General features: G+C 36.5%; 1 protein-coding gene across 3 annotated transcripts; it reads right to left on the bottom strand.

Annotated features, from left to right (window-relative positions):
* Positions 1 to 21467: 21467 nt before the first annotated feature.
* HYCC1 (hyccin PI4KA lipid kinase complex subunit 1) lies at positions 21468 to 113547 on the bottom strand. Of its 3 annotated transcripts, XM_068550504.1 has the most exons (12): positions 113344 to 113547; positions 67604 to 67682; positions 62188 to 62289; positions 56457 to 56636; positions 55525 to 55605; positions 54910 to 55025; positions 54441 to 54536; positions 45907 to 46023; positions 42837 to 42924; positions 41976 to 42135; positions 27172 to 27467; positions 26166 to 26371 (listed from the first exon to the last, which is right to left on the bottom strand). In XM_068550504.1, exons 2-11 carry the CDS (start codon positions 67652 to 67654, stop codon positions 27199 to 27201), a joined length of 1260 nt encoding a protein of 419 aa, XP_068406605.1. In that variant the 5' UTR covers positions 67655 to 67682; positions 113344 to 113547; the 3' UTR covers positions 26166 to 26371; positions 27172 to 27198. The 3 variants fall into 3 exon arrangements, with proteins under 3 accessions (XP_068406602.1, XP_068406604.1, XP_068406605.1); XM_068550501.1 differs by lacking the exon at positions 27172 to 27467 and having other exon boundaries at positions 21468 to 26371; XM_068550503.1 differs by lacking the exons at positions 27172 to 27467; positions 54441 to 54536 and having other exon boundaries at positions 21468 to 26371.
* Positions 113548 to 135754: the final 22207 nt, after the last annotated feature.

The following is a 135754-nucleotide window of genomic DNA, read 5'->3' as shown; positions in this document are numbered from 1 at the left end:
AAAAAAATTCAGAGGGAACTAATAGAAAATACTGTCTACCGTAGATGCAGACCACTGGATAAAGGCCAGGAATGCTACTAAACATCCTACAATGCACAGGATAGCTCTCACCTATCCAACAAAGAATTATTGAGGCCAATATTTCAATAGTGCTGAGGTTGAGAAGCCCTGAGCTACAGTAATCAAGACAGAATGGTATTGGCAAAAAGATAGAAATATAAACCAATAGAAGAGAATACAGTCTAGAAAGAGATCCATACATATATGGTTAACTAATTTTTTTTAAGTCCCAAGGCAATTCAATGGGAAAAGAAAATTTTTTTCAACAAATGGTGCTGGAACAATTTATATCTATATGGGGAAAACTAAACACCAGCTCTTTCTTCAAATCATACACAAAAATTAAGTCAAACTGTATCATAGACTAAATGTAAAACCTAAAACTACAAAGCTTCTAGAAGAAAACAAAGGAGACAATCTTTGTAATCTTGGGGTAAAACAAAATTTCTTAGATAAGAACAGTAAAATGTGAATTATAAAAGGAAAAAATGACAAATTGTACTTCAATGACCAAAGATATATAAGTAGTCAATAAGCACATAAAAAAGATGCTCAATATCATTAGTCATTAGGGAAAGGCAAATAAAAACCATAATAAGATACCATTTCACACATACTAGAATGGCTGGAAGAACAAAAACAGACAATAACAAGTGTTGGTAAGGAGGTAAAGAAATTGCAACCCTCATGGACTACTGGAGGGTGTATAAAATAGTGCAGCCACTATGGAAAAGAGTTTGGTGATTTCTCAAAAGATTAAACATAGAGTTACCATACAACCCAGCAATACCACTCTGCTATGGTCTGAATGTTTGTGTTCTCTCCTTCCCCAATTCATATGTTGAGACTTTAATGCCCATTGTGATGGTGTTAGAAGGGGGAGCCTTTGGGAGGTTCTTAGGTCATGAGGGTGGAGCCCTCGTGAATGAGATTAATGTTCTTATAAAAGGGAGCCCACAGAGCTCCCCAGCCCCTTCCATCATGTGAGGACACAAAGGGAAGTCTGAGACCCTGAAGAGGGTCCTCACCTGACCATGCAAGTGCACTGACCTCAGACTTCCAGCCTCCAGTATGGAAGGAAATAAATTTCTGTTTTTTATAAACACCCAATCTGTAGTATTTTGTGATAGCAATGCAAACAGACTGACACACTCCTAGGCGTATACTCAAGAGAAATGAAAACATATGTCCACATAAAAATTTGTACACAGATGTTCATATCAGCTTTATCTGTAATATCCCAAAACTGGAAACAACCCAAATGTTTATCAACAGGTGAATGGATAAACACATTGTGGTATATCCATGCACTGGAATACTATTTAGCTATCTTAACTACAAAAAGGACAAACTATTGATTCACACCATAACATGGATAAACCTCAAAATAATTACGCTGAATGAAAAATGCCAGGCAAAAAAAAAAAGTATTACTTTATGATCCCATTTATATAATACTAGAAAACGGAAAAACTAATATTTAGCGACAGAAAGCAGATCAGTGATTGCCTAAGAATGCAACTGGAGGGAAGAACAGGTTCTAAAGAGGCACAAGAAAATTTGTTTAGTTTTCTTTTAAGGAAAAGAAAAAGTATGACAACATAGCAACAATATTTAAGCTTATATGCGGATGGAATAATGTGAATGCAGAGGAATTGATTAAAATAAGAAATACGGGGGCTTCCCTGGTGGCGCAGTGGTTGAGAATCTGCCTGCCAATGCAGGGGACACGGGTTCGAGCCCTGGTCTGGGAGGATCCCACATGCCGTGGAGCAACTAGGCCCGTGAGCCACAACTACTGAGCCTGCGCGTCTGGAGCCTGTGCTCCGCAACAAGAGAGGCCGCGATAGTGAGAGGCCTGGGCACCGCGATGAAGAGTGGCCCCCGCTCGCCGCAACTAGAGAAAGCCCTCGCCCAGAAACGAAGACCCAACACAGCCAAAAATAAATAAATAAATAAATAAATAAATAAATAAATAAATAAATAAATAAATTTATAAAAAAAAAAAAATCATGATCTTCAGGCCAAACTCTAAAACAGCCAAATCAGAGTCCCTGGGGGCCAGAGCATCAGTATTAAAAGAAAAAAAAAAAAAAATAAGAAATATGATTTGGCTAAACCTCCTTTTAAAAAAGATAAATATCTGGATTGAAAAAAAAAATCCAACAAATCTGATGCTTTCAAGGAGCATCTTAAACACCAAAATACATAGAAGAGCCAAAAAAAAAAAAAAAGGCAGAAAATTTTATTGTTCCAGAGGTTTCTAGTACTAAGAAATAAAAAGCAACATCAACTGGGTTCCCATTTTAGTTTGAGAAAAAACTAACTAGCAAGCCAAGAGAAAGTAAGGAAAGGGAAATAATAAAATTAAGAGTAAACATATGCTAAGGAGAAGAAAAAATAAAATTCATAACACCAATAGTTGATTCTGCAAAACAAAATTTTTAAATGAAAAAGCTATTCGCACAAATAATGGAATGGGAAAAAGAAAATACATATTACTAGAATTAACTGATGCATAATAGATATTTGTTGAAGAACAGATTAATGAAAAAAGAACAGAGAAAACAAATATAAAAGAGAGTTCAAAATAGGAGAACTATAATTTAGATGTATAATATACATAAAGTGAACATGGCAAAATATTAACAATTGTTAATTCTGCAAATCAACATTTCTGTTATATTTGAAATTTTTTATTTTAAAATCTTGGAAGAAAAACTAGGGGAATATAATTTTCTTCTATTCTAACAAATTTTATTACAACCTAGAAGGAGACAGCTATAAAAATACTAAAAATATAATATTAAAACTGATAAAACAAAAGCAAGAAAATAAATATTGATAATATAGTAAGACCAATAAGATACAAATGTAAAAACTATAAAATCCTAGAGAAAACTTAGTAATTGAAACTTTAAAAGAATTTGTCTTTGGGATCCCATAGCGCTTATTGCTGGACTACAGAGTAAAATAGGGCATATTCATCATGCTTTCAACAGGAAAAGGGAATAATCCACATCTTAAAAGAAAATCTTTTGTATAAGTCACCATCTTTAATTTCTTCTCAAAAGAATTAAATAATACCTTTAAAGAAAATTTGCCAAAAAGGAAAAATGTAATATAATCTCATGTCTTTATTTTATATAATTCTTTCTAACCTTTTCCCAGATGTAGATATATATTTTACATGGCATTAAATATTCTGGTTTTTCACATAGGATATCAAATATGTTTCATTTCTACATGTTATTTAATAAAAATTAGTTATGGAGAATTTCTTTAACATGACTAATAATTTCACTGCCTAATAGAAGAAATTTATTTATGGGGAAATTAAACTCTAATAGAGGGCGGAAATATACATTTATGAAGACATATACCTTGTTTCTGCCTGAGAAGACTTAAGTAAAATATTAACATGGTCACTAAATTAGATGAAATTAAATACTAGTTAACAGTCTCCAGCCCACTCTCTTGATAAATAGCAATATTTGGAAAGGTTAGTGAACAAGACTATCATACAGTGCCTTTGTTATTATTTGATTTTGATGATGATGATGATTAATAGTAGTCGTAGCAATAGCATCATCAAAATCAAATCAAATTTTTATTAGAGTATAGTTGCTTTACAATGTTGTGTTAGTTTCTACTGTACAGCAAAATGAATCAGCTATGCATATACATATGTCCCCTCTTTTTTGGATTTCCTTCCCATTTAGGTCACCATAGTGCATTAAGTAGGGTTCCTTGTTCTACACAGTTGGATTTTAAAAAATAAACTTTTATTATGAAACACATGTTAAAAATGACAAAAAAGTATCATCACCTAGTGACATCTAGTCAGTGACTGGCTGAGATTGGCACATTACCTTAGTCCCTCCAGGTATCTTCAGTACAGAATCCCTCAGCCCTTCCATCTCAACCCTTGAATCTAGGAGATCCGTTGGAACAGGAAAGTCCAAAACTATTTGAAAAACATTTATTGAGGGCTTTCTAGGTGTCAGACACTTCACTGAAACAAATGTTTTCCTGGAGCTACTCTAAACAGATCATCATAAGGAAATAATTGTGAGTGTGTAAAACATTCTGAAAGACATGAGGTAGATCCAGATGGACATGCTTGTTAAAATGCAGATTTCTGTGCTCCACATGCCTCACCTATTGAACCAAAATCTCTGTTGATGAGGCTGATAAATCTGCCCAGAAAATTCTCATGCAGGCAGTTTGAGGGCTACCATTAAGATAAAAAGTGGACTTAATGGAGTTTTAAGATCTTTCTTACTCCCAAATTTTCTGAGTCTGTAATTTTGTTTTTAATAATTTAAAACTTAAAAAATTTTAAACTTTAATAATTTAAAATAGCCTAAATGATGAAAAATGGGGAAATGAATAAGGTATTATTAGTGTACAATGGAGTAGCAGAAAGGTCCATTTGACAAATTTCTTTTGGAGGATTTGGTTTTCTTTACTTTATTAGATAACAAGAGCCGTGACAACCACAGTTTCCTTATTGCTGTGACTTCCATTGTGTGCTCAGTTTAAGTAGCTTTTCTTGGTTAGATATTCTGGTGAGGTACTGTTGTGAAATACATACTCCAATGCTCCAGCACACAGACAAAACTTGGCTCTTCTTTTTCTTATGATTTTGGTTTTATCACAGCCTACTGTGGTCCTCCTGGCAGTATGTAGAGGGAAGTAATGATAAAAACCACATTCCCTAAATATGTTGGCTAATTCCATGCACGTCTTTGATCTATGTCTTCTGTTAATGATTTTTATTCCTTCTTCATCTGTCACCCTATCAGTGATTCTCTATTCTGCCACTAGCCACCTTTCCAGCCTCTAAATCACTTTGTACTCCAGCCAGAATGGAATCTTCATGCCTTGGGTAGTAAAGAATTGACCTTACCCAAAGAGAGGTCTGGTTTTTGCCCTAAGCTCCTGGGAGGTGATCTCTAAGCTGTTGGAATGCCCTGCCTGATAGGAGTGTCTTTGTTTACCTGGGGGCCTTGGACCACACTGTATAGTCTAACAATGTGATTTTTGGTGGGAGCTTCAGGCAATGCATTATCAGGTTGACTTCCAGAGGGACTAGAGACTAGAAGTCAGCCATGCAAGTGGTCAAACATATCTACAGGACTGAGCCCTAGTAAAATCACCATATACCAAGGCCAAAGTGAGCTTCCCTGGTTGGCAATACTCCACGTGTGTTGTCCCACATCATCACTGGGAGAATTTAGTGCTATCCAGGACTCCACTGGGAGAGGACAACTGAAAATTCCACACGTGGAATTCTCCTGGACTCTGCCCCATGCAATTCTTCTACTGTCTGAAGTTAATCCGTATCCTTTTGCTGTAATAAACTATAACCATGAGTTGAACAGCTTCTAGTGAGTTCTGTAAGTCTCTCTAATGAATCACTGAACCTGTGAGTGGTCTGGGAACTCCTTAACTTTGTGTGCCTGTACCGCTCTGAACACACTGAGGTCTCTAATTCTTCCCAGCCTTTCCTCCAACACTTCCCCCTATCTAATATTCCCTTCCCCATTACCCTCGTCTTCCCTACTTATCTGGCAAAATCCTGTTCTTATATTTAGGATAATTAAACGGCATCTCTTTTGTTGAGTCCTCACCACATCACTCTTTCCCACAAAATTAGTCATCCCCCACCCCACGCTCATTGTGCTCCCATAGATCTACCAGGACACCAAGCACAAATAACCATGTCTTTCTCATCTTTGCATTACCAGTACACAGCAGAGTGCCTGGTACATAGCAGGTCTTTAGTATATGTGTATGGACTGAATGAGCTACATATGGAAATGAATATTTGAAACAGGGGGAAAAAAACAGACTAGAAAATATGCACAAATGAAGTACAATTCAGTGAAAAATATGTAAGGCCATTAATAAGCATAAGTGAGAAATGTCAAATAAAGTCTATTTAACATTTACTATTGAGGGACTTCCCTGGTAGCGTAGTGGTTAAGAATCCACTGGCCAATGCAGGGGACACAGGTTCGAGCCCTGGTCCGGGAAGATCCCACATGCCGCAGAGCAACTAAGCCCGTGCACCACAACTACTGAGCCTGCACTCTAGAGCTCACGAGCCACAACTACTGAAGCCTGCGTGCCTAGAGCCTGTGCTCTGCAACAAGAGAAGCCACCACAATGAGAAGCCCGTGCACTTCAACGAAGAGTAGCCCCCGCTCTCTGCAACTAGAGAAAGCCTTCACATAGCAATGAAGACCCAATGCAGCCAAAAATTAATTAATTAATTAAAAATAATTTACTATTATCTTCATCGCCCTGAAAAGGCTAGTTTTCTTTTAGTATGCAAAATGAGGGTAGGACTGCTATGATAAAAATTATTTAACAAAGAAGCACATATATAATTGCAGAATTAGGAGCTCTAAAATATGAAGTGTAAAATGTTACAAAAATGGATAAGTTTTCATATTTTAAATTCATAAGCAGATTTGTTTTAGCAATCAAATTACTTTGGGAAATAAAATATATCATCACATTTTCCTGTTGCTTTCCTGGTCAACTAATTTTAGCTAACTTCTAGTGAGTTACTATAACAAAATATTTCAGGAATATGCTTATTCTCTCTGAAGTATGTTCACTCAGAAAAAATCTGCAAAAATCCACAGAAATTATGTTGCTCTCATTATTTCACGTTAGTGTTTATGTTTTATTATGTTAAAGTAGCTACTCAGCGCTTACCTGTTTAGATGTCTACATTTTGAGTACTTGGGTTTTAGTTTTACCAAAGCCTACACCTGATAAAATTTCATAGAAAGGCTAAAGCAGTAACCATGCAAAGTGCTCATTTACATGGGTTTGGGCTTCAGGAACAGAGAGGAAGAATTTCGTAAGCTTTTGGCTTTTTATGATAGCATCAGGGGACCATTACTGGAATTAGATCCTAGTGGTTGCCATCAGTTTGGTGGCTGCTTAGAGACTCTTAACCCCAGAAGGTATCAGGTAAACAGGGTCCTTGTAAATGAGAGCAGCAGTATGTAGATTGGTTTGTTTTGTTTTTGTTTTTGTTTTCCTCCTTGGCTCATTTGTTAATTTTTAATCACAACCAATTGCCCTGGTACTAGAGTTCTGACTGGTTTTGTTTTTATACCAGATAATCTTTGATAATCAGTCTTGATGTTTGAAAAGAACACTTTAGCAATGTCTTTGGCAGCAAGATAATTTACCCCTAAAATAGGCCCTAGAGAGAAATTATTTATTGTTTTCATATCTACATTGAAGTTCAACATTTTTGAAATGTTTTTAGTCCTAGTATTATATCTTTGAAGTGTATTCTAACTAAATAGCCCCAACTTAGCAAAGCAAGATATCCATCCTTTTTTCAAAAGAAAAAAACAGTGACATAAGAAAAGGCAAATGTATTTAAAGACTGGCTGGTGATTTTATCATAAAAGTATAGTGACTGGCTTCATAGGAGAGTACAGAACACTTATAAGTTGATGGCAATGTTGTTGGCATTTTGCCATCTAAACTTAAGTGAAGGTTCTACTTCTGGGATGGTAGCATGAGGAGTTCTGAGGACCTACTCCCCAGTATACAAGCATAGCTGGTGAAAAGTATTTAAACAAACAACCAGTTAAAGTCTCTGGAAATTGCCCTAAGTGCATACAGCAAGTGAAGAAATATTTGTTTAAGAAAATCTACTAAAACTCAGAAAAAACAGAGAAAGTACGTGGAATTTGAGTTAGGACACTCTCCCTCCCTTACACCTCCCAGATTAGCTTAACGGAAGCTCCATTCTAAGTGGATATGGCCAAGAATATGGGGCTCCTCTTTCCTAAGTTCCCAATCAAAGGTTAACATATCTTACCAGGAGAACAGGCCTCTAGCATTTCTCATCTCCTCCAACTCCAAGTTCAAGAGGAAAAATTCCTGGAGAGTGCAGCCAAGAGGCTGGGGCCTCCATTCCACCACTCAGCACACATCTATAGCAAAGAGACTCTACCCCAGATGTGGCAGGCCAAGAACACTGGGACCTCAGTTACCCTTGTTCCAGCTCACTCAAAAGGCAGTGATTCCATGCCAGGACAGGCAAGTCAAGATCACAGGTTACTGCCCCACTCAGCACTCAGAGTAGTGCTTCAGAGATTTTCTTCTAGGGGGAGAAGTAATTCCTATGAAAAGAGAGCTCCAAAGTTCTCCCCAAAGTAACTGACTTTATTTGAAAGAGTGCGGGAAAGTTCAAGCCTAGGTGCTCTAGGAAACAACAGCTCTCTTAATAAGAGCAATAGTTAAACGACTGGCCAGCTAGTTCATCAGAGAGAATCAAGGAAAATGACAGTTAAGAAGGGTACCCCTGGGGTCAGGAAAAAAAAAAAAATCTGGCTACAAAAACTGCTCCTGCCTGAATTTAAGTGGATCAGACTGAAGAACGATTTATGCCCAGGGCATTGTTGAAAACAATAGAGGAATTATCCAGTAACTCATGGAGCCTAACAGTTGGATGTGATATCAAGTAAGGCTGACAGCTTAACAGAGACCAGGGAAAAGACAGTCAAAGAAAGCCCTGTTAAAACCACTGTCATCCCAACGTGACTGTGTGCACGTTGAGGCAGTGCCTTCCAAGAATTGATACCACACAGTGGGAGAAAACAGACTTCACTAAAATAATTTAGCCAAGTTTCACACACACACCCAAATAACAACGAAAATAAGCCCCAGAGGAAGGGGAAGAGAATCGGTATTCATAGTACAATGTCCAAAATTCTTCAGGATAAAAGCAAATAAACCCAGATGAAAACTTGCATGCACATGAGAAAAACAAAGAGTATATTGCAGTAAAAATGCATGTTTCTTCCTCTTTTTTCTCTGATTTGCAAAGCAATTATATAAAACAGTATGTATGTATGTAATTGTGTTTGGCTTATCACATATAGAAATGTAATATATTTTGCAATAACAGTACAAAGGAGGTGGGCTGGATCATAGTATTGGAGTAAAGAAATGACACCAGATGGTAAATCAAACCAACAGGAACTAATGAAGAATACCAAAATGGCAAATAAAAAGTTAAAAATAACAAATGCTATACATAGATACTTTCCTTCCTTTTCTCAGCTTCTTTAATAGACATACAATTATAAATAATAATAATTATAACAATGTATTCTTGGGTTTGTAGCATATAAAGATTTAGTATGTATAACAATAATAGTACAAAAGAAGGGGGAAGGAGGAATGAAGTCACACTTCTATATCTCAATGGAATTAAGTTAGTATAAATCTGAAACTGATTTTGATATGTTAATATGTATATAGTGAGTTCTGGAGCAACCACTCAGAAAAACTCAAAGCCTATAGTGAAAAAAATAAGTAAGTTAAAATATTATGCTGGAAATGTTCACTTAATGGAAAAGAAAGCAGCAAAGGAGGAATAGAGAAATAAAAAAGTCATTGAGACATGGAAAACAAAAAATAAAATGGCAGGCAAATTCAACTATATCAATAATAACATTAAATGTGAATGATTAAACAATCCAGTCAAAAGGCAGAGATTGTCAGACTGGATAAAGTACAAGATCCAACTATATATCGCTTACAGGATACACACTTTAGATTCAAAGACATGAGTAGGTTAAAGGTAAAAGTATGAGAAAATGTGTATCTTGTAGATAGCAACCATAAGAAAGCTGAAGTGGCTACATTAATATCAGATAAAACAGACTTTAAAACAAACAAACAAAAAATACTAGAGATAAACAGGGATACTTTATAATAAGAAGAGGATCAACCCATCAGGAAGCTATAACAATTATAAACATATATGCACATGATAACAGAACTCCCAAAATAGGTGAAGCAAAAACTAACAGAATTGAAAGAAGAAATATACAGTTAAACAATAATAGTTGAAGACTTCAACACCCCACTTTCAATAATGGATGGAACAGCTGGCAGCAGATCAACAAGAAAATAGAAGACTTACACAATACTACACTTAAATTTGACTTAACACATATCTGTAAAACACTCCACCCAACAACAGTAGAAAATGCTTTCTTCTCAAGTGCACATGGAATAATCTCAAGGATAGATCATATGTTAGTGCATAAAACAAGCATAACATATTTGTTAATAACATAACAAATCCTATAGAAAGAATACTATAGCTTTAACAAGTGGGCTTTACCCCAGGAATGCAACGTTGTTTTAACATTCAAAAATAAATTAATGTAATACACCATATTCATAGAATAAAGGAAAAAAACTACACAATCATCTCATTAAATGTAGAAAAAGCATTTGATGGGGGGAAGGGGAATGGAGGAGGTGTTGGTCGAAACACACAATTTCACTTAAGCAAGATAAACAAGTCCTCAAGCTGTACTGTACAGCATTGTGCATACAATTGACAGTATTGTATTGTATACTTAAAAATTCATTAATAGGGTTGATCTTATGTGAAACGTTCTTATATTTTAAAAAAAGAGGGAGGAAGGAAACTTTTAGAGGTGATGGTTACGTTTTTGGCATTGTATATGGTGTCAGTTTCATGAGTATACACTTACCTTCAAAATCATCAAGATGTATACATTAAATATGTACAGGTTTTTTGTATGTTAATCATACCTCAGTAAATAAATAAGAAAGAAATGTCCATGTCTCCCTCAAAAAAGACAGAAAAAGCATTCGACAAAACCCAGTACCTTTTCATGATAAAAAACACTCAACAACCTACGAATATTCTCAGTCTGATAAAGAGTATGTATTAAAATCCCACAACTAGCATCATAATAATGAAATACTGAAATTCAGAATGTGACCTTATTTAGAAATAGGGTCTTTGCAGATGTAGTTAGTTAAGATGAGGTCATATTGGATCAGGGTGGGCCCTAAATCTAATGTCCTTATAAGAAGGTCATATGAAGATACACAGGGAATAAGACTATATGATGACAGAGCCAGAGATTGAAGTAATGCAGCTAGAAGACAAGAAATGCCAAGGACTGCTTAGAGCCACCAGAAGTTTGGTGGAAGCAAGGAATGAGTCTCCTCTAGAGCATTCAAAGAAAGCATGGCCCTCCCAACACCTTAATTTCAGAACTTCATCCTCCAGAACTGTGAAAGAATAACCTTCTGTTGTTTTAAGCCACGCAATTTGTGATAATTTGTTAGAGTAGCCCTGAGGAACTAAAACAGATTTTGGTACCGGAAAGTGGGGTGCTGTCACAACAAATATCTAAAATTGTGGAAATGGCTTTGGAATTAAGTAATAGGGAGAGGCTGGAACAGTCTTGAGGTACATGATTTAAAAAAAAAAAAAAAAGCCTAGATTACCCAATCAAAAAGTGGGCAGAAGACCTAAATAGACATTTCTACAAAGAAGACATACAGATGGCCAACAGGAACATGAAAAGATGCTCAACACTGCTAATTATTAGAGAAATGCATATCAAAACTACAATGAAGTATCACTTCACACCAGTCAGAATGGCCATCATCAAAAAGTCTATAAATAATAAATGCTGGAGAGGGTGTAAAGAAAAGGGAACCCTCCTACACTGTTGATGGGGATGTAAATTGGGGCAGCCACTATGGAGAACAGTATGGTGGTTCCTTAAAAAACTTAAAATAGAATTACCACATGACCCAGCAATCCCACTCCTGGGCATATACCCAGAAAAGTCGAAAACTCTAATTCGAAAAGATACATGCATCCCAATGTTCATAGCAGCACTATTTACAATAGGCATGACAGGGAAGTGACCTAAGTGTCCATCAATAGAAGAATGGATAAAGAAGATGTGGTATACATATACACTGGAAATTACTCAGCCATAAAAAAGAGTGAAATAATGCCATCTGCGGCAACACGGATGGACCTAGAGATTATCATACGTGAAGTAAGTCAGACAAAGACAAATATCATATGATATCACTTATACGTGGAATCTAAAAAATGATACAAATGAACTTATTTACAAAACAGAAATAGACTCACAGAAATAGAAAACAAATTTATAGTTACCAAAGGGGAAAGCGGAGGGAGGGATAAATTAGTAATTTGGGATTAACAGATACACACTACTATATATAAAACAGATAAACAACAAGGACCTACTGTATAGCACAGGGAACTATATTCAATATCTTGTAATAACCTATAATAGAAAAGAATCTGAAAAAGAATATATATATGTGTGTGTGTGTATATATATATATATATATATATATATATATATATATATATATATACATATATATATAACTGAATCACTTTGCTGTACACCTGAAACATTGTAAATCAACTATACTTCAATTTTAAAAATTATTTTTAAAAAAAGAAAAAAAAAGCCTAGATTGCCATCAGAGGGAACACAGTCCTGCTGACACCTTCATTTTGAACTCCAGAACTGTAAGACAATAAATTTCTATTGTTGTAAACCATGAAATTTGTGGTAATTTGTTACAGCAGCTCTATGAAATTAATACATCAACCTTGAATTGCTAGGATAAATTCTTGTTGATCTGCCTCATGGCTATATCCATTATCGAAAATGGGGTATTGAAAGCTCCAACTATTATTGAACTTTCCATTTCTCCCTTCGATTCTGACAATTTTTGCTTCATATATTTTGGGGCTCTGTTGTTAGTGTGTGTTTATAATTGTTATATCTTCATGATGGATTGACCCTTCTATCATAAAATGCCTCTCTTTATCTCTAGTTACATTTTTTGTTTGTTTTAAAGTCTAATGGTCTGATATTAGTATAACCATTCTGGCTGTCTTATGGTTGCTCTTTGCATGGTACATCTTTGGATCCTTTTATTTTCGATGTATGTGTGTCTGAATCTAAAGCATGTCTGATCTTTTTAACAAATTCAGTCTAACAATCTCTTTTTGATTGTTTAATCCATTCTCTAATCTGCTTAAATATATATACTGAGTTCTTAATTTTAGGTTTTGCATTTTTCAGTTCTAGAATTTTGAATAAAAAGGATTCTAGTTCTTATTAAATTCTCAATCTCAACTCATTAATCAGAGCTATTTTTAAATCCATATCAGATAACACTAATAACTGGGTCACCTGTGGATCTGCTTTTAGTGTCTTTTTCCTCATGGTTCTACTCTTTGGTATTCTTCATAATTTTTGACTTAATGCTAGATATTGTATATGATACACTGTGCTGTCTCTGGATGTTATTTTCATACAGGGAGGGATCACCCTATTCCCCAGTGGGAAGATAAGAGTGGTGGCAAGCAGATCACATTAATCCAATCTATAATTCAGTGGATGTGAAACTAGGTTGTAATTTTTTTTTTTTTATCATTGGAGAATCCTGCTTTACTTTTTTTTTTAAATCAGTCATCAATTTTATACACATCAGTGTATATATGTCAATCCCAATCGCCCAATTCAGCACACCACCATCCCCACCCCACCGTGGTTTTCCCCCCTTGATGTCCATACATTTGTTCTCTACATCTGTGTCTCAACTTCTGCCCTGCAAACCAGTTCATCTGTACCATTTTTCTAGGTTCCACATACATGTGTTAATATACGATATTTGTTTTTCTCTTTCTGACTTACTTCACTCTGTATGACAGTCTCTAGATCCATCCACGTCTCAACAAATGACTCAATTTCGTTCCTTTTTATGGCTGAGTAATATTCCATTGTATATATGTACCACAACTTCTTTAGCCATTCGTCTGTCAGTGGGCATTTAGGTTGCTTCCATGACCTGGCTATTGTAAATAGTGCTGCAATGAACATTGGGGTTGTAATTTTTATAAGGTTGTAATTTTTATAAGCTTTACTCTCTCTCCTGTTCCAATTTTTGTTTCTTAAATACAATGATGAGATAGGTAGATAGATAGGTAGATAGATAGATAGATAGATAGATAGATAGATAGATAGATAGATAGATAGATGATAGAAAAGATAGACAAATAGATATCTTTGCTTTGGCTTTCAGGTTTCTGCCTTTTTTTTTTTTTTTTTTTAATCTTTCTGCTCTTATCAGTCCCAGAATTCAGCAAATACTCAAGGGGAAAACCAGCAGAGTATCAGGCTCACTTCTCTGAAATTTTCTGCCTTATTGGGACCTTAGGTCTTTCAAGTGTTGGTTGGCTTGATGACCCTAAGCTTTTTGTCTCTCTAGTTCTTTGGAGTTGCTGTAATTTGTTTGCTTCTCTGATTCTTAGCAGAAATTCTCTTCCTGGGCCTTCTACCCAGATTTGTGTCCCAAACTGGCAAATTCTATAAAGGAAAAAGTAGCTGCACAAGGTTTGCTCACAAGTTCTCGGGTTACCTTCTGTGTTGAGAGTCCACAAGAAAACCCTCAAATTCAGTGATTTAGTAGAACGGCTCACAGGACTCAGCATACAGTCATACTCATGGCTATGATGTACTACAGCAAAACAACGCAAAGCAGTATCAGCCAAGGGAAAAAGTGCATGGGGTGAAATCCATAGGAAACCAGGCACAAGCTTCCAAGAATTTTCCCCTGTGGAATCACACAAGATGTGTTTAATTCCACCAGTATTGAATTGTGACAACTTATGTGATATGTTATCTGCCAGGGACACTCTTTAGAGATCTACTGCCCAGGGTTTGTATTAGAAGCTGTTCATATAGGCACCTTCTGCCTACCATGTATCATAATTACAGATGCCCAGAGGAAAGTAGATGTTCAGCATAAACCATGTTGTTTGTATAATCAGTTTATACATAGTAACCTACCTTATCAGTTAGGAAATGGTGGGAACATTCCTATAATCCAAATTCCCAGGTGCCAGCCAAAGGCCAACATTGCAAGCAGGGCTTTCTAAGGATAGTATGTCAGGCCTGCTCTGTAAACTCTTCCCTGCACACCTTCTTTCTGGGATTTTGGCTCTTGGAGTCCTGTTTGCCTAAAACTTCTTCAATGGTTTCAAACAGAGGTTTTAGATTATTTTATCCAGTGTCACTAGTTGTCCTCAGTGAGGGCTGCTCTGCTGTAGTAGTGTCTGGTTATTTCTTCTTCGCTGCTGAACATTTAATTTGAAAAATTATGGAACTTGACACTTGAGATGTTTTTTCTTTCCTCCACAGAGTGTTTGTTACCAGGCACCTAAGGGATTACTTCAATTCAGTTTCAGGAATTGAGATGATTTGATGCTGTGCTAAATTCCCCGTGAATTTGGAGGGGTCGGGGAGTGTACCTTCAATTCACTTTTCCTTCACTGGTGGAGTTTTTTGGGACCCCAAACCAAAGCATGGGAGTTTTCTAAGCCCCTTCCCATGAGTTGGCATGCACTAGTATCCAATTTTTGTCCTCCTAGCCTTCTGGGGGTAGTAAAAGCACTGCTCATCCCCTTAAGCGCTTCTTCTAGAATCAGCCAATACCTCCAGGTAAGAAGTGGCCACAATGCTGGGTTTGTCTCTCTAGATTTTCGTGTTTTAAAAAGAATTCGTTCAGATTATCTAGATGTCCATGGAAATCTTGATGTTATTACCCAGTCTGCCATTAATGGAAGTGGAATTCCCCCTCTACCTTGCTTCTTAACACTATAAAGCAAGTTCCTTAGATGCAATATTTTGAGGAAAATCATGATGGTCAATAGGGCACTTAGTGTTGCACACAGAAGCATGACAGACAGGGAAGGCAAATCTAAATCCAGATTAACAGTGTCTACTCTATGAACAAATAGCTGCTTCTCCATGAGAAAAGAGATTTGATATAATTGTTCTGCCACTAGGCAACTATTTGGTTGCCCTAGGGCATGAAATCTTAGGGTTTGTCACTCCTGCCGGCAGACTGGGCTCTTAGCAGTGGCAGTAATAAGGGAAGCCTTGACGAAAGGAGGGCCATATTGTTTGTTTGTTATTTTATAAGTTTTTTAAAAATATATTTATTTATTTTTGGTTGCATTCGGTCTTCACCGCTGCACGCGGGCTTTCTCTAGTTGCGGCGAGTGGAGGCTACTCTTCGTTGTGGTGCGCGGGCTTCTCATAGCGGTGGCTTCTCTTGTTGCGGAGCACAGGCTCTAGGCATGCGGGCTTCAGTAGTTGTGGGATGTGGGCTCAGTAGTTGTGGCTCGCGGGCTCCAGAGCGCAGGCTCAGTATTTGCGGTGCACAGGCTTAGTTGCTCCGCAGCATGTGGGATCTTACCAGACCAGGGATTGAACCCGTGTCCCCTGCATTGGCAGGCGGATTCTTTTTTTTTTTTTTTAACATCTTTATTGGAGTGTAATTGCTTTATAATGGTGTGTTAAGTTTCTGCTTTATAACAAAGTGAATCAGCTATACATGTACATATATCCCCATTATCTCCTCCCTCTTGCGTCTCCCGCCCACCCTCCCTATCCCACCCCTCTAGGTGGCCACAAAACACTGAGCTGATCTCGCTGTGCTATGCGGCTGGCAGGAGGAAATTCTTAACCACTGCGCCACCAGGGAAGTCCCAGGAGGGCCATATTGTTGAAGTCCATGTATAGCCCTTCTGCTTCCAGTATTGCCCCTTTGTTCATTAGTTGATTGAACAAGGACTGGGATATGAAAGAAAGAGCTACTGACATCCTCAGAATCATCTTGACCATCTGAGTACTTAGCATCTCCTTCAAATGGGGTCTTTGTTTAGTATTTATGTAGAAAACAATTATTCTTACAATCTGAGCCCATTTTGAGAAGTCCAACCATACATTTAGTGTCTGAATTTTATCACTCATCCTCCAACCTTGTTACTTCCATGTCCTCTACCACCTGGCCAACTATGAGTTATAAAATGGGGCAGATCTGTACCTTGGGATATCTTTACCTTCTGTGCAGAGCAGACAAGAAATACTACTCAGATTTATTCTCACTGTAAAGAGTTCCTCTCCTAAGTGTCCTCCACCACCATTACTGAGTGGGGTTGTAGTGCCACAGTTTTTACCTCTAACTACTACCAGCATACTGTGCGGTAGTGCTTGTATAACCCAGCTCAATTTTTTCCTGCTCGGCAAACTGTAATATTCTCTCCTATTATAAGTATAGTTCATGGGTTTGCTTGCTTGCTTGTTTTCTCCTTTCAAACATACCTTGCCTCATTAAATTCAACTTGGTGGATGTAAATGAATTGAAACGAGATTCCACACTAGAGTAGAAGTAGAATAGAAGAGGAAGTGGTGACATGTTGTTCCAGGGGGTACAAATCAGTAAAAATTAGTAAAAATTATATAGCACAGGGGGCAAGACAGAAGTAGAAGCATCTTGGCTAAGTGAAGAGAACACAAGTTTTAAGATAAATGCACTATAGGCCTTCATTAGGTAGTAACGGACCTGGGATACAAAAGTTAAACATACTTGTAGCTTCTATAAAAGGAAGCAAGTGGAGCAAGAAGTGAGAATTTGTAGTGTTGAAGTTAAGTCTTTCCTACTTCATTTTCTAAAGAGTCTAGATATCACTTATGTGCGCCACAGAAATATTGAAGAGAATATGATAGAAAAAAAAAGTCAAACATAAGCCCAGAAAAATCTTCATGCTATTCATTAGTTTAAGTAAAAAGAAACATGATGTATCATAATTTAGTTCTCAAAAAACTTTTATGTAGATACTCGTTAAAGAACCAAAGTGGTAAAGTTTTACAACTTTCACCTTCATCTCTGTACAGATGTACATTAGAGAATCAAATGAGTTTCACAGACTTCTCTTGAATGGAAGAGGAAGCGACACAGTGTCCCTATGTTGCCACTGATTTCCTGGATTGGATTTACATTCTATCTAGTAAAACAAATCTTTATTCACTATCATGTATTAGGTATTATACTAAACTCCCATAGGGCAACGGTCTAGTGCGGGAGACAGACATGTGAAAAGATAATCACAGAACAATGTGATGAGGATTATTATATTACAGCACTTTACAAGTATAAATCAAATCAAGTGTGATAAGGGTCAAGAAGCTTCAGAAGAAATCTCTGAGATCTTCTGTAGAACCCTAAGAAGTCATTAACGATGTATCAATATGCTGTATTTATAGTATTGACTTATAATCTTTGAATGGGGAGAGATAAACAGACTTGAAATTATCAGTGTCAATATGGTTTAGATAAGACTGTAGGCCCTCTACGTCAATATGAGATAGTTGTTCATTCCAGTAAACCTTTGCCCAGGAAAGATAAGATGGTAAACAAAACAAAACACAAACAGGAACAATCTCTAATTTTTTGTTTTCATAAGCAAGTTCCTATAGGATAGAGACAATGACCTGCTGACCTAGGCAAACAGCTGGCTTATCAAACAACAGTTTACTTATCAAGATTCTTCAAGGTCCTTATTTGCTGTGTCCACCAATCCTAAACCATTTCTTAACTTTGCCAAATCCAATCAGTTCCCTGTCTTGACAGACATGCCTTAAACCATTTGGGCACAAGTCTCAAAACTCAACAAACAGCTAATTTTCTAGTCCTGAGAGACAGGTAAGCATATCAAGGTGGTGCACTGTCTTACTGCAGTTAACTTTTAGTACTTAATTTTGTTTTATTAACAGGTCACCAGATGATATTTGAGAGTTAAACAACAGCAAAGGTTTTTTTTTTTTAAGGATTGCTCATTTAATTGGCATGTACTATACAGTAGAATCATTTTTGTGTGTCAGGTCAATTTACCTTTCACTAACAGGTCTATGTTGATGATGTTAATCAATGTTAATTGGCTTTATCTTAGGGGGAGCCCCATTTAGAACACAAGATCTGGTCCAGAAATTTGTCCTTTCTGAAACAACGTTAAGTGTCCATCAATACATGAATGGATAAAGAAAATGTGGTACACACACACACAGGAATATTATACAGCCATAAAAAAGAAGAAAATCTTGCCATTTGTGATAACATGGATGGACGTTGGGGGCATGATGCTAAGTGAAATAAGTCAGAGGCAGGGGTGGAAAGGTGAGCAAAATAGGTGAAGGGAGTCAAAAGGTACAAACTTCCAGTTATAAAATACATAAGTCATGAGGATGTAATATACAGCATGATCACTACAGTTAATAATACTGTATTGCTTATCTGAAAATGGCTAAGAGAGTAAATCTGAAAAGTTACATCATTTTATAACTCTGTATGGTGATGGATATTAACTAGACTTACTGTGGTCATCATTTTGCAATATATGCAAATATTGAACCATTATGTTGTACACCTGAAACTAATATAACATTATGTGTCAACTATACCTCAGTTTAACAATTAATTTTAAAACACATTTGTCTTTCCTAACTACAAACCACTACCAGAGACATAGAGAAAACCAATTCATTGCTGTCAGCTACTAAACCAAATGTTAAGTTTGTGTAAGAATCAACTGAGAAACTTGTTAGAAATAAAGGTTTCCATGCTTCACTCAGTGATTCTGAATTAGAGGGATCAGCACAAGGCCTAGGAATCTTTATTTTAAAAAGCACCATTTTTTCCCTAATGCAGGCTGTCTTTAGATCATACTTAGAGAAATAATGCTCTCCTCCCCGCATACCAGCAAACATACATGTGCTGTACATATGTACATAGATGAATATATAAACATATATAAACACATATACACCCATATTAAATGTTCTACCCAAGTCTTGTAAAAATGGGATTGCTCTATGACATGTTTTTTTCAGGGAACATTCTATTAAATAATCTCTCTGAATCACCACATACACATCTGCGTTGTTTTTCACAGCTACATCATATTCCACTATATGTGTGCACCATAATTTATCCAGTCCTCTATTAACGGTCATTTAGATTGTTGCTTTTTTTTTTTTTTTTGCTATTACAAGCAATGCTGCAATGAATGCCTTTATACATTATGCTAAAATTTCTGTACAATATAGAGAGTGGAATAAACATGGAAGAGCAGGACTGCTAGGTCAGAAGGTATATGCACTTTAAAGTTTGACAGATCCTGCTGAACTGCTCATCAGTTTAGTTGTACCCATTTAAGTCCTGCCAGTGGCCTCTTAAACTAATGATTTCCCCACACCTGTACTAATACTAGTATCAATCTTTTTAATCCTTATCTATCTGACAGGTAAAAAAATAAACAAAATCTTAATTTATATTTTACTATGCTTTTAATATCAGAATAACTAGCATTCAGTTTACCACTGAAACACAATTACCTAAAGCTCTACAAAACGTATCATAATTTATTTTTGGAAAACTTTTATTTTGACCTTAAAACTTAACTCTGTCACCTATAAGACAGATGGAATGAGTGAATATCAAACACGTGTCTGTTATGTAGTATTCACTTAGTATCTTCTTTTACCAAGTGATAGAAAAGTGAGAGTCACAAGACCTATGTTTAAGCTCTAGCTTTCCACCCAGCAGCTAAGTGACCTTGGGCAAGTCACCTGCCCTTTTGAGAGCTTCAGTTTCCTTTTTTGTAAAATGGGAATTCTAATCATTTTATAGGACTGTTCTGAAGATTAAATGAGATCATAATTTTAACTACAAGTATTAGCTATCTACCACCACAATAACAATGCAAGGGAAATTACCAAGTGACTAGAATTATTTGTAAAAGCCTTTCTTAATAATTATAAAATAATTATATGCTGGTATTACAGATTCTATGAAGTGAGTCAACTATTTATTGGGATTGCTAAAGTCACTAGAAGACTTTGTATTCCATAGGGCTAACATACTGCCTACAAAATCACTTCTCTTGTTTTCTATGAATGCTCCTCTAATAGCAGTCAGAAAATATTTCCTAAATTACTTACTTCCTTGGATGAAATGGAATTATCCAAATATATAATCAACTATACAACAGGATTTTTTTTCAAGCTTCTAAGAGGGTTTTGTTTCTAAGCACACACAGTAATCCTATTCAAGTAATGTCATGGAGATTTCCTAGAGTCAGTAAATGAAATTTTAAAATTTTACCGTAATACAATACGTTGGAGACCTTATCCTTGATTCTTTCCCAAAACTAACGTCAACCTAACTCACACATTCATTGAATGTCTCAATACCTACCATGCACAAAGTCCTATGCTAGGAACTAGGGGCATATAGTCTCTGCACTCAAGAGATAAAGACCCATATGAAAGATAAAAGGGCAAAGCACTGTTATCTAAATTTGCCTGTACTTCTGGTATGACAAATAATCAGTCACTGGTGCATGACCCATGGAGCTCATCTTCTTCTGGATGGATACTAATGAACTTGTCACACTTCTCATCCTTAGCCATGTAAAACGTAAAGCCAGGAATGAGGTGTCACTGTCCTATGGCTTACTCCCAAAAGCTCTCAATGGCTCAACTCACCTAAGTCTTCCTCCTTTAATTTCTTCCTCCACATCATGACTTTTGCAAAATTTTATGACGATTTTTTAATTAGTAAAGTGATCTGGAAAAAATATTTTTTTCAGTTTTTATTTCATTAAAACAAGAGGCAACACTGCTGTATAAAGTATTGCATATGGAGAACATTTACACAAATACACAAATCTTCAAAAAACTAAACTCCAGTTTATTTCCATAGCCTTAAAAAGGTAGAGAGCACATAAAAATATCCGAAGTTGTAATTTATTCTTTAGGAATGTAAACTCTAGGAACACAATCAGAAACAAGTCAATTTACTATGAAAAGATTAGTATCACTACGTGATTAGAAATAAAGATAAGAGGTACACAATAAACTCCACATAAGAGAAAATAACAGTATGTGAAATAGGACCTTGAGTTTACTAGTAGAAACTTCGTATCAAGACATAAGTACTCTAGAACTCTATTAAAAAACACAAAAGCATCTTCTAAAACGTTCACTGCTAATCTCTTCAGGTATGCACAAGTTACAAAATATAGAAGACAACATATTTCTGTTCTCTGATTAAGAATTTAACAATATTAAATATAAATGTGAATAACTCAAAGTTTTGGGTATAATTTTACTAAGCAATTAATCTAAAAGTATAAATTCATGCTAATTAAAGGACTAGAGAGTTTATTTTTTATCCAAAGATTGGGAAGACACTATTATACATTAACTTCTATCTACAATGATTAATTTAAGTACCCATCAAATTATTTTTTTTAAATGGCTTTTTAAAAAATATTTTTTCAGTTACATTATTTAACATAAATATTTCCTTGATGTGCTTCCCTTTAACAAAGTGTAGACTTACTGTGCCTATAGACTCAAACGTTAAATAGCCTTACTTTAAATATCTGCTGAAAATTAGGTCTCAGGGTGTATTTTTGTTTACAATTTAAATTTAAAGGTTTCAACACTTTAATTTTATTCTTCCAAAATAGACAAAATCCCTTAAAAATGGGATCATTTTTCATCTATTTTGGTTTAAAAATTTTATTTCCCTTTATTTTAACTTTTTGTCTTTAAAAGTTAATAATAATTTTTATAATTATTATTGAATAATGTTTGCTAAGCAGTTACTTCATAATTGAAAAGAGCAATGAAAGATTGCTTTTTCAAAACACACTGAAATCATTTAAGGACTGAGAATTTCTACTCTTCAAATCTACAGAGCTGCCTTTAAAAGTTCCATGGTGGTATAATAAGGGATTCCAGGGTGCTCACCTGCCCTGGGACACTCCCCTGAAGTCTTTGTTTCTCTCTCCACTTGGATTCTAAAACGGAAAAGCTGGCACTCAGCTTCACTAGAATATCCCAGGTAGTCGGGTATCTGAAGAGTGAGAAGTTGGGTAATTTCAAGAATCTTTTAGAGGTTTAAAATGTGGAATGGGACTACAATGTCTGCGCAGATCCTCTGAGCTATGCGGTGCAAGGCCCCAGTTTTGTGCAGAATCCTTCTTGTGGTAAAAGGTATTACTCTGGATATACAGAAGTTCTGTGACCAAATGGTCACATCAGCATCTTCATAAGAAAATGACCTACAAAAGCCACTCCAACTTTCAAATTTGGGAAAGTGAGTGGGACAAGAAGAGTAGGGATAACTACCATTGTTACCACAGTTAGCATTACCCAGTATTAATAACTGCTATAAAAATTTTCAAATGTATAATCTTTATTTGAAATAGTATCAAAGGTACTACGAAAGAATTTTACTGTTAACCTAACTCCACATTCCAGAAAATCAACTGGGACAAATTACTTGGAGCAAAAATTCAGAACCACTCCTTTGAGTAAGCCTTCAGGGTTTTTAAAAGAAAAAACACATGCAGATTTGTTGTGCATTGTGTAAAAGGGTGGTACCCCTTTCATACTTAAAATTGTAGGCATCTACAGCTCTGATTCCACTTTCAAATAATAGAAGAATATAAAATGTTAACATTTTTATTGTAAAAATAAATGAGATTCATTAAAAATTTAGAATTAGGGGACTTAAGTCAGTTGACACTCTTAAAAAATTAATTAGCTTTAAAAACAATGAAGATTATAATGATCCAGTATCCAACATATTTGATCTAGGATTGTGAGACCACTGAGAATTCTAAATATTAGATAAGTGATTTGTTTGCACTTTGATACTGTCTTCTCAAACTTTAATGTACATAATAATCACCTGAGATCTTATTAAAAGGCAGATTATGATTCAGTAGATCTAAGGTGGCTCTGAAATTCTGCATTTTTAACAAGATGGCAGGTAATGCCAATGTTCCTTACTGGTCCTCAGACCACAATGATTTATAATAGCAATGATCTAGAATAGTAACAAAATGAGGTTCCATTACAACAGCTGAACATTAAAATCTGATCTCTTATTTGTGCCAGCTAATGTTTCCTCAGACTTATTCTACAATGTTTCCTAAGCACCTTAACTTGCCTCCAATGCCAATCTTTTAAATTAGTTCTTAAGACTATTATTAATATTGTTAGTAGCTATGCCTAGGGGAAATTCTTTGTTAAAGAATTACAAAAAGACAATAGGAAATTCACAGTAATTGTACACAGGATTTAAATTGTACACAGGATTTCTATTTAATTAATACTTTATCAACTTTCACTGTCTGGTTGCTTTGCCTTTTTTTTTTTTTTTTTCCTACAACGTATGCCAATAGATCTTATTCCATTTCTATCACTGGCACTAAAAAAATCAAATTCACTTATGTTAAAAACCATATTTTATTCAGGGTTACTGAATAAAAACTAGTTCTTGCTTTTTGAAGAATTGGATTTAAAACGATAGCCAAAGCAGTTATGGTCAAAACTGCATTCAAAGTGAAAATGCTTTAGCAGTCTTCAAGACATAACAAATTTTTCACATATTTGAGCTCTGCATAAGCAGGTACAAGAGGAAAACTAGCATTTTCTCTGTGTGACCACAGCTAAAGACTGTGAATAAGGAAACCACTGTGCACTAACCACTAACAAGGGGACAGCTCCCTACATCTTCCTCTCCAGTCAACTTACTCTCTCATCCTCAACCCTGCTTTCTCTCTCTTACCCTAGATTATTACTTAAGTATACTTGATTTATAAGGAACCTCAACCATAGCTGAAATGACCACCACTAGCAAACATCAAATTTTTACGTCCATCTGGAGGTCACCTGATTCTCTATAGCTACATACAAGTTTGTTTAGCTTCTGCCATATTGCCTTTTTATTTTTATTTTTTGGTTGGGAGCAACTACATTGATTATTCTTTCTATCATAACAAGAACATTTCAAATAGGCCTGTTCACAAAACAAGAAACACACTTAATATTTTTCATACTTAAAATTTTAAATTTAAGAACACAAACATATATAACCCTAAATTAGTTAATATATAAATGTCCTTTGTCCATATTTCACTATTTTTATTTTCTTTCAATGATATTTTATAGATGAAAAATTTACCTAATTTCCTTCATTTGTAGACAAACAATTCAATATGGTAAACACTGGTATCTTGAGAGATGGGTTGCAAAATTCAGTGATTTCCAGGAAGTCTTCAATGATGTGTGCTCTGAATTGTGGGAATCCAAACTAAGTAGGATTTCCGAAGTCCAGCAGCAGGGTAAGTCAGTTTTATGGCCTATTACATCTTAGGAACTGAAAGGGATTTTCACCTGCTAAATCCAGATCAAACACTTCAAAACAACACATCTACTAGCAGTCTGATTTCTGATATAAAAATGTTCCAAAGATAACAATGGAAACCCCTCTTCCCATCCCCTGGAATCATATAATATTTTAGGTTACAGAGTTACCAGACATTTTCCAGTGCTTTATATAAACTGTTCTACTAATCTTAAAGATGATCTGGTTACAAACATTTTTAGCAGGCACTTTTCATACATATCAGTTTTGTTTTTTCCCATGCCTGTTTTTCAGACTGGCTTGCTGAACAGCCAGCTGTAGAATTCCTGGAGTTGTACCACAGCCTCATCCTTGAAAAAACTGTTCTCATGCAAGGAGATTCCCTCTTACACTGAAGGCCAAACATACAGCTACCAAAATAGGAGTTATTAAAGAAAAAGACCCATAACCTCTCATGAGCTGTAACCAATCTGATCAGACAGCCTGCCAAAATGTATTGTCACACTGACAATCTCAGGGCAACAGAAACAAATAAGAAAGTAAGAAAAAAAAAAAAGACTCAAGCCAAGGGGAAAACAACCAACCAAGAAATAACAAAACCATATTTCAACTTACTGCAACCTAGACATTATTCCCTTCATAAAGTCAAGGTAGCCTTCAGAATTTAAGACATCAGGGCTCCTGTCAGGAACAGGGATGAAAGATGACCCTGGGAACTTTCATGAAGAAGCAAAGTCGTATTTTCTGATTCACTGGTTACGTGAGAAAACCCTTACAAATTAATCTGTGGACAAAGTAATGCTAATACTAGGAGGTCTCTGCTGACCTGTTTGATGCTTCATTGGAAGTTCAGTCCTTTCAGAAACGTAAATAAGCGTTTCTTCTTGCAGACTGCAAGCAGAAAACCTATTGCTATCTGTCCCAGTCCCACAGCCAACAGCAGATGATGGGTTATATGGGACTGTGACACCACTAACTTGTTCAAAGGATTTACTGAATACGGTCGCAGCGGTCTTAGCCAAACCATGACTACTAGGTTTAGGCAGAGATTGGCTGGTTGTTAATGTAAGTCTCTTCAAGGAGAGAAGCTCGAGATTCTCACTTTGGGCTCTCTGAGTTTGTTTTCGAGCAAAGTGATCTTTGCAAGACTCCCCTGCAGTTTCTTTTTCTTTTCCTCCAGTTTTGTTTCCTCCTGACCGTCTCTGAGTCTTTCCTACACTTGCCTTGTTACTACAATTTTGACTACTGTTTGATAAACCCGACTGGCTGATACTAGACGCAGCCCTGGTATAAAATCCCTCGTCAACTTCAGATATCTCCATCAGTTCTTCTTGACCTGTTAATTCTGTATTTCCTAAACAAAGAAATAACAAAAATTAATTAACATTAAGCATTTTAAGTAATTGTTTTTTCATGATTCATACCAAATCAAGTATACTTTAAATACATTAAATTTTAGCATAATATGTAAGGCAACAGATTATAGACCAAAATCAAAGGATAATCAAAACATTCTATAAAATGTCAACAATAGTTCATTATAATTAAATAAGAGTAATTTAGAGTGTATTAAACAAAAAGCATGCCATAAACCACACCCCACTGTGTTTTTAGAAAAAGTTCTCTTACTATTCATGCAAAAGATCAGAAACAATTAGGAAAAATACCACACAGTAAAACTAGAGGTAAACTCTCCCCCAGTAGCAAAGCAGTGTAAAATCAAAGATCATACCAAGGAACTTTTTAAAAAATGGTATTAAAATATTTCAAAGATTTTTTTTAAAGGTTGCACTCCACATTCTAGATTATTTTACTAAGAGAAAAATATACAGACCATAAGTATCACAAGCTCAAACTTGTTAAAATTCTTTATACATTCTCCTTCATATCAAAGATGGCAAAAATACAAAGATAAAAAAGTAATTTTAGATCTCAAAACATAAGCAGAAAATTATTTTGGAAGCAGTTTTCTGCCTCATTTTCATAACTATTTACTCAGAGACAGCAGAGCTATGACCATTCCAAAGAGCATTAAGAGTCATTGAGAAACTGTGGTACATAATTCATGCATTTTGATTAGGTGACATGCAAAATTTTTGTGACTGTGCAACTGTTGCTTAAAACATGCAGCAGTGACCCTTTGCCATGAGATACCTTGGAGTGCAGCTATAAAGTGCTCTGCTAAAACTGCACTCTGCCAGGTGAGTTTATTCCATCCTCCATCATTTTTCTTACAGATTTTTGCCTCCTGATCTCTGGCAAGCCTTTGCTCTCAGTTCTAGGATCTGTGGTTGTTTCCTGTACACCCTGTATATGCTGAGCATCAATCTCTCCTAGTGTTCTGCCTTTTTCCCCATTCCCGGTCCTCTCTCCGGCCACATTTGTGACACTAATCTCAGGAATGACAAGGATGCCCAATTCAGTAGTATCATTATTGTTGTCAGGTTGCTCTAGAATTGAAGATGATAAGACAAAATGATGGCTGAAAACAAAACAAAATAAAAATGCAAAACAAGAAAAGCAAAAAGATCCAAAACAAAAACTGGACGAGTGAATGTTAGGTGTTAAGCCAAATATCTGCACTGTAGAAATTCCCATAATTTACCATACTCTGACAGCACTGGAGACAATGGGGTCATGTTCTTTAATTTCAAATGACAATGACAAAACTCAGAGCATCAGTTAATGTTCTGTATTTTTTCACACACATATTTGACGTGGACTATGAAACAGAAATTTTTTTATAGTTTAAAATAGAATTTCTATTATTTTTAAGATAATATTGTGACCACTTGAACTTATGTCAAGCTTTAGGCAAATTTTCAAGGATTTACAGCCAAAACTCTAGCTCTTCTTAACATGAGGAACCAAGCCACTTAGGAATTCCCCTTGCACAATTTTTTATTAGATTACACTGAGACTGCCTTAATAAACCATGATATTGGAAAAATGCTTATGCACTTATATCATGGTTAGTAATGCTACAGGTATAGTTTTTGTTTCACACACCAATCATCTTGTATATTAGTAAAAATGCAGCTGTGACATAATTAAACAGTCTATTCCTTCAGACTCATACTAATTCCATAAATTTAGGCTAATTTGTAACCATTCATTACTAAACTGGAGAAAAATAAAAATGGATTTGGAAAAACAAATTGGCTGTTTGTCCTTTATTCTGAAAATGGTCATTTGGAATCGAAACAAAGGAATGAAACTCCTAACGAGTTAATACTTGTAGACATTTTATTGCATCTCAAATCACAAAGCCATGGTTTATTTAAAGTTGTCAAGGAAATATCCGTAACAGATGGGAAAAAATAACATGAATATGTCTACCATGGACCAGTAATGAAAGTTAAAGTTCAAAACACCATAAGACTATGTAAAACAGTATATACTCTTTTAAAATGTAGAACACAAATCTGTGTGAGGGACATTACTAATCCACTACTTTCAAATATTTTTCATTTCAAGGTCTCCTGAATGGTGCTACAGCATGTGAAACAGTAACAGGTAAAAGACTGGCGGCCAGAACCATATATTCCTGTGGGTGCCCACTTTGCTGTGCATCTTTAAGTACTACGAATGCCTGGCTCTCACCCTATACATTCTGATTTAAATAGTATGAGGTATGACCTGGGCACTGGGATTTTTAAAAGTTCCCACATGACCAATGTGCAGCAAAGTTTAGGAACCACTGCTCTATTCTGATTCTTTCAAATTTTGAAAACTTAAAATGAAAGGTATTATGGATGCCTTGGGTACTCCATACCCAGCAGCAGTATGCACCTCCAAAGGTCCTCAAAGCTTCATATTGCCCTGCGCTGGTAGGCCAATGTGCTGGTATATTAATTTCCCAATTACCTAGTGCTTCACAAACTTTTTTTTTTTTAAATTGGGGTATAGTTGCTTTACAATGTTGTGTTAGTTTCTGCTGTACAACAAAGTGAATCAGCTATATGTATACATATATCCCCTCCCTCTTGGGCCTCCCTCCCACCACACACCTCCCCATCCCACCCACCTAGGTCAAAACAGAGCACGGAGCTGAGCTCCCTGCACTATACAGCAGGCTCCCACTAGCTATCTGTTTTACACACGGTAGTGTGTATATGTCAATCCCAATCCCCCAATTCATCCCACACCACCTCCCACACCGCAGGTCCACACGTCCGTTCTCTACATCTGTGTCTCTATTCCTGCCCTGCAAATAGGTTCATCTGTACCATTTTTCTAGATTCCACATATATGCATTAATATACAATATTTGTTTTTCTCTGACTTACTTCACTCTGTACGACAGACTCTAGGTCCATCCACGTCTTTTGACTGAATATACTCTAAATGAAATTTTTATTTCCTAGACAGACCAAAGCATGTTGATGAGGTAGTATCACATTGCTGCTTCTGCTTCCCTAATAGAGGTTTAATGAGACTAAGAAGTTCCAAACAAGCCCATTCCCCATTGCTAATAGTTGTCTTCAATGTGAGGGCAAGTAACACAACATTGTAAAGCAACTATACTCCAATAAAAATTAATTTAAAAAAACAAAAAACAAAAACAAAGTGAGGGCAAGTAAAATCTAACTGAGGTAAATGCCAGAGGCCACTGCAACTGAGAGTAAAATCAGCATGGCACAATTGTTGGTGACAACCAAGAATTGTCCATTTACACTGTAGAAGCAGCTTCACAAAAGATCTATTAATGGGGTCTATTAGTCCAAAATAATTATAAACTGTTGAAATTACCCAGACATAACAAAGCCAATGATTACTAAAATTTAACAAAATTTTAAAAGATAAGCATAAGTAGCCTAACAGAATAGAAAACAATCTACTACATTGATTGGCACTAAATAGTCTTCTTGAGAGTGTTCACATATATTATTCAATTATATTCTCAGAATAATGTGCTGGTGCACCTCTGAAGTAGGCAATTTGACTCCCATTTACAGACAAGGAAACTGAAGTTCAGAAAGAGCTAAAACAACTATTGTATAGGGGATCTAAACAGTATAACATACTATAAATTCTAACTCCTCAATTCATTAAAGTCAATTTGAGTTAAATATTCTCTGACATTTTTCAATTACATTTAACTTACTTGCTTAGATTCCTGGTCATTTCATAGAAAGCAAATGAATTACTCTGGCTGAACACAGAGCAAGAGCAAATAAATCTCTAAGAAAACCTAAATAAGTCATAACTCTCAAGGTTAATTAATTAATTTATTTTTTTTAACATCTTTATTGGAGTATAATTGCTTTACAATGGTGTGCCAGTTTCTGCTTTATAACAAAGTAAATCAGCTACACATACACATATGTTCCCATATCTCTTCCCTCTTTCATCTCCCTCCCTCCCGCCCTCCCTATCCCACACCTCTAGGTGGTCACAAAGCACAGAGCTGATCTCCCTGTGCTATGCGGTTGCTTCCCACCAGCTATCTATTTTACGTTTGGTAGTGTATATATGTCAGTGCTATATCACACTTTGTCACATCTTACCCTTTGTCACATCTTACCCTTCCCCCTCCCCATATCTTCAAGTCCATTCTCTAGTAGGTCTGTGTCTTTATTCCCGTCTTGCCACTAGGTTCTTCATGACTTTTTTTTTTTTTTTCCTTAGATTCCATATATATGTGTTAGCATACTGTATTTGTTTTTCTCTTTCTGACTTACTTCAATTTATTTTTTTAATTGGGTTTATTTTTAAAAAGATGTCAATGAAAATTAAAATGGTGCTGCAATGTGAAAATTTAGAATTTTGCAGGAAAACTAGAAAATGACAAGAATATTATATAAAATAGCAATAGGCAATTGGATTGCTAATCACATTCACTGGGATAATGGTAAAGATCTGCAGCCCAAGAAACAATAACATTAATTTTTTTAAATCATGAAATTACCTGGCATGTGGAAAAACAAGATATGTTTTTCCACAAGCAAAAATCTTTAATTCATTTATGTATGTTATCACTCAAAAATAGTAAAAACCACAAAACTTTTAAACTGCTTATTAAAGTAAATTCATAGAAAGAAAAACATGTAATTCTGCACAGAGCTAGAAAGAAAAGAAATATAACTCTCAGGAAAATTACAGGATAAAGAAAGATAATTACATAACAAACATGTTATGTTATCTTGCTCTCTATTATTTCTCCAACTTCTTCCCCTATATAATTCTGTGACCCAATCCCCGTATACACAACTTCTTATTGGTCTTGCTATTCTCTAGGCCTGGAATGCTCTTCCCCACATAGCTACATGGCTCACCTCCTTACTTCCTTCAGGTCTTTTCTCAAAACCTTCTCAGTGAAGTCTTCCCTGATCATCCCATCAAGTTTCAATATTCCCCATATTTCATATGCCCTCTTCCCTACTTTGTTTCTTTTTCTTCTTAGCACTTCATTACTTTCTAACCTACAATTATTTATCTTGTCTACCAGATGTAAGTTCCATGAGGCCAGGGATTTTTATCTGGTCACTGCTGTATACCTAGTTCCTAGGAAAGAAGATTGCATTAAGTACGTGCCTAATAAACATTTGTTTGATAAATTGAATGAATCTCCAGTTATGAGGTGAAATTTTTAAAATAAATGAAGTTGAAAGAACATAAAGAAGGAATGAGAAAGGTAAGCTGGGAATGTGTTACCTGACTTGATAAAATGAAAAAATAATGTATAGCATAAAAGAATTTTTAGGGACTTCCCTGGTGGTCGAGTGGTTAAAACTCTGCACTTCCAATGCAGGGGGTGCGGGTTCAACCCCTGGTAGGGAAACTAAGATCCCACATGCTGCGTTGCGTGGCCAAAAAAAAAAAGAATTTTTAGATGGCGAAGAAAAGCAAAGGCTTTTTGTTTTAGAAAAGTGTAGTAGCTGCCTCTAAATGTAGGTTTAGTAAAATGCTTATTAACATCAGAAAGACTTTATTTTTAAATCTCTAGTTCTTTTATTATGTTATCTAGAGGATAAGAAGAGAAAGTTATTCTTTCTTTAAAAAGACCATAAAGGAGATGTTTTAAGGGAATATAAATGCATAAGAAAATAGAATCTGCTTAAAAGCCCGGAGCTTAAAATTTTATGCAAAGTGTGTTATGATTGTTCTATACCTATAAAGAAACAGTACTTACATTTGACTTCAAATAATTTGAAAAGTTCAAAAAAGATGCAAAGAGAAACTTCTCAGAGAATATTTTATTTGTATAACCTCTATAAATAGGTAACATTCTCTCCATGTATAGATATGAGGAGAGTTAAAGAATACTTTTAATAGACATTTCCAAATTGGTTCTCAAAGGCACGCAAATCATTTCTCCCTACAAAATTTCTTCTGGCTTTGAGGAAAAAAAAAAAAAAAGGTGAAACAAATTGCAAATATCATTAAAACTGATCATGAAAAGTTGTGATTTCTCTCATATGTAATTTTATAATCCCAAATATCTATTCCATTATGTCACTCATGAAACTCTTTATCCTAGCTTTAGCTTCTATTTTTTCACAGCTGCCCTACTTACTAAAAGCGACAATTTAAATAAAGGAATAATTTATTATTCACAGAATTTATACAACTCTGTACTCAGACTGATTCATAAGTCTAAAGGAATCTGGAAAAAAAAAAAAGACAATCAAGGTGAATCAAAAAAAAAAAAAAAAAAAGAAAGGAACCTGGTTATGACCTAAGGCACTTGCAAATTCATTTCCAAAATCAATAAAATAAGCTGACATTAAAAAAAAATTTATCTGTATCATACAATTTTGACATTAATTATGAAAAGTATTTTAGAGTAGACCCCAGAAGAAAGTCATACATATTCCTTTACAATTTATAAGATATATTTTAAATGTCATAAAATACCTGAACAATTTCATATTACCCAGTTTAATGTTTACAATTCATTCTATTCAATGGAAGACAAATGTTTATATTCATTAAGCTATTCATTGCAGTGTTATCCATAACAGCAAAAAGTTAGAAACAAATTATTTAGCATATTAAGGAAATGGTTAAGTAAATGCTGGAATATAAACTCAATGTGGTATTATATAGCCGTTAAAATAATGGGACTTACTAGGAGAACTTGGGAAAATGTTTGACAGTGTTAACTCAACAAAAGCACAGTATGTAAAAAAAAATTAATTAGAGTGTAACTATGAAAAATACATATACATATGGAAAAAAAAACTGTTAAAATGGTAACTCTTTAAGTACCGGGATTATAAGTGAATATTCCTCTACCCAGTTTACTATCATGTTGTTGCACTGTTTTTCAATAAAATAAGGAAAAAAGAAGCAAATTGCTCAGTCTATATTATAAATTTATCATTTATTCACTTATTCATGCATTCAACTATTTCGTGAGCACCTATTACGTGCTAGACATTGTTTTAGACTCTGGGGATACAATGGCCAACCAGACAGACAAAGACACTGCCCTCACAGAACTTACATTGTAGTATGGTAATTAAGTAAACAAGAGAATTTTAGATAGTGGAAAATGCAATGAAGAAAAGAATAATGGGAAAGAGTAAGCAGGGTAGTGGGGAGAAAGTCTACTTTAGATGGGTGGTCTGGGAAGACCTCTTTGAAGAAAGGATATTTGAACTGAGATCTGAATGATGAAAAAGCACTGGCTACACAACAGTGTGGAGGAAAAGAGTTCAAGCTGGCACTTATTAATAATTCAAATCTCAGCTCAAATATCCCCAATTCCTAGTACAAAGTCCCTAAGGCAGAAATGGCTTAGAACGTTGAAGGGTTAGAAGGAAAGGTAAGAGTGGTCTTCAGATGACGTCAAAGTGGTAGGTAAGACATCACCAGGGCCACCTATGCCATAGTACAGAGCTTAGACTTTGTTCTGATTGCAATGGGCAGCCACTGACAAGTACACAGATAAATTATTTGGGAACTTTATTAGCATTCTTTATCGATAGAAGTCACATCTGTATAACACAAAATATTGAGCACGAAGTGTGTCCTGGGTTAGAAAGAACAGCACTGTAACAGTCCACAGCCTGGGTCAGTAATTTGCAAGGCAGATTAGAGTAAAGTAAAGCTGCCATAGAAACACAGAATAAGGTCCTGGCAGTTAAGGGGCTGCACTCTGAGCAAGAACATGAATTACTAAGATTTAGTAATATTAATCCTGAAGCCAGAAGCAGAATTTCCAGGTAAGAAAAGAGCAGCCTGGGTCACAAAGAAAAAACACAGTCTGGACAAGAACAATTTATTTACGGACACACTGGTTAGGAAATATTACCAGATTCCTTAAGTAAGAACAGTCAAATCTTTAACTTGTGTATATAGTAAATGACACAATTCTCCTTATAGAGGTAAATTCAATTACTTGCAATAACTTCTGTCATCTTTATTAAGTCTCAAGTATAAAAAAAAATCTCTTTGAGAACTGCCAACACTGTTGCTGGATCAGGTGAATCCTCCATGATTAAAGATCCTCATGACCAGAGAGACCAAAAACAGGTAAGCAATATCTACTAAAAAACTATCTATAAAAGCTTATTTCTTCCTCCGTGCGCATTGTGCAACAAATGCTCCTTAAAAGGTTGGGGGAAGGGTAAAGCTCAATAATAAATAACAATAAATAATAAGTTCCTTAACTACAGCCAGAATTATATAAGGCATCCTTAGTAAAAAAAAAAAAAAAAAAAAATGTAGAACACAGTCATTTACAAACAACTGTTTTTGCCTCATAAAACCAATAATTTTAACTATCTTGCTTCTCTGTAGAGAAAATTACTTTACTTTATTTTACCTAGAAATAAACTAAGATTTTTTGTTTGCTTCTAAAGTTGGCCAGGACTCTTAAGACTACTGTCTTCCTCTTTAAGCCTAATGTTCACATGTGTCAATTGTATTTTAGCTCTCTGGTCAATATGTCCTTTTTCTTTGTGTCACCCAATATTTTCTAATATATTATTTTGTCTTCCATGAGTAAAAGATCAATATAAAAAATGTCAGTTAAAATTCATGCAATGCTAAGTTTGGTCAGAAGGAAATGCTTATTTTTGGTTCCAATGTTTTATCATCTATATAGGGAAAAGAAAATTTGTTCCTCAAACAGCATTTTAGAATCTAAAAATAATGGAGCTTCTCAAAATGATTTTTTCTAAATTTCTTTAAAAAGCATAAACAACTTTTAAAATAAAAACATAAGCATTATAAATTTCTAATTGCACATGTAGAATTCCAATAGCCAATTCTTTAAAGTTTGCTACTTTTGCGTTTAAAATTACCATTTCTTCATTTTTCAAAACGCTTTTATAACTATCAGCAATTTTGTTTTTCCTCAAATGCTTTACTTATAAAGTCATAAAATCTGATTCACAAAATAAATGTTCCGTGTCAAGACTTACAGCATTTACCTTCTGCAGTATCTAGAAAGACTAGCTTAAACGTTTTGAAATATTTACAAATAATCATTTTTTTAATATTTAACTAAAATATACCTCTTATAATTATTCCGATTTGTTCAACAGTTAGAAAGTTATTAATGTCCTATTTTATCAATATGTTATTATATGACAGAAATTTATTAACATTTTCTAAATCAACATCTGTTTTTTTAAATAATCAGTTTTAAATAAACTATTTTCCAACATGAATTGCATCTTTTTATTGTTCCATTTCTTATCTCATCTAATAAGCTAGTCCTAAATCACTGGGCAAACTGAAACAAATCACATTTTTTGTCATTTTTTAAAAACATAATCACAGGTATCTTTGAATTTTATTACAATCATTTAAATTTATTTAACTACCTTGGCATCCTTTAAATAGGAACTTAATGCTGAAAATGCAATAAACAGCTGTAACAACATGAAACTTCACTTTCTTTAGATTCACTCCATGTAAACTATATTTTGTTTCATTTTTCACTTAAACATTCCATATAATTAATTAAATACTCTAAAATTCTCAGGGTACTGATTTGGCATTACTAAGTTAGAAGACTTAAAAATATATATAGTACTTATTTTCCATTCTTTTTCACTACTTAAAACTCTGTACTCTTGGATCTCCTAAGTCAAAATAATGAAATGCAATATTATAAAATTAAACCATTTAACATATGCCAGGACCAAAAGCAGGGCAAAATTCAAAGAATCTAGATTACAAATATTGCTTCTATTGTTACACCTACCTGTTGCAAACAGTTGTAACCGTACATAAATGAGAATACAAGTTCAATCTATTCTATTTACATGTCAATTTGGGATTGAGACAACAAGTATTAAAACAACATTCTAAAAAATCCTGACTCTAATGGTGTTATACATGTCAGATAATAGAGTACTATACCTCAGGGCTTTAGAAATTACAAAAAAATCATTAAACTAATCGTTACAATTATATCACATATGTATACTTTTTTGTTTGATATTACACTCAAACTAAACATGTTTGTCTCAAATTGAGGAAAGCCAATGAAAGGGTTAATCAATCACAGGACGATTTGAATAGCAAGCTGGCTAATAAAAGCTTATCAAGAATACAATTATTGAGCAGTTAATAAAACAAAGTAAATAGTTTTAAATTAATAAAAGTCAGCCTTTACATAGTGCTTTAAAGCATACCGAAATGCTTTTCACTGACTTGTCTCATTATCTCACAAATACACAAGTGGAAAAATGGTGGGCAGTAATAAAGAATTAGGATTTAAGACTTTTATCAGATAACTAGTTGGCAAAAATTATAAGCACTCATTATTTGCAACCATAACTTAATTAGGGGACTTTTATGGAATGGGTATTTCAACAACCATTTTAAAAGAAAGGAGGAAAGTTGTTACATTGTTCCAAGTATAGATAATTTTTTAAAAAGTGGAAGAAGAGTGAGTCATAATGGTGGTGGTGGTGAGGAAACAGACAAAGAAAAAAAATAGCAATTAAATTTGCTCTGGGAGAGGAGAAGGAATGGAAAAGTACAAGGAAATAAATAAGTATAGATTGTATAACAGAATCTTGCAGAGAATCATTCAGGGATTTAAGAAAAAGGGCTCTTATAGCTGAAATGGTAGATAATGAAAATGGCTTTAGAAGCAACATTTAAGAATAAGTATAGAACAGAAGCATAATTATAAAGAAATACCTTCTGTTTTCCTTTTAGCTCTGTTTATTTTTTAAATGTAATAAATATTTAAGAAAAAAAACTGCATTTTTATTATTAATTTTAAAAATTGATTATTTCACTGTTTTATTTTTCTTATTGGAATTTTCATTTTGATTCTTATGACGGTCATAATCTACTCACATTCTTCTCTTAACTTACTTAATGCTTTTTAAAATCTTTATTCAATTATTATCTTTCTCTAATTGCATTTTACTTTCAAATTATGCCTTCTAAATGGTCCTCAATCTGTAGGTGGCTCAAAAATCTAGGTTTAAAAAATACACACTAAGTGAAATACAATATGCTTAAAACAATTAACAAATATATATAAACAAATCTATATAAATATATATAAAGCTATTAATTCTGAAACTATGACCCTTGAAAGTCAAAAGCAGCAACTCTACATTGTAATTTTACTTTCCAAACATATGTATTGACATGGAATTATGAATTCATTAAAACTTTCTCAAAAATTTACACACAAAGTTTAAAAAGTCTGAAAACACAACATTAAGTTAAGCCACGCCACTATAATATTAAAATAATTAATTGAAAAGTGGGGAAAATCAGGCAAACACACTAGTTCTCAAACATGTCTCTCCAAAATAATACTGCAGCTGAAACCAACCTTTCTTTAAAAATCACCCTATTTAGTCACTGTCTGATCAAAATTAAAATTACAGGGCCTTGCGACATCTCCCTGGCTTGGGATGTTGATAGTCAGGGCGGATAAAGCATGTTGATAGAGGGCAGTGGTCAGAAGGTGTATGGGAACTCTGTACTTTCCACTCAATTTTGTTGTGAGCCTAAAACTGCTCTTAAAAATAACGTTTATTAATAATAATAATTTTAAAATTGAACCGTCCAAAATATAATTCTAGAAATTTGGGTTGTTATTTCACAATAATAAGATGATGGCAAGGGATATATGTTCTGAAATGTGTGGAAATGCTAAAGCTAAAGTAATTTTTTACCTTCCAAAAGAACGTTTTCCATTAAAATATAAACTATAGATAAATTGTTAACTTTAAGAATGGCAGATCTGTGAAGCTTCAGAGAATCCTGAAATATTGATACATTCTAAAAGAGCTCAGAAAAAAATTTTTGAATGCAAATGATTAAAATTGTTCCAAATTAATTTTTGAAGGACTAAAACATGAATTGGTTTTGGCTGTAAAGACAAAGAGATTTTTTCAGTTACAAATAAGAAAACGAATACATGTGATTAACTGCTCCAATTTAATGTATTTATTTGCGTGTGCAATTTTTGGTGACTCAGATGTGCAAACACACTAATGGCTTAATTATCTATATTCCTTAATGAAAAAGGGAGATGGAAAGAAAAAAAGAAAGTTCTGCTTGGCTGCTTCTGTGGGACAACCTCATTTACTCCTGCCCCTCTTCTCCCCAGCTAGGATGGAAAACGGAGAAAAAAGGAGAGAGGCAATAAATAAAGACATAAATATGGAAGCAACCTAAATGTCCATTGAGAAATGAATGAACAAGGAAAATGTATATATACAATGGAATATTATTTATCCATAAAAGAAGGAACTCCTGTCACTTGTAACAACATGGATGGACCTTGAGGGCATTATGCTAAGAAATAAGTCAGACAGAGAAAGACAAATACCATATGAGATTCCTTATATGTGGAATCTAAAAAACTCCTGAATACAGAGATCAGAGGTGGGAAGTGGGAGTGGGTGAAATGGGTGAAAGTGATTAACAGGTACAAACTTCCAGTTATAAAAACATAAGTCTTGCGAATGTAATGTACAGCATGGTGACTGTAGTTAATAATAATACTGTATGGTGTATTTGAAAGTTGCTTAGAGAGAAGATCTTACAAGTTTTCATCATGAGGGGAAAAAAGGGTAACTATGTGTGGAAATGCATATTAACTAGACTTATTGTGATCACATTTCACAATATATCCATATATTGAATCATTATGTTGTACACCTGAAACTAATGTTATATGTCAATTATATATCAATTTTTTAAAAAGACACAAATAAAAGAAAAAAGAGAAGAGAAAGGGAAGAGATTCAAGAAAAGAAAAAAAAAAGGGCCAATTGCTTTCTTCTTTCCCAGCACTAGCAATAACAAGGAAAAAGACAAGGAGTAAAAAAAAAGAGTATTCCTTAAAGTTCATGTTTCTTGTCCCTTCTCCTTCCCCAACCCTCATCATCACTGCCTTAAAGTTGCATATTCCATATTCCTACTGTATGATACAGTTCAGGGTCTGGGAAGAAATCCCTCCTCCTGGGAGGGTTGGTGTGGGAAGGGAATGGTAGGGATAGAGGTGGAACACAAAACACATTTAGCATTCCATCAAACAAAGAAACTCTAAATGTGTTTTCACACAGTCATAAACTAAGCTTACATTCTACAGTGCTGTGCTTCAGAAACATTATAAGATGATAAGGCTTTTGTGGATCACCCTGGAATCCACATGCCCTTTAACATTGTTTCTGCAAAAATTAATGTAAAAATAAAATTGTTATAATTTATATATATATAATTCATATGTGAATGTAATATAATAAACATAATTTATATAAACAAATTTAATTTAAAAATCCATTTACAACTTGAGAATGATCTATATATTTAAGACCTATAGTAAAGATACCTATCTTCCCCACAAGAAGCCAGTGTCAGCTAGAGCCCAGAACAATGACAAGGTGTTCAAATAGGAATCAGGACCATGGAGATGGAAAACAGAAAAGCTTTCAATTCAGAAAAACAGGGTAACAATGAAAAATACTGCTCTAGGAAGGAAAGCCAAGACAACTCTAAAAAGGGAGAATGCAACCTACCCGTAGAGATAAATAAGGACCTTGGACTAGGAATATTTTAGAGTCCACTGGATAAAGAGAATCCACACTGCAGAAGAGTGGTAAACAAGACTAAGCTACATTCTACATGCGCCTGACTTGCTTTTCATAGTTCACTCTCTTTAAATCCTCATCCTTGACTTTTTTGTTATCATAAACAGGAGTTGCCCAAGTGTTAGAGTTGTTAAGATTGAATAAGTGTAGGGAGACAGGTGACAAGTAAGGTTAAGGCTGTAGCCTTAAGACACTGTGCCAACCCTTCAAGTGGTAGCCAATATAAAATCTGGAAGATATGTAAGAATCTAGTATATATAATATATTCAAGTAGTCTTTTCTCATTTTGGTAATTTACTGCTATACAATATTTCTGGAAAATGATTTCTATTTTATTGCACGGTACACATCTTATTCCATTAAATGCACTTATGGACATGTACACAAATCTCTTTCACACATACATACGTGCAAATACAATTAAACTTCAGTATTTCACATTTTTAACTGCAGAACCTATATTTTTCCCCTAGTTCCCAATATGTCCACCTAAACAGAAAGAAGGGAAAGTGAAAAAGGAATTAAAATTCATTCTTACGTTTCCTGTAGTGGTAATTTTGGAGCAATTATGGCCACAATGGACTCATACGATCTGGTTCATTGCCTCTGTGTATATTTTCAGTTGCTAATGTTTAAACAGAAAATGGATCTCTAGGGTAACATGGTGATATCTAATTAAATGACTTTCTACCTGTAATCTAGTCCCAAACTGTAGCATAATTTTCACTGAAGAAACTGATGTACGTTTAGACTCTGACTATATGTTTTAAACAGTAGCATAATTTGCCTCGATAATGGCAAATATTTAACACCTCTTTTGTGCCTTCCTAAAGGACTTTTGAGAATTGGTCACATTACTTTAAAAAAGGAAAAGATTGAAAATGATCATTGGTTAAGCTGGAAAATTTCATCATCATTTTTTTTTGGATATACTGTCTCCTAGATTCCCTGAGTAGAAACAATGGCAACTGTTCTCATCATCAACTTTCTATTTCGTAGTGAATAATCTCACTCTTCTCACTTTTGCATTTTCTCTATAGATATCATAGAGACAACTGGAACTATCAAATATACCAAAAGGAGCTACCATTTTCATTGCAGTTTGTAGGGAGGAGAAAACAGACAATCGATTTTGTTTTACTCCAATATATGTTTGCTTGGAGCAAAGAAATGGCTTTTTGCTTCCCATTCTATGGTTAACTTCTAGGAAGGTGATAGTAATCTCCTTACACTGATTCTTGCCCACTACAACAACTTCTAGGTAGGAGGCGAGTTATAAAAAGAATAAGAAATTAAATTAAAAATAATAAGTTATAAGAGAACGGAGAGAGATGGAAAGCATTAAGAAGGTCATGGTAAATAAAATTCACTTCCAGTAGAATTTTTAAATAATAAAATGAAGCAGTCAAGAAGGGATACTAAAACAAACAATCTTACAAGAAAATTAACTTCTAGAAAATAGAAATGCCTAGAGTTGTATCAATACCATGGGATTCTTTACCAAGACGTCCAGAAGGAAATGTTAAAGTCCCTATTGGTTGTTCCATTTCAATATGCAAGTTTACCTGCTAAAGAGTTGAAAAATCAGAAACATTAAGGAATATTTGCAAATAGTTGTGAATAGAAACCCAAAATGTATTAATAATTGAAAAATGCATTTCCTACTCTCCTACTGTGTTGAAATAAAATTTAAAAGCCAATACAATGTTTAAATAAATTTTCATCCATATATGTAACACAAGGGGCTCTGTATTCTTATTGCCTGCCATTCATGGATAACAAATGAAATGTTAAAGGTGATCCAACAGCTCTTTATTCCATGCCACTATGATATTTACTAAATTTAGAAGTTATAGCACCTTAAGTACAGAGAAGAAGGGGACAGCAATAACAATCCTCTAATTTGAGGAGTGTTTTATTTCTTACCGTGTCTTTTCCACCTATGACCTCTAATTGACATGCTGGTTACTGCATTTCTCGATATTCTGGAAGAAGTTGGTGTGATTTCAACTTGAATACACCTTGTACCCTCCTTACTAGATTTCATGGCACCATGAGGTAACGAAGCCTGTATTGCATTGGCAACCTAAGAAGGAAAAATACAGTTCAAGATTGGCATTAAACAGATGTATTATTATACCCTTAGATAAAACAAGATGCTAAATTATTTTTTCAATTTTGTTTATTGAAGTAGAGCTGATTGACAATGTTGTGCCAACCTCTGCTGTGCAGCAAACTCGCTCAGTTATCCACAGACAGACACATTCTTTATTTATAGTCTCTTCCATTATGGTTTATCCCAGGATATTGAGTATAGTTCCCTGTGCAAGACATTAGGACCTTGTTGTTTATCCCAAGATGCTAAATTTTAACAGATTTTTAAAAAGAATAATTTCTTCAAGATCTTTCATAAGATCCTCTAAAATGAGGAGTAAGAATGCAGAAGGAAACATGGTTAAAAATATATGTGATGAAATTTAAAATTCTAAAATACTAAATTATATTTCCAAATGCCTAATGCTAATTAATAAATGCAGCTTGAGCATGTTAATGAGAATATTCTTAGAAGTGAAAATGACTATTCATATCAGGCTAAGACGTTAGCCTAATGAAATTTTCAAATTATATATGCTTTTTTCGAGTAACAATTTTTCTACTATAACAGGAACATGAATCACTGAGTATTAATAATGTATTAATGCACTACAAATGGCTACTTCCCAATTTATAGTTCTAAATTGAGAAATTTTAAATTACAAAATTTACATAAATAAGTGAGACACCTACCAGCAATGGCTCTGGATATAATTCTAGCTGGGCTCTGTATATAATATCATCCAATGCTTTCTGAGCTAGATCCCATTCTCCATTATAACTATAAAATTAAATGAAGTACAATTATTTTAAATTAATTCTATATAACTGAACAAGATATAATGAGAAATTGTTTATCTTTAATAAGGAAAATAATAGATCATATTAGCACATTGCTTAGCATTCCACCCTCATTAAATATATATTTCTAAATCTTTGAATTCCTTTCAACTGTATCTGAAAGCCTATTAATAGCAAAGAAAATTGTACAGATGTACATTTCTTCTCTAAAGAACATGTCTATTTATAGAACAGACAGCCAAAAAGCTAGGCAATCTCAAAGCACTTTATGCTTTCAAAACAAGTCAGAGCATAATAAATTATATACCTTAGAATAATGTTCAGAACACTTTATGGTCAAACTACTCTGTAACTCCCATGGTTTTTAATGAAAATCTACAACTACTGTGGCTTGCAGCATCCTAAGTAGTTACTTCTTTGCATTCACATAGTCATTTAGAAGTGTACGTGATATATGCTGCAAATATCACAGAGACAGTGGGAAAAAAGTACATGTGTATATTAATTTTCAAAGATATGGCCAAACTCTTCCTAAAAATTGGCTAAATGATGGAATGGACAGAGAAATAATGGCTTGCTCATCTGACAACAAAATAAAGAAGTGTGAATTACATCAAGCGTGCAAGTGAGGCCTAAAAAATGGAAGCAGCATTGCTCTCACCCTAAAAATATCCAAGATCAAGCCAGGTAATCTACAAAATCATAACTTCTCATGAATCCAACAAGGAGCTAAGGTCACAGGGCAACCAAGTAGCCTGAAACCCAATGGCAGCCAGGTGCCCCTGAAGAGAGTGAGACCACAGTGCAGGTGGGTAAAAAGAATTCAGCTAAACTTTTCAACAAATTTCTAAAAGCCAGGTGTGGGCCAGTACAAGAGTACAAAAACTCCGGAAGCAGATACAAGGGGACGTCACACCCACTCATAAGCTCTTCTCCACAAACCACCTTTAGGCACTCATAAGAAAAACTAAGCGCAAGGCGGGGGACCAGAGAAAGCTGCTCTTGGTAGTGCAGGCCTGAAGGAGGAGAGTGGCCACCAGAGCAGGAAAGGCACCAAGATCCAGCCAGACACTTTCAGTGGAACAAAAGTTTAAAGCCTTTGGGGAAAGAGCAGCAAACCCTTTCACCCCAAGGGCAGAGGTGAAGACCAACTCACTCTCGCTGTGAGGGAGAGAAAAAGAAAAAAAGGCTCTACATGTAGGGGAGGATCAGGAAATCATCCTATGCTGAGAAGAAGGAAGGCCAGAGGTCTCTTACCACTGGAGGAGGGGCAGGACCACAGAGGAACTCCCACCCAGATAAGCAGGGACATAGGGCCTGCTCAGAACTGAGGCCAGACCAGGACAACAGAAAACAACACTTCTCCTCCCTCCCACCCCCAGCCAGGCTAGTACACATCTAGACACATGCAGAAGCACTCTACTGCTGGAGGAGGGGCAAGAACACGGAGAGAGACCCTCTCTGAGGTACAGACACACCGGGAAAGCTAAAAGCTGAGGATGGAGCAAGAGTATTGAGGAAAAACCCTCCAGCAATAAGTACCAGGTAACATAAAAGGAATTTGAAGTAGGTGGTGCAGTATAGGTAATCACAGCAACAACGAATCCAGTCCCAGCTCACTCCTGCCTACACTAACTCTACTGGCATCCTAGAAAAGAGGCATATCCATTTCCAGGCATAAATAATATTTATCTCAATCTTTACTGTCCTACCCATGAACAAAATAATGATCAATCAAATATTACAAAGCACACAAAAAGCAAGAAGAAAACAACCCACTATCAAGAGACAAAAAACAACCGAACCAAATTCAGAGATGACTCAGATGTTGTACTTCTCCAGGAAATTAAAATAACTGAGATTAATATATTAAATGCTCTAGTGGAAAAGAGGGACAACATGTATGAACAGATGGGTAGTTTAGCAGAGAGACAGGAACTATAAGAAAAGCCAAATGAAAAGGCTAAAAATAAACACAGTAACAGAGGTGAAGAACCCCCTCAGTGGGCTCATTAGTAGACTCAGCATAGTCAAGGAAAGAATCAATGAACATGAAGATAGATCAACAGAACTTAATCAGAGACACAAAGCAAAAAGGAGAGAAAATAAAATAGATCAGAGCATCTAAGAGCTGTGGGACAATACTAATGGTCTAACACAGGGGTCAAGAAACTTTTTCTTAAAGAGCCAGATAATAAATATTTTGGCTCGTGGGCCATACAGTCTCCACTGCAACTAGTCAACTCTGTCACTGTAGCACAAAAGCAGCCACAGACAATACATAAACAAACAGATAACACTGCTTTTCAATAAAACTTTTTAAAAACCAGGGAGCATGCCAGATTTGGCCCAAAGATCATAAATTCTGCCTTCAGTTAAGAAGCTTATAATCTACTGGGGAAAATTAAGGTATCAAGTGAATATAATATAAAGTATAGTAAGATACGTATAGTAAGAGAAGTACAAAGTAGTAAAAGATAGGGTGCAAAGAAAAATACTAATATCTCAAGTATCAAGTAAGACTGAGCATCAATATTAGAAATGAATAGCAAATTCATAATAAACTTTGATGAAAGAGGCTCTAAGATGTTTCTCAAGAATTAAAATTTCTGGAAATGGAAAAGAGATATTCATTAAGGGAAAAATGCTACTTGGAAATTACAGCAAAAAAAAAAAAAATGGAGTAATGAAGAAAGAAACTGTAAGTGTATTTAGGTGTCACTAATTTTCATTCTGTCCCTGAATTAAAGAAAGATGATGAAGTGTTTTAGTTGGTTAAAAATTCTTTGGAATATTAAAAGATATGTTTTAAATAATAAAACTGTTATCAAGATATTGATTCATATTTTTTCACAAAAATATGCTGATTGTTTATTGAGATTATAATATAGTAACAATAAAATAACAGACTATAATTTTCCAAAGAGATCAAAGGTTAACTTTGTATATGAAATAAACTTACAAGGCAAAATAAATTCCTGTTAACATTTGCACCATGAATCCTGAAGAAACCGGTACCCTGCTACTTATACCTTTGTATTTTCTTACATGTTGTCGAGGATATCCACAAACACAGATTCTAGAAAGACCAAAATAAATATATTCGTAAAACTAGCAAAAATTAAGGTAATTTATTTCTTAACATTTATAAGCCAACAACGTACAAGGTATGCTCTCATAACAAACCAAACAGCAATGAAACAAAGAATCTTTCAAAACAGAACACTTGTCTGTAACATTTTACTGAGTAAGTTAGACTGGGAAAAAATGTAGAAAGCTGGGGGTATGTTAATATATAGTAAGTGAACCAGATTCTCAGAGTTGGTTCACTAATTTTGATCAGTCATTATTATTGACCAAATTATTAATGATTTTTGGTTATCATAAAACCATAAAACATGAAACTCAGCACTATTCATCATGAGTAGATCAGTGGTATGATCCTCCATTCCCGATAAAGTTCTTGACACAAACTGCAGGCTCCAAAAAAGTATTCTAAAATTAGACTCAAACTTCATACAGTATATCTTAATAAATTTCAGATAGACTGAAAATTTTAATGTTAAAATATCATAAGAGGGGACTTCCCTGGTGGCGCAGTGGTTAAGAATCCGGCTGCCAGTGCAGGGGACATGGGTTCGATCCCTGGTCCAGGAAGATCCCACGTGCCACGGAGCAACTAAGCCCATGCGCCACAACTACTGAGCCTGCGCTCTAGAGCACGTGAACCACAACTACTGAGCCCGCGTGCCACAACTACTGAAGCCCGCGCGCCTGGAGCCCGTGCTCTGCAATGAGAAGCCCACGCACCGCAACAAAGAGTAGCCCCCCGCTAGCCGCAACTAGAGAAAGCCCGCATGCAGCAATGAAGACCCAATGCAGCCAAAAAAAAAAAAAAAAAAAGTATCATACTATCATCAGGGAGTGAAAAGGAAAGACTAAGAGGAATGTATAATTATCCCCACATTTATTGGGGGGTTTGGATAGCTGGCTGGCTGGTAGTGCCACTAAATCAATTAGGACAAGTAACACATACTGTTTTGGAAGGTGCTAAGTTTCAGATATGTTTATTTTTAGGTATACAATATAGGTGTCAGTTTTGTCTGTCATGTCCTCTCTCCCACCCCAATGTCTTCCATTAATAGTACCTCTATCCCTCTTACCTTTAGGAACTAGTCTCCCCCTATAAAATTAAGTATAACCATGTGATTATGGTGAGGCTGACAATAAAACTGCCTGTGACAAGAGATCGCTATTCTAAGATCTATTTTTCCCTTCTTCCTTTTAATAACATATATAAAGGCACACTCCCCTCCACACTCCCCAACCAATTTTAACTAGAACTATGGCCACCTGCTAGAGACCATATTTCCTAGGCTTCCTTGCATCTAAGTGTGACCATGTGACTAGTTCTGGACAGAGTGGTCTGTTAACTGAAGTCGTACGACTTCTAGGCTGTACCCTTAAAAGGCAGCTGCTTGCCTTCCACTCTCTCTTTCTCCCTGCTTTCAAGACAGAAGGCAGATGTAATAGTAGTGATCCATCACCATACAGACAAGAGTAACACCATAGGGGATGGTAGAATCCCAAGAAAGAAGGAGCCTGAACACTTTAGAAACAGAGCCAATCTGCCCTCAGACCATCTATCAGCTTGGACTTTTATGTGAAAGAAAAATAAATAGCCACTTTATTTAAGTTACCGTTATTTCTGTTAAAACAGCCAAACCAATATTTAACCTGATATAGTACTCTTCCAATAATACTACTACGCAACTTGGCCCTATAGGGGTTTGTATAAGCTTCGGACGGCACAATCAAAACTTTTGCTGGATTGTTTTTATAGTGAACCTGGGAGAGATGTTCTTTTTCCTGCGTTCACTAAAAGTAGACAATGTAAGCTTTTAGCTGCCTGTGGTCACTGCTCTTACCACATAGAAGAAGCCTATCTTCAATAAAAAAAAAAAGTACAATGCCAACAGATGAAAATGAGGTAAGAGAGAGAGAGGAGAGAATAGCCTGATAACAGTTGAGCCTCTGCATCTAGTTGACCCTGAAGCCAGTTCCATCCCTGCTCTTCCCAAGTACTAACAGCCAAAAACTTTCCCTTTGATATTAGGTAGTTTTACGTAGGTATCAGTCAGTTGCAACAGAAAGAGTTCTAACTCTTACAAGGTATCTATGGGACATCTTGATGAAGATGTTTACTGAATTAGATACACAGGTTTAGAAATCAGGAAAGAAGTATAGGGTTTAAGAAAGAGAATATGGTCAGAAAAATAAGTTATTGCTGTTATTACACAATTTTTAAAAAACAACATTGCCATAGCTCTAGGATGGTCAATCAACTTTTAAATTTACTTTAGGTGAGAACTAGAGAGATAGTTCTCTCAATTCACAAAAGAAACAGGATTCCAGGTTCTCTTGTTTTCTCTACTAGCTACCTATAAGGAAATAAGGAGTTATCTGTTAGAGGCTGTATTTACTTCTTTATTCAGAAGTGCAAAGGGTTAGTGTCTTAGTCCGTCTGGGCTGTTATAACAAAATACAACAGACTGAGTAGTTTATAAACAACAGAAATTTATTTCTCATAGTTCTAGACACTGGAATCACAAGATCAGGGTATCAGCATGGTCGGGCGAGGGCCCTCTTCAAGGTTGGAGAGTTCTTGTTATATCTTCACATGGCAGAAGGGGAGAGGGAGATCTGTGGTGTCTCTTGGCTAAGAACACTAATCCCATTCTCAAAGGACCCACTTCCTAATACCATCACATTGGGCATTAAGATTTCAACATAAGAATCTGGGGATTGGGGGAAGGAACACGAACATTCAGATCATAGCAGTTAGGGCGTTTTGTTTGTTTGTTTTTTAGCAGTTAGTTTTTAATAACTACTAAAACTTTACCCAAACTGTAGCAAGTGACTTCAGGAATTTTGCATTTATCAATGAAAGATTTTTAAAAAATAAAAACTTAATTATTTCCTTTAATCATAATTGTACTTAATGGATCACAAATCTGAAGTGGAAGAGATCATCTATCATTCATTCATTGAACAAATAGTTATTAAGTTTTTACTGTATGCCAGGCATTTCTCTTGAACTCTAAGGAGACAGAACTGAAAAAAACACCAAAGTTCCTGACCTCATGATATTCCAGCAGTTGACAGGCTATACCAAGTGAACAAACAAGGTAATAACAGTGTTATAAGTGCTAAAAGGAAATAAACTGGGGTGAGAAGGTGCTACTATAGAAAAGATGATAATGGAAGATCCCTCCAAGGAGGTAACATTGAGCTGAGACCCAAGATAATCTAGTGCTAGCCAGCTGCAGCATAACTCATAATGGCAACTCTTTACCCTCTTTTCTCCAGTCCTTTTTGTTTTTTTTTAATTAATTAATTTTTGGCTGCTTTGGTTCTTCGTTGCTGTGCGCGGCTTTCTCTAGTTGCGGTGAGTGGGGGCTACTCTTCGTTGCGGTGCATGGGCTTCTCATTGCGGTGGCTTCTCTTGTTGTGGAGCACGGGCTCTAGGCGCACGGGCTTCAGCAGTTGCGGCACATGGGCTCAGCAGTTATGGCTCACGGGCTCTAGAGCACAGGCTCAGTAGTTGTGGCACACAGGCTTAGTTGCTCCGTGGCATGTGGGATCTTCCCGGTCCAGGGATCGAACCTGTGTCCCCTGCATTGGCAGGCAGATTCTTAACCACTGCGCCACCAGGGAAGCCCTCTCCAGTCCTTGCTTTTAATAATTAAGAATTCTGATTTACTCATCAGTACTCTGAATGCTCTCTTCAAAGATATTCTTTTCACATAGATCCTTCACTGAATTTACATAAAATGCAGAACAAAGCAAAAACAATCAACAAAGCTACATGTCACATGAATGCCTGACTCCTCTGTTCATCAGAGGGTATCCTGAAGTTGCCTGACTTCCCTTTACAAATCCAAAACATAAGGACTCGACCTTATGAAAGAGGAGCTGAGTGGCCTAACCTCCTCTGCTGTATTAAACTTACTCTGCGGTCACGTATAGATATCTCTCAAATTCACAAACCATGATAAAATAAAATTCCTTTTAGAAGGCATATTTGTCAGTACGTTTCTGGAAGAAGTTCTAAGCATCAATTTGTAAGTGAGGGAAACTACTGCCATGATTCTCATTCTCTGTTGAGAGATACTCTTTCTTAGACTGAGAGAAAACCTGTGAGATTGTTCTCAATATACTGAATTACAAACCACAAAATGATTAGAAAGCCCAATTCCAGTGGGGCTGACTGAAGAGAGTATTTATTTAGAACTTAAAGTAGAAAAGAAAATAGATTAACTACTATCATTAGATCATCAGACCAGTGAGTAGAAACTAGCTAGAAAAAAAGGGAAACAATGATTTTTCTATCTTTTAACTTGAGAAATATCTAAAATTTGGTCCAGTTCTATTTCCTATCCATCTGGATAAAATACATAGACTATGAAATAAAACTAACCAATTTCAAAACCTCTTCCTTTTCTGCTCTGCTTTTTGAATAGTGAGGAGAGGGGAGGTGAGAAGGCCAGGAGAGCAGAAAAAGTGGGGGAATAAGGGAGAAAAGAGAAAATGGAAGAAATTCCTATACAGTAATGAGCACTTTTCTGTTCTCATGCTTCTGCTCTTTGAAATTAGGAGGCTAATAAAGGCTGCATCTTCTATCACTTTCCTCAAGAGAATACCATATACAAATATAGTGCTCGAGTTGCTGGAGAAGAGATTATTTCAGATGGATTGTAAAGGAAGGATGGAGAAGATTTACAACGGTGGAAAGGTGTACAAAGTAAATAATAAGCAATGAAAAGTCAACTGTAGTTCTTTCAACAAGGAATTTCCTAGTATAAGATATGCTCTAGAACGGCTGGCAACTGCAAACAGGTGGTAAAAAAGAAAGAGCGGCTGTGTATCTATAGTGAACATGTGTGTTCATCATTGGGGTACTAGCTGTCATTTATTAAATGATAACAAAGTGGCATACACTGTGCTAAGAGCTTGTTCTCTCTCTCTCTCTCTCTATCATTCTATCAGTCAGGAAAATTAATCCACAAGATGGTTTATTTGCACAAAGCTGTCCCTAATAGACAGAAAACAAGAAGAAATCTGTTCAGTGGTCAGGAAGGCTGATTTAGGAATCAGGAGTGGGTCAGGGTTTCATTACAGATTCACAGGGACAAATACACTGATCAAGAATCCCTAGCAGTACATATTCAAGTCAGTCAGCGAGGTGACTCACCAAGTGAACAAAATCAGGACAGTCCCTTAGACAATGGGGGAAAATTTAATTTACAGCTTAGTACAGTTTCATCTTTAATATTTATATTCTACATCAAAAGGCAAGATAAGCCATTTCTTAAACACAATTGTATTAAAAGAGATGCTCAACAGTAAAAAAAAGAAAAAATATTTTCCCAAATTTAGAGGACTTAGGAATATACTAATAAAACTTATTTGTAGTATTGGTGGGTATGTTGCTTTTAGAAGGGCCATACGTAATATTTAGTACTAGCAGAAAATAAAAACTTGTTAACTAAAACTCAGTCTAGCTCTTGCCTCCTTTCAGATCTCTCTTCAAGTGGTCCATGCACAGATGTAGGAGGAAAATACAGGCTATCAAGCTGGCCGGCTATCAAGCTGGCCATCAGTCTGCTTACAGTTAACTGAAGCAAAGCTTATAGTTAACTGAACAGATTTTTGCCCAGCAGAATAGATTTGTATGCACGCGTGGAGGGTGGGAAGTGTCCAGGATTGTTTTAATTCCACGATTCATTACAATCAGAAGGTTAAAAAAAGAACAGAACACATTTGTCACTGAACCTAGCTCAGGTATTCCACGAAATTTTTCTGGTTGTATTTATGTGTCCTTCCTCCTAGATAACCCAGTCAATCATTTTGGCATAATTATCATCAACAACCATACTAATCAGCAATCTGAAACTACTGCCACATGGCCAAAACAACTTGATTAGCCATAACACTGTGTGATCACTTTATTTTATTCTTCAGGAAAACCTGCACCAGGACTAAGATCATCAGGCATCTCTTGTACTTTATCATAATCATTTATAACTTACTTATCACCATAGTTCTATAACTAATTTTCCTTCCATAGCTCTGGACTAGGCTTTGCTTGATTAGATACTCGTGCTTTCTAGTTCTTTGCTATACATCTTTAAAGTGTACACCTTAATTAGAATATTTGATAAATGATTAAGGGAATCCAGAGTTAAGAGAAATAAATAACTAGATTTTAAACCATTGAGAATACAGTAATAGGGAATCTAAAACAAAAACAAAAGCAAACTAAAAAAGATGGGAACGATAAATTTGATGGAGTTCCTATTACATCATGTTTTGCGGCTTAAGAGTTAGCATTATTAAATAGTTTAAGTTTTTTGAATTACACAGATCTCTTTCCTCCCTCATTTTCTTATAGCTAGTGGGTATACATGAGTTTTTCTTGTGGCATAGAATTAATGTAATATGTTTCTACTAAAATCTTCCTCGGCCAAAATCCTACAGCTAGTTTTTAAGTAATCGGTGTTTCTATTTGTTTTCAAAACCAGCTCTTACTTGCGTTCTTAAAGGATTATCCAATTCCCTGGTTAGGTAAAATTGATATGTTAGCAATTTTCTACCCAGAACATAAAAGTAATTATATTGAAGATAGTGCACTGGAGTCACACAGGACAGAAACCAGCGACACATGTTCTTTCCTAACTTTGCCATCAGTCATTTCAGGAAAACATCAACAGTGGTTCTTATTTAGGAGGTTGTATTAGAACATCTGTATGTATTAGAACGTTAGAGCTTCAAGCATATTAGAATATTCCTGGGTCCTACCATTTAAAATATTGCTTTAAAGTAGTGTGTTTTAAGTTCTACAGGTGAAAAGTTCCTGCATTGAACTACTCCTTAAGCCAATGTTTCTGAAGTGTTGGTTCTTACACCCATTTTAGTGCATAACAACATGTTCACTGGACCATACTGAAATGAGAAACAAGAAATGCTAAACATCTCACTTTTGACTTATAAACTGTTGTCCTTCCCTTCCATTGTACCCCTTTTGGGTGTTAAAATAGTCTCCCCTTTCATTAAATAATGTTGACGGTAGATATTTATAATACAATGACTTGACAAAAGACAAAGTCAGCAACGCCATGTGAATACCCACTTCAGCTTCTTTGAAATTTTACAGATCTGTGAAATTCAAAAACTCTGGGCACCTCTGCCTTTAAAACATTTAAAACAAGAAACATATTAGAAAGAGTAAGTGAGAGAGATGGCACACTGGTACCATCTTCTAAGGTGCAGCAAATGTACTTATGCTCCAATTCAGGAAATATCTGAATGACTCTCCACTTCTCTATCTTCTCGAATAAGCCCCTTGCCTTGTTACCTCCCTCTCCCTCTGGTCCTGCGTGGTTTTCTATCTTATTCAATAGAATCAATTTAGGTTTTTTGTTTGTTTTGTTTTGACTTGATTTCTAAGTATTGCTCTATGCACCCTCCCTCTTACTAACTTTCCAAAGCTACATTTTCTAAATAAGTTTCCCAAATCTAAATTATTTTATAAGTTCCTTAGTTCTATATTTTCCCTTATTTACTTGAATTACCAAAGGCATTTTCTCTGCCTTGTTTTTTTTTGTTTTTGTTTTTTTAAAAAAAGGTAACAGGGACTTCCCTGGTGGTCCAGTGGTTAGGACTCCTCGCTTTCACTGCTGAGGGTGCGGGTTCAGTCCCTGGTTGGGGAACTAAGATCCTGCAAGCCATGCAGTGTGGCCAGGAAAAAAAAAAAAGGTAACATCTTCAACATAGAAAATGTAGAGAATGACAGAAAATCACACAGGAAAAAAATTAAAATAAACTATAATTCCACCAAGTAGACATAACTATTGTTAATATTCTGGTCATATTCAGTCAACGCTGGAATCACACCATATATACTATATCATTAAGTACTCTTTTAAATCAGAATTCTTAAATATTTGCATAGTATACCCAAGGATTACCATAATTTACTTAACCAAGCTCTTGGCTAAATTTTTTTTAACACGAAACGCTTAAAAACCAGTATCTCTTACTTACTTCTTGGTACCAAATTAGAGCACAATAAAAATAACTACCTAGATAGATAGATAGATAGACAGATAAAAAAGCAAACAAAACAGAAACCAACCACATGCCAAAAACTGAAAGGTCATAATAGTTCCATTCTTTTAACTATATAGTATGATCCTTTTCTAATTAAATATTCTATTGAAATGTTATTCAGCTTTACCCGCTTCACTGTGTTTTTTGTGACTTCATTGTGTTTTTAGGGAGCTTTCTGTATGTCGACTAGGTGGAGCTTTATATTAACCTATTTAGTGTTTCAAGCAAATGATTAAACAAAACAAAAATAACTTAGATATGTAACAAACTAGCAATCCTAGATTCATATATTTCAATACTAAAAACATTTGAATTTTAATTTACCTTGAACAAATTTGACACAGTGATTGAAGAGAAACACTGGGCATATAAGTTAGGGCAGCATTGTAACACAACAAAAGGAATGTCAACACTTCAAACCTAAAGATAAACCAAAAGAGTATTTACAAATCTTGAGAATTCTAAGAAGTCAACTGTAATTAAGCAAGCATTGGGGAGGGATATTATGTTACAGAACAGACCTGTACAATATAATCACACCAATAAGAATACAAAACTGAAAGGAAAAAGTAACAGTCATATGAAAATTATCTTAAAAATTCAATGTTCCAGATGACATCTGAAGCAAAGTGTAAGTGACAAATCGGGAAGATGTGTTTTTCTCTTGTATAAAATGACTCAACATTTTAAAAATTGTTACATACAACTCATTAAACATTATTTATAAATCTACTGAAATAATTTCTTAAAAAATCAGCACGGTACAATAGCAGGTTATGTCTCCACAGCATACCTATTCTGTGCTGTCAGCATCTCCCTTTGGGGGTGAGGTCCGCTGTACACAACTTTTGACAAGCCATGCTGGGACAGGGCGCTCTCGGTCAGAGCCATGGACCCAATGCTGGAAGGCTAAAGAAAAGACATGTGAATAAAGAAAAAACTGTTCTGTTGAAGATGTGGTATTTAGAATATATACACCAGTAAGAATGACTGCCATGAACATCATACATCTTAGAAATATTCAGATTGCCTACTAAGTATTCTGCTCAAAGATTAACAAATAATTAAAAACAAACCACAAATAGAAATACAAAATAGTTTAATTTTAAAAATTCTACCCCAGAAAAACATAATTGCCACACATAAAAAATCTAATCTTATCTGTCAGGAGAAGGGGAGAATATTTCAAAATGAATACTTTTAATAGATCTTTTACAGTCAGGTTTTAGTTTTATGATTTTGATTGCCCATTTTTACTTTGGGAATAGCCAATACTTTGTGTGGTGTTTTATACTTTTTAAGGCACTAATAAACTGATCAAATTTTTTGTCTCAATAACCAGACCCTAATTTATAGCAACTTCAAATCTTAGGACCAGTAAACTTACTTTGATAAAAATGTCACTTACCTCATGATATACAGATGGTTTGGATAAAGATGGAATCGTAAAACTCAATACTTTGCTATGTCCCTGTTTGTCAACTATTTCCTACAAAAGTGAAAGAAAATATCTTACAATATTTATTTTTTACACATAAATTTAAAAGCTGAATTTAAACTGTTAGTCTAAAAAAAAAAAAGAGATGAGAAGAAAGGAATTTTAAATTCAACTAAAATCTTAAACTACGATAATCGATTATTCACAAATACTAGGAGTTAACCTTCTCCTTAAAATATAAGTAACACAGTTTTAAGGATGAAATACAGATGTAATGTGGTAATAATCATTGATTTTTTCTCATGTAAAAAGTTCTACTTTCTAAATCAATTAACATAGTTATGAAATACATTATGAAATGACCCTTAATTTTTTTTTCCACTTTAAAAACCTTAAGTATGTATCTAGAATATTGTACTATTTAATATACAAACACTATTAGTAATGCAAACTATATATTTTAAATCAATGGTGTGAAGTCTGGAGACAGTCCAGATTTTACAGAATTATTAGTGGTAGATATTAGACTAGATCTTTTCTCCCAAACTTTCTGTGAAGGTCACAACAGACAATTTATAGACAGTGGATTTTAAGTTTAAAAAATTTAAAACTCAACACTGATATTTTCAGATACCTCCATAAAATTATTTAAATGGACTGATTTTTAGTCTCCAATCAATCAAAAAATGTATATTTACATAATTGTATGTATGCCCATATAGCCTTCAACCTCCAGAAAGTTATTTTTGGGAGAATGAGCTATGAGTCATTTGATGTATTAAAAACAAATATTAGCTTTACTAAAATGAAAAATAGTTGCCATTATGTATTCATTTTTGTTGAAAGGGTTATATGCTTGGCTTTTGTCAGAAAACATTTTGTTAACTACATTAAATACAAACCAAATTGTAAACCCCTAGGAGAAGAGCTTCAATGCATCCACTGCTATGCACATTTCTGCTGGCTGAGACGGCAAGGTAGCACCAAATCAGTTCTGGAAGAAACTGCAGTGTAAATCGAAGCAACTGTTCCTCTCCGCTACGATAGAACTCAAAGAGCTGGTGACAGACAGGTTCTAGCAACTGGAAGAAAGACAAAATATTCATTCAAGGACTGGACTGTATTTGAATGACACTGATATATGAAATATAAAAGGTTTTCCCTGATTGGTAATTACTGAAATATACAAATGTTTCCATTTTTTGGAAGCACAAAACTATTCACAGCTAAGCTATTTAGTAATAAACTCCAGTGGAAGGCCAAACTGCAAACTAAGTGTATACAGAAGCACTTTATAAACTCTAAAACATTCTGTAGCTCGAAGGTAGTATTGTTATTAAAACCATATCTTCTAAAATTCCTAAAATAGATAGGTTGTGAGAAGTTTCTTCCTGAATATCCTTGCTTCCAGATAAAACATGTCAATATAAATGAATGGCTACAGGGTTGGAGAAATTGAAAGGAGAGTCCTAGGGAGTTACTGTCTCATTGCCTTCCTGAGTTATAACTAGGCAGCATCGGACAGCAATGACCACTATGTGGAGGGAGAAGCTGAATAATATAAAGCCCCTAGGTCTAGTTTCTTACTGTAACCATGGTTAATTGCCCCTGGATGATCTAAACATTGCTATCATTTTATTTTAAATGTGATTTGGACTTACTGATAGCCTTTTTTTCCCCCCACCACACTCCCCCAGTTACCCAGTTAACAGAGCTGACTGTATCTTTATAACAGACCTTTTTTTAAAAAATCAGAAAGTCAAGATAAGAGACTCTTATAGGTAAGTATTATCTTAAAGCATATATAATCATCACACACAAGTCATTAACGAATATGTCAGGGCTACTTTTCAAACAAGCAGGCTACTATTATATTTTCAGCGAACAGGAGTTCATTCACTTCACTAACTTAGGCAATAGATTGACGTCAGTTTACGAAACAGATTTTCTACTACCAATAATTGGAATGAACAGGAACTAAAGTGGATGTTTTGATTTCAAAAAAGTTCAATATGTAAAGCAAACCGGGTATAATTAAAGTCAGTATTACAGAAAAAGTTATACTTTAATAAATATTGACTAAATCAAACTGGTCTTTCCTATTGAAAAACTATCTTCTGACAGTTAAGGAACATTTTTCCACTCTCAGAATGGTCATCAGAGTGCAACAGGTGTCCACTGTGGCATGGCAAAGGCAACAGGAAACTGGAGGGTCAGAGGCAAAGTAACCCCATTCACAGATAGCAAGAAAAGTTTTTAGGGTAGGAATTTGGAAGAATGGAGAGGGGGATGGTGGAAGAAAGGCTGGTAGGGGAATGTTTAGCTTTCAGGGTGGAGTTTTAAAAATTTCTTTGTGGACCAGGGTCGACAATCTTGTATTGTGGTGTAATATCGCTCATCTCTAAATACCAGGGAAAGCTTTGATTAAATCAATTAATATAGTCTAAAAAATATTTGCAAAGTTGTGAAACTTTATGCTGAAAATTTATTCAATAGGCTGCATGAACACATAATCAATTTTAATCAAAACACTCCAAAAGGCCTTTTAAACTGGTTTAAAGTCTAAAATTAAATGGAGTTTCGGTTTATGAAAGCAGAACCAAATGAAGACAGATTCAAAAGGGATGTAGAAGTTATATATTGCAATGAGATTAGATGAAATTATGCATATCAAACCACTAGAGGTAAATACCAGTATCTGTGCAGGATTTTACAGCTTGCAAAGTACGTTCACATATATGAACCCATTTAATTCCCACAATATTATATGGTCCAATGTCATTACCCTCATGTATACTTTCTACACGAGGATATTGAGACAAAGAAGCTATCAACTAAAACCAAAAAAATCACACAGCTCACGAAAGTCAGACTGAAGCCAAGGCTTTCTAACTCCTTTATAAACATACCTGAAAAATGTCGGAAAAGAATAAAACAATACACAATGTGAGAAACACAATCAATGTTTGACTTATCTAACCTGAATATATTTGAGGCAAGCAATGGAGCATTAGAACATGCTGTATTCCTAGTGTCTTGCTTGAATTTTTGAAATATTTTCTCATGAAAACATTGTTATACTTGGTGGGTAGGTTTCATAATACTATTAAGAGAGAACTGCACCTCAAGTACATTTTGATGTGTTAAATGGCCTTTTTATGGTCTAATCATAATGTACCTTCTTTCCATTCTAAAATACAATCTGAATTCTAAAACAACTGAGTTACAAATGAACTTTTACAACAATCTATTCATAAGTAAGAAGCTGTATCTTAAGAGAGAATTTTAATGGTAAAAAATGTATCATAAAAATGCCTTTAAATGACTAAAGCAGGGATAAAAGATGGAAAAGAGCTAAGTTTGGGTAAATTCACAAGAGAATCTTCCAAACCTTTTTTGCATTGAACAATTACTGAGAATACAGGTAGGAAACAGATACAGAAAAGTTGAAGGGCACTACTCTTCAGGTGCCAGTAGCCAATGAACTGACCTCCTCTCACTCTGGGCTTGCTATGCCTAGAACACCAAAAAGATTTTATGTGGCTTTTTCAAAAAAAAACAGCTGGTTTCATAACAGACTTGAGCATTGTTAGCCTCTAATCCTATGCCTATCTTAGTCAATTAAAAGCACTGATTAAGGAAATTTCATTGTATCCATAAACTTCCTCTTTACAGTTTCTTGAGCCTGCCACACACACCACACCTGCCTCAGGGCGTTTGCACTTACTATTCCCTCTCTGGAAAGCTCTTGCCCCAGTTTTATTTTCTTCCTCTAATTCATTCAGACCTTAATTCAACCATCACCTCCTCAGTCCCAACACATACTTCCCCTACTCTGCTTTATTTATCGTCACAGTTTTATCACTGACATTTTATTATACATTTAGGTATTTGTTTAATGTTTCTTTCACCTACCAGAATACAAGTTCTAATCTGTAAGATAAAGAATTTGTTCTATTTTGTTCACTGCTACATTTCTAAGTGATTTCTGGCACACTATATGTGTTCAATAAATATTTATTAAATGAATCTAACTAAACAATGAAAAAGTACTACTTGTAAAATCCGAATACCAAATTTCCCAGACTTCAAATAACAGCAGAATCAACGTTCCAAATTTCAAAAATGCCAAAAGACAATGACGTCAACTTTTCGGGAATATCTCCACTTTAAGACACAAAATGTTCTAAAGAGCAAAAGGAAGGTTATGATGTTAAAGTAGACACTGCTATATTTTAGAAGCACTTCTAAGTACATTTTTAAAGACTGAGTTGTCTTTTCAAGAATACAGAATACACACTGTCTTCACCACATTCATCAGGCTAAAAACATAGAACAAACTTACATGCAAAACCTCCTAAACCAGTGCTTCTGAAAGTGTGGTCCATGGACTGAAGACCATCTACAAACTATTACCAGTCCTCAACAATATAAATACAGAAATTGAGAGGAAATATTTTAAAACTTTTATAGCAACTTGATATGGCTGCAATAACCAAGAGGGTGATCGGCAGACTTATTGAACAGAGTATGGATCAGTTAGGGGTTATCAAATTTATGTGGTACCTCGCATGTGGTGTGAGTTGCATCCTTGTCATGCACATTAGGTACACATATTGGTCTGTGAGAGATTGGAAAAAAATTTTAAACTGGTACTTCACCACAAATAGTTTGAGATATACTGCTCTGAGCCATTAGAGCTCACTGTCATCTGAATGAAAGAAATGCTATGAACCAAAGTAGCCTATCAGAAATTTACCTCTATCCAAAGCAGCCTGGTTAAAACACACTGCATTAGAGACATAATTTTTAAGTCTTTCAAAATACTGAGCAGTAAATGATAAATAAGACTTAATTTGTTTAAAAAAAATACTAAAGCACACAGCTATACTTGCTCCATTTGGTAAAATAATTCTCAAATAAACATGGAAAACTGTAAAACAGCTTCTACCCAAATACTTCAAAAACTAAAACCCTTCAAGAAAACAAGCTACTATACAAATTAAGAAGCTTTGGGAAGGAGGAAGGGACACGCAAAATATGATTGCTCTATTTAGTTATTCCAGTTAAAGTTTTTGTCTTGTCAATATAATCCCTAATCTTTTTTTCAGCACCTAAAATTCATAATCTTTATAATCTTCTTTATGGAATAATCAGTAGAAGCTGGGTTATTCTAGACCCCCTCCAAAGGAGGTTACCTACTCAAATAACAAAAGACTCTAGTTTTGATAGTTTCATCCCAAAGGCATATAGGTCCACATAGGACTAGACGCCAGGGTGTAAGTTGTTTTACCCCTAGATAATAGGATTAGTGGTCTTAGAGCCTATTGTTTCACCTACCAAACTCAAGTATAAAAAGAATGTATACCTCATACTCCTCCTCTCTACTCCACCTCTTTCCATTTCCACTGACACTGCCCTAGTTCAGGTTCTCAACAGCCCTCCTACACTGTTGTCATAGCCTCCTAGTCTTCTTCTTGCTTTCATTTTTTCCATTCTCCAATCTGTCCTCCACATAGCCACCTTCCTAAAACAATAATCTGGTCAAGTCATCAGCGGGGGGGGGGGGGGGGGGGGGGGGGGGGGGCGGGGGGAGAGTCTAAACTGCTTATGATGGAACTCTAGGCCCGCCATGGTTACAACCTAAACCTATCTTTCCAGCTTCAGTTCCTAACAGTCTTTCATCTCTTGTTAACTACTGCATTAGCCTATTTGCTTTTATCTGAATGCCATGCCTTTTGATTTTCCTCACTATTTCCAATCCTTACCTATTATATTTCTACTATGAATGGTGGGATTTATAAGCACCAGAATCTGGAGCATAGATCATTTTGTCACCTTCAAACTAAATTTGCTATCTAAAAAAGAAAAGGAAATGCGGGGTGGGGTGGAGGGGCGGGCAGAGAAAAGAAGAAAGGACTGGGAAAAACACCAGCAGGACCAAACTACTTGCTACTCCTCAAATTCCTCACATTTTCTCAGGCCTCCATATACTATCCCTACAGCTTGGAATGTCCTTTTACTTTCCACACCTGGAAAACATGTGCAAATCCATCTAGACTCAGTTAGGCATTACCTTGAAAGCATGTATTTACATATTTCCTCCCTTTCCTCTTACGGGATAAAGACCATGTGCTATTATTCATCTTTGATTTTCTGTTGCCTAGAACTGTAGCTGGCTCATAATGGGCACACAAATATTTGCTGAATGAATGAATGAATGCAGTGACCCAGACTTTCCAAGGCTATCTCCAGCAAGACAGTTAGATATATAGATAGGTAGACAGACAGATACCTACATACGTAATACATAGGTAGATGAGCAGGAACATGTTCAGAGGTGGCTTTGGAACATGGTAACAATTCTATTTCTTGGCCTGGGTGATGGTACACTGGAGCTCATTTTATTATAATTTTTTTTATTCTGCCATTTTTCTGCACATAAAGTATTCTCCTCTTATCCCTCTATCCACTTCTCAAAAGTAATCAGCTAAACACTCCAGAATATATATTACAATTCTTTAAACTATACTTTTCTTACCCTTTTTAATATATGTGTTATTTTTCACAGTAACAAATTAAAAAATCAATCAAATGAATACTACTAGCACAATAAACTGTTCGAGTACTTACCTCACTTTGTGGCTCCTGGATAACTTTATAGAGAGATGAAACTAAAGAACTCTTGTCTTTCAAATTTGTAGCATAATTTGGTAAAGATGTTTCTGGTAGTGTCTAAACAAATTTTAAAAAATACATTTTATTTTTATGAAATGTCCAGAATAGACAAATCCAAATACAGAAAGCAGATTAGTTGTTGCCAGAGATTGGGGGACGGGGAATTGGGAGAAGGAAGAATTGGGAGTGACTAACGAGGTATGGAGTTTCTTTTGGAGGTGATGGAAATGTCCTAGGATTAGATGCTTGTGTTAGTGGCACAACATTGTAAAACCACTAAAAACCACTGTATTTTCACCTTAAAATAGTGAATTTTTCATTATGTGAATTATATCTCAACAAAAAAATTGTAAAAATAAAATAAAAGATATATTTAAACCTCAACATCAACAGGGACATAAATTAACATCAACACTTCATCTTTGATCACAGTTTGGGGTTAGAAATAAGAATACAAATCATTTGTAAAGCCAGAGATACATTTTTTTGTAGCATTATACAGGTTACCAATCTTATTAGCAGTATTTTATCCTGTTTCTTAATAAACATGTTATATAAGGATCTAATGTTTCAAACCTTAAAGCCACAGATCATCTATCAAAGTAACTCCTGAGTTACATGTTGTGACTGTTAAGTAAGACTGTTCTACTTTACAGAATTGGGGGGAAATTTTTTACTCTCAGAACTGGAGAAAAAGATAGCCACACTACCAACAAACTAGTGTTCTTAATGCCATTTAAAATATCAGCAACTAATCACAGAGCCACCCTTTCAGAAAGGACACTACGACCAGAGAGGAATGGGAAGAGATAAAACTCCAGTAGTAAGTCAGACGGTTTAGGATAAAAGTAGTAGGGAAATCTGAAGAAAAACAAAAAACAAAAACCCACTTCATTATAACAAACGATAAAAACCTATCCTTCTAGAGTATACACCTTCCTTAACAACTTCTGTCTCCCAAGTCATTATTTTTTCCTATGAAAATTATTTCTATCAATCAACCAATTAATCAACAATGTTAATCCTGCAGTAGATATAATATCTCAAGATATTGCTAACAGTCATTCCAAGATATACACTATTTCTCACATGTCCCACATCCTAGTATTTCGTGATTTAAAATGGGTTATGGTTAGTGTATATAGGTGTGTGTGTGCATAAATAGACATGGAAAATTAAACAGCATTAATTTTTATAATAAGGACATTTGGTTCATTTTTACCCTACTGTGAACTCCTTGAGGGCAAGAACTATCTTATCTTTCCATCCACAGCATTCAGCACAAAGCCTCGTACTCAAATCTTTGAAGACATTTATATAGATGAACAAAATAAGAAATAAATACTGTCACTGTTTACTCTTCAGTAGATTCTTTAAAAATAGGTCACATTTCACCTTAGGATATATAAGTGAATAGCTTCTTTTTTTAATTTATTAAGATAGTTTTGTTTACCAGAATGGTAAGTAAATGTGAACTATCTGGGAACCTTCCACAATTCTTCCAGGGCGGGGCGGGGGTTGGGGGAAGCGGGGAGTTTCACTGCAGCTGCTTACACAAAGAGGAGATTAGGGCTTTCTTCAGTATTTCAAAAGCATGTAGCAAAAGATTTCCAGGCAACATTCCATTTCCGTTATTTGATCAAGAGTAACCTAATATTGGTGGAACTTATATAAAAGGGAATAATAGTCAAATAAACAACAGATTTCCAATCACCTGAATGATAACGAACCTAAGTATACATGTAAAACACATTAATATATGTGTGTGTATGTGCACACGTGCACATGCGTGTCTAAACATAAAATTTTAAACCAACTGAATTGAAAAATAAATCTCAAAAAATGATTAGTGAATAGAAAGATTATTACATACACTATCTAGGCTAAAACTGGAAGAGTCATTAAAAATGTGAACTACAATTTTCAGTTTATGTATCAATTAACCCTCATGAGGTAAAATATTTTTTGTGAAACCGCCAAAAGCAAAAGGACAGCTCTTTTCTGAAAAGACAAGTTCTAGAAAATATCCTGGGCCTAGGCTACTACTGCTAAATGAGAGGAAGGATCTCCTAAAAATTAGTGTAGTGGACAATTGTATTTTATCACAGTTCTGTCATTATTTCATTTTGTGAATGTGGGAAAAGTTACTTTTGTCTATAGAAGGAGAGAAAATACAATTGCTGTGTTTATGAACAGTGCTTTGAAAACCTTAAGATCTAAAAGAGCCTATGGATTTAAATACCATGACAGCAAACCTTTAAATTTTCTTACACTGTACTAGTTCAAAGGTACTGGCCTTCTTAAATACCAGCTAAGCTTTCTCACTTTTCAGAAGGCAGAACTGGAGACAAAAGAAGTTATAATGGGAAATTATGGTAGGAAGTTAGTCTTGGCAAAATTTGAAGAAGACAGATGCTTCATACTAAAGTATCATTTGGCAGATGGCTTTTATAAAATGTACGGAAGTGATATGGGTTGGGTGGAAGAGAATTAATGAAGATGGACAGATGGGTGGAGAACCAATAAATAAAACAACTCAGACCAACAACATTACACATAAGACTAGATTTTGAGTCACATATTGTGATTCAGTGACTACCAGAAAATCAAAAATCTGGCAGATAAATCTACGTATAACATTAAGAAAAACACAATACAATCTGAAAGATAATATTTTACAAATAAATATTTGAAAAGACAGAGATTGAACTAACTATTCATGAAACCTTAAAATAATGAAGTCTGAGTCTAATTCTCTTTGTTGGTATACTAAGAGAATATTAATGAGGGCCCATAGCTAGAGTAAATACTAGTTTTTCAACAGGCAAAAAAGAAAAAAGAAAAAAAAATTGCACAAAGCAAACTGCATTGTCTTTGTGCATTTGAGAGAATGTAGAGTGAGGTTATGAGGTTGGGAGTTCAGACTGTACCCATGGAACAGTGCAGAGCTAAAATCATCTTCACAGACCACCTATTTCAGTTTTTCTGGTGAGGATACTGAGACCCAAAGAAGTTATGTGATTTGTGCAACATCATAAAACCACCTAGAGGAACAATTATGATTAGACCAAAGGGTGTCTGACTTCTCAGCCCCATGTACTCTGTACCACTTACTTTATTAATCATGATGACCTTGGCCTTATTAGCACCACAGTTATTAGATTAAACAACCAAGCAGAGGCATAGATAGATAGATAGATAGATGATCCCTAAACTTTATTTCTTAAATATTTTCACCAAAATATACAATTAACATCACAAATCATTTCAAAAGACAAGATATTCAATTTTAAAAGTATACTTGGGAGATTTGTTCTCATGCACTTTCCTATCTTCTGTCACTTTTACTATGCTGCTGATTTTGTCTGGTAGCCTTAATCTCTTCATCAAACATAAAACAGAGCTGAATTCAACACACATTAACACAATTCAAAATAGTTTTTAGAAATGCCTACCAAATTAACCAAGGAATAGGAAATATCTTCCCTTATACTTGACAATAATTTAAATCATTTGTTATGTCAAATTGATTGAAAATTGGGTAAATTTAATTTTGGCGGGTTAGGGTAAAGTTAAATAACTTTTTATTTCATGGGGCCCAGGATTTTACTCCCCTCCTCTCAAGGAAAAGTTTCCTTCCCAGGAAGGGAAGGAAATAAACAAAAAGATGGGAAGGGAAGAGAATTAGTCATGATTTTCAGTTATTTGCCTTAATAGTTGATCCTCCCCTAAGCCCCACATCCTTATCGAGCCCTCTTGACACAACTCCCATAGTAAAGAACGGCTAACTGGCTCTGTTTGCTTTTGCAAATTTTACTTCATCATTAATATAAGAATGCCCTAGAAGTGGTATTCAACTGTTAAACTTGACAATTTTAATCAACTTGCCAAAAAAAAAAAAAAATCATGGTAATGAACCATATTAAGCACTCTTGAAGCAGGAAAAAAGCTTAAAAACACAAAGACAACATATGTAGGAAAAAAAGGCACACACCAGATTTAATCAAACTATTAAAATATGTATGCTATATACAGTGCCCTTTTATAAGTGCATGTATAACTACATCACTTTATGATGAGTTAGCGGATCCACAGAAAGATATTCAATTCATGACTATAAAAGCTGAGAAAATGAAAACCTTTGTCATTCATCAGGATGAGATAATGACGGGTAAGGCCAGCTACAAAACTAACAGGAAACATTGCTTCTCTCAAGGACATACTGCAGCTAAAAAGTGTCATAACAACCTCCATTTTTGAATGACTACTGTATTCTTACTCAGTGAGGAGCCTTGTAATCTAAAATCATAGATATCAAGAACTTTGCCATTTAAACATATATAGGTAAGAATGAAACATCCCACTCTTGGCGGGAGGATCTAAGTCACCTAGACACAGAGAAGCAGGCCTCAGATAAGGGGTTTCTGAACCCAACATTCCACAAAGATGTTAACTTTGTAGTTCCCAAGACAACGTGACCCTGGGTCCACTTCACAGTCCAGGCCAGATTTTAACCCCATTACACATAGCTCTGCTTTGTTTTGAGTCTATCAAAATACTGTTTCATTTAAATTTCACCTCAACTCCACCTTTCCTGAAAATCCTATAACAATTTTATTTTTTCCTTTGTTTGGTGAGATGCCTACAGGGTACCTATTGTATAGTGTCCCTCACTGAAACAAGCCAATAAGTCTGACTTCTGTCTGAGGCCTTGGGCTAACTTGGCTGGACAAAAAATGACAATTTCAGCCCAAACCCTTCCTTCCTGTGGTTCATGATCAGGAAGCTCACATAATTATGTGTAACAGCAAGACCCAGAGGACAAAAAGAAGTTAGTTAACTGGTTAAAGGAACACTATTTTAACTATCATAAAGAAGAGTTCATGAGACAAGAAAACAGAGTTACATTTTTCTTCATCAACTAACCAAAATTTATAAACCGCTTATACAGGCACTGGGTTAGCCAACCAGAGAAAGATGCACTGATAGAAAGTTGGGCAAATATCTTCCCATCTTCTCCTTATCGTTTATCTGCCCACTCCCAGTGCCCCCCAAATTGGGAGAAACATTTCAACAGTGAATCTTTCATGGTGGTTGGAGACAGTGACATCAACTTTGAGACTTTAACCATTCTTTGTGGTGCTGCCATAAAAGGGAGAAAACAAACTAAACTACTTGTTGAAAACAGGAGTCAATTTCCTAGGAAAGATTACTATGTGTAAATAATTCCCTAATAAGAGTTTTTGGAAAATTCTTTTGCTTCCACAGATATTTAGCTTTTTAGTCATTAAAAAAAAAAAGTCACTGGAATTTAAACCCCAGACACAACTTCTTTGGAATATAACTATTATATTAAAACAGTAAATATTACCTTAAACTCTGACAACCATTCCTCCACAACCCCTTTCTCTGAAGTGAACATCTTTCCACATCTGTTCTAAACCTTCAACCTGAAAATTAACATAGAAAAATGTTAAAATTTTGAATATATTTTCTTTATAGTCAGATTACCAAGAATAGAAGTAATCCTATAAAATTTAGCTACTTTGTTACTTGTGAAACTAAAGCAGTTTCAAACATAAATTACTGGGTTCATTTCAAAACCAATGTGCACAAACAAGCATTAAAATGCAAGAATTTTGACAAAAGTATAAATATCATAACATGATTAAATTGGCTCTGCAATTTTTCATTTAGCTTTTAGTAATACCAGCTGCAAAACATACTGGACTTTTTTCCCTAGTTTCAATTAAATAATTCCAAATAGATAATGCATCTTAAGAAAACTGCAGAGGGACTTCCCTCGTGGCGCAGTGGTTAAGAATCTGCTTGCCAATGCAGGGGACACGGGTTCCATCCCTGGTCCAGGAAGATCCCACATGCCGCGGAGCGACTAAGCCCGTGTGCCACAACTACCGCGTGCTCCAACTACTGAAGCCCCTGCGGCTAGAGCTCCGGCTCCGCAATGAGAGAAGCCACCGCAATGAGAAGCCTGCGCACCGCAATGAAGAGTAGCCCCCCACTCGCCGCAACCAGAGAAAGCCTGCACACAGCAGCGAAGACCCAACACAGCCAAAAATAAATAAATTAATACATAAATTTAAAAAAAAAAAAAAACTGCAGAAAACATTTTAAAACTGTGAAAATATAAAAAGACATGCATCCAAAACTAACTTTATAGAAAGCATTAATTTAATTTGTTTATATTTCAGTTCTTTACTACAGTAACAATCTATCTAGGTTAAGCCACTTGGTTCCCTGAAAGGTTAATATTCATAAAACAAAGTAAAAGTGGTAATATCCAAGATAATGACCTTAGTCTTAACAATAGATATTCATAAGATTGGAATTTACTTAAGTATAAATAAGAAAAAAGGAAGCTAAAGGAAATGCAAAACAAATTTATCTCAAGCAAAACTTTTGTCAAAGTACAATGTAGTTTTCTTCACCCATCCACCTATAGGAGAATGAACTTAAAAACTGTTTCTTGAGGGGAAACTTTATTAGCTCTAGCTGAATTTCCTAACCTCCTAAGTCAGGCACAAACCCTGCATTATCCTTCTTAATTTTAATCAGCATTATCATGTAGTAGAAACCGGGACAGAATTGACAGAAACTGAATCCTGATTCTATTCTTATTTATAGTATAACCTTGGGCAGGTTATTTGCCTTACTTTTTTCATTCACGAAATAGGGATAACCACAGTACCTACTTTCAATGGATTATTGTGAGGATTAAATGGAAAAATGTAAATAAAAGCACTTATTACAGTACCTTGAAATAAAAGTGTTATTACTGTGCAATATTATTATCGAAGAATATCAACTTGTATAGCCTCTACTCGGCTGTCTATCAAAGTATACAGATACTTCTTAATGAACAACACAGGTTCTTACAAAGAATACATTCTAATGTTTCTGTTGTCTAATTTCCATTAAAAAAAATGGTTAAGAAAAATATATATATTCATTAATTCATTTATTCATACATGAAGAATTACTTGAGAGATATGCATTTTATTTTTTCAGGATAAAAAATAGCCCTTTTTTATTCTAAATTTTATCCTTGGATCAAGCCAGACAATTAGAAAACCACATATTTGTACCATATTATTGATTTTATAGAACTGTCCATTCAAATAAACTGGGCTTTGGAATTATGCCCAAAATGTTACTGAAAACCCTGTTAGATCACGTTCTTCCCTTTAAAATCCAAAGGAGAAAAATCACATCTTAATTTTTCAATACCAGGAAAAACTCTCCTTTAGAGTAAGTGGTTTACTTTTTCTTTTTTTTTTTAAATTGTAGTAGCTGATTTTTGTTAATTTATTTATTTTTATTTTTGGCTGCGTTGGGTCTTCGTTGCTGTGCACGGGCTTTCTCTAGTTGCAGTGAGCAGGGGCTGCTCTCGTTGCAGTGTGCGGGCTTGTCATGGCGGTGGCTTCTCTTGTTGCGGAGCACGGTCTCTAGGCGCACAGGTTTCAGTAGTTGTGGCACGTGGGCTCTGTAGTTGTGGCTCACAGGCTCTAGAGTGCAGGCTCAGTAGCTGTGGCGCACGGGCTCAGTTGCTCCGCGGCATGTGGGATCTTCCTGGACCAGGGCTCAAACCCGTGTCCCCTGCATTGGCAGGTGGATTCTTAACCACGGTGCCACCAGGGAAGTCCTGGTTTGCTTTTATATTATGGATACTGTGAATCTCATTACAGATTCTCTTTGCTTTGATTTTAATAAAATGGGAGTCAAAGTTTCTGCCCTAACTCTGTAAGCAGGCCAAGATTAATTTTATTTATCATTTTATATTATACACTTACCTTCATTTTCTTTCTACCTAGATCTACCTATTTTTATCCTGTTATACATGTTTGTTTGTTTGAAGCAAAATGAAGTAAGGTAAATATAAATGCACATGAGTTTTCTTTTGTATTTATCCACTGTTTATCTAGTAAATTAGGACAGAAAGCAATCACAAATAGAACGACACTACATCAAGTTACACAGAATTGGGGAGGTAAAATTTTTACAAAAATTCAAAATAATTCTCTAGTTAAAATTAATTTTTAAAAGGTTAAAAGGAATCAAGAGGCATATGCAAATGGATCAAGAATAGTCAAAGCAATCTTGAAGAACAACAGAGTTGGAGGACTTGGATTTCTAAATATCAAGGCTTACTATAAAACTTACCAAAACCATAGTAATTAAGCCAGTGTGGTATTACTATAAAGTATTATCATATTATCATCATATTATTACCAAAAAAGAAAATGGAACAGTTTAGAGTGACCAGAAACAGACCTACACATACATGATCACCTGATTTATGACCGAAGTGACACTGTAATTCAGTAGGGAAAGGGTAGTCTTTATAAAAAAATGGAACTAGGTCAACTGGACAGCTACATGGGGTACGGGGTGGGGAGAGAACCATAACCTATAGCTCATGCCATATGGAAAAGTCAGTTGCAGCTGGATCACAGATCTAATTTTAAAAAGTAAAACAAAAATTTTAGGAGAAAACATAAGAGAATACCTTCAGAACCTTGAGGTAGGCAAACAATTTTTAAATAAGAAGCACAAAAGCACTAATCATAAAGGGGTTTTTATAAATTGGATTCATTAAAAGTAAGAACTTCTGTCTGCCAACAAATGAATGGATAAGAAAATGTGATACACATACACACAAACACACACACGATGGAATATTATTCAGCCCTTAGAAAGAAGAAAATCCTGCCATTTGCAACAAGATGGATGAACCTGGGGGACCTTACGCTCAGTTAAATAAGCCAGACAAAAAACACAAACACTGCAAGATCTCACTTGTACGTGGAATCTAAAAAAGTCAAACTCATGGTAACAGAGTAAAATGGTGGTTTCCAGGGGGGTGGGGGAAATGGGGAGATGTTGGCCAAAGGGTACAAACTTTCAGTTATAAGATGAATAAGTTCTGGTAACCTAATGTGCAGCATGGTAACCATAGTTAGTAATAATGTATCCTTGAAATTTGCTAACAGAGCAGATCTTAAGTGTTCTCACCACACGCACACACAAAAAAATGGTAACTATGTGAGGTGATAGACTTGTTAATTAGCTTGATTGCCGTATATCAAAACACCACGTACACCTTAAATGTATATAATTTTTATTTGCCAATGATACCTCAATAAAGCTGGGGGTGGGGGGGAAGAGAAGAACTTCTATTCATCAAAAGATACTACTGTGAGAATGAAAAGGCAAAACCAGAGATTGGGAGAAGATACTTACAATTGACATACCTGACTAAAGTCCCATATCCAGAACATATAAAGAACTCATAAATTATTACGAAAAAGGCAGAAAATTCAATAGGAAAAGCAAGCATGTCACTTATCCAAATGGAAACTTAATATAAAAGGTGCTTAAATTTGTTAGTCATCAGGGAAATATCACACACACACACACACACACACACACGCACTTACAAGTATGGATAGAATGAAAGAGATAGTACCAAGTGCTGAAAAAGATATGAAGCAACCAGAATATTTATACACAGCTAGCATGGATGTAAATTAGTACAGTATCTCGGAAAACACTTCGGCAATATCCTCTAGTTGAACACACGCATACTCTATAACAACTCCACACATAAAAATATACCTTACAAGGACTTCCCTGGTGGCCCGGTGGTTAAGAACCCGTCTGCCAATGTAGGGGACACAGGTTCGAGCCCTGGTCCAGGAAGATCCCACATGCCAAGGAGCAATAAGCCCGTGTGCCACAACTACTGAGCCTGTGCTCTAAAGCCCGTGAGCCACAACTACAGAGTCCACGTGCCACAACTACTGAAGCCCGTGAGCCTAGAGCCCGTGCTCCGCAACAAAGAGAAGCCACTGCAACGAAAAGTAGCCCCCACTTGCTGCAACTAGAGAAAACCCACGCGCAGCAACGAAGACCCAACACAGCAGAAAATAAATTAATTCATTTTAAATATATATATATATATATATATATATATATATACACATATATATACACCTTACAGAAATGTAAATATATGTCTCTGAAAGATATGCTCAGGAACATTCACAGCAGCAGTTTTTGTAAACAGTCAAAAACTAGAAAGAGACCAAGTGTCCATCGAGAGTAGGATGGATAAATTATAGTATATCATACATGGAGTTCTACACAACGACAATAAGCAAACTCTAACTACATCAATGTCACAATATTGGGGAAAGGAAGGCAAACAAGAGCACTGCTATGCAACTGCATTTATATAAACTTCCAGAACAGGCAAAATTAATCAATTTTGTTAAAAATCAGAAGAGTGGTTGCTCTTGAGGCAGTTAATTCTTGGGTTCTGGTAATATTCTGTTTCTTGATCTAAGTGCTGGTTACACAGGTGTGTTCATTTAGTGAAAATTCATCAAGCTGAACACTTATGTTTTGTGCAGTTTTCTGTATATATATTATACATTAGTAACACCAGACAGCTCCAGGCCTCTTATCATTCACTTGATAGAGATCAAATGGGAGCCCTCAATTGCATAACTGAGTTCACATGAATACTCAGTAAAATTGTCCCTCTCCATACTTCTTTGCCTTCCTCTGCAGAGCTCAAAAGGGAGACCTCAAAACAGCTCCCCCCAGAAACTTTCACAGCCTCGCCACCACTACTTGCCTCCACCAGGACTAAAGTCATTTTCCCTTCCCCCCTGTTGATGTCAGGAACCACAAGAAACTACAGCTCCCAGGTTACACTCAGCCCTTGCACACTGATCTTCGTAACTCTTTGTGGGCCCTCTATTTTACCTTCATCTCCTATTCCACCCTAATTCTGGAAGGAGGTTCTCTTTCACTGTGCCTTCCGGAATTGACAATCTGTTACCAGCAAAATCCTCTATATCTTCACCAGTTCTCTCACTGTCACTTTCTTCTTGTTCTAACAAGAAGCCTGGCTCTCCTCTGAAGACACTGCTTTCCCTGCAATCTTCTCAAAGAGGACTGCTTTTCCTCTCATAGCCCTGGAAGAAACCACTGGCCCTAGAGGTAATATTACCATTTCAGATCATTCTCCCTCTCTCCCCTTGAACCATCCACCCAACGCTGTTCCGAAACTCAAAGCTGTCATCTATCATTCAATCCCTCCCTTTCGTTTCTAGATGATTTTAGCTCTGGCTCACTGTCATGCTTTGAAACTACTCTTCCTTCTCACTCCCTGAACTCTTAATTCCTAAAAATCTCCTACGACAATACTGTCTTCTTCCCTGCCTCAGGAACTCAATCCTATGATCATAAACTAGACCAAACATTTATACTTTTAAATATTGAGCCAACCTGAAAGAACACCCAGTGGTCAAAGTTGGAACAATTTGAGCAACAGAACAAATAACGTAGTAGTGAATTATTACCCAACGTATAAAATAAATATACATGAGTCCATATTGATATAAATAAATGACTAAATAAATAAATAAATATTAGAGAATAAGAGACAAATCTTTTTTTCATAAGACTTCCAAATAATATATATAGGTATTTCCCCCTCTAGGAGGAGTTTAGTCTCTGCCTCCCCAGTGAGAATGGGCTGGACATAGTGATTTCCTTCCAAAGAAGAGAGTATGGAAAGAGAAAAACAGTAACTTTATAGTGGAGAAATCTGATAAAAACTGCCTTGATCAAGGTTAACATCACCCATGATGTCATGTGAATATCATGTACCCTTGATATGATGAGAAGGGCACCTTACCTCTAAAAAGCCATAAACCCAGTATAATCATGATACAAACATTAGAAGAAACTCAATTTGAGGGATGTTCTACAAAATATCTGACCTATATTCCTCAAAACTAAAAAGTCATGAAAAATAAAAAATGCTGAGACTCACAGACCAGAGAGACTAAGGTGACATAACAACTACATGCAATATGGTCTCCTGGATTGGATCCTAGAAAAGAAAAGAGAGAGTAATAAAAAAAAAAAAAAGGCTGAAATTTAGTTAATAGCAAACTAATAGTAATGACAAATGTACAATGGCAATATAAGATGACATTAGGAGAAACTGAAACTGGGTTTGGGGTATACAGGAATTCTCTGTACTATCTTTGAAAGTTTTCTATAAATCTAAAATTGTTTAAAACATTATTGAGGCTCTGATGTATTTCTGTTCTAGGATCCAATCCAATTGACATTTACTGTATTCAAAAACAAAACAAAATTTAAAAGCACAAGAACACATGAGCACATATTTCATTAGTCATCACTTATCATGTAGCCACTGTCTACTCATAAATGGGAGTGAAAAAGACAAAAGTCCAAGTATTATTATGAAAATAGTTTTGAGCTTGCAGACACCATGAAAGGGTCTTCAGGACCCCGAGGTCTCAAGATGATACTTGGAGAACCATTACCCTAGTCCTTGTCATTACCCACTCTGATCGCTCCTCTTATCTTTTCGGCACACACTTTTATGTACTCAGACCCCAAAACGTTTTGACCATACCTGAATCTAATGTCACCTTCCAACCTTCTCCTTTCTCTCCTTACCCATTACAAATTCTTTAGTCAATTATAATCACCATTTTGAATATGCTCCCTCAACTCCTTTGCTCTTACTAGTTTTACTCCTTTAGCAAAAATATAATTTTGGTAAAATCCAACTCTCCACCTAGTCCATGTGAGCACCCATGCAGCTGACCAAGGTGGAGAAAACAACTAAAACAACACCTGAAGCTTATGACCAAGAACCTGACTCGAGCTCTTACTGCTGCCTGGCAATCATGCAGTGTCCTCCTCCCCATAGCCCATTCACTTTGCTACTGTCCCATTTAATTGTTTCGTGCATTCTACCTGATCCTCAAAACCCCAAAACCATCTCCCCATTCCTACTCTCAGCTGATGATTTTAATTCCTACTTCACTGACCAATCAGAAGAGAACTTCCACAAACCTCCAAATGTCTACCAATCTTAAAGCATCTGTATCTTTATACTCCATCTCCCCTTCTGTTAACTATAAATGAACTGTCCATGATCCTATCTGCGGCCAATCCTTTGAATTACACACCACAACCATCCTTTCTTGTCTACCTAAAGAAATTGCTCCAACGAGTCTCCTTCTCTCCCTAATTAAATTTCTCCCTCTCTACTAACTCACTCCCCCTAAAAAACTCTCAACCTTATTTCCTCTTCAGCTATTTTCACATTTCTCTGCTTCTGTTTTATACTCAAACTTCTCAAAAGAGTTGTATGCTTGTTTTTAATTCCTACCTCCCCTCACAACATTTTTTTTTTAGTTTTTAGAAATCAACTTTGAGGTATAATTTATACACAATAAAATGTACACATTTTAAGTGTACAGTTCTATGCATACATCCTTTCCTGTCAATCCTTCAACCCCCTATCCCAGCCAACTACTGATTTGATTTCTACCACTATAGATTACTTCAGTCCGTTCAAGAACTTCATATAAATGGAATCATACATTATGTATACTTGCATCTGGCTTCATTTTCTCAGCATAATGTTTTTGAGATTTATTCATGCTGTTGAGTATAGCAATAGTTTATTCTTTTTTTATTGTATGAATATACCACAATATGTTTACCTATTCACCTGTTGATGGGCACATGGATTACTTCCAGTTTGGAGCTATCATGAACCAAGCTGCTATAAATATTCATGTGGCAGACTATATTGTCTGAGGATGACCACAACATAGTCTTCTTACAAGATGACTTGGACACACCTTTCTTCAAGAAGTAGAATCAATGTAACCTCTCCTTGAATCTAGGCAAGCTTGTTACTATGGCTAGATCATATAAGGTGATATAGCTTCTACCTGATTTTCTGTGGGACCATCATTCTTGGAACCTATCCACTGTATTACGAAAACGCCCAAAGAGTAATATGGGAAGACCACATGTAGGTGTTCTCCAGTGACAATCCTACTGAGTCCCAGCTAACAGTCAGTATCAACCATCAGACTTGGGAGTGAGGGAGTCTTCATATAATTCTAGCCCCCAGCTGTCAGATTACCCCTAGCCTTTGAACCTGCTCAGCTGAGGCCACAGACATTGTGAAAGAGAGAAAAGTCATCTTCATGTGCCTTTTCTGAAATCCTGACCTACAGAATCCAAGAGCATAATAAAATGACTTTAATTTACACTATTAAATTTCGGATGGTTATGCAGCAACAGTAACTGGAACGATTTGTATACAAACCTTTTTATTTACCTTGGTAAAACACCTAGGAGTAGAGTTACTAAGTCATATAATAACTACATATTTTAACTTTATACACACACACACACACGCACACACACAACAACAGCAGCCAAACTGTTTCCAAAATGGCTACACTATTTTACATTTCCAGCAACAATTTATAAGATTTTCAGTTCCTCTAACCTTCATCAACATCAGTTTGATATTAACACCTTTAAAAATTTTAGTCATTCTAGGGACTTCCCTGGTGGCGCAGTGGTTAAGAATCCACCTGCCAATGAAGGGGACACAGGTGTGAGCCCTGGTCCAGGAAGATCCCACATGCTGTGGAGCAACTAAGCCCGTGCGCCACAGCTACTGAGCCTGTGCTCTAGAGCCCGTGAGCCACAACTACTGAAGCCTGCACACGAGAGCACGAGCTCCGCAACAAGAGAAGCCACCGCAATGAGAAGCCCGCGCACCACAACGAAGAGTAGCCCCCGTTCACCGCAACTAGAGAAAGCCCACGTGCAGCAATGAGGACCCAGCACAGCCAAAAAATATATTAATTAATTAATTAAAATTTTAGCCATTCTAGTGAGTATATACTGGCATTTCATCATTTCAATTTACATTTCTATGATAACTAATGTTGAATATCTTTCCATGAACCTATTGGTCATTCATATATCTTCTTTTGTGAAGTGTTTCTACAAGTTGTTTGCCCATTTATAATCAGGTTATACGTCTTACTGAGTTTTAAGTGTTTTTAATATATTCTGGATTTATATTTGTTTTGCAAATATTTTCTCCTGGTTTGTGACGTGCCCCTTTATTTTCTTAACGGTATTTTTTTTTTAATTTTTGAATTTCATTTTTTTTTTTATACAACGGGTTCTTATTAGTCATCAATTTTATACACATCAGTGTATACATGTCAATCCCAATCTCCAATTCACCACACCACCACCACCACCCCCACCCGCCGCTTTCCCCGCTTGGTGTCCATACATTTGTTCTCTACATCTGTGTCTCTATTTCTGTCCTGCAAACCGGTTCATCTGTACCATTTTTCTAGGTTCCACATAAATGCATTAATATACGATATTTGTTTTTCTCTTTCTGACTCACTTCACTCTGTATGACAGTCTCTAGATCCAACCACATCTCAACAAATGACCCAATTTCGTTCCTTTTTATGGCTGAGTAATATTCCATTGTATATATGTACCACCTCTTCTTTATCCATTCGTCTGTCAATGGGCATTTAGGTTGCTTCCATGACCTGGCTATTGTAAAGAGTGCTGCAATGAACATTAGGGTGCATGTGTCTTTTTGAATTATGGTTTTCTCTGGGCATATGCCCAGTAGTGGGATTGCTGGATCATATGGTAATTTTACTTTTAGTTTTTTAAGGAACCTCCATAATGTTCTCCATAGTGGTTGTATCACTTTACATTCCCACCAACAGTGCAAGAGGGTTCCGTTTTCTCCACACCTTCTCCAGCATTTGTTTGTAGATTTTCTGATGATGCCCATTCTAACTGGTGTGAGGTGATACTTCATTGTAGTTTTGATTTGCATTTCTCTAATAATTAGTGATGCTGAGCAGCTTTTCATGTGCTTCGTGGCCATCTGTATGTCTTCTTTGGAGAAATGTCTATTTAGGTCTTCTGCCCATTTTTGGATTGGGTTGTTTGTTTCTTTAATATTGAGCTGCATGAGCTGCTTATACATTTTGGAGATTAATCCTTTGTCCGTTGATTCGTTAGCAAATATTTTCTCCCATTCTGAGGGTTGTCTTTTCGTCTTGTTTATGGTTTCCTTTGCTGTGCAAAAGATTTGAAGTTTCATTAGATCCCATTTGTTTATTTTTGTTTTTATTTCCATTACTCTAGGAGGTGGATCAAAAAAGATCTTGCTGTGATTTATGTCAAAGAGGGTTCCTCCTATGTTTTCTTTTCCTCTAAGAGTTTTATAGTGTCCAGTCTTACATTTAGGTCTCTAATCCATTTTGAGTTTATTTTTGTGTGTGGTGCTAGGGAGTGTTCTAATTTCATTCTTTTACATGTAGCTGTCCAATTCTCCCAGCACCACTTACTGAAGAGACTGTCTTTTCTCCATTGTATATCCTTGCCTCCTTTGTCATAGATTAGTTGACCATAGGTATGTGGGTTTAACTCTGGGCTTTCTATCTTGTTCCATGGATCTATGTTTCTGTTTTTGTGCCAGTACCATATTGTCTTGATTACTGTAGCTCTGTAGTATAGTCTGATGTCAGGGAGTCTGCTTCCTCCAGCTCCGTTTTTTTCCCTCAAGAGTGCTTTGGCTATTCGGGGTCTTTTGTGTCTCCATACAAATTTTAAGATTTTTTGTTCTAGTTCTGTAAAGAAAGCCATTGGTAATTTGATAGGGATTGCACTGAATCTGTAGATTGCTTTGGGTAGTATAGTCATTTTCACAATATTGATTCTTCCAATCCGAGAACATGGTACATCTCTCCATCTGTTTGTATCATCTTTAATTTCTTTCAGCAGTCTCTTATAGTTTTCTGCATACAGGTCTTTTGTCTCCCTAGGTAGGTTTATTCCTAGGTATTTTATTCTTTTTGTTGCAATGGTAAATGGAAGTGTTTCCGTAATTTCTCTTTCAGATATTTCATCATTAGTGTATAGGAATGCAAGAGATTTCTATGCATTAATTTTGTATCCTGCAACTTTACCAAATTCATTGACTAGCTCTAGTAGTTTTCTGGTGGCATCTTTAGGATTCTCTATGTATAGGGTCATGTCATCTGCAAACAGTGACAGTTTTACTTCTTCTTTTCCGATTTGTATTCCTTTTATTTCTTTTTCTTCTCTGATTGCCGTGGCTAGGACTTCCAAAACTATGTTGAATAATAGTGGCGAGAGTGGACATGTTGTCTCGTTCCTGATCTTACAGAAAATGCTCTCAGTTTTTCACCATTGAGAATGATGTTTGCTGTGGGTTTGTCATATATGACCTTTATTATGTTGAGGCAGGTTCCCTCTATGCTCACTTTCTGGAGAGTTTTTATCATAAATGGGTGTTGAATTTTGTCAAAAGCTTTTTCTGCATCTATTGAGATGACCATATGGTTTTTCTTCTTAAATTTGTTAATATGGTGTATCACATTGATTGATTTGCATATATTGAAGAATCCTTGTATCCCTGGGATAAATCCCACTTGATCATGGTGTATGATCCTTTTAGTGTGCTGTTGGATTCTGTTTGCTAGAATTTTGTTGAAGATTTCTGCATCATATTCATCAGTGATATTGGTCTGTAATTTTCTTTTTTTGTAGTATCTTTGTCTGGTTTTGGTATCAGGGTGATGGTGGCCTCATAGAATGAGTTTGGGAGTGTTCCTTCCTCCGCAATTTTTTGGAAGAGTTTGAGAAGAATGGATGTTAGCTCTTCTCTAAATGTTTGATAGAATTCACCTGTGAAGCCATCGGGTCCTGGACTTTTGTTTGTTGGAAGATTTTTAATCACAGTTTCAATTTCATTACTTGTGATTGGTCTGTTCATATTGTCTATTTCTTTCTGGTTCAGACTTGGAAGATTATACCTAAGAATTTGTCCATTTCTTCCAGGTTGTCCATTTTATTTGCACAGAGTTGATTGTAGTAGTCTCTTAGGATGCTTTGTATTTCTCTGTTGTCTGTTGTAGCTTCTTTTTCATTTCTAATTTTATTGATTTGAGTCCTCTCCCTCTTTTTCTTGATGAGTCTGGTTAATGGTTTATCAATTTTGTTTATCTTCTCAAAGAACCAGCTTTTAGTTTTATTGATCTTTGCTATTGTTTTCTTTGTTTCTATTTCATTTATTTCTGCTCTGATCTTTATGATTTCTTTCCTTCTGCGAACTTTGGGTTTTGTTTGTTCTTCTTTCTCTAGTTCCTTCAGGTGTAAGGTTAGATTGTTTATTTGAGATTTTTCTTGTTTCTTGAAGTAGGCTTGTATAGCTATAAACTTCCCTCTTAGAACTGCTTTTGCTGTATCCCATAGGTTTGGATCATCGTGTTTTCATTGTCATTTGTCTCTAGGTAGTTTTTGATTTCCTTTTTGATTTCTTCAGTGATCTCTTGGTTATTTAGTAACGTATTGTTTACCCTCCATGTGTTTGTGTTTTTTACGTTTTTTTCCCTGTAATTCATTTCTAATCTCATAGCACTGTGGTCAGAAAAGATGCTTGATATGATTTCAATTTTCTTAAATTTACTGAGGCTTGATTTGTTACCCAAGATGTGATCTATCCTGGAGAATGTTCCCTGCTCACTTGAGAAGAAAGTGTAATCTGCTTTTTTGGATGGAATGTCCTATAAAAATCAATTAAATCTATCTGGTCTATTGTGTCATTTAAAGCTTCTGTTTCCTTATTTATTTTCATTTTGGATGATCTGTCCATTGGTGTAAGTGAGGTGTTAAAGTCCCCCACTATGATTGTGTTACTGTCAATTTCCTCTTTCATAGCTGTTAGCAGTTGCCCTAGGTATTGAGGTGCTCCTATGTTGGGTGCATATATATTTATAATTGTTATATCTTCTTCTTGGATTGATCCCTTGATCATTATGTACTGTCCTTCCTTGTCTCCTGTAACATTCTTTATTTTAAAGTCTATTTTATCTGATTTGAGTATTGCTACTCCAGCTTTCTTTTGATTTCCATTTGCATGGAATATCTTTTTCCATCCCCTCACTTTCAGTCTGTATGTGTCCCTAGGTCTGAAGTGGGTCTCTTGTAGACAGCATATATATGGGTCTTGTTTTTGTATCCATACAGCAAGCCTGTGTCTTTTGTTTGGAACATTTAATCCATTCACGTTTAAGGTAATTATCGATATGTATGTTCCTATTACCATTTTCTTTTTTTCTTTTTTTTTTTTAATTAATTTATTTATTTATGGCTGTGTTGGGTCTTTGTTTCTGTGCGAGGGCTTTCTCTAGTTGCGGCAAGTGGGGGGCACTCTTCATCACGGTGCGCAGGCCTCTCACTATCGCGGCCTCTCTTGTTGCGGAGCACAGGCTCCGGACGCGCAGGCTCAGTAATTGTGGCTCACGGGCCTAGTCGCTCCATGGCATGTGGGATCTTCCCAGACAAGGGCTTGAACCCGTGTCCCCTGCATTGGCAGGCAGATTCTCAATCACTGCGCCACCAGGGAAGCCCCTTACCATTTTCTTAATTGTTATGGGTTTGTTTTTGTAGGTGCTTTTCTTCTCTTGTGCTTCCCGCTTAGAGAAGTTCCTTTAGCATTTGTTGTAGAGCTGGTTTGGTGGTGCTGAATTCTCTTAGCTTTTGCTTGTCTGTAAAGCTTTTGATTTCTCCATCGAATCTGAATGAGATCCTTGCCAGGTAGAGTAATCTTGGTTGTAGGTTCTCCCCTTTCATCACTTTAAGTATATCATGCCACTCCCTTCTGGCTTGTAGAGTGTCTGCTGAGAAATCAGCTGTTAACCTTATGGGAGTTCCCTTGTATGTTATTTGTCGTTTTTCCCTTGCTGCTTTCAATAGTTCTTCTTCGTCTTTTTAATTTTTGCCAATTTGATTACTATGTGTCTCGGCATGTATCTCCTTGGGTTTATCCTGCCTGGGACTCTCTGCGTTTCCTGGACTTGGGTGGCTATTTCCTTTCCCACGTTAGGGAAGTTTTCAACTATAATCTCTTCAAATATTTTCTCTGGTCCTTTCTCTCTCTCTTCTCCTTCTGGGACCCCTATAATGCGAATGTTGTTGCGTTTAATGTTGTCCCAGAGGTCTCTTAGGCTGTCTACATTTCTTTCCATTCTTTTTTCTTTATTCTGTTCCACAGCAGTGAATTCCACCATTCTGTCTTCCAGGTCACTTATCCGTTCTTCTGCCTCAGTTATTCTGCTATTGATTCCTTCTATTGTGTATTTTATTTCAGTTATTGTATTGTTCATCTGTTTGTTTGTTCTTTAATTCTCCTAGGTATTTGTTAAACATTTCTTGCATCTTCTCAATCTTTGCCTTCATTCTTTTTCCGAGGTCCTGGATCATCTTCACTATCATTATTCTGAATTCTTTTTCTGGAAGGTTGCCTATCTCCACTTCATTTAGTTGTTTTTCTGGGGTTTTATCTTGTTCCTTCATCCGGTACATAGCTCTCTGCCTTTTCATCTTGTCTATCTTTCTGTGAATGTGGTTTTTGTTCCACAGGCCGCAGGACTGTAGTCCTTCTTGCTTCTGTTGTCTGCCCTATGGTGGATGTGGCTATCTAAGAGGCTTGTGCAAGTTTCCTGATGGGAGGGACTGGTGGTGGGTAGAGCTGACTGTTGCTCTGTTGGGCAGAGCTCAGTGAAACTTTAATCCGCTTGACTGCTCATGGGTGGGGCTGCGTTCCCTCCCTGTTGTTTGGCCCGAGGCAACCCAACACTGGAGCCTACCTGGGCTCTTTGGTGGGGCTAATGGCGGACTCTGGGAGGGCTCACACAGCAAGGAGTACTTCCCGGAACTTCTGCTGCCAGTGTCTTTGTCCTCACGGTGAGCCACAGCCATCCCCCACCTCTGCAGGAGACCCTCTAACACTAGCAGGTAGGTCTGGTTCAGTCTCCTATGGGGTCACTGCTCCTTCCCCTAGGTCCCGATGCACACACTACTTTGTGTGTGCCCTCCAAGAGTGGAGTCTCTGTTTCCCCCAGTCCTGTCGAAGTCCTGCAATCAAATCCCGCTAGCCTTCAAAATCTGATTCTCTAGGAATTCCTCCTCCCGTTGCTGGACCCCCAGGTTGGGAAGCCTGACGTGGGGCTCAGAATCTTCACTCCAGTGGGTGGACTTCTGTGGTATAAGTGTTCTCCAGTCTGTGAGTCATCCACCCAGCAGTTATGGGATTTGATTTTACTGTGATTGCGCCCCTCCTACCGTCTCATTGTGGCTTCTCCTTTGTCTTTGGATGGGGGGGTATCTTTTTTGGTGAGTTCCAGTGTCCTCCTGTCGATGATTGTCCAGCAGCTAGTTGTGATTCTGGTGTTCTCGCAAGAGGGAGTGAGAGCACATCCTTCTACTCTGCCATCTTGGTTCCTTAATGGTATTTTTTAAATAACAGAAGGTTTTAATTTTGATGAAGTTCAATTTATCATTTTTTCTTTCATGATTAGTATTTTCTGTGCCCCATTTAAGAAATTATTGCCTACCCAAAGAATTCAATTTCTCTAACATATGTAGAGCTATTAAAATTCTTCTATTTCTTTTCATGTCAGCTTCAGTGAGTTGGTCAGTAATACTTTGCGTGTGTTGCTGCAGTTCACTGCAGGAGAAAAAGTGTGTCCCATGTGATCACCATGAGGGAGGACTTTGAAAGCTTGTGTCTGGTTTCCTCCTGACTCTACCTGATGCATCTTTTTCCTTTACTGATTCAGCTTTATATGCTTTCACTGTAATAAAGCATTGTGAGTATAACTGCCTGAATCCTGTGAGTTCTTCTAGTGAATCATCTAAGGTATGCGTGCCATGAGATATCTGAAATAAGCTTATATGAAGCCTAAATCTTCTTATATGAAGTTTTCTCTTCATTTTTGGTTTTCAGCAGCCTATGATAAATCTAGGTGTGTTTTTCTTTGAATTTATCCTGCTTAGGGTTAGTTGAGCTTCTTGTATCAGTAAATCAAGTCTCACAGAAAGAGCTCATATTATGCTTGGAGTCAGCTAAATCCAAAAACTTTTCTCATACAAACTGCTTCCAAACCAGGTTACTCCTATCTTGTACTTATTATCTAATTTATTCTTTAAAATCTAAGTTACAATTTAGCCCTTTAAAATTGACTCATACATAATAGATACACAAACATTTGCCCAGTGAATGAGTAAGTGAACAAACCTTGGAATCTTTGCTAGTTTGGGCCCTGAATTCCATTCTGTGTTTTTAATATAACATTCGCCTTATTAATTAGCCCTCCATGGTAGCTGACATCATAGCATGCAATAAAACTGATCCTGAAAGCAAGGAATTTTGTACTAGAGAAAAAGTAAGGAATCAGAGCTAGAGATACGTTGTAAAACTATCCATGAATAAGCAGTAATGTAGAAAGACACCAGCCACTGTGGAGAGCAGATCTGAAATGAAATTAGTACATACATTTCTAATTTTTAAAGGTAAATTTATTTTACCGTATATAAAGTAATGTAGTATATTATCTGCCACAAGTGTAATCTGAAAGCACCTTCCAACAGCGGGATTAAGATCACTTCAAAGATATTCATGTCTTCTGATAACATTCTATACCATTCTTCATTAAAGCTTCGATTTCAGTAACTTTCATAATACTTGATTACACAAGGGCTTCTTAATCCTAAGGGGCAAATTCTTTTCCATTATAACTTATTCTCTGCACTAAACTGAGGTGACAAAGAGACTAATTTCTAAAGAGATTTCTTATCTAGTTGTTGTTGTAAGTTAAAAAAGGAAAATAATTACAGTACTGAATTATAAACATGAATGAAAATTCAAATCATTAGTTGACTTATCATTAGTTGTGTTTTCTTTAGGAACAGTAATATACTCAAGCATTTTAGTTGTCTTTACATGGAGTCAAAAATCTTCAGTACAATGTAGAAATATTTTTAATTAAATGTATAATTTCACAGAAATATTAAACTATACCATAAAATTATAAAGTGAAAATTTCAACTGGCATTCATGTAATTTTAAATTACCAAGTCAAGCCAGTTCAAAACAAATCTAAATATGGTAAAACTTAAAAATTCTCTCAGATGACAAGTTTTTATAAATTTCAAAAAAGGAAGAAAAGTATCTTAAGAGAAATAGAAAATGTATAAAGATTAAAAATGGGACCTGAAATATTAATGCATTATATGAGAAAGAGGTTAATGAAATTTTATAAAATGTAGTACAAGTAGCTAGAGAAATAGAAGATGAAAAACCAAAAGTGTGTGTCAGTTTACAGAAGTTTTTCTTCGTCCTTACCACACATTGTGACACTGTAAAAAAATTTTCTTTCCATTAGACCTGGCTTCCATGGTAAGTTATGACTATAGGTACCACTAAAGACTAGGGAGGACAAGAAGCAAAATGACCACAAAATTGAAACAGCAATTTAAAACCTTTCTCTCTCCACCAGCACGCAGCAAGAGGCTCTCTACAGTTGCTATCCCACCCCCACATTTCACATCTAATATGTAATCTTTTAACATTTATGGCAAAGTCTTGATTATATAACCTTAAAGCTTTATAAACTTAATTAGATCTCTCAAGCAATATTCAACATATACTCTCACATTAAAAAAATCTTTATTCTTCTCAAAGGCAAAAGGAACAAAATTAAAATAGGTATTTCCTGCTGTGTATCTAACTTCCTATTTTTCTCAAATATATCTTGGAACAGAGTACTTAAAATTATATTAGAAAGCTCGCTAGGATTCTATGCAGTATTTCACAAGCAGAGTTAGTAATGTGTGAAATTAATTTTTTATGTTTTCAGTATGCAATAAAACCTTTCTAAATCTAATGTCTTTTTCTTCAATCCCCCACATTATATTTTAATTTTAACCCTAATAATGATTACTGAATTCCTCAAGGAGCTTTCCAGAAAGTATATCATAAAAATGTTGTCACAAAAGACATATAACTTATTATAAATGTTTTACTCTTATCCAACAGGAAGAACATAAAAAGAAAAAAAATGTACTTATAACTTTCACTGTAAAACTCTAAAAAATATTTTTACTATTATTTCACATCATCCCTTGCATCACGAAGTATTAATTACTAGTAGTATAGTATAGTAGTATAAATTACTACTGAATCTTTTAAAACCATTTGCTTTATATGTCATGAAAATCAAGTTTCTATAAGTCTAAAGAACAAACAAATTTCTATAAATGGATTGTGACACATCACAAAGTTTTAAACTTCTGTCCTACAAAATGGGGCCATTGCAGTAAATTAAGTGCCACCAGAAGATTATCAAGATTCCTAGCTGAATTTCAGGAAAACAGAGCAGAAGGAAATGTTCAGATTATGTTACAGAATAAAATTAATTTAAAATAGTGATTTTACTGCTTAGAAAATGACCAGTCAACTGGAGAACCCTATGAAACAGGAGGGTACCTGTGCTGGTGCTTGAAAAGAAGTGCTGCTGATTGCCTCATTGCCTACTCGACTCCTCAAGTGAATAAAGTTTCCTCTCAGGGCACAGGGAGAAGGAATATAATTTATAGGCCAGTAGAAGAGGTGTGAGAAGTCTTTCCAAAGACCCATAACTTAGGCCTATTTTCCCCATAAATCACAGACAAGTATCTGGTTATTAAAAATAGAGCAGAGATTTTTACTACATGAAATGTTTTTTGCATTCAACATCTTTTGCCTGCCCCAAGGACAAATAAAATCATGTTGGGATACCAATGTATTACGGCAACCAGGCCAGTGTGTTTCTTTTGGAAAAGGGAGGACAATTCGAAGAAAGGTAGCAATCCCTCTTCTCATTTCTCATTTCTATCTTTCTATTCTTTTCAAATCCTCCAGGACTTCAGAAGAACCTTTTGTCCAGGGAACGGATATCTGATTTGAATTTAAATAACAGAAGCGAGGAAAAAAAACACTTTGATATCTGGACTAGCCCCATGTGCTGCTTTCACCAAAAGAATGCAGTGAACACAATGCTGTGAAACTTCTGAGGCCAGGCCTTAGGAAATCTGCAGCTTCCACTTTCATGTGTTTAGAATCCAAACACCATACTGTAAGAAGCCCACACCATCATGAAAGGTTGCATGGAAAAGAACTGAGGCCCCGGCTGAGCTACCAACTGAGAGTCAGTACCAAGTACCAGCCACGAGACTGAGCCATTTTGGATATTCCAACCAAGCCAAGCCTCCAGATGACTGTAGCTTCAGCTGACAACATGAAGCAGATCTGCCATTCTAAATCTAGTCAGCCTCAGATCTGTGAGAGATCAAAAATATTTGCTGTTTGAAGCCACTAAGTTTGGGAATGGTTTGTCAGGCATCAATAGATAACCAGAACACCTATCTTAATCAAACATGTAGGACATAACTTTTTAGTGCAAGGCACTGTGCTAACTCCTATCAGAGAATATTAGATTTTTCAAGACATGATCCCTGCCATCAAGGAATTAGATTTTTCTCTGAAAACTTGTAGTTAAACCTATTATAAATAGGATATAATCTATGAATGTCTAATAAATGTGTTTACATTCTGCTGATGTATATATAGTTTTTGCCTGATCCTACTGTTAATAACGGCAGACATTGTGATACGGTTGGCTAGAATTCAAAGTTTGGAGAAGTCCATAGCCACAAAGCAAAACAAAACTCACTGACTAATAATCATCCTATCTTAAATGCTATGTTTAATCAACGGAGCCAACTTATCACAGTAACCTTCACAGTTCTCACTATATTATATAAAAGTTGCTTTTAATAGCACAGGGAGATCAGCTCGTGCTTTGTGACCACCTAGACGGGTGGGATAGAGAGGGTGGGAGACGCAAGAGGGAGGGGATATGGAGATGTATGTATACATATAGCTGATTCACTTCGTTATATAGCAGCAACTAACACAACAATGTAAACAATTATACTCCAATAAAGATGTTTAAAAAAAAAAGTTGTTTTTATTCATTAGGTATAAACAATCTTAGTTTGTACATATCCTGAGGCCAGCACCTCAGAATTTTCCTCAGATGTCAAATGATTTCATTTAAATTTTCAGTTTAAAAAAATGAAGTTTCACCTTGATATTCTTCTTTATAGTATAGATCTTTGCAATTTTGAAACTAATAAAAAATTTTAATTTAAATGATACAATAAGGGATTCAGGTTTGATAAAATAATTAATAACCCTTATTATTGGAAACCTCAATATAAAATAGGCTACTGAGAGAAAACATACAATTTCCAAAATTCTTTAAGATTATGATAGATTTTTCATCTGTCCAGGATTTTATAAGTAAAATCTCATGAAAATTGAGAGATAATCTAGAAAACTCTTAAAATCCCTGCTCATCCTATATCCATATATAAAAATTAATTATTCAAAAGAAAGTTTAGTGAACTGTTACAACAATGTACCATCTTAATGTTACAGAAAGGGATATATGCAGAAGACCACAAAAGCCGTATGTCCAGTTCCCACATCTCAAAGCACAGGATGAATATATGTTGCTTTCATAGTGTTGATGTTCCATTCTTCATTTGCTGAATGGCTTTCTAACTTACTCATCCTGCCTATGTCCCATTATGGCTATTCTAGTCCTAATTATCACGACCTTTCTGCTCCAGACACACACTCTCCTCTGCATCAAATCTGCATTTCTCAATTTCCCAAATCTAAATTCTTCAAATGAATCTGATTGTACCAGTTCTTTGATCATGACCACAACTCAACTAGCCACTCTGGAAATTGGCCAGCCTGAAGACTGCCCATCCTTGGACAGATAACTCCCCTTGGTCCTACAGTTGAAATCAAAGATACAGACGAATATAGATGTAGATTTATTTCGAAGGGGCTTTGCGTGAGCAGGAATGGTAAACGTATCTAGTATCTACTATAGATATAATATCCTAGGAGAAATCTAACGAGCTGAATACAAGGACACAACATTTCAATCAGGGAAACCTAAATTTTTTTTTTACTTTCCTTTGTAATCAAGTCTCACAGAAAGAGATGATATTATGCTTGCAGTAAGCTAAACCCCAAGACTTTTTTCATACAAACTGCTTCCAAACTAGGTCACTCCTATCTTATACTTATCTAATCAATTCTTAAAAATCTAAGTTACAATTTAGCCTTTTTAAACTGACTCACACATAATAGATACATAAACATTTGCTCAGTGAATGAAAAAGTGAGCAAACCTTTGAACCTTTGCTAGCTTGGGCCCTGAATTCCATTCTGTGTTTTTAATATAACATTTACCTTGTTAATTAGCCCTCCATGGTAGCTGACATCATAGCATGCAATAAAAGTGATCCTGAAAGCAAGGAATTTTGTACTAGAGAAAAAGTAAGGAAACAAAGCTAGAGATGTGTCATAAGCTATCCATGTATAAGCAATTATTAGTGCAATGACAATAAATGACTTTTCCCAAAGTGGACACAGGTTAAGTACAGGAGGCCCCAAACTAAGTAAGTATCCATGATAAAAATCCATTTTCAATGTTTATTTTTTTAACATCTTTATTGGAGTATAATTGCTTTACAATGGTGTGTTAGTTTCTGCTGTATAACAAAGTGAATCAGCTATATGTATACATATATCCCCATATCCCCTCCCTCTTGCGCCTCCCTCCCACCCTCCCTATCCCACCCCTCTAGGTGGTCACAAAGCACCAAGCTGATCTCCCTGTGCCATGCAGCTGCTTCCCACTAGCTATCTATTTTACACATGGTAGTGTATGTATGTCAATGCTACTCTCTCACTTCGTCCCAGCTTACCCTTCCCCGCCCCCACGTCCTCAAGTCCATTCTCTACGTCTGCGTCTTTATTCCTGTCCTGCCCTTAGGTTCTTCAGAACCATTTTTTTTTAGATTCCATATATGTGTGTTAGCATACGGTATTTGTTTTTCTCTTTCTGACTTACTTCACTCTGTATGACAGACTCTAGGTCCATCCACCTCACTACAAATAACTCAATTTTGTTTCTTTTTATGGCTGAGTAATATTTAATTGTATATATGTGCCACATCTTCTTTATCCATTCATCTGTCGATGGACATTTAGGTTGCTTCCATGTCCTGGCTATTGTAAACAGTGCTGCAATGAACATTGTGGTACATGTCTCTTTCTGAATTATGGTTTTCTCAGGGTATATGCCCAGTAGTGGTATTGCTGGGCATTTTCAATGTTTAGAATGAAGAAAGAATAGGGGCCTATGCTGAGGAAGGTTCCAGATCAGCCAATGAAATAGAAATCTCTGAAATAGATAACAGGAGAAATATCAAGGAAAAAATTAATAAAAGTATACAAGAATTACAACAATGAATCTTATGACTGTCCAGGAAGACAACACAGAAAACAGAATATTAGTTCCAACAGAATGAAAGCATTAAAAGCCAGGGCTTTCATTGGGATCTAATAGGGGGAAAAAAAAAAAGCAATGCTATAGGCAGTATATTTACAGTTATGACAGTAAGAAGAAAAAATTACTTTTGCTTGTTGTCAATGAAGACAATACCATTAAAATTGAAATTTTCCAGTCTTTCTCATCAACACACTAAGGTATAAATTATTTATAACATGAAGATTTACCTCCATTGCCTCACTCTGCCCTCATACTTATATTCCAACATGCAAATTATTATGTGTTATCAACATTACTTAAGGAAAATCTTTATCTTCTAAGAATGATTAATGTGGCTCTTTGAGTGGATTCATACCTACTTTTGTTATTGGCTTTAACCAGAGAAAATGACCTTGAAATTAAAGTACTTTTCAGTTTGTTTGAAACCAACAACCTATTTTAAGCATTGCTTGATGTAGAAATCATACTAACAAGATGCTAAAAGTATGGCACAAAGTGATAGTTGGCATTATAAGACTGTAATGAAAAGACTTTTTTATGCACTAGAACATTCTTTTTGGGGGGGGGGGGGGCGGGGGCGCCGCACTGCTTGGCTTGTGGGATCTTAGTTCCCCGACCAGGAACTGAACCCCTTGAACCCGGGCCCTCAACAGTGAGAGCTCGGAGTCCTAACCACTGGACCACCAGGGAATTCCATGCGCTATAACATTCTTTTTTTTTTTTTTTTTTTTTATTAATAGCTACTTTATTTATTGATTGATTTATCTTTGGCTGTGTTGGGTCTTCGTTTCGTGCGAGGGCTTTCTCTAGTTGCAGCAAGCGGGGGCCACTGTTCATCGCGGTGCGGGGGCCGCTCTTCATCGCGGTGCGCCGGTCTTTCACTATCGCGGCCCCTCCCGTTGCGGGGCACAGGCTCCAGACGCGCAGGCTCAGTAGTTGTGGCTCACGGGCTCAGTCGCTCCGCGGCATGTGGGATCTTCCCAGACCAGGGCTCGAACCCGTGTCCCCTGCATTAGCAGGCAGACTCTCAACCACTGCGCCACCAGGGAAGCCCGCTATAACATTCTTAATCGTTCACAAATATAAATGCAAGCTTTCTTAAAAAATAAAGCCCTCTGTTTAAGAACTTCCATTTGCTTGCCAGAGGATTTCTTATATGTATAATTAAGTAGCTGGTTTCAATTTGTTAATCAAATAAAGTTCAAATTATTTTGGAAGATTAAGAAGTGTTTGCTCTTCATTTTAGAAAGGTCTAGAAGATTAACTATTTTTAAAATTACAAATCACCAGAAAAGAGAATAGTAAGAACTTCACCACCGGTGTACATAATTTTAAAGTTTAAAATTGTATTGTAATTATAGGCAAAGTTCAGTCCAGATATTAGAAGCATAAATATATACAGTCAAGTATTTAATAAATATTTGTTGAGTAAAGGAATAAATTTCATTCTTCATAATGCCTGTCAAATTTGCCAACTGCTCTCCATCTCTATAGCTACACCCTCAGTCTGGGTCTTTATTGCCTCTGCAGGCTCAGTTCACACAGCCTTCCTGCTTCTGTTTCTTCTCCAGGACACCATATGCATTACTGCCAAACTAATCTTCCTGAAACACTGCTTTTCTCCTGAAACATACTATGACACTTTTCCACATCATACCTATCAGATCTTCTACCTCAAGCTCCCTTTATAATACAGCCATAATTTACCTATCTAAATTTTACTTACTGCTATTCTCCAAAATGCATCATGCCACTCCAACCTCCAAGTCTGTATGCTTTTCTTCTCTACTATATCTTCCTTTTACTCCTGTTTTTTACAGCCTACCCAGGAAAAACTCAGAGCCTAGGCTGATGAAGTATATGGGTGGCAAGGAAAACTGTCAGTAGAGAACTATGGCACTGCATCTATGAGCCACAACAGCATCACCTGATTGATTGGTTTAAAGATTGATGGATTGACCTTGACTTAGAAAATATTACTAGAATTTTACAAGAATTCTAAAGAGTTGACTAATGTAAGTTATGCATTTCTTTAAAAACAGAAGTATCAGAAATTGAGTTATTTCAAATTTAATATTGGGTATAAATCTACAAGAGCAATTATTGGCTGAAATAAGATTTTCCAAAATGTATGCAGGGTCTTTTATAAAATATAATTACAGTATATACTGAATAATTCAAGTATTACTTCAGTAAATCAAAGTCCATGAAACCATGATAACTAAGACACAAATTGTAAAGTTTATGCTGACAGATTATAAAAGTTTCAAACTACAAAAATTACCTCAATACCATTCATTGACATGATTATTGTATAAGTAATAAGTAAGTAGTATAGTGATCAGTACTGCTTTTTACATATTCACTAGACCAGGACCTCAAGTTGATACAAATTAGTTATACATCCCCTGTCTAGCTCATACAATTTACCCAGACTGTAGGGCAGGCAGGGTCAGAGTGGGAACAAAAAAAGAGAACAAGACTAGGCAAAAACAGACATAGGATGAGAATCGATCATGTGTATAACTCACTCAATATTTTTATACATGCAAAAAATCAATATTACTCTATATTCAAATTGCAACGTTAATAATTCAACAAGCCCTTGAGTGCCTACTGAGTATAATACAAAGTGTTTCTATTACTTTGTACTGTTAGCAAAAGAACAGTAAAATATGATCTGTGTCCACAGGAGGCTGTAATCCAGATGGCAAAGGAAGGGAGAAGCATAGCTGAGGGAGAAAATGAATCAAGACAGCACCCTATATTTTCTACAGGAATAATTACAAGTACTAGAATCATGATAAAATTATGTGAAATACACCAAATCAACAATGTAGAGTGTAAAACAGGGTTCTGCTTATTATGAAACTACAAAAAAATTACAAAATTTCCATTAAGAAAGAAAACAAACCAAAAAATTATAAACACTTTCACAGAACATTAATCGCCCATCTCCACTAATATTTTTCTTTATTGGATTTTTCTTTCATTGCTACACTTATATCTTTTCCACATAATTAAAAGAAATGTTCATCCATCTCACTGTTGCTATCCCACTCTTCAAAGGAAAGCACTGTTGTACTATTTTGTATTATTTCAAACTTTTTTCTATGCATATACCATCAATATATAATCAACAGTTCTCAAAACTCCTTACTCTTAAAAATTATTGAGAACCCCAAAGAGCTTTTGTTTATGGTGGATATATTTACTGACATTTATCATACTTGAAATTTTTAATGATAAAATTTTAAATTTTATTACAATAATAAACCTATTATATATCGACATATTTTTATTTTTAATAATCTCGAAACAAAAAAATTATTGAGAAGAGTGGTTCTGTTTCACATTTTTGCAAATTTCTTTAATGTCTTGGCTTAATAGAACATAATTGGATCTTTATAACTGCTTCTGCATTCCAACTGATATGATATGATGGTCAATTTGTGTTTTGATTTCCCCTCTCCCCCCTAAAATGGAATCACTCTCCACAGAGACTTGATCTTTTTCCATCTAATATATCCTGGACATTTTTCTTCATGTGAGGTAGACTATTACTATTATATTTATGGCCTTCAACAAACAACCCTTCCTACCAGTTTACACCTTTGTGTAGTCCTCTCCCACACTGATGCTGGGCTTGGCAATGTGACCCGCTTTGACCAGTGGCTTTACCAAACATGATGCCAGCAGAGGCTTAATAGAAGTTTGCACCTCAGGCATGTCCTCTTGAAATACCCTTTTAGAAGGTAGCCACCATACTGTAAAAGCTCAGGGATAGACATGTGAATGAGAAGCCATGTGAAGAAAGGCCTTGGAGGATGAGAGGCCATCTTGGGGATTTCAGACACAGCCAAGCTCCCACATGAATGCAGCTGCACAGTGGTTTCAGCTAGACTGCTTTTAGCCATGCAAAGGCAAAACTGCCAGCTGAACCCAGTCAACCCATAAAATCATGAGAAAAATACATCTTTGTTATTTTTAAGCCACTTGGTTTTGGGGTAATTTGTTACACAGTTACAGATAACTAAAACACCATAGGACACATTCAGAGAAATTAGGTTTTTGTGGGGAAAAAAAAACCTGACTATTACAATTTTAGCTAAATCTATTAAGTTACAGGTATTTCCCTTTTTTGAAATTTTTTCCAGCCCTTTAAAATGGTTTTTTCCAATTTTTCTATTTGAACAATGCTGTGACAAATTTTCTTGTATTTCTGCAAGTACTTCTATAGGATAGACTCAAGAAAGAGCATTGCTGGGTCTAAGGTTACTTGTGCATTTTGTTATCTAATAGGGTTTAATTTATACTGCTATTATAAATGAGCTCTTTTTATTACACCTTACATTTTTTCTTTTTAATTGTAACTGCTTATTTCAAGTATCTAGGAAAGCCATTGTTTTTCTATGCATTCGGTTTATTTTATTTCTAATAATCCTACTGAAATATATATCCAAAGTTCCAATAATTCTTCAGTCTATTATCTGAAATACTCTAGATAGACAATCATATTAATTATAAATAACTGTCCCACATGACAGTTAAATTTTTTATTCTACCTCAATGTTAATCTCCAATTTAATTTTACCTATATGAATTTTGCCATTCAGTAGGCAAATCATATTTTACATTTCAAACATTTTAAACGTACAAGTATTAAAGTTTGCTGCTATGGATATGATATGAAGAGATGTTGGCAATGCAGGTGAGATGAAAAAAGTTTCATAAAATGTTATTTTATGAAAAGATTCCTGAATGTTTCAAAAATAAATAATCCAATCAGAAAAATATTAACCTTTATAGCTAATAAAACCATTTGCTTGTTTAGTTCATAATTAAATGAAAACTATCACTACCACAGACAACCTACACCAATTCCTTCTCAGCCCTCACACACTCACAAACAGGCACAAACATTTTAGTCATGCTAGCACCTATACGAAGGACAGTCTTGTGACAGCTTGGTATCACGCATTTAATCTCAAAAGGTAAAGCTGAATGGAAATTAAATGAAGACCATATAGTTGAGTCTAAAAAATGAACTGGACAAACAAGGATGGGGGAAACATGACTATGTACAGAAATTTAGGTGCTTAAAAAAACAGTAAGAGGATTTTTAAAACACCAGGCTACATTAATAGGAAATATTTAGGACAAGGAATTTGAATGAGTGGCACACAGAAGGCAATATTCTAAGGATGCTGAAGAACAGCACAGGGAAAAATTAAAACAGCAGCTGGGGCCAGAGTTCTGTTTCCACCAACTACTCTAAGGTGACCAGGCAAACATGGAAACCAAGGCTCAGAAAGTTTATTTGACTGTTAAGTGACATTGAAATGAAAAACATAATAGTTGCCCTACCTACCACACATAACAGAAAAATAAAGAAAATAAAGCATGTGAAAACACTCTAAATTACAGAATGATAAATGAATAAATGAATATAAGGTATCATTACTAGTACTGGTTTAGGGAAATGCTATTTGACAAATGATCTCTATTTTTTTTTTAGAAGGGTGTGGTTTTTTTTTTTAATTGAAGTACACTTAATTTACAAGGTTGTGTTAGTTTCTGGTGTACAGCAAAGTGATTCAGTTATATATATATATTCAGTTTTATACATATATTCAGTTTTATATATATATATTCAGTTTTATATATATTTATATATATATATATATATATATATATATATATATATATATATATATATATATATATATACGCTTTTTCATATTCTTTTCCATTATGGTTTATCACAGGATATTGACTATAGTTCCATGTGCTATACAGTACGATCTTGACCTTGTTGTTTATCTATTTTATATATAGTAGTTTGTATCTGCTAATCCCAAACTCCTAATTCATCCCTCCCCCACCCCCTTTCCCATTTGGTAACCATAAGTTTGTTCCCTATGTCTGTGAGTCTGTTTCTGTTTCGTAAATAAGTTCATTTGTATCATTTGGTTCCACATATAAGTGATATCATAATGGTATCTGTCTTTCTCTTTCTGACTTACTTCACTTAGTATGATAATCTCTAGGTCCATCCATGTTTCTGCAAATGGCATTATTTCATTCTTTTTTATGGCTGAGTAGTATTCCATTGTAGGTATGTACCACATCTTCTTTATCTATTCCTCTGTCGATGGACACTTAGGTTGCTTCCATGTCTTGGCTATTGTAAACAGTGCTGCTATGAACATTGGGGTGCATGTATCCTTTTGAATTAGAGTTTTCTCCGAATACATGCCCAGGAGTGGGATTGCTGCATCACATGGCAATTCTTACTTTTTTGAGGAACCTCCATACTATTTTCCATAGTGACTACACCCATTTACATTCCCACCAACAGTGTAGGAGGGTTTCCTTTTCCCCACACCCTCTCCAGCATTTATTATTTGCAGACTTTTTAATGATGGCCATTCTGACTGGCGTGATGTGATACCTCATTGTAGTTTTGATTTGCATTTCTCTAATAATTAACAAAGCTGAACATCTTTTCATGTGCTTATTGGCCATCTGTATGTCTTCTTTGGAGAAATGTCTATTTAGGTCTTCTGCCCATTTTTTGATTGGACTTGTTTTTTTGGTGTTGAGTTGTATGAACTGTCTGTATATTTTGGAAATTAAGCCCTTGTCATTCGCATCGTTTGCAAATATTTTCTCCCGGTCCGTAGGTTGTCTTTTCGTTTTGTTTATGGTTTCCTTTGCTGTGCAAAAGCTTATAAGTTTGATTAGGTCCCATTTGTTTGTTTTTGCTTTTATTTCTATTGCCTTGGGAGACTGACCTAAGAAAACACTGCTACAATTTATGTCGGAGAATATTTTGCCTATGTTCTCTTCTAGGAGTTTTATGGTGTCGTGTCTTATATTTAAGTCTTTAAGCCATTTTGAGTTTATTTTTGTGTATGGTGTGACTGTGTGTTCTAACTTTATTGATTGACATGCGGCTGTCCAGCTTTCCCAAAATCACTTGCTGAAGAGACTGTCTTTTCTCCATTGTTTATTCTTGCCTACTTTGTTGAAGATGAATTGACCACAGGTGTGTGGGTTTATTTCCAGGCTCTTCATTCTATTCCATTAATCCATATGTCTGTTTTTGTGCCAATACCACGCTGTTTTGATTACTATAGATTTGTAGTATTGTCTGAAATCTGGAAGGGTTATGCCTTCAGCTTTGTTCTCTTTCCTCAGGATTGCTTTGGCATTTTATGGTTCTATATCAATTTTAGGATTATTTGTTCTAGTTCTGTGAAAAATGTCATGGTTAATTCGATAGGGATCATATTAAATCTGTAGATTTCTTTGTATAGTATGGCCATTTTAACAATATTAATTCTTCCAATCCAAGAGCATGGGATATCTTTTCATTTCTTTGAAACACCTTCAGTTTCCCTTATCAATGTTTTATAGTTCTCATCATATAAATCTTTCACCTCCTTGGTCAGGTTTATTCCTAAGTTTTTTTGGTTTTTTTTTTTTAGTGCAATTTTAAAATGAATTTTTTTTTAACTTTCCCTTTCTGATATTTCATTGTTAGTGTAAAGAAATGCAACAGATTTCTGTATGTTAAAAATGATCTCTATTTGAGGATAGATTTTATTATTTTTTATTTAAGTTAGGCTACAAACATCAGAATGTGACAAACTAATCTAAATTAAGTATGTTAAAAAAAAAAAAAAACCCAAACCTCAAGTTCTTAACCATATACAGAATTTGAACTTGTCAAGGAATTATTTTTAACCAGATTTCTCAAAGCTTCTGTAGTTTTGTTAGTGACTATTTCTATAATTAATTTGATATCAGGGACTTGATCACGAACATAGCTCTTATTCCTATAACTTATTTGCAAGGCTGGTTGTATGACGGTTGGTACTAAGGCTGAAAAAAAGTCAAATCTAATAGGCAAGTTATTTCAATGACAAATCTTTCACATAACCAGCTATTTACAGTCATTTTCCTCATTTATTTTGTTACTTTTAAAAGGCACATATACAGGCTAAATACAAGATCACTCTCCTACGTAGTTACAGAAATTCTACTAGAATCCCAAACTCCTGGCTCCTTCCAACTATACATCATATTGTTATTGTAGAGTACAAATAATTGGGGAAAATAAAAAGATCACTATCCTTATTAATTCACTAAACCAGGTAAACACAGTACAAATAGTTTAGGCAGTGCTTCCTAAACTATTGTTAGAACTGTTCTAGGACTCCCCTGGTGGCACAGTGGTTAAGAATCCGCCTGCCAATGCAGGGGACACAGGTTCGATCCCTGGTCCGGGAAGATCCCACATGCAGTGGAGCCACTAAGCCCGTGCACCACAACTACTGAAGCCCGTGCACCTAGAGCCCATGCTCTGCAACAAAAGGCAACACAATGAGAAGCCTGTGCACCTCAATGATGAGTAGACCCCGCTCGCTGCAACTAGAGAAAGCCCGCGCGCAGCAACGAAGACCCAACACAGCCAAAAAAAAACCAAACAAACAAAAACAAACCGTTCTAAAAGATATTAACAGTTGTACCAAAGAAGAAAAGGCTTTCCCTATTAAAATTTAACTACTCAAGAAAGTTAGAGTTTTCTTTCTTTTTAATCAAAGGACTCGTCAGAGCCTTTTAATATGCTATATCTGTGTTAATGAATCTCCCAGAAAGCTATTTAGAATGAAATATTTTCCCAAGTGTATTTGCCCATTAGATCCTTTATGGTCCAGACACAACTGGCATCATTGGGAATACAGTCTAGAAAACAGTGTGAGTCAAATGTGTCAACAACAGATGTCCAGGGATGATATTGTGATAACGATTAACATTTCTCAAGCACTTATGTGTCTGGCACTTTGTTAAGTGCTTTATGAGAATTTTCATTTAATCCTCACAGACTTCCTAAATGGTAAATTAATATAATCTCCATTTCACAAAAAAAAGGAAGCTGAAGCTTAAAGAAATAACTTGTCCAAGGTCACACACCAGTAAGTAGTTGAGTCAGATTTAGAACCCAAGCAGCCCAACTCTAGAGTCCCCATTCTCAATCACTCTTCATGCTATCAACAATCCCTACCCACAGCACACAACAGTTCAAAGTTTATAGTATACTGTTTCATGAATAATTTACTCTTTTCTTCTTTCCTTCTTAATATTTTCATTCTAAACAGAAAACTAGAATATTTTCATCTCAAAATAAATTGGTAGGCGAAAATAAATTACATGGGTGATTCTGTTTGGCAGCCAAGTTGAGAACTACACGGTCATAGAAAAACATGGTAGGGTAACACAGCAAAAGTCTTCAATTTACAATGAGACCCAGCTCTGCAAGTGACTTTGAGAAAATTCTTGGTTTCAGTATTTTTCTCAACAACTGGAATGAAGGAAAAGAAAGGGGATGAAAAAGTGTAACGCTGGTATTTACCACAGTAACTACAGGCTGTTAACAAGGGTACTACAGGCTGTTAACAAGGGTGCTCCAGACTGTGTGGATGTGACTGAAGCTTAAATGCCAAAATTAGGTTAAAATTCTGACTGCCCATAAATTGGAGGGTTTTGTTGTTTGTTTTGTTTTGCTTTATGGCAAACAATTTTTTTTTTAACTCTAGGACTGAGAGGTTTATTCAGTTTGCTAGTTAATTTAGTTTACCCTATTCTCAGTACTCTGGTAAACTACTTCCAAATGATGATAGAGCAAGTGTTCTTGTTTTGTACACGTCCAAAATTTTCTCTTTCAACGAAGTGTCTCAAAACACTATAAAAGACACATTGTTCTGCCCTGTTGATTATAACACAGGCAAAGTAATGTTGCTGAGATTATGCGCAAGCAATTAGTTCAAATTAACATCACAATAACTATTTTATTCAGTCTTCCTCTTCCATCTCCATACTTTGAAAAAGCAACCAGGTTTAGCGGCAGCTCTTGAACACTTAAACACAAATAACTCATAAACACTTCCTCCATGCCAAACCAAACAAATTCAGTTAAACTAGAGAATTAGCTAGCTGCTTGCCATTGACTGTACTGGTAGGAAAGTGGAAGGAGACAAATAGTTATTGTTTACTTTTTTTTAATTTATTTATTTATTTATTTGAGATGTGTAGTTATTACTTTCTCCCTTAAGCCATACAAATTTCTCTTTCCCCTGTCTTGGCTGGGGGAAGAGTAAAAAGTTCTAAGGTTTTGACATTAAGTGTAGCAAATTGTTCCTTGGAAATAGGCAAATTAAGGGTATCAGATTTTGTTATAGCCAAGCATACAAGCCAGCTGTATTAGTTCATTAGGGTTGCTGTAACAAAGTACCACAGAATGGGTGGCTTAAACAATAGACATTATTTTCTCACAGTTCCAGAGGTTAGAAGTCTAATAATCAAGGTGTCAGCAGGGTTGATTCCTGCTGAGAGCCATTAAGGAAAGGTTCTGTTCCAGGCCTTTCTCCTTGGTTTGCAGCCATCTTCTCCCTGTGCCTTCACATTATCTTCCATCTGTAAAGTCATATCCAAATTTCCTCTTCTTATAAAGACACCAGTCACACTGGATTAGAAGCTACCCTAATTACCTCATTTTAAGTTAATTTGTACCTCTACAAAGACCTTATCTCCAAATATGGTTACATTCTGAGGTACTGGGGATTAGGAATGGGGTGGGGGGACAGACACAATTCTGTCCATTAACGCCATCAAAGCTGCATGCAATTAACTAGGATTGCAGCAATTAACCTCTCTTCTCTTGTACAGAGGCGCTTAAATATCATCCATTTAGTTATGAACTATTAAATGTCTTCTATGTCCTAGATGCTAGATTTACAAAAATGAGTATGACATAGTCGCTGACTTGAGGGATTCACAGTCTATTAGGGGAAACAAGTAAACCTAAAACACAGCAGAAATGAGTGTCCTTTAATCCCTTTTGAAACAAATCAAGGCAAATCAGGGTATAAGCAAATAAAACCAAATGCTATGAGGAAAATGAGGAGGAATGTTGAAGAAAGTCCAATGTAAATATTATCTTGCAATCATTTTGCTATCATTCACCTCTCTTTCCTCTCTCTTTCCCCAAAACGATAGCATATAGAAATACACTTTTTAAAGCACAGCTCTATTTTAATTCCTTTAAAGATTTTTGCATTCTTAAGCGGCAGTTTTCCCTTCTCTAATGTTGGAGACAAAAGAAGAGAGAAATGTTAGGAGAACCAAATTCCAAGTGACTCATGGGTTGGGTTGATGTCTTAAGGTGAGTCACTGCCCTTTCAAAAATTGGAATGAGATGCTCAACCATTAATGACATCTGCCAACAGAAGTTCAGATGCTCAATTAGAAAATGTGCAGACAAAGGGAGGGTACAATGAAAAAATGCAAGTAAACAGTTAATGGTGGTAATGTAATAGACCCAAAATAATCCAGCCATAATAATAAAAGCAACATAATAATAAAATAGAGCCATAATAAAAAAAGCAACAAATCTTAACTACACTACAAAATTCTATTTGATTTGTCTCAATCAGAAACTCAGTGGATCTTATTAACATAGTTGTTTTTCTTGGTTTAAAAAATTATAGTAACCAAAGATGAAATAAATAGTTCCGTATGATCATGGTTTTTTGGGTTTTTTTAAATTTATTTATTTATTTATTTTTGGCTGCATTGGGTCTTTGTTGCTGCACGTGGGCTTTCTCTAGTTGCCGGAGAGCAGGGGCTATTCTGTTGCGGTGCGCAGGTTTCTCATTGTGGTGGCTTCTCTTGTTGTGGAGCAAGGACTCTAGGCGTGCAGGCTTCAGTAGTTGCAGCACGTGGGCTCAGTAGTTGCGGCTCACGGGCTGTAGAGAGTAGGTTCAGTAGCTGTGGTGCACGGGCTTATTTGCTCTGCGGCATGTGGGATCTTCCCGGACCAGGAATCGAACCCATGACCCCTGCATTGGCAGGCGGATTCTTAACCACTGCACCACCAGGGAAGTCCCAGTATGATCATGTTGATTCATACTAACTGGGGTCACAGTCAATTTGTTTTAGCAGAGGCTGAATTATAAAATTATTTTTTAAATAAAGTTTTGTTTTCTTTTGTTGGCTGCGTTGGGTCTTCGTTGCTGCGCGCGGGCTTTCTCTAGTTGTGGCAAGCGGGGGTTACTCTTCGTTGCGGTGCTCGGGCTTCTCACTGTAGTGGCTTCTCTTGCTGTGGAGCACAAGCTCTAGGCGTGCAGGCTTCAGTAGTTGTGGCTTACAGGCTCTAAAGCTCAGGCTCAGTAGTTGCGGTGCATGGGCTTAGTTGCTCCACAGCATATGGGATCTTCCCTGACCAGGGATCGAACCTGTGTCCCCTGCATTGGCAGGCAGATTCTTAACCACTGTGCCACCAGGGAAATCCTCTAAATAAAGTTTTTAATAATATTAAGTCTTATACTAGTATAGCAAAATGTAACTTAGATGTTGCTTTGCAGCTGAATGTGAAACTAAAATTAGTACAGCAAAAATTTCTATGTTGGTTCCTCTCAAAGTACTTGAAAGTCCTGTAAGAATGTTTAATCCCTAAAGTAGTTTACGTATTTCTTTTCAATTATGCATTCTTTCCAAAGAAAGGGTTTATAACAGAAAATTAAACATCTGTTTAGACTCTGTCACCAATAACCAATTCCTGACTGATGGAATCCAAATTCAATAAATCACATTATACTACAATAAACTCTGAAGCTTTATAATCTGGTGTCATGAAAAATATCTGCCCTGATTACCATCTCGTGACAAGCTCAGTATGATTTCCATGAAGAAACTAGACTTTCTGAGGTGCTACCAAAAATTGTATAACATACTTGGCAGCTCTCACAGTGAAAAGAACTACTCGTACACTACCTTTTTTTTTTTTCTTCCTCCCTTTGGCTGCGCCACGCAACTTGTGGGATCTTCGTTCCCCAACCAGAGACTGAAGCTGCACCCTCGGCAGTGACAGAGTGGAGTCCTAACCTCTGGAATACCAGAGAATTCTCATATCCTGACTTTTCTTGACATCATCTTTCTTGGACTGTACTTCCTTTCCCCTCAACCAATCATTATCATGGATAAAAAGAACATTTCATCTCTAGATAAAATGTTTAAAATTTAAGTATTATACATATGGTAGAGGAGCTTACTGAAAGGAATCCTTTTATAAAACATTTTAAATAGAAAATACAGTCAACACAAATTACAGCAAACATAACTAAAATTTCTCTTCCACTCCTTTCTATAAGGAGAGGAATCATACCTTATATTCCTTTTACAGCCACCCCTTCCCCAAGTGTTTTTTTTTTAATTAATTTTATAGGAGTATGGTTGCTTTACAATGTCCCCAAGTGTTTTAACACAGCTCAATAAACAGAAGAAGCATGGCATAATGAAGAGTCCAAAAAAACCATGCCCACTTTCCAGCAAGTTACTTAAACTTTCTCAGTTTCGTCCACTGTGAAAAGTAGGTGATAACATCTGTATTACAGGAATGTTTTAGGGATTAAAAATAATACAACTAAAGCACTGGCACACCACAGATGTTCAATGATAGTTCAAATTATCACTAACAAAATATTTTCAGTTGGACAATTTGCACTTCATTCAGTTGGACAAAATGCTTTTCAGGATCTGTGGGGAGGGGGTGGGGGAGGGATAGAACTGGGAGAGAAGCTTCATTAGCTTCTAATGCCCTCCAGTTACTTTCATCCTTATTTATTCTTCACTGATTAGCTTTCTGATTTAGTAGCCTTATCTACTGCCACTGCCTCCAATTATTTCACCACCAATTTATTCCTTAACCCCCTTTACAGTATATATTTGGTTCTCATCATATACTCTCCATGACCTCAAAAATGACAATTCTATTGGTTCTCTCGATACTCATTCCTTCTCCTTAACCTTGCCACAAGCATCTTCCTTTCTGAAACTCTACTGAGAAGACTTCACTGACTTCAATATTCTGCTTCTATCACCCACATAACCCATTCTTCTGATTTTCCATACTTCTCTAACAGTCTATTGGATTTGCACATTTCTACCTTTCATACTTAGTTGATGCATCTCCCCCCACCCATTTCTAAAATACTTCCACCTTCCTCTACATTCCTTTATCCAGACCCACTCAAAGTTTCATAATTTCCCAAAACAGTCTCTCCCTCTTCTCAACTACTAAAGTGTGCACTGCTTGGAGGACCATGTGGTCACTCCGTCCACCACAATAATATCTATGGATTAACAAATCAACAGGAACTTTGACATTTAGATCCAAAGAGCATGTTATGTGCCAGGTCAGACTGGCAGCTTCTTCTGCCCCCCATTAGTGGAGGTGGGGAGTACAGTCTGTGTATGTTGATTAGAACCAATATCCTAATTGAATTAATTAAATGTTACTTACATCTAAAGGGGGAAAAAAAACCAGAGGAGCTCAAAAAGATAGAAACAGAGTTTACAATTGCTTGCCCAACTTAAGCACTTTTAAGGCTTACATTATTCTCTTTAATTTCCAAGCCTGTAAGTTCCTCTACAGAAGAGGAATGTGTATCTTCCAATACCTGAAACCTCAAATAATTTTCATTGCACAGTTTAAGAACTCACATATAATGTTTTCATTAGGTCTAGTGCAAACAACTGAATGAATGCTTATGCATTTATATGAGAAAGCAACTAATGTTCATCCGCTAATCAAAAGACTCTTTGTTCCAGAAAGCACACACCAAACAAATATCATTTAACATTTACTACTAAAAGCCTACCCTGATGCAAGCTTCAACAATGACAAATATTTAAACTAGAATGGAAAAGTACTATTTCCAAAGCTCCTTGATGTGTTGCGCTTAACATTCCTTACAAGGTAAAAACAGGATTCAGGAATGCAAGTTGATCTTGAACACCTGACAAATTAAAACATGAATTATATAAAGTGCATTAAATAAATATCATCCCATTCCCATTCCAGTATCTTCTGTCATAACCATACTGGGCTGTATTTGTTAAAACAGCAGAAGATACGATATCAAAACAGAACAAACCAGTAATAGTTAAGATAGGGTTACCAAAAACTGAAATTAATTGGGCAAAGATGAAAACACTTAATAAGACACTCAAATAAAATAATTAAGTTTACGTCTCAGTAATAGAGAATAAGGAAAGAGTCCTGATAAGGAAAAAATTAGGGTACTGATTAAAAATCATGAATCATGGCATCAGATAGGAATTGAGTTTAAACTCTCTCTACCACTAACTAGCTGTTGCTCTTGAACAAGTATCTTAATCTCTGAGTCTCAGTTTATCTGCAGAATAAGGATAATACTTATCCTGCAAAGCTGTGCACAGATAAATGAAATTAATTATGCAAAGTACTTAAGAAAGTAGCAGATATTAAAATCTCAACAAGTTGTATTTAATCCAAAAAGACCTAGACATTTTTATAGCTAAACTATTTCAGACCATCAAAGAAGAGATTGCCAGAGCTTATAAAAAGATGGAACACCTCTCTCTCTCTCTCTCTCTCTCTCTCTCTATTTTACAAAGCTAGCATATTCAGAAACCAAAACCTCAAAAAGGTAAAAAGGTAATACAGGGCTTCCCTGGTGGCGCAGTGGTTGAGAATCTGCCTGCCAATGCAGGGGACACGGGTTCGAGCCCTGGTCTGGGAAGATCCCACATGCCGCGGAGCAACTGGGCCCGTGAGCCACAACTACTGAGCCTGAGCGTCTGGAGCCTCTGCTCCGCAACAAGAGAGGCCGCGATAGTGAGAGGCCCGCGCACTGCGATGAAGAGTGGCCCCCACTCGCCGCAACTGGAGAAAGCCCTGGCACAGAAACGAAGACCCAACACAGCCAAAAATAAAAATAATAAATAAATAATAAATTAAAAATTAAAAAAAAAAGTAATACAAAAAGAACACTAGAGATCTTACAGAGCAACCAAATGTAGCTTTAAAGAGGTATACTATTATCAAGTTGCCTTTATTCCAAAGAGACAAAATTGGTGAAATCCACTAGGAAATCTTCTAATATAATTCATCAACCAATAGGTAAAAGAAGAAAAACCATATGATTATCTCAATATACATTATGAGAGTATGTGATCAAATTTAATATATTTTTCCAATTTAACCTCAACTCCAAAAAAGGGGAATAGAAGACTATTTCCTTAACATCCTAAAAAAAATTGTCAAAAAGAATACACAACTGTGAAACCCTAAAGGCATTCATTCAAATGAGAAATGAGCCAAAGATGCTCACTATTCACTACTATAATTTAACAATCTTCTAGACATTCCGATCAGTGTAATTTTTTAAAAAAGAAAGGGTTAAATATTGGCAAGAAAACAAAATCATCATCATTTACAAAGGCTATAACTGTCTTATTACAAAATCCAATAAAAACTATTAGAATTAAGAATTTTGTAAAATAACCAGTTAGAAAACAGTATACACAAGTCACCAACTTTTCTATGTTCCACCAGGAAGATGCAATCCTCTTTAAAATACAATGAAAAAATATTCCACTCACAATAGCAACAAGTTTTAAAATACCAAAAATCAACTTTAAAAATAGGCAGAACCACATGAAGAAAACTACAAAACACTGAGTCATAAAAGATGACTAGAAGGAATGACAAAAATATTGTAAAGATATCACAGCTATCTCTAAAACATTAGTTTAGAAATTCCAATTGGGTTCTTTCAGGGTCTTAATAAACTGAATTAGAGGCAATCTGAAAAAAATATATGAGAAACACTGAAAATGTTTTGAAAAAGATAATAGGAATTCACACAACCTTATAGTAAGAGACATTAAAAAGTTATAATAATTAGAACTGTTTGGAGTTACTGGAGCAAAACATATAGCCCAATGAAGCAGAATAGAAAACCTAGAAAAAAAATCATGAATTGGTATATAAAAAAGAAAGCATTTAAAACCTCTGGGAAAAGATAATTATTCAGTAAATAGTATTAAAATAATTGACTTGCCACTCTACCTCAAAATACATTCCAAATAGATTAAAGATGTAAATGTTTTTTAAAACTCTGAAAGTAATATAAGGAAATAGAGGTAATTACTTACATAATTTGGGAATGCAAGAAGGCTTTCCTAAGCAGGCAGATACCATAAAAGAAAAATTTGATAGATTTAACTACACTAAATGTTAAAAATCTGTTTAAAAAGAAAAAATTCACACCAAAAACAAAATTAGGATGCAAATGACAAACTGGAGAAATTATTTGCATTGTAATTTGACCAATGTCTAATAGTTTTATATACAAAGAGCTCTCATAACTCAGTTTTTAAAAGTCTCCATATCATATCTTTATATCATAATAAACAAAGTACAGTAATAGATAATTCACAAAAAATACAAATATTTAAAGTAACTAATAACCAATGAAACAAAAAAATTTATAGAAGATATAACTCTTCATATCAAAATGGCAGATTTTTAATATGGAGAGGTTGCTGACATTCTCAAGCACAATTAACAAAAATGAATATTAATTAAAACTTTCTGGACGGCAGTCTATTAATATCTATCAAAAATAATTAAAATATGATACCTTTTGATTTCAGAATTTGTCTTAAGTAAATAGAGATACGGGCAATGATTAATCCATCAAGAAGCTAACTGCTACATGATTCATTCAAAATTATTGGAAAGAGCTTAAATTTTTAACAATTGAAATGCTGGTTAAATAAATAATGGTAAATCCATATGCTGGAATATTAGCCACACATTTAAAATGATGTTATGTTGTAAAAAAATAACGTTTTATTGACTCGGGTAACTATTCATTCAATTATGTAAAAGTAAGCTAGAAACAGAACAGCATGAACAACAACAGAAAAAGGATAGTTACAATATGGGAGGGGGTTTTTGTTAAAAAAAAAAAAAGAGTAAATCCCATTTAAAAAGACGTATAAGGATATTCACCAAAGTATTAATAATGATTATCAATGGGTGAAGGTATTATGTTATTTATCATTTATGCTTTCCTGAATTTTCCAAATTTCCTACAATTATTACGTATTACATTAGGAATTAAGAAAATACAGAATTTTTACAATATTGCTTTGACTATAGTAACAATAGTACCCAAAATCATGTTAACATTGATAGTCCCACTCTTTTAGGCTGCACCAAAACTAGGGATGCCTACCCTCTCTAGGTCTGATCATACTTTTATACTTTAATCACAATGAAAGAAATTTTCAGAACTCTAGGAAACCATCAGACAAAATTTTTCACCCCACCTTTAGTTATGCTCAAGTGCAATGTCAAATAATATTTAGATATTAACCATTTGCTTTCAGCCCCCTGCCAAAGGTAAGAAACAAGACTGAAGAACAAACCCTGGACCTCAGAACCAGTGAGGCTCAGCTTTCACCTACATCCAAAACCTGAGCCAGAAATTAAAAAAAAAAGAAAAAGAAAAAGTGGAATGGGGGAGTGGGGTAGGATGGGGGGGGGTAGAATTACCTTTCTCAGGATACAAAGTGTGGGCCTTTTTTTTTTTTTTTAATATTTATTTATTTGGTTGCACCGGGTCTTAGTTGTGGCAGGTGGGCTCCTTAGCTGAGGCTCATCAGCTCCTTAGTTGCAGCACGTGGGCTCCTTAGTTGTGGCATGAGAACTCTGAGTTGCGGCATGCATGTGGGATCCAGTTCTCTGACCAGGGATCAAACCCGGGCCCCCTGCATTGCGAGTGTGGAGTCTTATCCACTGTGCCACCAGGAAAGTCCCAAAGTGTGGGCCTTTGACAACTTCTAATCACAACTCTTCTCTGTCTCATTTGGGACACAGAAGAAGGATTTTCTTCTCCAATGTATTTAAAAGGCATATATCCAAAGGGCAAGCAAGCAGGATTTCTTCTGAACAAAAATACTTTAAACAGGAGATTTGTAAATGTTAAATGTTCTCTTTCCACAGTGCAGATATGCAGCCTAACTCTGAGAGGGCCAAAAAGATTCTAGCAGTACTTGGCTCTTAACAATAAGCAATAGTCAAACTGTTAATTCCATCTGCTCCCCTCCAAAAAAATGACAAAGCATTACACGGTGGTGCCAGGGGTCTCAGGCTGCATTTAAGGGGTTTTTCTGAGGGGCATTCATTTTCATAATATTAAGATGCTAATTGTTTTTGAGTATTTCAGAGAACTAATCTTGATATTACATGATGACAACTTTGATGCTGATAACAACAACAACAACAAAAAATACTATCTTTAATATCATATTCTTTGTTAGAGATGTTGCTTCCAGAATTGTCTTCCTTTCTTACCAGTCAAAGCTCTAAATTCCATCTACTTCTATGTCCTCAGGGACTTAGTTCCAATAGATAACTTTCCTAATCTCTTACTTCTCACTTTCCTTATGCATATAAAAAAACAAGCACAATATCTCTTCAACCCATATCCCTCTGCAGCAGTTTCAACTATGCCTACCGAATTACCTAGGGAGCTTTAAAATATCTATGCAACTAATCTATAGTAACAAAAAGTATATCAGCGGTTTCAGGGGATGAGAGAGACAGATTACAAAGGGGCACTAGGAAACTTTTGGAGGTGATTTTGATTGTGGTGATGGTTTAATGAGTATAAACACATGTTAAACATTGAACTGCACACTTTAACTATGTATAGTTTATTATTTGCCAATTATACTTCAATAAAGCTATTGAAATAAATACTGATGTCTGGGTCCTGTCCCACTCCCCAAATTGGTACAAGAGTTCCCCCTTGAAATCGGGATTCTTAAAAGCTCCCCCAGAAGATTGTAAATGTGTAGGTAAGATTGAGAACCACTGCTCTATAGCTGTCATTCTCTCCCTTCCTCAGTTTTCTTAAAATGCCTCAGGCAAGCATGTCTACTTTATCATCATCCATTCTTTCTCAGTCTTCTGAAGACTAGTTTCTGAACCACCACTCAGCTAAATCTGTACTTGTCAAAGTCACCTACGGACTCCTGACAAATTCACTGGTCCCTGAAGTCTCTCCTTATTTGACACCTCTTTAAAGAATTCGAAATTGTTGACCCATTCCCCCTCTATTTGAAAATTTCTCCTCCCTTGGCATCCCTCTTGAAGTTCTTCCCACCTTTCTAACTACTACTCTTCTCTCTTTCACACTATTCTTCCACCTATCTGCTTTTTGTCTGTTCTCTGACTGCTGCTTTCATTATGCTAAAGACTCCCAATCTGAGTCATTCCAACATACCCAAGTCAATGCAGCTTCTTCAATTCAACCTCCACTCTTCCCTCTATTCCTGATTTCCCTTACAAGTTTCACATCCTAGATCCAAACATCTATCTACAGCTTCACCTGAACATTCCACAGCTTCCTCAAATCCAAAAATATCCAAAATAGAATGTATCATCTTCCCTCCATCTATGTGTTCCTCATTTCCAATCAATGGAACCAAATCAAATCCTCAGTCTTGATTCCTCCTCCTTTCTTTCCCGAGGTGACAGCATCTATCAGATTCTACCTCACTCTGCCAGAGTGAGGATCCAAAACACAGATCCATTAAGCAGTTTCTTACCCATCACTTTCAACGCAACCCCCTTAGCCAAGGATACAAGGCCCTGATCTGGCCCTCTACCGCCCTCGCTGTTCTCATCTTCCACCATTTCCCCATCTCACCCCTGCATTCAAGTCACGTCAACGTTACTGACTTCGGACTTGTCACTGACAAATGACTTCTCTAAACTACCAGGGTTTCTCATGCCTCCTTGCTTTCTCACTGACTATATTTATATTCTCTTCTTGGAAAGTTATTCACTTACGTCCTGCACTTGGCAAAATTATGTCATAGTTTAAAACTCTACTGTGTGCCCCCGACTTTATATACATCCAAGCTGAGTTAGCCATCTCCTACTCTGCTCCCTTACTATACTAGGCATATCTCTACTCACACTTATCAGAGGGTATTATAATTGTTACTTTACTTATCTGTCTTGCATATTACACAGTAAATTCCTTGATGACAAGAGTTATGACATTCATTTCTGTATCCCTAGCACCTATTCAGCCTGGGATAGTGCAAATTTTACGTTTGACATAATTTCCATTATTTACAAAATGTAAACTTGATACCCCCCAAAATGGTCTTGATACTAACATTTTTTAAAGATTTCTTAATATTCATTATAAAATAAATATCAGGCAACAGGATCCTGAGTAAAATAGTTGACTACGAGATATATTTAAACTCTGACTGTCAAAACAACACCACTCTAAAAATGCAACCAAGAGCAGATTTCATAAAATAGGAATACAACAAAGCAAGGAAGCATAGCAGGGATAACACACTGACCTAGCCAATGCCTCATCTGGCTATCCATATCCTGTTAATGCTGATAACTAAGAGGGTTTATAATCCCTCTATGGTTACAAGTATAGTAAATCAAAAAAGGCTAAATACACCAAATCCAGAGTTTATTTTCTAAAATAGGTGATGATTTTCTCCCTTGCCACTTTGTTGAAATGAATTATTAGAATAACTGACTTTGAAGCTACTATTGGCCAATCAAGCATATCCTACAGATATTTTTTTTCTTTCTTTCTTGCCTGCACTTCAAAAATATGGTGCTTTGGACTTAAAATGTATTAACCTAAAGAAAAAAATGCTTAGAAATTGGGGCCCGGGGGCGGGGCGGTGACCTATGGATGTTAGGAGAATGTTCTTATGGAAAACAAGCCTCCCAGGACTATCACATTGACTCAAGGTTAGACCAATATTTATGACTTTATGCAGATAAGATTTTAAAAGCTGAAAATTTCAAACTGTAAAATGATACACGAACCAAAGAGGTGTCATACCTGCCCCCAAAACTACCGGGTGACCCAAAGGACAAACAATTTGCCAAAGGACAGCCTGGCCCCTCCTGCCGGTAGTACGGTCTCTGAGATAAGTAGAAGCTGCCAGCGGAATAAACTCCCCCTACCTGAAGAGCCGAGCGGCTGCCAGGCGTGTGATAGTGTATTTATCAGAGAACCGATTCTGCAGAGTACGAAAACACCAGGGCAAAATTAAAAATTATCAGGACTGTCTAAACTCTGAGGGTACAACGCACACATGTGCACACCGAAGGGCGGATACCCAGTTTTGCCAAAGCGTGCAAACTTCGGCGGGTCTTTCAATGCAACAATTTTCAGACAAAACCCTGACGATTCTCGAGTATGTTAGAATCATCCTAAGGAGAGGACTAACTCTTAGTAAGAAGAGGGCAAGGGCTGCAGAAGAGATCTCCGGTGTAAATAACCAAGGAAGGAATCGTGCCTGCTTTGTGAATCTGTCCGACTTGGGTGGGGGGGGTGGGGAACCGAGGCGAATGCAGCTTTCAAAGACGAGGGGGACGACAGTGACCGTTTTGGCCATTAGACTGAACGGATAGCGGCAGCCTCGCTGAAGTGGCAAGCAGGAGTAGGAGGGGTGGGAGGGGTAGGGGAGGTCAGGCCGGAGCATCAGCCGCGGCGGGGGTGGCGGGGTGCCACCCCAGGCCAACCCCGCCGAGGGGCGGCGGGTCGGGCCGAGGCGGCTGCACCCCGGTCACGCCCGGAGGTCGGAGGGCTCCTGGCCGGGGAAGGAGAAAGACCCGAGTCCGCGCGCACAAAGCTGCCACCGCCGCCCAGGCAGCAGGCGGGCTGCGCCCAACTTCTGGGCGAGAAGCCGCCGGCCGCAGCCCACCATCCGGTCCCGCTCCCCAGACCTCCGGACGCCCCAGGCGCCCAGCACCGTCTCACGCCCAACGACGGCGCCTCGCGCGGGAGCCGTTACCTCCAACGAAGCCGCCGCCCCGGGGACAAAGTCCCGGTGCTCTCCCCGCCGCCGCCTCGCCCCGGCTCCTCCCTGACAAAAAAGTTATCGGTCGCCGGCCGCCCTGGGGGCCCGGCGCGGTTCGCTCGGCCGGACTCACCAGAACGGCTCTCCAGGCTCCACCTCCAGAACCTCGACTTGTCTGGCTCGCAGCGACAGCGACGGCGGCTGCTCTGCTTTCTCCCGAGTAAGCAGCACCACCTGCCCCCCTTCTTCCTAGCAGAACGGGTCCCCGCGAGCCATCTTCCCCCTCCGCTCACGGACTGACAACCCAGTCCCGAAAGCCGCCACTGCCGCCAGCTACCCTGACGGGCAAGACCAGGGACCCGTCCCCAGGCAGCCAACCGCCACCGCCCCACGCCAGCTCGGCCTATCGCCGCTCGCCGGGGCGGGACCAGAGCAACTTCTTCACCAATGAGAATCTTCCTCTGCTAGGCCTGGGGCGGAGCCATGAGGTGGGAGGGAGGGCGACTTGGTGGGCGTGGTCTGAGCAATAGGCGTGGTCGGGGCACCCAAGGGGAGATGATTGATTGTTAAGATTGCGGCAACAACTAGGCGATAGTGATCAAAGAAGGCAACAACTAGGCGATAGTGATCAGAGAAGGTCTCTTGGACTCAGGCATTAGGATTTACAGCCCTCCCAGAAGAAAATAAGCCTTTCGAAATGCTGTTAACCGTAATCACAGAAGAGAAACTAATTGATATCTTAATTTCTTGGTCAGGAGGATTTACTTCCCAGTAATTCGAGTCACCAGAATTTCTCAAAATTTTATCAAATCCTCGGAGGGGAGAAAAAAATGTACGTTTTGCAAAATGGTAATAAAAACTCTTCTCACCTTATATCATTGCTTTTGGCCTTAGTCTGGAAAAAGTCAAACAATTCCACAATATCCGTTCCATGAGCTGTTTTGTTTTGTTTTGTTTTTCTTCATCTTCCCTCCCTACTCTTCTCCCAAATACACACTAAATATTTTAGGTAACGACTGGAACCTGAGCACATCTGAACTATTTCCTACATATAGTTCCTCTGTTTCGACCTTGTCGATTCCTCCTACCACGTCCCTCGCAAGTCCAATCAGAATTGATTAGAAGAAAAATGAACCTTCAACCTGGAAGACGGGAAGCCACTTTAGTTTTATAAGAAAGGGGAAGGACTTCTCCTAAAGCACCAAGATCTTTTCAAACATGGCACACACATAAATAACAAGCAAAAAGTAAGAAAATATATTACTTGATATTGAAAGGGCATCAAGCAAACAACTTCAGCTAATCATTAGGGTAGATCTATAGAACAATCAGGATCCCCCATCCAAGAGTATAGACAGATTTATAAGTAAATAATAACAAAATATGGTGATAAGGGCAACAGAGCTAGGTTCAATGAGCCAGAGGAACACAGAAGAAGAAATTGTTGTGTTTAGGAGAGTCAGGGAACTTCACAAGGAAGGTGATATTTGAGTTGGATCTTAAAAGGTAGATAGGAGTTTGCCAGAGAAGGAAGTCAAAGGGCATTTCAGGAAGCGGGAACAACAAGTTCAAAGGCGTGAAGTGTGAAAGGGCACTGATTGGCTGCAGAACACTGAGAAAGTGGGTGGGGCTGAAAGGTATGTAGCAGCCAAAAATTAAGCTAGAGCAAAACACTGAGATGAGATTATAAAGGCCATATGAACTGCACTAAGGTATGTAGATGAGCACTGTCCAACACCGCTTTCTTCAAGGATGAAAATGTTCTATATTTGCGTTGTCCAATATGATAGCCACTAGCCACAAGTGGCTATCCAGCGCTTGAAATATGGCATAGTGGAGGAACTCAATTTTTTATTTGAATTTTAATAACTCCCATATTGGACAGCTCAGGTTTAGACTTTATTCTACAGGCAATGAAGGACCCATAGAAGCTTTTAATCACGTGGACAATCTTAAAGACAGTGTAGAGAGTGCCTGTTCTGTTTGATGAGAATCTTGACAGATCAGACCAGGGTACTGGTGGAGGATTGCAGGATAACTGAGGTCAGCTGGGCCAGAGCCTGGCCAGGGGAAGTGTTTACCTAAAGGAATAGAAATAGGAAGATCCAGAGAGTGTGTTGTACTCTAACATCTCAAAGAATGCAAGCAGTCAAAACCCAAGAAACTGAATTCTGCCATCAAGTCCTGACAGAATAGGGAGTAAGAGAGTGAGGGGTCAGAGAGGGAAAGAAAGCCAAAAGGTCAGCTGATCAGAAAATAGGGAGAGAGCAAGGGTGAGCAGAGGCGTACACACACAATCAGTTTTACTGACAATTAGCCATGTGGGCCGCTGATGTGTTGGCCTGATTTAAAGAGCCAGAGAGTCTGTTGGCAAGAAGGTCCACTAGGACCAGGGCAAGACCCCAGCAGACATGAAGGGCCAAACCACACCTTTGTAAATGGGAGAAAGGGGCAAATACTTATTGACTTCCTGCGCTACACAAGGCACTCAGCTTGTCAAGGATACAAAGGCATGCCAGAAGCTCACAGTATGGGTCCCTGGGTAACAGGTGAAAAGTAAAGCAAAGTTTAATCATTTATCACAACAGTAGAAGAGATAACACAAAGCAGTACATGATTGATTCATCGTTCAGATGATTTTCTAGGCAATAACTGCTGTGTGAGTTCAGAAGAGGGAGCAAGCCCTCCAGTCAAGGATGGTCAGGGAAGGCATCATGGGAGAGGTAAAAACTGGGCCAAGTCTTGAAAAATGGGCAGAAATTTGAATCCAAAAAAAAACATGTGAGAAGGAAATTCTTGGTATGCCTGGAAAAGAAACAGAAGAGGGGAAGTATAAGCAATGTACAGAGGACATGGGGAGCCGTTTGAGCTGGCCAGACCCTGGCAAGCTAGGTTGGAGATGGATAATAGAGTGCCGTAAAAGCAAACTCTAATGTTCAGGTTCTGTCTGCTTGCCTAGTAGCTTCCTGTCTGTTCCTTAGAGTTACTTGGGATGACTTTCAAAAATATAAATGCCGAAAGCATACCCACGTCAAATAAATCAGAAAATTGGGGGATGGATATAGGGTTTATTTCACAAGCTTCCCAAGTGAATCTAACATACACTCAGGGTTGAGACCAGGGGAATGACATCATAACATTTTACTAATGCTAAATCAAGACTGTACATAGGATGGATTGAGTGGCGAGAGACTGAAGGCTGCCTATTTATATTCGTATATTTGTTTCCTTTCTGCAAGAAGACAGAAAGCAATTTATTGCCTGACCACTTCCTGTTTTGAAGTGGTGAGATGATATAGAAAGCAATTTGAGTCATCTTCCCTCTAAGTCAGAGTAAAACCAAAACACAAATTTATGTTCGCGGTCCACTCTCCTTTCGATCACAATTTGTGCATATAAAAATAATTTCCAACAATAACAGCCTGCAGTTAACAGTTACACATAGCCATTTGTATCTGAGCAGCAAAGCACCAGGAAAATGCCTGAGAACATTGTTTCAAAAGGGAAATGCTTTTAACCTACTTTATGAAAGTCAGCATACTCCAGACCTTAACTACCCAACTTTGCCAGTCTCCAATATCTGTATGCATAATTCTACATTAACTATTAAAATGCATTTACCTTCTTGCAAATAAATTGAACATTTTAAAGCGTGAACATTTTCCCTATGATATTAAATTTCAGAAACCTAAGAAAAATTTAACTCAAATATATTTCTATTAAATTAACCGTAAAACAGCTAGGTAACATGATTATTTTCTTCCAGGTTTATTGAGATAAAATTGACATATAGCATTGTGTAAGTTTAAGGTGTACAATGTGACCATTTGATATACAGACTGTGAAATAATTACCACAGTAAGATTAGTTAATACATCCATCACTTCACATGGTTAACTTTTTTCCTTTTTTCTTTCTTTCTTTCTTTTTTTTGGCTATTGTTGTGAGAACGTCTAGGATCTACTCTCTTAGCAACTTTCAAGTATACAATACAGTATTGTTAACTGCAGTCAGCACGCCGTACATTACATCCCCAGAACTTATTCATTTTATAACTGGAAATTTGTACCAACATCTCCCCATTTCCCCCCACCTGCAACCCTTGGCAACCACCAATCTATTCTTTGTTTCTATGTACCATGACTATTTTAAATGACAGAGTCAGGAGAATTTTATCTTGAAAACAACATGAAGAATATGTTACTTTAGTGGCAAGTATGTTAAAACATATTTTTTTTTAAAAAATTAAAACAAAAAGAGTGTGCCTAAGAGGTCATTCTGTCTTGCTGTGCCAGATTCCCCTTCTAAGAGAGCCACTCCAGCCAGTGGCGCCAGCAGAGGCAACAACCATGATCTGTGCCATACAACCCCCTTCCTAGAACCATATAGGCCAAGGGAAGCCAGGCCTAATGTTGTGAACACTCCATCCAAACAGGGATGGTGGTAATTACCTAAACCCATTCTCTTTCAAGAATGTGAACAGGAAATGGGAAGAGAAAATCACTAACGTGGTGGGTGCAGAAGCTAAAAAGTCAGGCACTAGAAGGAAGCCCTGAGAAGCCCCAAGAGGGGCAAGTTATGAGGAAACTGAAGCCATTAGGCAGTGAACAGAGATAAAAAGTAGAGGATGAAGTAATTGGTCACAAAGGAGCAGTAGAAGTAGAGACAGAGTAGAATGAGTCACCGTAATAAAGATGGGGATCAATGAAATCCTGCTGTTGAGGGGACAATGAAATAATCCATTTCCTACAGCTGCACTGAATCACACCAGTTTCCAGTGTTTGCGTTCAACATCTGTGAGATCCAACTGCAATTGTTTCCAGAGTCCTATAAGATTCCCATCTGCATCACCTAAGATATTCTAAGTAAATTGTTGTACCTTTCATGCCTATATAAAACAATAAGTAGACTCCCAGAATCATGCACCAAGTGAAAGAAGCTGGATCAATTGCATTTTGCAAAGTGAATTTTATCCTTCAAGGTTGGTTCCAGGTTTTTCTAGGAATAACATCCTAGAAAGAAGACAACATTCTCTACATCTTAAAAAAAAAATTCATAAGTTAAAATTAAAATTTCAATATCTTTATAACAAATATTTTAAGGGAAAAAATCTTTTTTTCTCTTAACTTTTAACAGCAGAGCCAATCTTGTTCATATTTATAAAAAGCCATATAGATAGGGGTGGAAAGCCTAATGACTACCTGCTACCCTCAAGTCATTAGAAATGAAAAATATCCACATATATCTTCTAAGGCATTTTATTAACCAGTGTTTTCTAGAAGAATTATTGTTGGGAGAGTCTTGTTCTGCAGGTTTTATAAATCATGTTTTTGAAAAATATTTTATGACATAGGAAAAAGATGAAAAATGGGTACAAAACTACATATGTGGGACTTCCCTGGTGGCGCAGTGGTTAAGAATCTGCCTGCCAGTGCAGGGGACACAGGTTCAAGCCCTGGTCCAGGGAGATCCCACATGCAGCAGAGCAACTAAGGCCGTGTGCCATAACAAGAGAAGCCACCGCAATGAGAAGCCCGCGCACCGCAATGAAGAGTAGCCCCCGCTCGCCGCAACTAGAGAAAGCCTGTGCAGCAACGAAGACCCAACACAGCCAAAAATAAAATAAATTTTAAAAATAAGTACTTTTTTTTAAAAAGCAGTAATCTTTAAAAAAAAAAGAGAGAGAGAGAGAGGCAGGAAGAGGCACACCCGCAAAGAGTTTTGCCAACCCATTCACTCTGGTTTGTTACTCTTGGGTTAAGAGAGTCCAATGTATGAATAATACTATTTTTCAATTTTGTTCTCATCTACTTAGTCACCATCACCACACCCTGATATTTATGCAAAAAAAAAAAAGTTCCAGTGAGCAAATTCAACATCATCACCAATGTTCAGTAAGGACAAGCCCGTCACCCATTTCCTCCACCGCCATGTTGAAATGACTCAGTCCTCCATTAAGCTGGTCTTTCTTGATACCCATTATGTCCGCAGAACCAAGGAACACCTTCTGTAGACTTCTCTGTTTACCTGAGGCAAGTCCCCAGCACAGGCATGGGACACATGTCCAGGCTCAGCTCCCCTGTGTCCTTTAAATGGTGTCATTCCCCAAAAAACCACTACCTCTATGGGCTGAACCATGGTACTAATCTTTAAAGTCATTCTCGAAGATTTTTTTCAAATTTGAAATACACCAGGAAGAAAAGAAGTCACATTGGTCATCAAAAAATTAGTAGAGATCAGGAATTCCCTGGCCGTCCAGTGGTTAGGACTCTGCACGCTCACTGTCAATGGTTGGGTTCCATCCCTGGTCAGGGAACTAAGATCCCGAAAGCCTCAGAGCTCGGCCAAAAAAAAAAAAAAAAAATTCAGCAGAGATTAATTGATCATATCTCTCAGACAGAGCAGGGCTTTAGGAAAGACAATGGGGAGGACGGATGCAAGAAATGTAGACATTTGAGCCTGGGACAGTAACTAGGGAGCTCTTTCCCTCTGGAGACCATGGGCAGTAAGATGCTATGGGGAGTTGAGAAGAATCAGGGGGACACTTGAAGGAAATAAGATATGCTGAAGGAGTCAAGGAGGGGCAGGCTATTTTGACTTGGACCAGTCCTGCCAGCTCTGCAATTGTAATTTTGTTTTAACAGAGGTATAACATACATATAGAAAAATAGAGAAAACAAAAATGCGATGACCTCAGTGGATTGTCACAGGTGAACACTGCAACCACTGATCCATGTCAAGAAAAATAAAAATTGACAACAATTCAGAAGCTCCCTTGGGCCTGCTGCCAATCACCACTTGCTCCTTCCTTCCCAAAGATAACCTCTGTTTTGACTCCTATTGCTTTAATGTAGCTATACTTATGAAATTTGATGTAAGTGGAATCATACAGAATATATACTCAAGTCGTTTTTTTCTCTACATATTGTTTGTGGATTCCATCCATGTTTCTTGTACTTACAGTTTATTCATTCTCATTGCTATATGGTATTCTACTATATGAATATGTTACAATGTATCTGACAATACTACAGCTGATGGACATTTGGGTAGTTGTCAGAGAAAGACTATTACAAATAATGCTGCTGTAAGCATTCTTGTACTACATTGCTCTCAGTGTACATGTATGTGTACTTTTGTGGTGTATATCCAGGAGGGGAATTTCTGGGTATAGGGTCAGCTTATGCTCTCCTTTACCTGATACTGTCAAATCATTTTCCTAAGTAATTGTATCATTTACGTAGCTATCAGTGGAATATGAGAGTTCCAGTTGCTCCACATCCTTGTCAATATTTGTATTACCAGCCCTTTAAATTCTAGCTATTCTAGTGGATAGGTAATGGTATCTCATTGTGGTTTTAAATTGCATTTTCCAGATGACTAATGCAGACCTTTCCATGTTCAGCAATTTTAAAGGATCTCTGCATGTCTGTTTCATTGCAAATCACTGCTAAGTCACATTTTGATTCAGAATCAACAGCCTTTTTTTAATTGAAATATATTTGACATATAACGTAAATTTAAGGTGTATAACATGTTGATCTGATACATTTTTATACTATAATATGATTACCATCATAGCTATAGTTAGCACTTCTATCATGTCACATAATTATCATTTCTTTTTTGTGGTTGGAAAAATTAAGATCTAGACTTAGCAAGTTGGATGATTATAATACAATATTATTGTCTATATTCACCATACTGTGCATCTCCAGGACCTCCAGGACCTATTTGTCTACTAGTTGCAAGATCAACAATCATTCATTAAGTCCCTACTGTGAATCTGAGACTACATGTGTTAGTTGCCTCCAATTACATGGCCTGAAGATGGTGGTGAGAGATTTTTCTGGACTAGGTGATTTCTGGTCAGACCTGCTGGTTTAGCTCCAGTATATTTTCACTGACATTGCAGGCAGAACACTACTGGGAGAAGAATATGCCAGCAGGGGCAGGGAAAGAGGAAAGGAGTTGAGTATAAAGAGTGAAAACCAGCTGCGTTTCCAAACTTTACAGCTTGAAAATAGTTGGTGACAGTTTCCACAAGGAAGTAATTTAACCTGTCGGCCATAAAATAGGATGATTATTAATACTGATACAGGTAATACTAATCCTCGTAAGCAAGGGAAAAGTGAACTTCGACAGGTGTTTGACGGTATTGTGAAATAAAAATCTCCTAGAAACATCTTTCTTTGAATGACTCATAGCACAGCTTCTCTAAAAATGTGGGTAAACCTCTGGGAACACGAGGTTCTCTGAAGGCCAAAGAAAAGTTTACTTGGCCTCAAATCCCACCTGGCAGTTTTTTCCAGAGCTGGCCGTAGGGGCTGATGAGAAGCTCTTTTCTGTTCCAGAAAAAGAGGCTGCAAATTATCTTCCTCTGCACCTCAATCAAGAGGTGGTGCTAGATGACCTTCCCCCCTGCTGCCTGTCACAGGTTGACTGGAGTGTATGAATATTCCTCCATAGGGTCTATTTATCAGACTGAGGTGCTGTCAATGTACAGACAGTGGAGAGGAATGTGGGGAGAGTATTTGGCAAGGGTAACACATTAACAGGCTACTTAACAACCTCGAACAGTTAGACACACCTTTGTTTAGCAGATCTGCTGAAGTCTCACTGAAAAGGAAACCCTAAAGGACAGTAGGCCTTGACTGAGGAGAGGGCCAAGACAGTCTGAAACTCTGGGCACGTTCAAGGGGATAGGAAGACCAGCTCCTGCCTAAGGCGGGAACTAGCTCTTGGTGACCGGGAGTGAAGGGGAGGAAGAAACCTGGGAAGGAGTGAGCATAAGGCAACTGAAGGCAAAGGTCAACCATTTCCCAATTTTCCCTGAGGCTGACCCTGAAGTATTGAAACCTAAGTGACCTGAATTCCCTGCAGTGAACCTAATAACAGACCCAGCATTTTGGCCACCTTAATTACCCATTCACATCGCCCCAGAACACAGCTGTGGTGCATTTGGAAGGACAAGTTGACCTCTCCTGGTGAGCCAGGTCTTTCTGGTCCACCCAGCTTGCCCAAAGGGCTGTAGTTGAGCTTTCATATAATCACATTTTCATTTCTACGCAACTCGCACCTTATTCAGATGAACAGTCTACTGTCGGTGGCATATGTCTGCCCAGAGATGAAATCTTCATCTCTCTTTTCCTTCTCTAGAAGACACAGGAGAACTGAGAAACTGAATTTTGAGGGAGAAGTAAGATAATGAATAGACCCAGAGGGTCTAAAAGATGAAGATTAGCCGCGTGGAAAAGACGCATTGTGGAACTAGAAGGCAGCATTGGGTTGACACCTCACAGCGACCTTGTGTGACTTTAACCAAGCTCTGTGGATCTCAGTTTTCTCATGTGTAAGGTGAGTGGATTGGACTCTGAGCTGAAAGTAAAATGTTCTTTTATTTGACATACTGGAGTTTTGCTCAAAGTTTTTACCCAGAAGGTAGATTGTGGAAAGAGAGGCCTAATTATTCTCCATTTTCTCCCCAGAGCCTTGTGTGCTCTGGTTCCAGAGAGGCTCTCACTTACTCACATTGCATCTCCTGGGCTCTTTTGCTCTCTGCTTCTATCTGAGTTTGGCTAGTAGGAGATACCTGTAGGAGAAGGGAGAACTGAATGAGAGAATGAGAGAGATTTCTTTCCTGCTTCCTTCCTGCTTTGATGTGCTGCGTCCACAAGTCCAGCTTCTATGGGATGGCCCTTCCTCCAGCTGGTAACACCTTTACTCTCTTTGCCCCCTCAGACCTACTAGCGGTAATAGCTTCCCACTGTCGACAGTCCCTGGGTACCTTAACATCTTTGCTGGCTCCCTGGACCTTGCCCTCATCTCTGTAAATAGTCCCTTTAGTAAAACCCCTTCCACTGAACTATTTTGAGTGGAGAACTCAGTTTCCTACCAGGACCCTGGTTAATACAAACATTTTCTCTTCAAAGAGAAAACTATGAATTACAGAACTTCCTGAGTCCCCCCTCTCCCCACTTGATGCTAGCTATTACTCTTTTTCCCTTTTCCAGAGAATGATGAGGTCTGATGGGAATATTTACTTGGAGGAGGGAAAGGAACGCAGAGTTAAGAGGTCTCCTTCTTTTTATTACTTACACTATTGTTTTCCTTTTTTTATTGAACGGTGGTTGGTTTACAATACTGTGTTAGTTTCAGGTGTACAGCGAAGTGATTCAGTTATACGTACATATATATATTCTTTTTCAGATTCTTTTCCATTATAGGTTTTTACAAACACTATTGTTTTTCAAGTGGACTTCATCAGTGCAGCAACTCACAACAACGTGCAGGTACACACTTCACGCGAAAGAAATCCAGGTTGGGAAATGGTTAAGTTATTTGGCTAACACAAATGCCGAATTACATGATCCAAGCTCCAAAGACCATTTCCTCCCTCTCCACACCTCCTCCAACAAGAATTATTGGACTTGACTTTGAAACATGATGAGATTAAGCAGGCGGTTTCCAAGTTTTCCCTTTCACTTTGCATCCAGGATAAACATAATCCATGACTTTAATTTTTATACATTTTCGTTTCAGTCAGGAGTTGGCAGTTTTTCAGCAGGGCTGCACCAAGTTTCATCTGTGTACTGAAATTTACATTTTTTACCCTTTCTGGTTATAACCTTTCTCCCTATGTCCTCTTCTTCCCTCCTTCCCCAGTCGTTGTGGATCGAGGACACTATATCATCCAGGGATGAAGGGATATGAGAGGCTAAATGTCTTTTATAGACATATCCAACTTGACTAGAAGTCTCTGTGAGGTGTGAAAACTAGACGTGCTGAAGACACGTAAGATTGTCAGGGAGGTGGGGAGTTTGCAGTTGTGGAGAATAAAACCCAGAGCTTTTAGAGCACTAGAGAGATTTGAAGTAAAAGGAGGAAATGGAAAAACTTGTAAAAGCAAAAATAGCTTGGATAAGTCTCTCCTGAAGTGTGTGCCATGGAGCCCTAACACTGTACCTCCTGTGCGGGGTGCAAGTTGGGGGGAGATTATGATCAAATACGTTTGGGAAATAATACAAAATGTGGCACCTCCTTGGAGAGCCCCAAAGCCTACCAAAGGTACTGAGAACTCCTGTAGTAAAGCATTGTGTTTAATGGTTGAGTCCCCACGTTTCCCCGCAAAATTCTTAGTCATGGAACTTTTAGAATAACATCTATTTTCATTCTCTCGTGGAAATATCAAGGAACAAACTTTGAAAAACATAGTCTATCATACTGGGAGGAGAAACTCAGGGAATAAAAACAGAAAAACCTGATTTGTATCTTCTCTATCTCTTTCTTACTTCCAGGGCAATAGGGCTCTCGCACTAGGATTCAAAGTCAAACTGCTGCTCTTTTCCACCCTGATGAATATTCTAGCTGAAAACGGTCTATATAGTATATAATACCAGACTGGCAAATGTTAAGTGTTCTGCAAATGTCTGTTGAATGAATTCATGATTGAATAAAATGAGTTAGTCCCTGTAAACCATGCACAATGCCTGACACAGAATAAATAGCAACAAATGCTATTATTACTATTCATCATGATCTCTGGTTTAGAGGAAACAGAAAAACTCAAAACTTGTTACTGTCCCCCCCTTCAAAATGACTTAAAGACTTAGATGGCCTCTGTCATCAGGTAACATACATTTTCTGAAGGAGAACCAAATGATTATGCCACAATAAAATGACCTTTCACACAGAAGTCTTACATGGAAATATATCAGAATCACAGACAAAAAATTCTGTTTACTTAGAGTCATAATGAATGGCATGTTTCTACAAGGAAGAAATGAACTGGGTAAAATAAATACATATATACATACATACATATATATATTATATTCCAATTCTGTGATGCCAGAAGGAGGAGCTAATTTGTTGAGAGTTTTGTTTTTTATTTTTAATATCCTTACCATAGTTGCCATTACTTACAATAACAACATAAAACATGAAGGAGGTGAAGTAACTTGCTTCGCTTCTGCTCCTACCTCGACTTATAAACAGAATGGAGGCTCTAACAAACTGCAATTGTTGGGCTTCCCTGGTGGCGCAGTGGTTGAGAATCTGCCTGCCAATGCAGGGGACACGGGTTCGAGCCCTGGTCTGGGAAGATCCCACATGCCACGGAGCAACTGGGCCCGTGAGCCACAATTACTGAGCCTGCGCGTCTGGAGCCTGTGCTCCGCAACAAGAGAGGCCGCGATGGTGAGAGGCCCGCGCACCGCGATGAAGAGTGGTCCCCACTTGCCGCAACTGGAGAGAGCCCTCGCACAGAAACGAAGACTCAACACAGTCATAAATAAATAAATAAATAAATAAATAAATAAATAAATAAATAAATAAAAGAACGTGAATTTCTTAAAAAAAAAAAAAAAATTAAGCACATCTTTAAAAAAAAAAAAAAAAACAACTGCAATTGTTAAGATTATGTGGATCAGCTTCCTTAGAAGCAATTTATCTTGTCTAAGAATCTCAAGCGTTTCCTAAGTTAGTAATGTACCAGAGTTTGTTTCTCGCTGACAACTATTAACTAATCACATCAAATCTTTTGAAAGAGAACTGTCTTTTCTGCCCACAGTATATCATGAAAACATTAAGAATAGGGTCGTGCTTTTATTGAGCACTTTCTGTGATTTTAAAGCATAGAAATAGATTTGTATTTATATATGTATTATCTCATTAATGAAAGATAAAGTTGTCAGTTACTTGGAAGAGGAAAAGCTCCAATAAATAAAAATATTACTTATTTCAAATGCATTTATTTTCATTTTATTGAGCTTTAGGAATTTATGTAACATTAAGTGTTACAGTTAAGCATGGCCAAAGTAAAAGAAGCTCTGATTTGAAGTTGCTTAAGTAAGGAAATTTGCATAACCTCACATACCAGGAGGTACAGAGGAAGATCAAGTCTCTGGCTTGAGTGATTCAGTGTCTCAATTATTTCATCAAAGACTTGGGCCCTGTCCCTCCCTCTGCTCTGCCATCTACCCCACTGGCTGTTTACTGAGGCTGGTTCTCTCCTCATGATAAAATGGGTGCCAGCAACAAATAATCATTCATTATTCATCTACAACAGGAGAGAGCAAATCTTCCAACCAAGGAATATACACCTTTGCCTTTAGTCTGATTGGGTCAAGTTATTACACTAGCTGAAAACGGTCTATATAGTATATAATACCAGACTGGCAATGTGACACAATGCTAGGAAATCCTATGGCCATTTATCTTGCGTCTTCATGAGGAGAAAAGAACATAAAATTGAGAAAATATCCAAAAATGTCATTACTGGTAGTCATTCTTAATAATTTAACTCTATAATTATACCAGGTTTCCTTATAAAATTTTTATATATAACACACATTTATTTTACATATATGCATATTTCTATAGTACATAAGTGCTTTAAAGCTACATAAAGGATATATGTTTTTAATTATTAGACACCAGAACTGGGTTAACAAACAAGGATCTTCAGACTCTGTGGAGTAAAACCAGGCACTATTATTTTTTTTAAAACCCCCCCAGGTGATGACAATGTGCAAGCAGAGTTAAGAAACACTCATCCAAAATATTCTACCAACCACACATGAACATGAACACATATATTTTCTTAACTTCACTGGGAACACCTACTACTAGCAATAGAGTCTCATAGAACAGACAAGTTCAGGGGCATGCCTGCTCCCTCTCCCCATTATCCTTCATTAACTTCTCCTTGAGCAAAATATCCAAGAGATTGGTTTGCCCTTTTGTGTGTGTGTGTGTATAGTAGCATCAGTAGTAGAAGAAGTAGCAAAGTTCTTTGTTCTTTTTCCAAATGATTTTTCCTGCAGACTCAACAAATAATACTGAATAAAGCATAATGTACAGAACAAAAGTGGAATGCCTCAAGCCCCTTCTGCCCTCCTACCCCTTTCTCTGTCATCATCAGGACCCCAGGGGTCCCCAGAGCACCATTCTAAAATCTGTCTCTCAGACCCTAGAGAACTTGGCTATCTCACTTAGTGGCTGCTGGAAGAAGACTCATCTCTAGCGTGACAGGAAGGGCCCCAGGACAATCTGCTGAATTGTACAATAAGCAACTCCACCCAGGCAGTCCTGGATCAACCTCTGCTTGCCCTTGGCCATGCTATGAAACACCAATAACTGTGGCTATTTAGAAGGTTGTTGTCCTCTAGTTCCTGGTATGAATAGTTCTAGGCAGGGCCCTTACTCATGGGTGGTGGAATGAAGCAAATAATACCGTGTGCTCCCCTCCCTGCTCTCCCCCTTCCTCCAAATCAGAGAACATCCCGAGGGACCCAGAAAAGGACTGCCAGTCATGAAAAGGCAATATATAGCCTAAAAGGGGTGTGTAGAGTTAGGGAGGGCAGTTTTGCCCACTCTGTCTTGGTGATTTGGGGAAGTAGTTGTGGGCAGTTGGCATATGAGTTTGGTCTTTGTTAAAAACAAAATAAAACAAAACACAGAAAGCCTGGTTGACAGCATGTTCTCTCTCTGGCCACCTCTGAGTCTCTACCACTAGTCTTTGTAACCACTGAGACCCTGTCCAGGGCCTGGGACCTGGACTAATCTTCTTGATTCATCACACAAAAGAGAGCTTGGTTGAAGACGCTACCTGAAAGTTATAGGGTGCAAAAATGTTTTGTGCCTGCCAATAACCCAGTGGTTAATCTTAAAACCAATGCTTAGAGAAGTTAACCAACTTGGCCAAGGTCACAGAGTGGTGGAGATGGGATTCCACTCCATGTCTGCCTGATTCCAAAGCCCACAGTCTTTCTGCTACATTTGCTTGTCCTTGAGGAAAGGGGTTTTGATTGGAGGATGAGGTAAAAGATGGGTAATTTTAGACACCAGGTGAAATTGGGTTCCAACCAGGCCTAAGTAAGTGCTTTATTAGGGGTCTCTAGGAAGACACAGGAAACATAGACGCACAAGGGAGTTGGGGAAGAAAGACAAAGAAAGGGAGGGCACTGGAGACAAACATCACCTAATCCAAAACCTTGAACACTGTGAAGCAAATCCTGATATCTGGGCATTACTAGATGTGTAGAAACTAAATCTGTACAGCTCTTAAATTTTTTATTGTGTGACATTTTAATCTGATAGAAGATATACATTCAAATTCTATACTAATTCAACTCTTCATCTTGTTTCTGAGGCAGTTAGCAAAGGAATACAAGATACTCTGATTTGTCCTAGGCAGTCAAACATTGTGAAACTTTTTACATTGGTTAAGGTGCCAAAGTGATGATTCATTTCACACAGATCACCAATGAGATTGACTTCCAATCATGTCTATCTTGGTCTATATCAGAAACAGGTAAAGGGGGTCAAAAGGTACAAACTTCCAGTTATAAAATAAGCAAGTCCTGGGAATGTAATATACAGCACGGTGACTATTGTTGATAATACTATATTGTATATTTGAAAGTTGCTAAGAGAGTAGATATCAAAAGTTCTCACCACAAGAAAAAAAAATTTTAACCATATGTAGTGATGGGTGTTAACTAGACTTATTGTGGCGATCAGTTTGCAATATATACAAATATAAAACCATTATATTGTACACTTGAAACTAATATAATGCTATATGTCAATTACATCTCAATATAAAGAAGAGAGAGAGAGAGCGACCCACAGGTCACTCACTGACTCAGTAGTTCACTTACAATTTGCCATGAAATTCCTCCTAGCTCCTATGTATGTGGGTTGGCCAAAATGAGGTGGTATTTTGGCTAGTTTAAACAATGTGCCTCAAGTAAAATTTAGCTCCAATCATCCTAATTCAAACAACCAACTGTTAAAAAGCAATATATAAGACAATCAGGGAAATATGAACACTGACTGTATATTTGATGATGTTAAGGAATTTATTGCCTACTTCTTTTGGTGTAATAATGATATTGTGGTTAGTTTTCATTGTTGTTGTTTCAGAATATTTCTCTTTTAAAGCTACATACAAAAATATTTACAGATGAAATGATATGATTCCTGGGATTTGCTACAAAACAATTCAGTGATAGAGGGAGGGAGTGAAGAAAAAGTAGACGGGTAAAGATGAAGCAAGATTGGCTATAAATTAATAATTGAAGAAGCTGGGTGAAAAGTAAAGGAAGTTCATTATACTATCCCCTATCCTTTTGTTTATGTTTAAAATTTTCCATTAAAAAGTTTTGCTTTTCTATATATAGACCTAATCAGTGTGACATAATGGAAATTTCAAAGGATTTGGAGCCAGGTAAACCAGAGTGCAAATACTGGCTCTTTTCGCTAACCAGTTAGTGAAAAGATTGTTAAACTCATGGAGCTTCTTTTTCATCTTTAAAATAATTAATTTGTACCTTATAAGAATATTGAGAATTAAAAGAAATAATATCTCTAATGCACCTGGCATGGTGCCTGATACATAGTAGACACTCAGTAACTATTGTTATAATTGTACAAGATATTGAATACGTAGGCATTTCAAAGAAACTTGGAACATGTTTTGAGATTTCAATGGAAATCTCAAAGCAGAATGAAGTGAACTAACAAAACAAAAGGTGGTACCCTTTCACAGAGAGCCAGAGATCAGAACTTTTCCTAGGCAAGAAGACAATTATCCAAAGCACAAAAGGAAACAACTTTCTATTTATCTCATTTCTAAGGTAACCATTGTATCACTAGTAAAATAGTCCAGGAATAAATTGGACATGATTTGTAAGGTCTTAAATTCCATTCTGCTTCAGTATTTGAATGAGAAGGGGCAAAGAAAAATGTCCTTGGCTGGGAATAGGGGAATAGGATCCAGAATTTTTTTTATTGACATCTTTCTCTAGTTTAAATTTGTACTTAAATTTAATTTATTTAATTATGTGTATTCAACTCACATAGCTCTCCTATGTGAAAAAATGATTCTCATTAGACAATTATGTTTATAACTTGCTCCTTCTTCTATAACAACCCAGTTAATGGCTTCAGCATTCAGCTACTCAAACCAGAACACTGGTAGATATACTCAATTCCCTTTTCTCCCTCACCACTTCTCTTCCCACACACTTTCAAGTGATTGCCAAGTCCATCAGTTTTATCTCTCAGATGCCTTAGGCCAAGTCCTCAGCATCCCTCAATTAATTTCTGCATCAATTGTCAAACTGGTTTCTTTATCTCTAGTTTCTTCTTTATTCAAATTATATTGCAAAATACTGCAAAGTGGCATTTTAACACTCAAATCTGATCATTTCATTACTCTGGGTAAAATATTTCAGTAGCTCTCAACTGTCTACAGAAGACGTTCAAATGCCTTAGCTTGGCAATGACCCTTGTCCACGTTTCTAACCATATCAGCTCTTCAGCTAGACATTCAAATGCACCCTGTCCCTTGCTCTCTAGCCTTACTAAATGACTTGCCATTTTCTCCAAGTACCATGTTCTCTTCAGCTGCTGTGTTTTTGCACATGCTATTCCCTCTGCCTTGCAAGATATTCGTTCTATTTGAAAAACCTTGCTCAAACTTCAACTCTCAGCTTGCATATTCTTTTGGTTGTTTACTCTTTCACTGCCGGTTGCTCACAGCCACCATGTTGAGTTAGACCCTCTATTCTCTGAGCAACTTGCACATGCATGCACATATCCCTATTTAAAAATCTTATACTAGTAAGTTGTGTGTGTGTGCCCATGAGCTCCTAGAGAACAGAAATCTCAGCTTATTTATCTTTAACTCCTTAAAGGTCACCTAGTATCTGGCACAAAGTAGGTGCTCAGGAATATGTGGAATAAGTGAAGGGAACAAATTAAGCAAGAGAAAAGTTTAAAAGCGCAATACAATGAAAAACTGTTCTTCAATCTTTCAAAAATATAATACCTATCTTTCCTAGAATACACCTTACCCCCTCAAGTCTTAGTTCGTTAGATTGTTCTTTCTGTCTAGAATGCTTTTCTCTTCAATTTTATCCTTGGCTCATCCTTCAAGAAGCTACTTAAGAGGTGACATCATTATCTCTACTAGGCTTGTCCTGAGCCTCGAGGGAGAGTTACCAACCTCCTCCCTTGTATGCTCATAAGTCTCTTATGTGAAAAATAGATTCTTATCAGGTTCTTGTACTTTATAGTATATACCAGAGCCCCTTGATATTTGTAAGGTATATGTCCTGAGACCTCACAGATCCAAAAGTTTGACTATGGAAATGTTTATATGGGTTTCTGGCTTTCTTCTAAATTAAATTTCTAGCTTGCTGCACTCTAGAGCCTGCAAGCCACAACTACTGAGCCCACGTGCCACAACTACTGAAGCCCGCACGCCTAGAGCCCGTGCTCCACAGCAAGAGAAGCCACTGCAGTGAGAATCCCGTGCACCGCAACAAAGAGTAGCCCCTGCTCGCCGCAACTAGAGAAAGCCCTTGTGCAGCAACGAAGACCCAACGCAGCCAAAAATAAATAAATAAATAAATAGATAAATAAATAGATAGATAGATAAATAAATAAATAAATAAAAAAGAATTGGTGTTAAATTTCTAGCTTGAATCCTGGATTTCCTCCCAGCACAAGACAGTCAGCTTTTTGACTTTCACTCAAAATCGTTCTTCTACTTGATGGCCATTTTGAAAAGTCATATTTATTGGAATATGATTTACGGAGAGTAAAATTCACTTTTTTTTTTTTTTTTTTTGGCCACTCCCCGCAGCTGAAAGAACAGAGTCCTAACCACTGGACCACCAGGAAATACCCAAAATTCACCTTTTTAGATGTATGATTTTATGAATTCTGACAAATACATCCGGTCACATAACCACCACCCCAATTTAAGATAGGGTACATTTCTACCACCCCAAAAAGTTCCCTGGTGCCCCTTTGCGATCACTCCCCAGCCTACAGCTGTGCCTATGGTTTTAACTTTTCCAGAGTGTCACATAGATTAAAACAAATAGCATGTGGCCTTATAAGTTTGGCTTCTTTCGGTTAGCATAACGCATTTGAGATCTGTCCCTTGTGTTGCTGAGTAGTATTCCATAGTATGGAATTCCACCGTATGCAATGTATCACAGTACGTGTGCACACATCGTGGATGTTCTGTAGTTTACTCATCCCTTCTCATGTAATGAACATCTGTGTTGTTTGCATTTTTTTTGGTAGTTATGAATAAGGCTTCTATAAACATTTATGTACAAGTCTTTTGTAAACATATATTTTTAATTCTTTTTTTTTTTTTTAATTTTTATTTATTTATTTATGGCTGTGTTGGGTCTTCGTTTCTGTGCGAGGGCTTTCTCTAGTTGCGGCAAGCGGGGGCCACTCTTCATCGCGGTGTGCGGGCCTCTCACTGTCGCGGCCTCTCTTGTTGCGGAGCACAGGCTCCAGACGCGCAGGCTCAGTAGTTGTGGCTCACGGGCCCAGTCGCTCCACGGCATGTGGGAATCTTCCCAGACCAGGGCTTGAACCCGTGTCGCCTGCATTGGCAGGCAGATTCTCAACCACTGCGCCACCAGGGAAGCCCTATATTTTTAATTCTTTTGGGTAAAAACCTAGAAGATGAGTTAGGTCATGTAGTAAGTACATGTTTAACTTCATAAAGAACTGCCACGCTGTTTTTTCAAAGTGGCTGCACCGTTTTTCATCTTACCCGCCACGTATGAGAGTTCCAGCGGCGCAGCGTCCTCGCTGACACTAAGAGACCTGTAATGATATCTCATTGTGGTTTTAATTTGCATTTCCCTAATGGCTAATGATCTTTTCAGTGTTTATTAGCCCTCTGTATCTCTTGTTGTATGAAATGTCTGTTCAAATGTTTTGACCATTTTTTTTTTAATGAGATTGTCTGTTTGTAAATTATTGAGCTGTCAGGGTTCTTTACACATTAATGAAATCAGTCTTTTATTAGATAGTGTTTTGTAAATATTTATTTCCAGTCTGTGGCTTCTCTTTCATTCTCTCAACATTGTTTCTTTGTTTTTTTTCTGTTTTGTTCATTTTTATTTTTGGCTGCATTGGGTCTTCATTGTTGCGTGGACTTTTCTCTAGCTGCGGTGAGCGGGGGCTACCCTTTGTTGCGGTGCGTGGGCTTCTCAGTGCGGCGGCTTCTCTTGTTGCAGAGCACGGGCTCTAGATGCACGGGCTTCAGTAGTTGTGGCGCGTGGGCTTAGTTGCTCCGTGGCATGTGGAATCTTCCCGGAACAGGACTCAAACCCGTGTCCCCTGCATTGGCAGGTGGATTCTTAACCACTGTGCCACCAGGCGAGTCCTTAACGTTGCTTTTTGAAGACTGGTTGTTTTTAATTTTGATGAAGCCCAATTTATCAGCATTTTCTTTTCTGGTTTGCATTTTTTGGATGCTCGTTACAAAACTTTTGCCTAACCCACGTTGACAAAGATTTTCACCTATTTTCTTCTAGAAATGTTATACTTTAGGTTTTACACTTAGGTCTATGATCTATTTTGAGTTAAATTTTTAATACAATTTGAGGTATAAGTCAAGGTTCACATTTTTGCACATATACGTCCAGCATCTATTGTTGCAACGGCACATATTGAAAGTCTATCCTTTCTCCATTGCATGTTTGCACGTTCTCCTCAGCATGTTTGCCAAAAATCAATTGACCATATATGAGTTGTTTTATGCCTGGATTCTATTGTAGGAGTTGGCCAACTTTTCCTGTAAAGGGAAGGATAAGAAAGATTTTAGGCTCAAAGGCCCTACAGTCCCTGCTGTAACTAATCAACTCTGTCATTTCAGCATAGTAGCAGCTGTAATAGACAATATGTAAATAAATAAGCCTGGCTATTTTTTTGTATCAACAAAACTTAATTTACAAAACAGACAGCAGGCCAGATTAGGCTTTTAGGTTGTAGTTTGACAACACTTGCTCTAGTCTGTTTCATTGTTTTGTGTCTGTCCTTTTGCCAATTCCACCCTGTCTTGATTACTCTGGCTTGCAAGTTTTGAAATCAGGTAGTAGTGTGATTCTTCCAACTTTTATCTTTTTTTCAAAGTTGTTTCACCATTCATTTAGCCATTCTTCTGCAGAATTGTTTTGACTATACTTTTTGCTTTCCTATTTAAGTCTAGGATATGCTTGCCAGTTTCTAGAAAAGAAAAAAATCTGCTGGAATTTTCATTAGGATCACACTGAATCTGTAACAATTAGGGAATAATAGGAATTTTAACAATATTGAGTCTTCCAATCCATGAACTCAGATACTTCTTTCTTTAGAGATATATATTTTATAGTTCTCAGCATACAAAACTTACACATATTTTGTTAGGTTTATACGTAAGTATTTAATGGTTTTAGTCCTATTGTGCAGTGATATTTTTTTATTTCACCTTCCAACTTTTGCATTTATATATATATATATAAATGATTTTTGTGTATTGAGCATGTATCCTGCAAACTTGCTAAATTCATGTATTAGTTACAGTAGCTATTTTGTCTATTCTTTGAGATTTCTTATATAGACAGTCATGTCACCTGTAAATACAAACAGTTTTATTTCTTCCTCTTCAATCTCTTTGCATTTTTTTCTTTCTTTATTGCACTGGCTACAACCTCCAGTAAGATGGTGAATAGCAATGGTAAGAGTATACAATCCTCCCTTGTTCCTGATCATAGGGGAAAGCATTTGGTCTTTCACCATTAAGTATAATGTTAGCTCTAAGCTTTTCATAGATGTCCTTTATTAAGTTGAGGAAGTTTCTTTCTATTTCTAGTATGCTTAGAGTTTATATCATGAATGGATACTGAATTTTGCTTAATGCTTTTTCTGCATCCATTGAGATGATCACATATAATTTTCTTCTTTAGTCTACTGATATGATGAATTACATTGATTTTGTTTCAATATTATGCCAGCTTGCCATCCTGGGATGAACTCCCTTGATCATGATGTATTATCCTTTTTATATATTGTTGGATTTGATTTGACAATACTCTGTTGGGAATTTGGGGGTCTATGTTTATGCAGGTTTTCTTTTCTTATAATGGTTTTGTCTGGTTTCAGTATCAGGATAATGCTGGCCTCATCAAATGAGTTTCCTGGGACTTCCCTGGTGGCGCAGTGCTTAAGACTCCATGCTCCCAATGCAGGGGGCCCGGATTCGATCCCTGGTTGGGAAACTAGATCCCACATGCATGCCGCAACTAAGAGTTCGCATGCCACAACTAAGACCCAGCACAACCAAATAAATAAATAAATATTTTTAAAAACATAATGAGTTTCTTATGTCAACACTCTCAGTACAATTTTCACCCACTTACTTGAAGAACAAAAGAGCCTCTTCAAAATGGCTCCCTATATGAAAAATAGTGTGTATCAACAAAGCCTCTTTAGGATATGGATGACAAGCAGTAAGGTAGACATACTCATTGGTTCAGTAACTGAATCCAGAACCCCAGCCCCTTAGTATTAAAGAAAAAGCTCTAAGCCTTGGCACAGTTGTATATTAGTGTACCTCATTGGTCTCTTCCTGGCTTGGGACTAGCCAAAAAACACATGTTAATTCCAACTGAGTCTTCATCTATGCAATTGCTACCCTAATTTTTGTTTCAAAAAAACAAAAAACAAAAGAAAATCCA

The sequence above is a fragment of the Eschrichtius robustus genome, chromosome 8 (genome assembly GCF_028021215.1).
Source record: "Eschrichtius robustus isolate mEscRob2 chromosome 8, mEscRob2.pri, whole genome shotgun sequence".
NCBI classification, from domain to species: Eukaryota; Metazoa; Chordata; class Mammalia; order Artiodactyla; family Eschrichtiidae; genus Eschrichtius; species Eschrichtius robustus.
Note: the sequence above shows the minus strand (reverse complement) of the source record. Positions and strands in the feature narration are given on the sequence as shown.

Excerpts from the sequence above, each read along its gene's own strand:
- HYCC1 (XM_068550501.1), bottom strand. The coding sequence starts at position 67,654 with ATGTTCACTTCAGAGAAAGGGGTTGTGGAGGAATGGTTGTCAGAGTTT. Across the intron at positions 54,537-54,909 it reads ATGCTGACAGCACAGAATAG|GTTTGAAGTGTTGACATTCC; the intron begins GTATGCTGTGGA and ends GTTTATCTTTAG. Across the intron at positions 42,925-45,906 it reads ACAGGAATTTATTTTGCCTT|TTATAATGGAGAATGGGATC; the intron begins GTAAGTTTATTT and ends TTAATTTTATAG.